General features: G+C 36.2%; 1 protein-coding gene and 1 long non-coding RNA gene across 2 annotated transcripts; both read left to right on the top strand.

Annotated features, from left to right (window-relative positions):
• The first annotated feature begins 3,302 nt into the window (after positions 1 to 3,302).
• Positions 3,303 to 47,392, top strand: LOC105439012. Its single transcript, XM_030997973.1, has 5 exons — positions 3,303 to 3,466; positions 25,700 to 25,824; positions 32,361 to 32,605; positions 45,393 to 45,571; positions 47,343 to 47,392. Exons 1-5 carry the CDS (start codon positions 3,409 to 3,411, stop codon positions 47,390 to 47,392), a joined length of 657 nt encoding a protein of 218 aa, XP_030853833.1. The 5' UTR covers positions 3,303 to 3,408.
• Positions 47,393 to 48,722: 1,330 nt separating this feature from the next.
• LOC115929253 lies at positions 48,723 to 63,488 on the top strand. Its single transcript, XR_004066402.1, has 3 exons — positions 48,723 to 50,011; positions 59,005 to 59,009; positions 63,478 to 63,488. It is a non-coding gene; the product is annotated as an uncharacterized LOC115929253 (long non-coding RNA).
• The last annotated feature ends 45,932 nt before the right edge of the window (positions 63,489 to 109,420 follow it).

Genomic DNA, 109,420 nt, shown 5'->3' with positions numbered 1-109,420 from the left:
ATTGAGCATACCGTGCTACCAGGCAGGGGCGGATCCAGCCGGCGGCAGGGAAGGGGAGGGGGCCCAATTTGTGAGAAAATATTTAGTGGGGAAAATTTAAAAATCGCACCGGCCGAGAATTCGCTCAGTGGGGTGGGGGGGAGGGGATCATAGGGATATACTATATTTTTTTTTTTGGGGGGGGGGCCCTTGAAAATTTGGAAAATCGCATCCCCCCCCCCCCCTTGAACGCCAGGGAGGGGGCCCATCTCCATAAAAAGGTAAAATTAACGTGTTTTTACACATTTTTTTCCGGGGGGACCACAGGCCCACCGGCACCCCCTCCCCCTGGATCCGGCCGCCACTGCAAGCACATTTTCTTTCCCGGAAATTAAAAAATTTGGCCGACCTATATTTCGATGGCTGGGGGGGGGGGGGTAAGGTCACTTTTTGGGGTCACCCTTTTGCACACAAAAAAAGGGTTTTTTCTTCTTTTTTTTAAATTAAAAATCACACACATCAAAAATGTTAGTGGGGGTTCGACCCCCAATCCCCCACCCCCTGCGTACACGCCTGTACCTATCTATAGTACTCAAGTTATTTTGACCCCCTTAAAAAAAAATTAGGAGTCCAAAGACAGAGAGAGAAAAAAAAACTCCCTCTTTTAGAGTTTAGAGTTTAAAAAATTAAAAAAAATGATAATTCCAAGAGTTAACTATACTACTATAGTATACCCTTTGACTGAATTAATATGACTTTATGCTGGTGCAACATTGAGATATGATTAAGAATAGGCCTACAATAAACATGACACATTTAAATAATATCCAACTAAATGTTCTGTGATTTTTACAACGTAAAAGTTTTAACTTGTGTCAGTGGCGGATCTAGGGGGCACAGGGGGCACGTGCCCCCCACCCCCCCCCCAAAAAAAATAGTGCTCATTACCACCCCCCCCCCCACCCCACCCCCACCCCCACCTCAGAAATCCTGAATCAGCGACTGTGTGTATTCAGTTCTGATGCTGCAGTTTGAAAGCACCCCTTTATCTTCGTTGTGTAAAGTCAGTGCGGGCCGGATTTGTATGTATTACGGGCCGGACTTTGTTGCGTGAAAAGTAACCCTTTATCGTAAATTTTGGGAACACAAAATCGGTCCCTCCGACCCCGGAGTGGGAGTGAGGTAGGGGGGGGGGGTATCTTCTTTCTTTCTTTTTTCTCTCTCTCTCTCTCTTCTTTCTTTTCTCTTCTCTTTTCTTTTCTCTTCTCCTTTCTTTTCTCTTCTCCTTTTTTTCTTCTCTTCTCTTTTCTTTTTTTTCCTCTTTTTTTTTTTGCGCCACCAATAGAGGGGGGCCGCGGCCGTTTCGGCCCCCCTGGATCCGCCACTGTGTTGTGTGTTATTTTTCTTGGCTTGCACCCAGCAGATAAAACATGCGCAAGCTCGATCTTGTTACTGAACAAAATATACCCCCCAAAATCGGAGAAAATCTGAACACCAGCTGGGTTTTTTTTTACTGTCCGAATGAAAACTATTCTTTCCCAAAATACTGTCATTTTCATCGGCCTGAAATTTGGAATACCTGCTTAATGATAAAATTATAAATGCACCAAACCTCCTTCCTTTAAATCAAAACTCAAACGGTTCCTAACTTCCTACTATATAGGCATAATTTAGATCTTTATACTCATGAAATATACCACAGCTGAAATTAATTCTTATACTTACATCAACAAGTAATCATATGAACCATACCAGTGGACCATGGGACTATCAGGCTATAGCGGAAATAAAAGATGGGTAATACATCCCTACTCACCACTGGACACCCCCCCCCCCCCCCGCCGAAAGAATATCCTTAATATCCTAGAATATTTTATTTTTTATTTTAATTTTTAATTTTACAAACCCCATTTCATGTATTGAATTGATTATCAAATGTTGATATTGATACATGTATTATTTTCTCTGTCTCTAAAGAACGGATATCACAAAAAAAGTTCTCCTAACTGAGCCTGTCGGGTGTGAGGGTGACCCCCCCCCCCCGGCCCTCCCATCAGGATTAAAGGTATGAGAGAGTGACTCGGCACAACAACGGGGTCGTGTAGAAGAAGGAGTAGCCTACACTGCGGATGTATATGAGAATTTACATTCTACATTTTTGAATTAACAGGGATCTGTAAAATGTTACAGGTCCCTATATACAAAATATCAAACTAAATGCAAATTAAATTTGCAATTATCAGAACTATCATTGAAGGGCAATTCAGCTCCTGTAATAATTAAGCTCATTTGTATAAAAATATGATAAACATAATAATAGCGTTGTTTGAAATAAATCGGACTAATATCATAAGACAGTTATGAATGTGTGAAATACTTATGAGATCACTAAGTCTATGCGAATATCAAAATGGCAGTTTGGTCAGTGGATTGTGACGTAGACGTGGATACCCCTACATTATAATTACATTATCAGGCCATATTTCAATTCATGTTTCTCTTCATATATGAGACAGTGCTTAGGCATCATACTTTGCAGTTGGGGTTTGAATTTATTTGAATATTCATTTGCGAGCGAGCGAGGAAATTTTTAAGATTTGTGAGGTCGCAGTGCGAAAAATTACATCTTATTGAAGAGGGGAAGAAAAAAAACTTGATGGGGTTATAAGCACATTCTCATAACGAAAGACTGAAAAGACTATTGATGAGTAACATAATTATGTTATCTATGAAATAAAATGCGATTAAGTGCAGCGAGTAAGCTTTGAAATATCTCTAATTCGCTTTAAATTAGGGGCACATTTAATGATGTGAGGAAAAGGGGACACCTATCGAAATGGATAGGACACCGCACGTGTCTTGCCCCTCCCCCTCCCCGCTGGATCTGCCACTGGGTTATGTCGTTGCTTTCAATTATAAATGGGGGGGGGGGGGGACCTCGGGTTTCAGTTTTTATGGTTTCGGACTATAGAGGCTCAAAACGCCCCATTGGTCAAAAGTTTTGTTTTGTATACATCTCTTTCTATCTCAGAAGGAAGAAAAATCAATGCTTTAACATTAGGCCCAAACTATCTCACCAGTTTCGGACTAGGTTGTCCTTTCTCGGTATTAACAAGTCGCACTACTTTGTCATCGTTAATCCCCAGGAATAGTATACCGACATGTCAAAGAAAGAGTCAGTTGGAAGTTTATACCACAATATTAGGTAACAAAGGGTGCGAAGTAGGCTTCCGATAATTGGCGGACAAGTCAAACAAGATTGAGTGAATATTTAGCTTCCAACAGGCCAACAGCGCACACCGCTGTTCCGAACGGCTTGTCATCAAAATCACTGTGTCCGATCCGGGCACTGGATGCCCATCAAAACTCAAAGGACCTTTGACAACGCACTTTTGAAGGATTTTTACTTCTTTACTGGATTTTATAAACATGTCTTCGTCGTCTAGCCCGCCACCAGCTCGTGTGGAAGGATGGCTAGAAGTATTTGGTGAGTTTTAACGACTTTTCTTCACTTCCAAAGTTTTGTTTTTGAACTCGTTATTTATTATGACTTGGCGGACAGGTGGTAGCGGGCTAGTGATACCTTGTTTCGCCTGAACTCTGGGGACTCGCTACTGCGTGCGCGCTCTGACTGTGAACAGAGACAGGGTGCATTCATTATTTCATCTCTTTCTACATCGAGCTATTCTAATTTCTAGCTCACTGAGCTTTGCGATCGAGAACTTTTACTTCATTAAAAAAAAATAGAAGACAGTATTTTTTTTATAGTTCATAGATTTTGCAAGAAGAAGATGATCAAATGTTACCTCATCTCAGGCCTTGAAGATGTATGTTTTGAAAAGGAATTTAATATAATGCACGCCTGCATACATTTTTTGATAGGTTATTTTCCATCGTCTGCTTTTCCTAGTTTACTTTGAATTGTATTTGTAGCTTTCTTCTTAGATTTTTTCTTTCCTTACCAACTCTAGGCATTGTTAGCATTACTTCTACATGTGATAGTGCTTTATTTTCTGGAAGAGGGCTCCACCCCCCCCCCCCCCCATCGTAATTTGTATGAGTACAGTACCTAGGACTTCAGGGGTTCTCTTTTTAAAACCCTCTATGACTGAAAAGTGAAAAAGAACCATAGGCCCACATGAAAAGAATGTTTAACAAAATACTTGAGAGTTTGTTTGTATTGAGTAGGAGGCCTATTGTATACATTGTCAACAGTGTTTGCAAAAGGAAAATAAGGGCCTTTTTAGAACATTTTAAAACTTTATTTTGTCAGCCTAAACTGAATTCTCAGACTCTCAATTCAATTAGAGAATGACTTTACTCATTGCCTTCAAGTTTTTCATTTGATGGTGTTAAAGCAAAGCAAAGCAAAGCATGTACCGTAAAGCATGTTGCTCTGACGTCTATCATGAGCTCTCTTTAGAGCACTTCTATGAATGAAAAAGACCCAAACAGTAATTGTCTGCCTTCAAATAGATTGACCTTCTTTCATTTTCTACAAGTCTTGTATAATGTGGATGGCTGTTTACAAAGGCCATTGTTTGGCAAACTGTTATGATGAGGAGGAGAGCTATTCTAACTTCTCTTTCCACCTTTCCTTTTCTTTGTCATTTTGCCATTGTGCAATTGCTTGTCTGACCCTGAAGGTATAGCCTACAGTAAGAGGGTTAATGACTTTATTCATTCTGTGATTTTGGCAGAGTTGTCCTTTTACTTTAATAAATTAAGGAACCTTAGTTATGACAGATTTAACAAAAGCATGGCAGAATCTCTCATACTCTTGATAGTCTTATTCATGTATCTTGTGCACCACTAGTGCTACTACTAAACGAGCAAACAAACTTATATTTCATTGGGCTTTTATAGTTGAAGTAGTCTAGGCCCTAATGGATTAACTTTTATCATCAAATAATGGATCAACTCCTACATGTCATTCGTCTTCACGTACTGCTCTGGATACAAAAACATTCTACTTGTACTTTTTACATAGAGAGACTCTTGTAGTAGTTTATCTTTGTAAAGTGGATCAGCTTTCAAAATATACTAAGAAAAGTTCAAGGGGAACACTATACTATTCATATGGTATGATGAAAAAAGAGAGATAAGGCCCAATTACACAACCCCCAAAACCATTTGAAAAAATTGGTTTCTTTTACTGCCATAAAAAATTTACATAGCTGGAAAAACCCATAAGAAGCTGGAAAAACCCATAAGAAACTGTTGGTGTTTGATAATTCTTTCATTTTGATGAGTTATGAGCATGCCCCACTTGTTGCTGCCCTGCACAGAAGCAAGGAGATAGTCACATGACCAAAAACCATAATGATTCATCTTTGTTTTGAGAGCAAGCATTTACGGTGCAAAAACCGGTGAAGTTTCTGCAGGTGTTTCAAAAAACCAAATACCAGACTTAACTCTGCAGAGATTGGTTTTTTATTTGGATTTTTGTCTTTTTTTTTTTATGGGTATTTGCTTTGCAACTTCTGACAAAACACTGGAATGTGAGAAAAACCAATGATTTTTGCTTGCGGCAATTTTGACAGATATACTGAGGGGGATCTTTGGAATTTCTTCTGATAATTGGATAAATCATAAACTCTCAGTAATATACATGTACTAAGGATTGACAACAACAGCGATGCCTCGGTCGCACCAGCAAACTGACTCCAAATGGACCACTTTTGGCCCGTGGGGGTAATGCAATTCGTCGCTGTTTTCATGAAGTGACGGTAGTGAAAAAAATTGCATTCACTTTGCGTTACGATTTTCCTCACTACCGTCACTTCGTGAAAACAAGGACGAATTGTTTGTTAGGTCTGTTGTTAGTCTGGTGTAGGTCTCATCAATGTGACTGAGGTCTACATGTATAATATGAACCCCCTGTGAGCTACGAAAAAGTGTATTGATAGCAGTGTGTATTAATGCTACGTTTTAAAGCAAAATTTTTTGACAGTTTAAAAATCTGGCCCGGTATCCACGTTTGCCCATTCCGTCCAACCGCGTTGTCTCACTTCCATCCCGTTTTGTCCACGGTGGTCTGAAACGTGATTGCCATGGCTGCCAGGAACATAGTGTAAACGTAGCATAACATGTAGAAAGGATTAAAAGAATTAAAAGGAAGGAATATTTTTTCAACTGAGTGCATGATTGATTCTTTGATTGTATTGCTAAAGACCCTAGTCAAAATAGCTGCTTTCTTTCTGTTTAGAGTGTTTTCCCTATCAATGAATGGAGGTTATTAACTCCCTTTCAGACTGTCTTTGGGGTGGGGGTGTTTCTACAATAATCTTAATCTATTCCTAAGCTTCTTGAGCTAAGTATATTGCATCAGATTGTTAAGGACAGTTATATGGGTGTAGTACAGTATGTGGAGGATACTCTTTGCAAAGGGTCACAGATGTACAGATTTGTCTACATGTGGATTACTTTCAAGGCTTTCATTTTATGCATGTAATGATTGATTTTACTAATGGAATTGAAAGTTGAGTGAATTAAATAAATTGATTTAAATTGATTTCCTTGTAGAATTCATATATCTTTACTTGCTAGGAGCAGAAACTTTTGCATATTATATACAGTATGTTAAATGATGTAAGATATTGGTTAGAGATCTATCCTTTATGCCAAATATCTACCCAATGAATGCTGTAGTTATGGTAGACACTTCTCTGAAGCATACACTATCTTCTGAAAGTTTACTTGAAATATTTCTCCTAATAAACTGATAGTACATCAGTATATACAGTATATACCAAAATACTGAAAAAATGAAATAGTTTTGTTTTCCTGCATGCACTCAAGTAGCAGTTGCTTTTTTCTCAGCTATTTTTGTATTCTCTACTTTCACACCTCTTCATTTGTATTGTGCCAAATCATGGCAATTCTAAGCTGAGAGTCTGTAGATGTGGCTATTTATGTTCATTAAATGTAAAATATATTATATTATGCCACTATCCACCCTGGTGTTAAATGGGTACCCGGTAGGATGCGAAAGTGAATGTGGTTGTATGAGCAAGTGGCGCTTGTAAAATGGCGACTGGCCGGAATGCTCCCCAGGAAATGGAGAATGTAAACATTGTGTGCGGTTAAGCCTGAATCTAATGACCAGGATAATAACATGTACTGGGCCTAGAAACAAAGTATTACAGTAGGTGCATTATAAATGTGAGCTATTACTATTATTATTTAATTTATGTGAATAATATTTAACTCGGGCCACTACTTTTTTGTAAAAATTATGAGTTCCAAAAAAGTGGAACAAAAATTTCATTCACGCTGTCACAAAACTAAATTCAGTAAGTGTTGATATATACAAAAAGATATTTCAAGTTTTCAGCCTTCAAATTCTAGCACTATGTATGAATTTTGGGCTTTTATCCATCTTGTTCGAATGCAGACTACTCAAAAACGCACCGCATTGTCCTTCTAAATTTTAGCCATCACCTTCCAACAAAGAAAAACACAACTTTGTTTGCATCAGGAATTTTGCCTGGATCAATTTCTATAACCAAGTATTTTCAATAACAATTGCATATCACAGGTTGAGGCAGGTCTCGGTTAACAATACAAACTTGGCTATGAACTTGATCTCACACTTGCTGCTTGTATTCTTTGGTAGGAACTGTATTACCCCTTCTACCCCAGCTCCAAGGCAAATAAGTTTGAACACTGTAGCATAAAACTGTCCTTTGTTAAGCAGAAGGGTATTAACTTTGTGTATAATGATATGAGTTAAGGCCTTTCTGGCTCCAGAATTCATGTAATATGATGGACTGTTTCATAAACTAAAATTTTTCTCTTTTCATTGGTTTTGCTTTACCAAAAACTGGTTAATATCAAGATGGATCAGATATTTTGAGGCTAAACCCTCTCCTGGATAATATCCAACTATATGTTCAAGGAGAATCTAGCAATGCAGGATTTAGGGAAGAGCACTTATTTGTTTTACTCAATTTGTATTGTTTGTTTTGTGTGTGTTTTGTTGTTGTTGTTGTTGTTGTTGTTGTTGTTGTTGTTGTTTTTTTTTTGTTTTTTTGGGGGGGGGGTTGTGTTTCCTACTAAAGGTTTTTAAAAAAGTGGGGGGGGGGGGGGGGGACTGCGGTCATGTTGAAGAATTAGATGAATAAAATCAGCTTCTTTTTACTTTTATAAATTTTCATTTTAGTATATTATGTCGATTCTCAGTCTCAATTCTCAGTCTTGCATCAGTTTCATTCTGTATTTGTAACTGATGTGAGTTTATGGATATAGACTGTTACCACCCTCGCCCCTTCATCCTTCAACATTTGTACACTAGCTCATATTTATGCAAGCAGATGCAAGCAAGTTCCATGTTGACATTACATGTGGGATATCTGATTCTATGTTTTTTTAAGCACAAGATCAAACTTCAGTGGGCTAGCCATGAATGATGAATAGCATAACAACATTGGTGAACTGAAAGAAACTTAACATCCTTGACTTTGTTTGCTTTCGAAACAGAGAATGTGTGAGAAAACTTTAGCTGAACACTTTACAGAATCTTTTCCTACATGGAAAATGTAAACCATGCTTAGTATTTTATCACCATGTATATCTACACAAAAGCAATATTTTTTTCCAGTCAGTCAATAGAATAACTTTTTGTAAAAACCCTGCCATGAAAAGCAGCGTCACATTTTTGTCTCATTCATTTTGTCCAACCAGCTAAAAAGAAAAAAAGGGAATTAGTGGAGGGAGACATGCTATTAATTTCTGTAGCTTTGGGGAGTGGTTGACAAAAAATGTGTTGGCCGTTAAACTGCCCATTAGGATATCATGATAAGAGTAACCAATACCAACACAAAAGTTATAATGCTTTGCAAGCACAAACCTCCAGGTTAGTACATGTAGATATTGTTTTGATGCTACATGAAAAATTATTTGACAGTAATAAGGCCTATGAATATATCACGGCACTGTGCATGTGCAAAGGGTCTCGGTGAATTGTAGAATGTAGACCTTCATTTTTGTATCCGTCCTAATTCTACAGTGGTTTATTGCCATTTGGTCTAAAACTACATGTAGTTCGTCTACTACCCAATTGGTCTATTCCCATAAGGTATACACACATTCCGTCTTCTATCCACATGGTCTAATGATAGTTTTGTTCACTTATCATTTGGTCTAATGACTATTTAGGCTAATATTCATTTGGTTTAGTGCCCATTACGTATGTCTACTATCCATATGGTCTCATATTATCATTTAATCATAGATAATAATAATCATCAAATGGTTATCAGACCGTAAGGATAGCAGACAAAATGGGCTTTAGACAAACAGGGAATTAGACTAAATGAACAATAGACCAAATGGGTAGTAGACACATTGGAGATTAGACCATATGGAAATTACACCAAATGACTATACACAGTGTAAATCTAAATAGTCATTAGATTAGACCAAATGATAAGTAGAAGAAATGATTATTAGACCAAGTGGATAGTAGACTAGCTTGGTGTAGACCATATGGGAATAGACTAATTGGGTATTAGACTAATTACTATGTACACTGTAGGTAGTAAAAGAAGTCACAAACAGATTGTAGACCAAACAGCAATCCACCTCTGCAGTTATAGTTTGGAAGTGGTGAAAAATTCAGACCATTTATTTTACTTAATCCAATTGTGTATTATACATCTGCAGGTACATCTACGTGTACTTGACCATTACCAAAAAAAAATATCCACCTTCATCCTCTCCATTTGATGAAATAGAAGCTTTCCTTTTTTCTAGAATGAAAAAAGGAATTTCACCCATGACCCTGAAACAGCAGGACTTTCAGTGACCAAAAACTTTCACTCCCAGAGTTTTTTTATCGAAATGAGGAAACGGGAAACCTTATTAAAATGTTAGCGTGGGATGACAATTTGTGTGTTTAGTCTCACTTTCGGGCAATGGCCTGAGGAGTGCCAGAGAGTGACTTGGTAAAAGTTCTAAACCTTTACCTCTATCATTGTGATATAATGTATATATTGACGAATGAAAGGAATTAAAAAGTAAATGGTAAGAATAAATCTTTACTCCCATGATGTATATTGTACATACCGGAAAGTGAACTGCAGTACTCAGGGACATACAGTTAAAGATAAACTCCAGTACTGGTAAAAAAAAAAAAAAAATTCTCACAGAATCAAATGAAACTTACACTGAATGTTCAAGATTACAAATAAATGACATGTGCCAAACAATTTTGGAAGAAAATGTATACTGGCTGAGTAATGAGCATAGAAAGACAAGGAAATCAAGGTAGTACCAGCCCCGACATCATGTGTGTTGTCCCATATATAGCTTTCTATGTGAGTGCTTGTTACTTTACCAAGACTCGGTCAAATTTATTATGATTTTGATGACTCCAGAACCTTGCAGTGCACACCAATACTTACATGCTACATGATCAACTGTTTCTGATCCTTTCCACACCTTTTCTTTCACAACGCAATCGCATTACCAGTACTAAAGTTTATCTTTAACAGCTAAATTGTTCATAACCTTACTAAATTTTGTAATTTTTTAGTATGTAAACAAATTAATTGAGAATGTGACATATGCTTACATCTAAAAGTATTTAACAACTGCCCTAATTTAACCAGTCCACCTATCATTCTTGAGTTAAGAAAAACACAAAAACATCAAATTTACAAGGGGTATGAACATTTCAGTTGTAATCTACAATACAGTGAGTGTATAGACCCCAAACAGTTCAACATGATTTCTATTGGACATATGGACATAGGGAATTGAAATTGCCCTTGAGTTGATTTTTCGAAAATAGTTGCAATCATGTTTTATCTTCTTTGCGGCTATGGCTCAGTGGTAGAGAGCAGCAGTCTCGTAACCAGGAGGTCCTGGGTTCAAGACCAAGTTGAAGCGCTAGTGCCCTCTAGTAAGGCATGAATCCACATCTGTTTAAAGCCCTCGATCTCCTGTTTGCTTACTTACAAGTGTACACATGCTTTCTTAGCAGTCGGGTAAAACAAACAAACTCACACACACAATATTTATGGTTGACTAGGTTTGTAAATAATCACGAGTATACAGCACTTGACAATAGTAATTAGACTCATTGGAATGCACCTGAATGCAAGTTCAAAAGGAGGCTTTGCTTTGTTTCCATGATTGTCTAATAACTAATTGACTTAATTGACATGTGCTCATTCGTTGTGTTGCTCCATGCTTGTTTGAATCTTATTCAATTTACTTTTACTTTTTAGACTTCATGTATGCCTGCTGTGTGGCTACAGCTACTATTTAAATCCCTGTCTCAAGAACTTTCTTGTTTCAAATTTAGAACATGTGGTGTACACATGAGCAGTAATGAGCACTTAATGACTTTATTATGGGGAAAGTTAGATTTTTTAAGGCTGATGTTTGATTGACAAGAGGGGTCCCGGTGGATTTATTCTCTACCCATTTCCATGCTGCAAAGTATTATCATCTTTTTGGAGCAAACAGTGACAGAAATTACCAATTTGTTGTTGATTTTGTTGTTCTAATTCAAAATGTAATGGTCTTGTACATCAGTGTTCTTGATTTTGCTCTAGGTCTAATATAAATGACCTGGTATTCAGTATAAATTGGAAGAATTAGGAGCATCTGCCTATCTTACCAAAGATCATGGGTTCATATCCAACAGAGGCGGATGACTGAAGCCTGCATTGTGTGTTAATGTGCCCCTCCCTTGTTTCACAGACGCAGGATATGTTACATTTGAAAGCACTCTGTCCCTCAGATAGGAAGTTAAATGGAGACTCTGTTTGAAAAGAATCACCCCCTTTGCATGTTAAGACCCCACTGCACTATTTGTATTAGAGTAGCGGGAAACCCTGGTGTAGTAGTCCACCTGCACACCCCCAATCAGTTAAAATACCGGAAGGAGAGACCTGAGGATTACAGTGATTCTGTTCATTTTTTGCCTCCCAGGCACAGGTGACGGCAAATACATAACAATTAATTATTAACTCAGATGTTTATTCTGTTAGTTTTTCTATTATTGTGGATGATTTCTCCCCCCCCCCCCCCCACCCTTGGCCTTACAGATACATGTAGGATGAAGGAGGAAGGATGGAGAGGAGGAGGAGAAGGGAGGGATTTTTTTGAGGGAAGGATAAATGAGAGGGTACATGTAGGTGGAGCTTAGAGGGAGGGGAAGCGAAGATCTTTGTAAGATGAAGGTTACGCTTCATGTTAAATTGGTTTCCATGAATCATGAGTATTATCTAACAATCTTACATCATACTAGAAACTAATCCCATTATGTCCGTATGAATTACTCTGATAGTTGATTTCCCCACTTAATATAAAACTCAATATCCAAATCATATCCCTTCATGCTTTCACAAACAAATATGCCCTACATGTTTAGCAAAGTTATTTCAATGTACACCAAAATATACTTTCCCATAAATCTGGAGTTCTTTGCTTAAAGCATTTTCTCTGATCTCTTTAGAGGTCACATGACAGTTGTTATGACATGACCTTGCACTCTCGGCAAGCCTCTCACCACCTCATTACAGCTCACCCTGATCTGGTCAAATGTCATATCCTACAGGGGCATTTCCAGAAAAAAGCATTTGCAATTGGGGGGGGGGGGGGCAGGGGGGATTGAAGTTTCAAACTTTGAAACTAGTGTTTAAAAATGTGCCCAATCTTTTCAATTTGGATGATAATTGGTAGATCATTGGCAAATATTAATTACAGGAGAATGAACTGGTCTCTGAATTTTTTCCTAACGACTCATAGCCAGAAGAACGTTTTCAAGAAGAAGCGGGAGGTCAAACCCATTTTTAACTGACAAAATTAGTAATAAGTAACTTAAGTAATAGCAAGGATTGATTTGATATCAGTGATCTGGGCCATGTCTAAACATGTTGTGATTGATTTAGGTTGATTGCAAGTCCTCCTACCAGTATATATTTCTGGTACATAGCTGCAGATGATATCAAGTTACAATCAATTTTAATTAATCGCAACCTGGGGGCCAGAGGAGGGGGGGGGGGGAATTACATAAAATAGTCAAACAATAACCCCAAAGGTGCCCATTGCATGATGTGACTTTGGTGAAAAATTGGTAGATTAGGTGCTAACACTCCAACACCCCCTTGGGCAACAGCCCTGTCAGCCCAGCCCAGCCCAGTCAGGCCCAAAATGGAAGGTTTTCAAGCAATTTGGTTAAACCACATTGTTAGCCCTGATTTGGTATGTTAATAATCTCCGGTGCAACTTGAGAGGTGTGTATATTACATTACATGAGACTGACATGCCAGATTTCAAAGTTAACTAATAGGTCGCAGGATGGAAATATCTTCACTAGGATTTTTAGTTGCCCATTTATTACTCATTTTTCAATTAGATGGTAATTTACAGTCTTTTCAGATAAGTATCAGCGATACTTGATTTCTTTTGATCAAGATGTGAATATATTGAGCATCATTGATAAATGCCCCTTCAAAAGTCATTTACATTTGATTCCATTTCTACATTTCCATCCTTCAGACATTTCAATGTAGTGAAGTTTCCCTATAAGCTCAAATAACCGGTCAAGTAATTGGTGTAAACTTCCAGCAAATCTTTTAGGAGATTAATTCCCAAGCTTGAGATTATCCCTGGTAATAAGGTTGAAATGTGAGACAGGTGAGTTTACACAAACCCCAAAACTAAAAAAATACATCAAGTATGGTAATTAGGTATTCATCTTTATGAGTTACCATCTTGAGAAGGGCTGATTAGTCTAATCTCTTACTGTTTTCACACTGGCAATATTTTGCTTAACCCAGTACTACAGGTGGGGTTAAGGTAGTCTGCAGGCACAGACCCTAATTTGACACTTAATCAAAAAATCACTGTGCCTTGAGAGAAGTCTAGCCCAGCTACCTACTGGCTGTGTCAGGAGCAGCTACAGTACATGGCCTATGGTAGTCTTATAGTGCAGACTCACTTTTATGACTGACCAGGGTTTGTGCTTGCAGACTAGGGTTAAGGGGGGGGGGGGGGGTCTTAGCCCCACCTATAGTACGGGGTTAAGCCTATTCCACTTTCTGTTCAGACTGGTTTTTACCAAAGTGGGCTAAAGTTGGCTAACCCCACCTATAGTACGGGGTTAACTAACCCTGCAAACTAGCAGGGCTAACTCCGCAATTGTGGTGCTAACTCCTGCTAACCCCGCAATTGCAGTGCTAAGCAAATGAATGAGAACAGAAACGAAAAATAGTCCGGTACTACGCAATGGAGCGTATCGCAGCTGGCCAGATGCGAAGTATGTCCAATCATAACATACACGATATCCGGGGTTAACGAAATGCAGTGAGAAAAGCGGGAATTTTCTTATTCCGGAATAGGCGCTAGTACGGGACTAAAAACAGCGAGTGTGAAAAGCCAAAAAAATAGTCCGGGGTAAAGGATAGTACGGAGCTAAGCAAAGAATGGGGTTAAGCAAAACCAGTGTGAAAAGAGTATTAGCCCCACCTATAGTACGGGGTTAAGCCTATTCCACTTTCTGTTCAGACTGGTTTTTACCAAAGAGGGCTAAAGTTGGCTAACCCCACCTATAGTACGGGGTTAACTAACCCTGCAAAATAGCAGGGCTAACTCTGCAATTGTGGTGCTAACTCCTGCTAACCCCGCAATTGCGGTGCTAAGCAAATAAATGAGAACAGAAACGACAAATAGTCCGGTACTACGCAATGGAGCGTATCGCAGCTGGCCAGATGCGAAGTATGTCCAATCATAACATACACGATATCTGGGGTTAACGAAATGCAGTGAGAACAGCGGGAGTTTTCTTATTTCGGAATAGGCGCTAGTACGGGACTAAAAACAGCGTGTGTGAAAAGCCAAAAAAATAGTCCGGGGTTAAGGATAGTACGGGGCTAAGCAAAGTACGGGGTAAAGCAAAACCAGTGTGAAAAGAGTGTGAAAAGAGTATCTTAGTGTAAACTCAAGCTTTTGCAGGCTAGAGAAAACTCACAACTACTATTGAAAAGTCACCCTGCGCCACACATATCTCATCTTACAAGATTATGGCTGGTTCAAGTACATGTAAAGTATTGCTAGAAATATAGGTCACATAGTTTAAAGTGTAACCAAGTATGAAAATATCATGTTACTGCGATAACTTGAAAAGCATTAAAGGGATTCAAACCAAATTTAGATGAATCATAATACAGCATGCAAGGATGAACTTATTAGATTTTGGGTGTACATGTACAAGGTCAAAGGTGAAAGATTACAGGATTATCTATGTGTTGAAAATATCTTATTACTGTGATAATTTGTAGAAAATAATTTCAATTGAGCCAATGTTGGCCAAACTGGGCTCAAGTCTACAAGCACTGACTATTTGCCACTTGACACTTGACCACAGTTCCTATATCCTTGAGCAGAGCCTAGATCTGTCAGTTTCTGTCAATTCCTGGCTGTTTCAAAGCTGCTAAAGTACAGAGCCTATATTGTAGTCTCATTGCAGGCACTGATACGCACACTTAATGACTAATGGGTGCTGTGCCAGCAAACTTGGCTCAAGTATGTATGAGCATTACAAAGATTAAAATGAGAAGAGTTTAAATTTGTGAGGTCAGATGCTTATGGTCACGGATTTATTGATCAATTAAAGGTAATGCAAAGTTTTGGGAAATTTTGAAAATTGGATTGATAGTAATTCTTTAAAATTTTGATATATTTGGATGCCCCTGTGGAAAATTTAACCCCTAAAATACTTCTGCTTTCAAGAAATTGAATAGTCAAAAATTTACCAAATAGCGCCTATAAGGCCATTCCATGGTAGCTGCGATCATGAAAATATCAGAATATGCAGTTTTGATATATAATTTCCAAACAGGAATAGCTAATCGGTCGATTGTAGTCAAGAAACCTTGTTTTAGAGCTAAAGTAATATCAGTCTTGAGAGGGCGCTATACAACATAAAGAGTTTATTATTTACAATTTCATTACTTTAGACTCGGTTTTACCGCAATGTAATGATCATTGAATATTGTTACATCGCATATAGGCTTTCAGTATGTTAATTTGAACCAAATTCATGACCCCTTACCCAAACTCTGGATACCTTTATGTCAGGTACATACACATGTATATATGAGAGGCAATAGAGACACTGTCACATTCATTTTGTTTTTGATAAAAATTGCACATGCATTTCTTGTTAAAAACATGTAGATCTGAAACATTTCTTGTCAATATCTTGTGAACTTATACCAAATACATGGACATCCTATTTGTTGTCTGTCATCACTACTCTCTTTGGCATGACTGTTATTTGTCTGCCTGACATGTGACTCAAGTCAACCATTTGACCTTTGACCATGAGCCTTTATTCTCCTAGCTGCTGCCGACAGTCACTTCTCCACCTGGCAAAGCTGATGTCTGTGATATCAAGTTTTGGAATGGTTCAGCTTCATTTGAAACCAAATTACTAAAATTACACCAGTGGTGAAAGGTCATGCCAAAGCCAGGGGCATTTCCAGAACATTTTTTTATAGGGAATGTCTGAAAGCAAGTTTGCCACACCCCCCAAAAAAATTAATGAAAAATTGAAATACTGAAAAATGAAAAATAGAAAAATAATATATGCGATATTATACGCTTGCCACAAAGTCCATCCCCTCCCCCCCCCCCCCCCAAAAAAAAAAAATGTTAAAAAAACTGAAAATCCAAAATAATTGTGGGGGAGAGTTTGTAAAGAGAGTTTGTAAAGAGCTGTTTTTAAGTTTGCCACAAACAAAGATATAACAAATTTGAAGTTAAAACTAAACCAATAAAATAGTATTTAGCTTTCTAATTTTAGTTGACAGTACTAGATTAAGTTCCAAAAAGTATGAAAAAAGACTTTAAAAAATATAGAAAATCAAATTCACTGACGAGGAGAAAGGTCCTCTGCTTTATTGTTTTACTTTTTTTGGTTTTATAATTCATCAGCATTACTATGAACAAACAAATCTGTCATATATATATTGCTGTATGAATTAGTCGGTTCAAAATAACGCTGACTAATTATTATAGAAGATGACAGAAAATTGTTTCAAGGTGGTATCACATCCTCCTTCCCATCCCACCCCTAATGTTCAATCTGTTTATCTTAACATCCTCAACATGGTCAGAATGTGCTAATCATTTTAAATCAATTCATTTCAAAATCATATGGAGAGTAAAATAAGTCCCTGCATCATTGATTACTTTTGATTCTCTATTATTGAGTAGGAAACACTTTCATGGTTGACCATTGTCACTTGTTTATTTATTTAATTTCTTTACAAAGCATTTAGAAAAGTGCCCAACTGGAATCATAATCTAGAGAAAATGTTGGCATTATTTTATTTATTTGTAGATTTTATGTATTTGTAGATTTTATGTATATTTTATTAACCTGAAAAATTAATTGTGCATAAAACCACACATTAAATGATGTCTGACCAAGAGTACATTGTAAATGAGTACATTGTAAATGCTGGCATGCAATTAAAAGGACTTAATGTTCATCCTACCGCAGAAGCATCTATAAATTACAGCAATTAGGGATACATTTAATTGATTTTATTGTGCCTGAGAGGCAAAGTGTTGCAAAATGCTCTGATGAGTGGCCTCTATTATGAGAAAATGAGTAGTATGGTGAAGCTGTTTTATTGTTTGTTGAACTAACAGTATAAAGAGAGCTAATTGGTCAACAATTCAACAGGGTTAGGCTTATCATGTAAATTGTGCTTAAAGGGGATGTCCACTCAGATATTAAGTTGGGTTTAATAAAAGCAGAGAAATGAGAGGAACACTCAGTGAAAGTTTGAGCAAATTCCAATTAAAAATAAGAAATGTATGAATTTTTGAAGTTGCAATCAATCAACCACAAATTTGGTATGATATATTTGGATGCCCCTGTGGATGTATTATAAGCACTAGAAAACTTAGCCCCTTAAACACTTCTGCTTTTAAGCAAATTTTAAGCAAATTGAATAATCAAAATTTACCGGTGCTCCCGGAAAATTTCAAATATTTCAAATAGCGCCTTGAGGACCTTGCAAGGTCGGTACGTGCGCTATATAAGAATCCAATATTATTATTATTCTTATTCCGTGGTAGTTGCGACCCTGAAAACCTCAGAATTTGCAGTTCTGATATATTATTTCCAAACGGGAATAGCAAATCGGTCGATTGTAGTCAAGAAACATTGTTTTGAAGCTAAAGTAATATAAGCCTTGAGAGGGAGCAATACAATTTAAAGAGTTTATTATTTACAATTTCATCACTTTAGACTCCATTTCAACCACGCCAGCGATCATTGAATATTGTAAAATCGCAAATGCTTCCAATATGTTCATTTGAACCAAATTCATGACCCCATACCAAAACTTTGTATTATTTAAGGAAAACTTCTGGAAGTCTGTTAGCAATACGTGTAGCAGACTAGCAGTATGTGTTATGATCAACATAGGAGTGAAATCGTTACACTAGGCTAGTACTTGTACAAGTTGTAGTTGTGTAGCAGCCTTTTCACACACAGCTAAAATTCATCGTATCTAGAGATGATTAGAATCACTCAACAGTTTTAAACATGTTTATAGACAAAATTTCCCAGTGTGAACATCGTTTATACGATGTTGGGATAGATACGAAGTCGCGATCCATACGTCCCTAAAAGCAGGCTGCAGATACGAAGTTCGTATCTAGAGAGCTTGACATTTTGTGTGTGAAAGGAAATTCGTGTTTAAACGTGTTTAAACTGGATGGAGCGTGCGCTTAATTGATTGATATGACATGACCTTCAATGCGCAATGGCACTACTGCGCATTTTACGAGCAGTAGTTAATCACGAAACTATTAACGATCGCACCGAAATTTCTGTGTGTGAAAGGCTCGTGATTAGTTTAAACACGTTCGAAACACGTTTATACTAGTCATGTTTATAGAATTTTAGCTGTGTGTGAAAAGGCTGTAGGTGTCATGGTAAAGTACTTCATTCACCTTACTCTCAATCCAAGGGGTTGGGTGTTCAAATCCCAGCCTGACACTAACGTCATTTGGCAAGACATTAATCCATATTTGCCATTCTCCACCCAGGTGTATGGGTACCTTGCAGTTACTGGGGTAATAATAATAGCTGCAAGGCAAGCAGGAAGAGCAGTGTGAAATACTGATGTAAGACCTAATTATAATTTTTGTATTGTATTCATCAACACTATCATTATGGCCATTATTCTATATATTCCTCTTTAATCTTTGTATATTATGGTTAATAGAAAAGGCTCTGAAAGAAATGTGGAAATTTGCATTATCAATAAAAACAAAATCCCTTTATAGGAATATGCTTTGGAATTTAGTTCACATGAACAATAATAATAATAATAGTGAACATTTATAATGCACCATGTCTGTCAAAAATGACACTCCTGGCGCAGTTGTGTGGAAATTCATTAGAAACAAATAATTTTATAGGAATACATTGTTTGAACACTTAATGAAAATAAATGCAGAGACTTGTCCCTTTACTGTACAACTCGCTAATCCTTTGAAAAATCGGAATTCAGCTGTACAATAAATATTGACAGAGAACACTGGATTGTTTGATTCCAGATAAATCACATCAAGTGTTTGATTACTGCATTTCTATAAGTAAACATTCACATCCTGCCTCTAGCTTGCTAGCTGCCCTGAGGACAAGGTGCTCAACACCTGATTGACAGACAGGCAAAGGAATCAGAAGCAGATTGAACAATTTCCTTCAAAATGTGATTTTTAGAAGTTATGTAAGGTATTTAAAAATAATCATAAGTGGAATTACTAAATAAACTAAATATATTTATTTTAATGAAACCCACTGCATATTGTCTAATGTGAGCTAGATGGGCATTGCTTATAAATGTATTGTAGTTATACATAAAGTATAGAGCCCTCTTTAACTCATAACAGACAATTTGAACTCAAATTATGTTCCTTGAAACCATTTTCGTCTTTAAATAATTTTCATGAAGATTGTACATTTAAAGGTACTATGTCCCTTTTGCAGCCAACCTCAAATGCTGTAGAACTTTGCAGGAATTATGAATATGTCATGTATGTCCTATCTGTGAAATTTAAACATTAGCAGTGTCCTCATATTCAAATTATGCAAGGAAAACCGTTTACTTGCTAGACTTCACTGTCAGACACTATTGAGTGACTGACTGGCTTTTTTTCTTCTTTGGTAATAACATACATGAAAAGAGTTGTAAAGGGTACATGAGTATTTGTCTACATCAATAACCCACTTCTTGTGATGGCCAAGATTAAACTGATTGAATCTTTGCGCAGCATAAAACGTATGACCATTCGGTACAATTGTCTGAAAATCAAGACTATTACTTTTGGGCTCTATAGCCCTAAAGTCGATTTGACAACTAATACTCGTTATTTTCCCACTTGAAGACATTTTCAAGCCCACCTTTTTTAGGGAAGTTCTATATTAGTATTATCTTTCAAATGCAGTTGGAATTTAACTTTTTCATTTTTTTGGCCTGCAAATGGGACATAGTCCCTTTAAAGAAAAGGTTGAGTTCTGGGAAGAGGTAAAAAATAATTTGTGAGCATTATCATTGTTATTATGCAAGGGTGGAAGAACATCAGATTAAACATGTTCCCTGAAAAGCATGGCTCTTCAAATGCCTTCATATTCTAAATATGACATGAAACATCGTGAAAATCTGGATACAATTTTTTCGCCATGTGTTTGTGTAGTCCCATATACATCATTCTGTGTACAGTGCTTGTAACTTTGCCAAGATTTGGCCAAATTTCTTATCATTTTGATGATTCCAGAACCTTGCAATACACACGAATACTTATATACTAGATGATCAACCTTTTCTGATAGATTCCACACCCATTTCTTTCACAATGCAACCACATGACCAGAACTCAACTTTATCTTTAATGAGGATAAGTCGAACTTGATTTCATTGACAGGCAGGTATAGGCTCAGCACCATGACAATAACAATCTTGCACGATGGGAGTAGTCAAAATGTCATTTATCATAGTCCAGTGATTGACAGATACATGTAGCATGAAGATAAAAATAAAAGTGATTTTAATTATCTCAATTTGATTACTGCTAAAATAGTTGCAGTGCGCTTCTCAAATTTGTCAACAGTTATCATCTTCTGTTGAGCGCCAGAAGGGCTACAACTACAGGAGTTAACACCCTTTATGGCTCTCAACAGACATCATCATAAACTTTTACAAAATAAATATCCCAACCGTATGAATCAGTTTACAAAGTAAATGACAGATTGCCATGGAGCTGAGTCTATAAACTGTCAATTAATCAGGTTTGACTTGTCTACGTAACATCTATGTGAATTACATTGACCCAGCCCTTCCTTTACCATGCAATATATGTGCTTTTTCATTTAAAAAAAGCTTCAAAATTTGGAGAAGCGGTTGTGTTCTGCCTCTGCATAGTTGTATGGTGGAATCCTACAGGTTCTGACTGCAGCCTCGCTCCCACGCAGATTCAGTTCTCCAAATATGGAGTAGTGTGAAAATAAACATGAACAGCACGACCAGTGTAAATACAAGTTGAATGTTTTCAGACATGTGTTCTCATTTGGCCTATTCTTCAGGAAGTATTTAGTCCTAAAAATTCAACACAGTCTTAAAATGTTATAAACAGGCTATGTCTCTGTTCGATTTAGTTTTATTTATGATGTTTGATATTTATAGGCAATTTTTAACCTACATCAGAGAGACATTAAGAGGAGATACATGCAAGTACAAATGCAACATATATATGTGAATTTATTTGATTTTTGCCTACTATCTTTTTACATACATGATGTAGATTTGTCTCAGAAAGATAAATTTACAGAACCCAACATTTTATGGAAGCATCGTTCATATAGAGAAAAAATACTAAAAGAAGCCCTGGAGAATAGACCTACATTACTTTAAATTTGGGCTTCATAATTTCAGGGTATTTAGAATGAGAAACTCTCCTATGCTTAGGCATGAGATCAGTGTTTTTTGTTTAAAAAACAACATTTTCACTCATATTCAAGGTACCTATGCAAAGTTTCAGGAAATTTTGAAAATTGGATTGATAGTAATTCTTTAAAATGTTGATATATTTTGATGCCCCTGTGGATGTATTATAAGTACTAGGAAATTTGGCCCCTAAAACACTTCTGCTTTAGAGAAATTGAATAATCAAAAATTTACTGGTTCTCCCGGTAAGCTGCGACCATGAAAATCTCAGAATATGCAGTTGTGATATATAATTTCCAAACAGGAATAGCAAGTTGGTCAAGAAATATTGTTCTAGAGCTAAAGTGATGTCAGTCATGAGAGGGCGCTATACAACGTAAAGAGTTTATTATTGACAATTTATACCTTTAAACTCAATTTCAACTGCGATAATGGTCAATTGGTCATTGAATATTGTGAAATCGCATAGGCTTCTAATATATTTATTTGAACCAAGTTCATGAACCCTTACCAAAACTTTGTAATACCTTTAAGAAAACATAAGTGTACATCTTTGCTCTCAAATGATCATGTAATCACATAATTATTGTTCATACAAATAAAGTAAAAAAGTTATGTGCATTGCCACGTCAGACTTTGCTCAAGAATGTGCAAAATAATTGATTCTTTGCATTCATGAAATAAACATATTCACACACATTTTCTGCATTAAAAATTCACAGAAGTGCTGTCGTTAATGAATTTATTGGCAAACAAGTTTGAAGACGCTTGGAAGTAATGTGAATCAGTGCTTACATAGTGGGATCTAAATCCACAGCCTATCCATGCTTCAACCTTTTCCCCTGGTTTTGTCACGTTTCCAGGATCATAATATCATAGATCTGTCGTGACTCAGACAAAAGTCACAATACATGTCATGTATTGTATATTCTTTAGAGGAACCGAAGGAAGGACCACCTGATCTGTGGGATGACATGTTTGCTTATAACACTGTATGTCAAAGAGACACATAATATTTTCATTCAATTTGATATTTGATCTCAAAATTGATATTAGTGTGATATGTGAACTGAAGTGTATTCAGCGTTTGAGAATGAAGAGATGCAGACTAACCATCCGATGATACATGTACAAACTATGTCCAAACTAATTTCATCTGGGATTGAATTCTGATAACTCTTTTTAACCTAAAGATAATAACATAGAAGTTAATTTAGAAATTAACATTGGTCTTGGGGTCTTACAAGTATTATCAATTGGTTTATTTATATGTGAAATGCAGTAGATGTTTTTTTCTATTGTGTTTTTCATATTTGGTTTCTGTAAAAATATGATTCTGCAAATCTAAACATTTTGAGTATATTTGTAAAGCGCTTAGAGACATTTGTATTAAGCGCTATATAAAAATTAAATATTATTATTATTATAATTATTATTGAATGTAAAACATAGGTACGAAACATCAAACAAAAGGAATATAGAACCTTTTCACGAGCACCTTTGCAACAAAGGTAGTACATGTACATACCTGCCAACCACCCCGATTTAGGCGGAGTTTCTCCGCATTTTTCATACCAACTCCGAATTCCGAATGCATGCCTCAAAACTCCGATTTTTTTTTAATTTAATTTTTTTTTTTTTTTTTTTTTTTTTCTTTTTTTTTAGAGTGTAATGCACTTGGAGAGTATATAACTATTATGTTTGTATTTCGAAATGTAAAGCGCCTTGAGCATGTTCATGTAAAGGCGCTCAATAAATACCAATATGTATGTATGTATGTATATGTATAAGACTAAAGCATAACACAGCACTGAGTGATAACCAGATCACGCCGACATCCGCGCTCGCGCACATAGAAGATATACACAGCACAGCCCGAACGTGATCGTTAGTTCCCCCCCCCCCCCAATCTACGGGCTACTACCTCAATCCTTCGGTGGTTCGCGACCTCGTAGTCCATCCAGAAAAATTTACTCCTAATTTCTCTTGTCTCAGGATGGCAGGTATGCATGTATGTATGAACTGATGATACTCTATAGTTCATATACATTGTAGCTGTAGGCATGATCAAACGTGAAATGTGATTGGCTAAGAGTACTTTTTAAAAGTGATTCTCATTCGAGATTTGATGAGAAATAAGCATGTCAGGAGCATATTATTATTAACCTAAAAAAAGATAACATACCCTTAACTTAATAGATTTCAGAATACAGATTGAGAGGTGCAGTATGTTAAGGGCATGTATACATGTTAACTCTGCATGGGACTTAGTTGTTAGAATACTGATTTAGAGGTTTGTTAAATACATGTATATGTTTACATGTAGCTGTGGGACTTAAAATGAACAAAGTTAACATAATACCAGTAGTGGCATACTGCACCTGATTGATGGCATGCAGTTCTAAATTAAGGCTTTGGTATAGATTAGCAGAAAGTTAATCCAAATGATCATATTAGAAAGCGAATGTTACTCCATACAGTGTACACTTATTGGTTATTGATATATTTTTTCAGTATTCATGAAAGCATTAGTAATACATATTTATTCAGGCAAACACAATCATAAGGTAAAGATGAATGGATTATTTAACTCCCCTGAAACTACAATCTCCACCTCATTTTTGGGGTGTAAATATCAGTGCCACCACATTCAACAATTTCAGAAAGAGTTCCAAAAGTTCCTTGTTTCAATATTTTTGATATAATATGGGATGAATATACATGGACTCTTTGCCTTTCAGTTCACAAATGGGATTTTTGCACTGAATTGAAAACTTGAGTGATGAAGCATTTGACTTGAATAAATTCTTGATAAAGCTTTATGACCTGAGATCAAACACTCAATGGTGAAAAGTACATGTACATGTAGTTGAGAAATTCCTTATTTGTTATTTAGGTAGGAGTTCAGAAGTGAGTCATAGACATTGTTGAGAGAGAGAGAGAGAGAGAGAGAGAGAGAGAGAGAGAGGGGGGGGGGGAGGGGAGAGAGGATATATACATATGTTTATATATATTTAAATATATACAGAGAGAAAGAGAGAGAGATATTGGGGGGGGGGGGAGAGAGAGGGGAGAGAGGATATATACATATGTTTATATATATTTAAATATATGCAGAGAGAGAGAGAGAGAGGGAGATGGAGACACTGAAACTAATTTCAGGTACAATTCAACTTTGGTAAGTGAACAATGAAAGTTTCTGAAATTTTGCTTACAAGTGCAGATACATTCAATAGTTCAGAGCAATATTGATATATTAATATTCTCATATTATATATTTTGGTAAAGTCATTGTACATTTGCAGGTCCCTGGTTAGGCTGCAGTTGTATATTTAATGTATTACTAATGTCAATCAAATGTTTCACTTATCCTGTATTCATAAAGACATATAATCATATATTTGTTCACTTGAGGACATGTAAGATCTTGTTTCCAAAGACATACATGTACATACATGTACATCAGAAAAATCAATCCATTCCAACCTACAAATTGAGATTTAAAAAATAAAATCTGATCAGTTTGTATCTTAATTTTCTTTTTGGTTCCACACTCAGATTAACTGTTCTATGAAGGGTCGATTCCTCTTGTACATCCATAACAAAATTAAAAAAACAAATGAATGAATGAATGAATAAATAAATAAATAAATGATTAAATAAATAAATAAATAGATAAAATCAATAATGTACTAAAATACTATATTTTCTTTCTATTTTTGTTGTCATTACAGAGGAGCATGGATTGGAGTTTACCAAGCCAGGTTGTTTTGATGCTATACATCTTATTAGGTGGAATATACAGTATATTGTCTTACAATACAAACAGAAGAAGCTTTATCATTGTGAGAATAAACAGGTTTGTAATCTCAACTATTTTTAGAATTCATTTACATTCAATTCAATTCAAAGTTTATTCAACACTCTTCATAAAAAATTGTTCCACACCAAACTTCTTCTATAAATTGTTCGTAAAAATATTATCAATTAAAGTACAAGACCTGTCAGTTATTCGGGTTGGACAATGAATCATGGGATATAAAAAATGAGTCATCAATAATTCTAAAAAATCATTAACAAATTGGCAAGAGTTAACATCAAATAAATTAATATTAAAATCGCCCATAAGATATATGTCTTTTTTTCCTTATGAACAACATTTAAAGTATTTTCTAAAATATCTAAAAACGATTGCACTGGTTGATGTGGAGGCCGGTAAATAACACCAATTAAAACATTTTTCTTTACCTTTTCAATTTCTATAAACATTGACTCAAAACATTCATTATTTACATCTAAATCCTTACGTTGTTTATATTTCAATTTCTCATTTAATAAAAGTCCTACACCTCCTCCTTTCTTACCTTGTCTTACATTCAATAAAAAAAATATAATTATTAAAATCATAGAATGGGTCAGCCTCTTTAATCCAAATTTCAGTAAAACCAATTGCAGAAAATTGCACATCAATAGCATCTAAAAGCGAACATATTGCACTATAATTCTTATTTAAACTACAACAATTTATATGAAGGTAACTTGATGTAAAATATACTTTAGAATGAGAATTAAAAGTGTTTAAACATGAATTAATTCCTCGGACGTATAACAAGAACTATTTGGTCCATATTCTTCATCCTCCTCTGTAGTTGGACTCAATAACTGATGTATATCTTGGGGTTTTATAGGCATCTATATTTCACATTTATTCCGATCATTTTCACTGGCATTTTGACATAAAAAATAAAGAGAAAATAGAAAAACGTGTACATGACACAGATAATATAAACAAACACACAAAACTAAGGTTACGAAACATTTATGAAACTGGTAGAAAAAAAGGTACTTCCTTTGTTAAAATGAAACAAGAGTTAAGAGATCTATGAATAACTCCATCCCACAATGTATAATTACATATATGATTGCATAGAGTATGGTTTACAATTTTCCCCAATTTCACTTTCTGTCCTTACATGTATATACATTCTGCTCTTTTGACCCATTTTTTGTCTAACACTACTTTTGTTCATCCCCTTTCTTTCTCAATTTTTTTTCCCATTGAAAACACTCGGTATATTTGTGTATAAAACAGAGCCTGTGAATATATGTCACTCTTATAACTATATCAAAATTATTGTGAATTTGTGAGTGATATATTACTTCTTGCTCCCCTTCCCTTCTATATCTTCCACACTTCTCAAAAAGTACTCTCTCTTATACCTAGAAAAAATTCTAATTCAGTTACTCAGTCTGATAAAGTCATGAAAAGCCAGAGATAGACAGTCCCAGGAATGATATTTAATCCTAACGAACATGCACGCTTCGTGTTGACTCCAAATCTCAGTGATGAATGCTGCCATCGAATGTTCGTGTTCAGTTACATTCCACTATGAAACGAGGCGGAAATTGATGTATTGTGACCGTCCCAGATTTCATGAAAGTGGAACCCCTCAATCCTTCTTAATTCACCCAGTTTAAAGGGGTTGTTCTGAAGAAGGATTGAGCATTAACAAAAAAGTGGTGTTCCAACATTTGTTCTGGCAACAGTTACTCCAGGGGGGTGTTTCACAAAGATCCTAAGTAGAACTTAACACTAAGTTGGACTTAAAAATTATGGACAGCCATTGGAGCCTTAAAATGAAATATATTCAAAAGCAGAAATTCAAGTATTTTAGACTTTTTATAAATTCCACAACAAGAACATGAAATCTCCTTGATGATAGAAAATATGAATGATTTGAATCAACATTTTATGCCTTTCAAAATAACTTTTACAAAATATTTTCAAAGATGCTAATGGCTTTCCATAATTTTTAAGTCCAACTTAGAGTTAAGGTCGACTTGGGATCTTTGTGAAACACCCCCCAGGCATTATTTTGTCAAAGACGCAGGGCCATTTAGGCTCATTCAGATGTGACAGAGCTAAACTTTATCTTTTTAATGAAGACGATAAGTGCAACATACTTCACATTTCTTAATCTTTAAAGGGATAGTTGAGTTCTGTTGCTGAGGGCGCTACACAAAATAATTTTTTGTGAGATAATGAAAAACTGCGTGTCAAATTTGAAAGAACATAATATTTAACTGACAAAATCATCTTTGTTTGATCAAAATCGGTTAAGAGACGGCTGAAATAACGATTTCTAATACTTTCGTACCACCACAAATATTAGATATTTTGAAAAATTTGAAAAAACCGTTGAAAAAAACAAAATAACGCCTTTTACGTCGCATTTCAGCCAATGCCGATGTTGTTTTTTGTTGGCATTTTCGTGTTGCTTATATTACCCACAACTAGCCGGCTCATGTATTGTTATTTTTAATTAAATAATTAATTAACGGTCACCATGTTTTTTTTAAAGGTGAAATTCAAAGAAAATCACAAATATGTCAACTAATGTATCACTAGAAACTGGTAAGCTAACAGATGGCCATCGTACAAGTTTGAGGTCAGCTACATATCGGGTGATTTATAAAAATAAAAATACAACCACCTCCATAGCAGCTGGGATATACGAGAGATTCGCCAGAAAAATAACGATGTTTTAATGACGTCACAACAGGGACCAATACTGCCCAAGCAGACGACATCCCATAAAGAATGAACATAATTGCAAAGCTATTATTTGTCAAATTATAATGAGTTTGGTGTATATAAATGTACTGGCACGTCAAACCGATCAAAAGGGGACATGACCCGATTCTGATAACTAAAATCTTTTGCTTGTAAATACACAGGATAGGGGTTAATTAACAATCAAAGAAACCAGCCTTTCAAATTGAAAAGCCCCCGGATTGATATTAAGGACGGCATTTGTTCCCTCTTGAAACGCCGATCATACCGCGGTGTGTGCAGCTGAATATACAATGGCGTCTTATTTTGTTTACAAGCGACAGATTCCTTTATTTTTGTATCGTTGCATTTGTCATCAAAATAAAACCATGCGCGGGGTTTAGAGTGAGGCAATAGATTATACATTTAGCCTGGCGGTAGTGAAGTAAGAGAAAGAACTCAAGAGAAGATGAAAATACAGGCACTGAAAATGTGTGAGATGTCATGGTACATCGTCTGCTTGTGCAAATCATGTCCCTGCTGTGATCTCACACATCTCAGCAGTGTTCGGAGAGCTATTCAGGTGCTATGTCGGGGCTGTATCTAAACGTTTTGTAATTCATAATAATCATTACTTCGAATGTTTCCAAGCATTGAATTTTGATAACCTTGTCGAATCAAAGTTTCAACTTTGCAATAATGAAAATAAAGCTAGATTTAAAATCATTGAATATCTACTTTAAAGTGGAGCTGAATTGGTATGATCATATTGGCTAAATTTCACACATTTTGGGGTCTAAAATTACCTTCTTGGCAATTTTAGGTTCTAAAAAGGCACTACAAATGTCATAGATAAGAATAAGAGCAATAACTATGCACTATGAAGGCATTTGCGGTCTGAAAACAGAACTCAAGTATCCCTTTAACACAGAGCTCAGTAAATACATGTAAGTCCTTTAATTTTGTTAATGAGAATGATGATGGTAACCTTTTTTTTTTAATGTGCTAACAAGTCCTCTCTGTATTACAAGTGATATGTGCAGGCCTTTCATCCCATTTTCATAGACTTCCTATTTTCAAATACTTATGTATATTATCCAAAAGACGTATTGTTGATTTTCTATGGAACTAAATGCATATAAGACTTTGAGACCTGAATATTATATCTGACATAGAAACTGTTGAAAGATTGACAGGGTTGGGTCATTCACATTTCTTTTGATGGTTGTTAAAGGTAATACAAAGTTTTGGTATGGGGTCATGAATTTGGTTCAAATTAACATTTTGGAAGCATGTGCGTTCCTACAATATTCATTGATCATTGTCGCGGTTGAAATCGAGTCTAAATTTATGAAATTATAAATAATAAACTCTTTATGTTGTATAGCTCCCTCTCAAGGTCAAGATATTAATTTAGCTATAAAACAATGTTTCTTGATTAAAATCGACCGATTAGCTATTCCCGTTTGGAAATTATATATCACAACTACATATTCTGAGATTTTCATGGTCGCACCTACCATTGTACTGCCATAGGCGCTATTTGAAATTTATCAAAATTTACCGGGAGTACCGGTAAATTTTTATATTCAATTTTTCTCGAAAACAGAAGTGTTTTAGAGGCTAATTTTTTTAGTGCTCATAATACATCCACAGGGGCATCCAAATATATCAAAATTGTAAAGATTCACTATCCACCCAATTTTCGAAATTTTCCAAAACTTTGTATTACCTTTAAAGCATCACAATATTTAACAAAGGAGATGAGAATGATAAATATGAGGAACAATAGAAAGATAGTGAAATGACATCATGACAAATGTTATCAGGGGGTAAATAGTATCTCTTATTTCAAATATGATCCTTGAATGTTGGACATATTACATATTCCAAATGGGAAACCCATTCACAATGCAAAATCTAAAGAACTATGAGAATTGCCATTGCGTACAGGTAGTAAAAAAATGTAATACAAATATTGCTAAGTATATGAACATTGTTTATTTTTTCTTCATAATAAGTTTCAATTTAATTCAATTACGTTATTTAATAACTTCCGGAGCCTATGACCTACAAGCATCGCTTTCTCTTTAGGCTCCATCACATTTCTTCCTTTATTTAACTTAGTCTTATGTATTGTTCTTTTTGTTTGTATAAATGCATCCAAAAATGATTACAAAAATGTAACATGCCAAATGTACAATGTAATGATGTATTATACAACATGTGAAATATGAAAATAAACTGAAACTGGAACTGAAATATTCATTCTCCAGTGACACACTATAAGGTCTATTGGAAAGTGGAAAAATAGCAGTGAGCTTTTTGATAGAAAATGGGAAAAGGAGATAACAATTTAGAGGAGATGAAAGTATGAATGTTTTATTATAACTAGATCAGACCAAGAGGTTAGTAACTTCTTGATCAGACCTCCCCTTCAGACTACCAAGATTCATTGTATAACTATACAAAAGGATTTACTGTTTAGCTTTATGATATACGATAGTTAATTAACTTTTTTCCAGTCTGAACATCGTACAATGAAACGTGTATGAAACATTGCATAGCGAATTAATCATTTGAGCATCATTTCAAACAAAAACTTGATATAGAATTAGGTTCCATTTCTAATGTGTACATCAGATCATATGAAATTCATAAAACTGGTCAGGGCTTGTTGTAAGTGTCCACTAATGATTGACCAGCTGTCATGTCCACTGTCCCCTTCAAAACTAGCTTCTTTTTAAGCAACGGTTCTTTACACAAAGTCTGCATGACTTTCCTGTAGGCTGCATGAACAGGCTAGTAGCAAGGAACTCTCCCTTTCTTGTAAACGGCTGATAATTGAAGATTAGCGGTATTTTGGGCAATGCTGTGGTCAGAGTTCACAATGAAGGTAGAATTTTATTGTGATTGTTGGCATCTGAAGCGTGAAAAGAAGGTGGGTTGACATAGTAGATTCAAGAATCTGTGGTACTGGTCTCTAACTACATGTATATACCCAAATTAAAGAATTGAGGTTTCGAGAAAAAATGGTCTAGTCTTCCACTGTTCTGTAAAAGTACTCTCTCTTATACCTAGAAAAAAATTATAATTCAGTGGCTCATTCTGCTAAAGTCATGATAAGCTTGTTTGCCACACATGGGCAATTCCACGGTAACGGAAGGACACTCAGACAAGATTTTTGAACTTCAGGTTCATACTAAAAGAAATGTTTTATTAGTATGTATTAAACTATGGGGAACAAAATGTGTTTCAGTCAAGTGGAAAGCTTCATCAACTTCACAAAGTTTGGATAAACACTAATTAACTGGAAAAACCATGTCCATTTTTATGTCCTTCCGTTACCGAGATAATTAATATGCACATTCTTAAACTACTTAACTATAATGACAATTTTTTGGGGGAGAATTAAAGGCACTTATATAGGTATTATATCTGTACTGTTTCACATCTTATACTAATAAAACAGTTCTTTTAGTATGAACCTGAAGTTCAAAAATCTTGTCTGAGTGTCCTTCCGTTACCGTGGAATTGCCCACATGCAGTTTTGCACAAAACAATAGACACCACTAAAAAATAAATGTTATGTATTATTATTATTATTATTAAAAGAAGATTGCTTTGTGCAATATACAATGGCTTTGCAAAATCACCCATTTCTGCTATTGATTAGCTCCATTACAACATTTTCATCACTGGTATATCTTGCATGGGAAACAGTTCAAAATTTTTGAAGCCTTTGGTAAATCACCAATGTGATGAATACTACGACAGGGAGATTTTTTTGGTGGCTTATAAAGAGTTAAACATTCTTTTGTTTGTGTCATTGTTACTTACAGTCTGCTATAGAGATCCAACACCGAGCTCCTGGTCCTACAGTAAGACTGGATAAGGAGCAATGGAATCTCTATCAACCCTGGAGCGGGAGCTACAGTCTACCTTCATCAGCCTCACCCAAGGTCAGAAGGAGCCCCTCCCTCCTACGCAAGGCTCAAAAAGGTACGTCAAGTGGTGCATGGTTTCTATGGTGGTCTCACATAATATCTATGAATGGAGTGCATACACTCATACTCTTTTCACACTGGTTTTGCTTAACCCCGTACTTTGCTTAGCCCCGTACTATCCTTAACCCCGGACTATTTTTTTGGCTTTTCACACTCGCTGTTTTTAGTCCCGTACTACCGCCTATTCCGGAATAAGAAAATTCCCGCTGTTCTCACTGCATTTCGTTAACCCCGGATATCGTGTATGTTATGATAGGACATACTTCGCATCTGGCCAGCTGCGATACGCTCCATTGCGTAGTACCGGACTATTTTTCGTTTCTGTTCTCATTCGTTTGCTTAGCACCGCAATTGCGGGGTTAGCAGGAGTTAGCACCACAATTGCGGAGTTAGCCCTGCTATTTTGCAGGGTTAGTTAACCCCGTACTATAGGTGGGGTTAGCCAACTTTAGCCCACTTTGGTAAAAGCCAGTGTGAACAGAAAGTGGAATAGGCTTAACCCCGTACTATAGGTGGGGTTAAGACCCCCTTAACCCCACCTATAGTACGGGGTTAAGGAAAATATTGCCAGTGTGAAAAGCATATCAGAATATCTAAGATGGCCAAGTATTCAAGTAGCGTCTATACTAATTGAGGCAGAGGCGTATCAGAGATGCAGTTGCATTTGTCTTGTTTAGAGAATACTTTTTTTCTTCCAGTTTTTGAAGTGTACGCTCTAAAAAACTGAAATGTTAAATCACCATTTAAAAGGGCCGAGGAGTGACCACTCTTTCGAAATGGTAGATTAACCCTTTGAACATGATGGATCCAACACTATAAAGGTTGAATCTAGCAGGTTAAAAGAAACAATCTGACATTTTGAAAGAGTGGTCACTCCTCGGCCCTTTTAAATTGACATTTAACATTTCAGTTTTTAGAGTGTAGCAGTTTAACAAGCCTGGGTTATTATCTAAGGACTCCTCATAAGAATAGACGTGGATCACGGAGATAGGGGGGGGGGGGGAAGAGTGAGTGAGAGAGAGAGAAAGAGACATTCAGAGATAGAGAGAGAGAGAGAGAGAGAGACAGACAGACAGACATACAGACAGGCAGAGAGAGAGAGCAGGCTTGATAAAAACCCGATTTAAATCGGTTTCCCGATTTTTTGGATTTTTCCCGATTTTTTCCCGAATTTTTTCTTTCTTTCCGATTTAAAAAAAAAAAAAAAAATCCAGATTTTTTTTTTTTTTTTTTTTTTTATCATTTTTTTTTCTTCCCTATTTTATCCTGATTTTCCCGATTTCCCTCTTATTTTCTCTATTCTTCCATGTTTTGCCCTATTTTTTCCAATTTTCTTACTCGAAAGGGGGGAATGTTGTTAGATGCCATTTTTTCCCCCGCGAATCCTCTTCTTTTTTTTTACTCAAGGGGGGCGTAGTTGCTGGGAAAACAAAAAACCTATTTTTTTTTAGTGCTGACTATCACCCCTGGAGAGAGAGAGAAAGAGAAAGAGACAGACAGAGATAGAGAGAGAGACACAGAGAGAGAGAGAGTGAAGGGGCAATTTGAAGAGGGGGCAAGTGAAAAATGAGTGAAAAGATGGAAAAGATATTGAAAACAGTGAAAATAGATTTATATAGACTGAGAGAATTTATGCAGTATTAACACTTTTGATCATTGAAAACATAATGAATGGAGAATTGGAGGTATTGAACTTTTGATGGCTATTGTAGTAGCATATATCCAAGTTGTATAGTATCAGTGTATATATCACAGCTTCCTCAGGTCAAGCAAATCTGCCAGCTAATCAACATACCGGTACACACATTGTAATTTATATCACTCAAACATGATAACGACCAATATCAAAACGCCCATGGATGGTGGTTACCGGCAGTAAGATCTAGAAAATCTAACAGGATTAATAACTTGATGACTTTATCATGGGCCTGTTATATGTTAGGTATGCATATGTATATCTGTAATTTTCTTTAAAGGCCAAGTCCACTCCAAAAATACTTTTTCAAAAATTCATAACTTTCTTATTAGTTACCCGATTTTGCTCAAACTTGTTTTGATTGGTTTGTCTGATTTTTCTGTTTCTATTGAAAGTAAGTTATTTTTGGAGTGGACTCGCCCTTTAAGTATTTGACCTCTCCATATCTATGCTATCATCAACTACATGGACATGTACTTGTGCATCATTGGTCAATGGACATGTACTTGTGCATCATTGGTCAATGGACATGTACTTGTGCATCATTGGTCAATGGACATGTACTTGTGCATCATTGGTCAATGGTCAAGTACTTGTGCATCATTGGTCAATGTGACACTGAATATTGATGTCTGTGGAGGATATAATTAATGTAGCCTTATGCTATTAATCATTGTAATGACACAATGAGAATTCTCCATCTTCCTCTTCCTCTTTACTCTTCCTCCTTTTTGGGACCTACATACAGCTTTATGTCTTATCAGAGGGACTTGGCAACCAGTTGATCAATATTTCTCTTTAAAGGTAAAGGCCAGTTTTGGAAACGCCCCCCTCTCAAAAAATGAAATGGAAGCTTTTATTACCAATCATGTGAAAGAATATGTTTTGACTAATACATGATGATAACAATTTTGCCGGGAAACCGCCTACTAATTGATATATTTGGTAAATTAGTTTATCTATATTAAGGACCAAATAGATACTATGCACGTGTCATGCACGTATGCGTATACTCCCATATACATCTTTCTGGGTAAAGTGCTTGTAACTTTACGAAGACTGGGCCAAATTTCTTATCTTTTTGATGATTCCAGAACCTTGCAGTACACACCAATACTTATATGCTAGATGATCAACCTTTTCTGATCGATTCCACAACGTTTCTTTTACAATGCAATTGCATGACCAAAACTGGTCTTTATCTTTAATACATGTACCACCATCTAGACTTGTTTCTAAACTAATGTTTCTACCTCTACATGTATCTTTATCGGTCATAGACTCATAGCAATGATACATTCAGATCTATCCTCTTCCTCTTCTTACCCACCTTATCATTCAACAGGTCATAGTAGTTTATCTCAAATACATGGCCATTGTGAAAACGTGAAGTTCTTTTTGACCTTACATTTAATGACAAATCATGTCTGTACTCTGATGATATCCCTGTCATAGGATATAGTTACATTGTAAATAGTACATCATAGGTAATAGTTACTGTGAGTAGTACTTGGGAAATAGTTCTAAAACTAATTTTCACAGCATAGGGATATTTTTCATGAATAGCTGATCAAATCAAAGTGTATGTACCTATCACTGCACAAGTATTAGCAATATTTCTTCAATAGTTTGATCCCACAGAGATGACTGATGCAGAAATTTTGTTCCTAACACTTCTTTAACATGTCCTGCTTAATTAACCATTCAATATTCAAGTACAATATTAGTGAGGTTCACACAGTAGTCTATTACGACAGTCCTGTGTAAACATAGCTATTGGTTTATTGGCTGTAACTTGATATCGAGATATAGTCACACCTGTCTTAGTGGCCAAGTATTTTTTCTCCCTTGAGAAATAAATATGTGTTGTAGAACCCGTCTAAAAAGATGACCTGTCTACAGTGGCCACTTTTTCTATTTCACTTGAGTGGCCTTTATAGACAGTTTGTGATTTTGCTTATCATCTAGGGAAGTTCAAAATGATGATTGCCAGATTGTCTTTGTATATCTGTCTACTCATCTGTCTAATAATATTTGTTATAGTATGAAAGCACATTTCACTCTACACACAATGTTTGTGTACCTGCATGGCAACTGTTATTCAATAATTGTGCCTTTCTTGTCTGCATTGCTGCCCTCTCATGGCAGTGAACTTACAGGTTTTCTTTCTATTTCCATGGGCAGAAGTTATTCATCTGTTTAAAAAAAATGCACTTTAACTTCTGCATATTTATTTGAAATAACAAAACAAAAAAAGATTTACAGTACTATGGTAGATAAAAAGGAAACTTTTCTTGTATTCCATTAATGTACATGCTTTTTTCTTATTCATTTGTTTTCATTGCTTTGAAACAATTTAAAACAAAATAAGAAATCCCAAAAAATTGAATGGATTCTATGCCCAGTTCTTATATTTGCCATCAATTTATGTGTCCATATTGTATCTCAGACGCTTATATTGTGGAAGAGACCCCCTTCCTCCCCCCCCCCCAACCCAAACATGTAATTTGCACTTGAATGCATGCTTTACATGTACCTCAAGCACGCTTTTATCGTGAGAAACAAAACTTGCATGATTCATGAAAAATGTTGATTTCTTTTTTCTTCATCCAGGCATATTAGAGGCAGGAAATGAATTATAAATGTGATAATTCGGATTCCACTTATCTCTCTGTTACACCCTCCCCAGACTACAAAAACTAGAAAATTGTGTTCTTTCTTTTTCATGGGTTTTTATTGTAAGATGAATTATGAAAGCAAGTGTCTACTTTGGAAACAATTAATATTAAAAAATAATGATTAACCCATCTTCTTCCAGCATACCCAATCCTAAAGGAATTTCATGTGAGGGGTGTCTAACCAAATGCGATGAGGATTTAATTGGCATTATCTTACAAAGTGATCAATCCTCCCTAGAATTTTGTCGGTATGGTAGTCATACTATCATCTAAACCATGTGTGTGAATTTCCCAAGGATTTACGCTAGATCTAATAAGTTATAACTGATTTTGTAAAATGTATCGTTTTTCAAAAATTACAAAGAGAGCTAGTTGAATAGCTTCAGTGCACAATAATCACAGCTGACACATTTCTAGATTTAATTTTCATTTGTAAAATGTCATGAAGAAATCTTTAAAATATCTTTTACTAACAAGAAGCAAAATAACATATTTTAAGAAGTATCTGATGAATTTTTTAGTTATGTTTTATCATATTTAAATCGTTATGACCTAAGCAATGTACAGGAAGAAACACCCAAGCATTATTTTAAAAGAAATTAATTGTATTGCTCATTCTACTCTTCAAATATTCATTTCAAGTTAGGCAACAAACACAAAACAATAATTTTATGATATCCATTTTCAGACGATCTATGAACATTGCTTTATATCATATATCCTTCATTTGATATGTCCACTATGCTTCTACAAAAAGGCACTATTAAGTGTTTTTGTAAATGGCATGAATCTGAATTATTGACACCTTGTTTGTTGCAAAAAATTGAAGTCATTCTGAGAGCTTGCCATGAAATGTTGAGGAGCCAAGCATTCCCTTATTGTGCATTAATTGATGCTGTTCAACACACTCTCTTTGTAACATTCGATAACAGCCACTTCTTAAAAGAATGATTGTAACTTCGCAGTCTTTGCTCAGATCCTTATGAGATTCACAAGAAAATGAGAAGCTAATAGCCTTTACATACTACAATATCATTTATGAAATTTCAATGAGGATGGCTTCTTTTTGTTAAAGATATTGCCAATCGAAATCTTGTTGTATTTTTAGATACCCTGTATAGTGCCTTTTCATGGCAGTTTTCATAGCACTGTTCTTAATGCCTCACATATGTGGCCTAATATACAAAATAATATTGCTTCAAAAAATGATCTACATATTTAATACCTTAATGCCACCATTATGGATATTACACTGACGCTCGTAGGGTAATTGAGGAGGGGTTAATTGGTCATAATATAACCAGGAAAGTGAGAGGAATCTGCTTCCAATTATATCTGATTTCCTCCTGCCCTGGGACCTGGTACTAGGGACAAACAGATATAGCCCTCGTTTAATTGAATTAGAGCTTTGCTACTAACCACACCCTATATTCATGAGCATAGGGTCGGCATCACGATGAATACAAGGTTTTGAAGATCATTTGGTAATGATATGGTGTTCTTCTTTAGTGTACATCACATTATGATATGCATGTGAATTTTCTACATGTATGTGATTTGAAAATACTTTGGGTATTATAACCCTGGCTTTGGCTCTGGCAACCATATACAGTGCATCCCAGAAAAAACGAAACCTAGAATTATCAATGTTTTATCATTCGTTTTCACTGGTCGCCTGCCGTAGCAACAAACAGAATTAACAAAAGACTTAACTCTGTTTCGTTGACAATCATCCGTAGATGAAAGACTTCATGCATGGCTGATTGTTAAAGAAACGGAGTTAAGTCTTTTGTCAATTCTGCTTGTTGTTACGGCAGGCAGCCAGTGAAAACGAATTTGTTTGATAAAATTATGGAAATACAAGCACTACTTTAAACAAACATAACTTTGTTATTCCTACCTCATTTTTCCTGATTGAGGTGTGATATGAAAGAGTAGAAACTCAACTTTCTAGAAATGTGATTTTCTCTTTAAAATTCAGATACCGTCCGCCAAATGACTTTTTGGTTTCCTCTCTTCAAATTGATTTTAATCGCTCATGCGTGAAATATGCATTATATGAGTTGCATCACCTGAAAGAAGACGATCTAAGCTTTCCAAATATGTGTCATTTATTAATCATAAATTTTACTAAGTTATGATAAATTATTGATAATTCTCGGTTTCGTTTTTTCTGGGACGCACTGTATAGCGCTCAGTGCCTTCAGGAACTAAATCCTGCCAGGTACCCACTTACTACACCTGAGTCAAGTGTGGCAAATGTAGACTAATGTCATATACTTGGAGCCAGAAGGGAATCAACCTGTATGCTGTAACACAGAGTTAACGCCCTTCTGTGACTGAACAGACAGCATCTTGATAAAGGCCGTTAATGTTGCAGCAGCCCATTTGGGTATTGTTAGCAGTAAAGAATTGCTTCTTTTTTGTTTGCTGTGAGATTTCCTCACACCCAAGGGGGTTATATTTTCTCTTAGTGCTGCTCTCTTTGGGTCCAAAAATGTTATATTAAACACCCTACCAGTCAATATTAGACTTAATTACACTTTGTTATATAAACTTAAAGGTAATTGTGATCTATTAATGCCTTTATTTTGTTGTCAAGTTGCCCAGCCTTCCGTGTCAAATGCCTGCTGTTAAAAGACAATGCAACTTGCAAGTAATGGGAACACACTAGTGCATGCTGGGTCGCTTGGATATGGTAGGCAAAAATGTACTCATTTAAAGGTAAAGACCAGTATTGGAAATGCCCCAATTTCAAAAAATGAAATGGAAGCTCTCATTACCAATCATGTGAAAGAATATGTTTTGACTAATACATGATGATACAAAATTTGCCGGGAAACCACCTACTAATTCATATATTTGGTAAATTTGTTTCTCTCATGGTCTGTGAGAGATATAGGGTAGTCCCATATACATCTTTCTGTGTATAGTGCTTGTAACTTTACAAAGAATGGGCCAAATTTCTTTTCATTATGATGATTCCAGAACCTTGCAGATGCTAGATGCTAGATGATCAACCTTTTCTGATCGATTCCACAACGTTTCTTTCACAGTGCAATCGCATGACCATAACTGGTCTTTACCTTTAAACAGGTAGTATAACATCGAAAAATGACCAGGAATGAAATATGCTAATAACTATCCTGTGACAAGCTGTGGACCAATCACAACTGTTATCACTTACAGCTATATAGTTTTATCTTATAAAAAAGGGTATTGTTTATTATCTACATATTATTGTTTGGGCATTTTGTTTTCCATTCTTGAAATTTCACTCTCAGTTTTACCTCTTTAATTTCTCCTATTTTCAGTGGCCTATCACGATGTTCCATAGAAAAGGTGGATGGTATTGAAAAGGTCATGAACAATAAAAAGTTAACCAGACCATCCTCTTTAATTCATTACAATTTGTTTTCTTTTTTGCAAGACACATGTGATGATATTTGGTTGGTTGTGGAGGTCGAAAATATCTAAAAAAATGTCTTTAAAAGTGAATAATAATAATAATAATAATAATAATATTCTGCTTTTATATAGCGCTTAATACATTGTCTCTAAGCGCTTTACAGATATACTATTACCCCGGTCATTGGATTCTGTGCTTGCCCGCACACAATGTGTGCACAATCTCCTCTCCCTGGGGAGCATTCCAGCCAGGCGTACTTGACGCTCAAAAACTGTTTGACCAACAATGACGGTCGCATCCTACCGGGTACCCATTTAATAACTGGGTGGAGAGTAGCAAGTGCAGGTTAATATCTTGCCAAATGATATTAGCACCTTCGCATCTCCAGTTAAGTGCCTTAAACCACTCTGCCACAACAGTCCCATAAGTAAAGTAAAATTTGATTAGATTTCTTTAGATTAATAGTACTTAGCAATCATTCAATCTATTGACTTCGCTTTCATAGGTCGATAGCAAATAAACCAATATTTGAGATCCCATCATGACTTTAAATTTGGAGTTGTCTCTGAATTGCTCTCTAAACTGGGAAGAAATCAGTTTTAATGCCTTTCAACCTGGGTAAGAGCCGTAGAGGAAGTTCAAATCCAGAAGTTATGTATTCAGATAAAAAGGGAAGGTAGAGGAAATGTCAATTATTCATTTCTTGAAGCATTTCATTTGGAATGTAGGCATCACATATAAATCAGTTGTATTCATGTGAGTAGAAGTCTAGGTAAAGGTAATGTGAAAGCGTTAAAATGAAATCAACTATAAATTATTTTTTTTTAAATCTCCTTTGAAGATTTGATTTTGACTTCTTGTCTTATAAAGACTTAATATTTTGTTTTAAATGAGACACAAAAGCAGAATGAATAGAAATGCATGTCCATACTGAGTGTGCTGAGAATTCATTGTGCAATTGCTTTGGATGATTGCAATGTGTAGGTATAAGATGCAATATATAATTAATGATAATTAAAAAAAACAAAAAATGTTTAATTCAACTCAAACCGCTTATATATCATTTACTTCTTTCCATATTTTAACCAAAATTTACAGATTTTATACCTTATTATATATACAACCAGCTTGTTGTTTTAAGCTTAGTTGGACTGCATTTTGTTTTATTAATTCAATAAAGTTTATCTCAAAACCCAGAAGTATTAATGATAAAGTGTAATTGTCTTATCACAGCTAGGCTATGGAAGGTATAGGAAGAAGTAATCAATATTTTCCTGTGTGAGTAAGCAAGCATTTTGTGTTTATGAAAGGTCATGGCGATTAAATGTATTTCCAACTTCTTAAAAAAAGGAAATGGCAAATCTTTTCACAAAGATTTTTTACATCGCTGTCCAATCATGTTGGTAGATCATGATTTTTTTTTTGCCGATTATATGGTAGACAGGCAACTTGAGACTCATGAAGTTTCATCCAGTTTTCTGTTACTAATCTTTGCAGTGGGTTGTCATCAAATATTTTTTCCTGAGTGTCGCCTTTATAGTTTCGATCTGCATCAAGTGGGATCATTTCTAACTTTGAGCACGGCCATGTAAGGAAAGGAAACAGCATATGTGAAGGGACCCGATCTCTTCAGAGAGAATTTACAAGAGCAGAAGCAAAGCAAGGATTATCTCATTATGGAGATTGGAGTAGGGGTTAACCACAAACTTCCATTTTTCGTAACATTCATCATTGCGTGTGGATGCAGAGTCGTAGAACTCTAACGGTATATTTGGTCACTGCTCATCGCATCAAAAGAGCCATGTCATTCCAAATTCAATGTTTCTGCTAAAGACTGCAATCCCATACAATGTACACAAGGTGTGAATTAAACAAGTTATGAAGTTCAATCTCGGTCAAGTTGCAAACAGGAATGTGAGTTGGTGATGATAAAGATTGATATTTTCATGAGCATCATTATCATCACTTTTACAGTGAAAGAGATGCAATAAAGCAATTAGCATTTTCAAAATAGAAAATTAAAAGTGTGCAGGGCAAAATAATTAAGGTTTTGAGAGCAACTTGTAGCCAAAGTAGAGCTGTCGATCTTATACAGTGACAACCCATTGATAGAAACAGTTTTAACAACACACTCTTTTCGTCCACAAGGGCCCGTTATTATACATATATTTTTGTTATTCTGGGGGGGGGGGGGTGCCCAACTGCCCTTAGCCTCTGTCTATTTTATTCATAGTGACAAATTTAAAGAAATGGTGACCTTTTTTGTAATTAGTGTAATTGTAGTTATGTTTATTACACTTCTTACATATTTCATTCACATACTTCAAGCCTCTGGAATGTTTGTTATGCCTAATTTGCCTGATTACCTCATTGTGTAAGAGGTCGAGGAGCGAATGGGGATGCGCTAGATTATTCTCTCTCCTCCCTGGAATCTATCTGAGCCAGATATTAATAGACAAGCTCTGTAATTTACACTAGATGTTAATCCCTCGTAAGACCCTGCATAATTCACCATTTCTTGTTTGGCTCTGTTTTAGTGAAATCTGCAAATCATTGTTGAGAGTTGAATAGTTTCATATTTGGAGCAAGCAAAAATTGGGGTTTGTTTGGCTTATTTGGCAGTGAAAAGTACAAAATAAAAATATTTGTTGTCTCTTATTTTCTTTATTTATAAATATTTCAATGAAAATTGTCCAATCATTAAAAAGGAGTTTAGCACGTTTTTATGCTCATTGTCATTAGTATTAATAGCATCATTATTATATGTTTACCCCAATATCCATAATATTTAATCATTGACTTTAAAAGGAATCTAGTCTAACAGACTTTTGTGATCTTCATATTGATATTACTTTTTTTTTATATTTCTACCTGTGATTGATTTTACAGATAATTTTGAAAGATAGAATCTTAGTACAGTCTCATTTGAAGTTGATCACTCTAAAGCTGTTAAATATTGATGTCTGTCTGAAAAGTATGTTTTTGTTAGTATCTCTGTCCCAAAAATATTATAGCTTTGGACAGTTACTGTAGAGCCGAAGGTATTACCGGTATCTCAAATTGGGTAATTGCATTGTATTTAACAAGTAACAGTCAACTACTTATCTAGTACACAATACAGGATGTCGTTCAATTTGAGAGCGAAACCCAAACCAGACGTTCATTTGCAGTCTGAATTCCTTTACGCCACGGGTCTCTCTAGCTGTTCACAGCAGCTCCTACTATAGAGAGGGGAAAGACGAATCACATCTGCATGTAGGCCATCTTTGTTCACCTGAATGGGACCAATTTGCCACCACTAAAATTGTTCTTCAATTTTAAAAAACAATTTGATTTGCTTTGCAATTTATACATTACGGAAGACCTGCCAACCCATGCCAGCAGAGTTCGTAGCCCCTTAGTGACACGATATGTACTCATTCGTCTCCTCTCATAAATGCGAGAACTGATAAGTATCTGATCGCTTCTATATGGATTTCACGTCATAACTCGGAATACTCATAACCAGGAAATGAGTTGTATAGACACTTGACTTTATATCGTTACATTTGTTGAGGTAGCGCGAGTCCCGGTGTGCTAAAAATAATTATTTAAGCGGTGGATGTTTTGGATGAAAATTACGGACCTGTTGAGAGGGAGATTTGCAGGGTTCACACGCTTGACTCTCTGAGGAACAGCGGGAAATATCAGCTCGAAAGTTTCTGAACGTGATATTTGTAGTGAAACATCCAGACCAGTGCTTCATTCAGATATTTTATTATACAGATATGTCTTCTGTTTCTCTATCTGTAAACCAGTTCAGCAAACTTTTGAAGGCCATCAATTTGTTGAAGAACATGGATTGTTGTGTGCTGTATTGGTCTTGGTTGTACCCGTCTTCTTGAAGCAGGATATACTGATCCAGGAGTTCCACTATGTGTGTCACTCTTGTTTCTTATATATGTAGCCTTCATTGCCAAGGACAGGAAGCTTGCAGACCAATTATATCAGCTCAAAAGTGTTTCTTGTAAAAGTTCAGTCAATGTAAACTTTAATAGTTTGAAGTTTCTAGCTTGTGATGAATAACACCGATCTGAGCAGGCCTGGTTGGCAGTAACCATGAAAGGCTGGCTATAAATAGGTTCCACTTGGATGACGTTTGATGACTTTTTCTTTGCACAGTTTGGAAAGTGTGCAAACCCTCTCAGATTTGGAAACTGAGTTTAGAAACTTGACATGGATTATGAAGGAGGCGTGATTGGAAACCACAACCAACGTCAGAGCCCATTTTTCCCTGGGAGTCCTCATTATATCAATTATCATCTAATGTGCGATGATTGAGTAATTTGCGGATGTGGGATATTTGTCTAATCCCAACAAAATGTCAAAAGGTGATTCCTCAAATTCGTTCTTGCACAGATTTTAAAAGAAGGTTCCTTTCTTTTTTAATGGAATTATCTCATTAGAACTGGATCACTAAACATCAAGATCTTCTCCGACAAGAAATGACATTTGACCTCTACTATCATGGATTACAGAAGTTCATAAGTTATGTATATATTCAGTGTCTTCTGCTGGAAAACTTATTGTGCTCTTCTGAAATGCCAGTTTAAAACTAAATATCTGATTGGAAATTGATCATATCTAGAGCAAGCACTTGATAGGGATTAGGATATCTCTATTTAGAGTTTGGTCATCATCACGGCGGATCTGTGTGTAGCAGATTACCTTTTGAAGAGAAATTGAATCATATGCTATAAAAGTAGATTCTGAGTTTTAATTATGAATGCACTCTTATTCAAAAGAAATGCCAGCTTGAAACTGACTATCAAGTATCCTGTTGTACCATTGATACAAAAATTGGATACTAATTGAACCAGTCAGTTTAGGATTAGTTACATCTTTGTTGCCACCATGGATCGAGGAAGGACGTGATATATGTCTTGGATCATCTTTTTAAGAATAATTGAATCCATACTGCAAAATATATTACAGAAGAAATGTCTTAAAACTGATAAGATATTCAGTCAAACAACTATACCAAACTTGATTTGACCAGTCTGTTGAGGATTAATTTGACTTAGTATGATGGATTTCTCTCGGAGGGAGGTGATGTATATCTCAGATCGGTATAGCCCAGCCAGCTATCCGAAGGCTGCCCTCACCACAATGGACATGAAACTAATGAGATGGTACATCTCACTCATCAGAAAGGACTTTGAATCTCAACGAAGATTCACAGATATTCTACCCAAAACTCTCAAATACTTGGAATATCTCAATGGTAAGTCACCATTTTACTTCTAAGAATGTAGGTCTATGCTTTTCCACACTATTACTTCTATATGTAAAGTCTATAACGATGCATCTTACTGAAGAAAGTGCAAGAAAACATTGTACATTATTAACCATACAAGGCATTTTAGCTGCTAAATAAAAAGTCGTATTTTGCACGCTGCCCCGAATATGAAACCAGAGCAGGCAATATTTGCCATATTGCCCTCTTCCGGGTTATATTCCCCGTATACCACTGTACTAAATCAGAGGGCAATATCCTGCCATATTCCACTCCTTTTTGACAGTGCGCTTTTATCAAAGTGCATACGCGCAGTATTGAGTAGGCGTTAAAGTGTACGCGCGGTAACAATCATTGTTACATCACAATTACATAGCTATCTGAATAATCTGAAATCAGATGACTGGCAAACAGACGTGAATAAAAATCATGCTTGATACCAAAGTTGTATTTCATTTGTTAACAAAATGCCTTGTATAGATAATAATAATTATATTGACATGGCTTCTTTTGGGGTATATTATAAATATTTACCGCGCTAAGACCATATTACCTATATTTACGATATACCCCTCAAGCCCAGTCAGTATAATATAAATATCCATGTAACACTAGTCTACCATTTGGAGCCCTCTTTTTTTTAGTCAAGACCCTTTTAATCCCAGATTTTATACAATGCTAATAATCGTATGTGATACATATTTTCATCATTCTGATATCAGTGAGAACATACTTCAGGCCCCTGTCATGGTAACTTAGCATACATCTTGTTCATTCAATATGGGATATTCAAAAATGAGAATGCTGCCCTCTACAGGTTGTATGTGTACACCCCGCAGTGCTTCCCTCCTGCGAGTAATAGCTGTTGGTAATAAAAATCTAACAAACTGCATTCCATGATTTCATTTGAACTTGGGATTTCCTATCAATCAATGGCAGATTCATGAAGCATTTTGCTTGAATGGGTTGATGGAGAGGAAGCATTAAAACTGTAGTGTGCGTGATATTGGACTCCTTGCAGGGGAAATCTAATATACATTTGTAGAGGTGTTGTGGTCTGATAAATAAGTCATGTGACTGTAGATCCCAAGGTGCACAGGGGGGGGGGGGTAATCCCGACCTGCCTCTAACGTCTTTTGGCAAGACGTTAATCTACATTTGACGCTCTCCATCCAGGTGTTAGATGGGTACCCGGTAGGATTCAAATTTTAATGTAATTAGGCAGTACAGTTACGTAACAAAATGCGTTGACCGATCTCGCCACACACAGCGCCTTATGCACAACAAGTAAAACAATACAAGTTTAAGAAATACCACCATTTTCGTTCTGAACATCGTACATCCCTGATTTTTGGATATGTTTTCTAATGATATCTCTTTGTACTAGCTTGTAAATGACAGCTTCTAAAACCGCCCGGTTTTGTTGAAAATGTGAAAAATTCAGCACTCCGCAAAAGTCCAACTGATCAACTTTGCTTCCCACACACACTGACACAGACCATAACATTTGTTCAAAAACTTTGGGATTGTGATTTCTAAATTGCGATTTTTATACTTAATTTTCGTAATATTCAGCCAAGATTAAAATGTATTCTTTTTCAATATTTAATTATAATATACCGAAAGAATCAGCTCTGTAGATTATCCCGTTTTTACGTTAGAGCAATAGTTTGAACCTCCATCATTTACATTTATGTGACAGTCAGCCATTTCGAAAAATGCGGCACGGTAAAGTGTTCAATTATTCTGGGAATCCCAGATTCGGATTTGGGTTACGGGGTGTTTAGGAAAGGATGCGGAGGCTCCTGATTGGTCAAATATATATCCAAGCTCATTTACATAAAATATAGATCTTCGGAAAACTTCGGAGTTTGTTGCATCAAAATCCATCAATGGGTTTAGATTCTGGAGCCATGTGAAGTTTTTACCGCCAATTTTTCACCTGAAGATTTCGTCCGATTAAAATGCAACATCGTATATAGGTCAGTTATTTCATCATTTATAACAATCAAAAGTAAAATCCCGAAATATATTTATAACAACGCCCGAATTTTAATAATAGTTTTGGGTGTCTGGATTGCCATTTTGCCCCAGCAAGACTCGTAATTTGTATTCGTGCGTATAAGCGAAAGTCCGCCTGAAACGGTCACATGTTCGTCTCCTGCTCGTCTCATGCGCATGCGCACAAGACGATGCACAGACGATGCACAAGTGCTCGCTGCTTCGTACTGCAATGATATGAAAAATATGTCCGTAAAATCGATAATATGACATTATGCGGTCGTGTCGATAAAATATGAAGCCTATTTCGAACGTTCCACATATGATTCTACGGATTATATAATGTTTTACGCAACTTTCTTCTTTTTTTATTCTTTAAAGCCGATATTTCTCCGTGATACCCACGTCCCGATGTGTAACAAAAGTCAGTCCCATACGTAGCATTTGATGCTGCAATTGACTGCAGATATGCCGAATTTATTGCGGTATAGTCTTTTGCCAAGTTTCGGTACAGTTTAAATTATAGTTACGTAGGAATATTTATAGGAATATCTATTCAATGTTTCGGTTATTTTTAGTTTTTGATATCCATATATAAATGTTAAAGATAAAATGTATAAAGGGTGTAAAAAATAGTTGTTGGATGTTAGGTAGAATATGAAACGCGACGTATGCGTATATCTCAATGACTTGTTCAAAGACTAGACTAGTTCAAACTTAGTTTGGGTGATGGTATCGGATTTAAAAAAAGTTACTTATTAATTATCTTTACTTTTCCATAATCCATGACTAGGTAGGTCAGGGGAAATCAAGATCATACCCATCTTTTGGTCAGGGTGTGTGTGTGTTGCAAAGGGGTGGGGGGGGGGGGGGTTATAATTAATCTAGAACATTTTTTTCGGGGAAAGTAATTTTTTAACAATAACAATATATTTTCTCCAAAAAAAATGTTCTATTAAATTATTTAAATGAACATTTATGTTTGATTTCTTTTTCGGTTCCTAATCCTATACCTTGCAGTAAATTATACACAAGGGTGCTGAGAGCTTATGGGGCTTCCCCCCTAGGCCTAGATCTACCCCTTTTTTTTTTTTTTGAATCTCAGAGGAAAAGTGTTAACCTTTTTTTTGGGGTGGTGTTGTTTTCAGTACTTATTATTTCTTTTACACTTGCCTGTAGGTTGTGTTTAATTACTAATTATTTTATTTTTTAATTGTGTACATTACTTACAATTGGATATATTTTTCTACTGAATTATAGTTTTGAAAAAGCAAATTGCCTGATTTGTAATTAACGGCTGGCTGTTTTTTTAAATATCATTTATAAAGCAACTAATTGATTTCATTTCTTTATTAATTATGCTAATAAGGCATAATTAAGTATCATTCTTTTTAGAGATTGTTCTTAACCTTATTGAAATACATTACATACTAGCTCAATAATAATGTGTGTGCTAAATTTCAGGTTAATTGGATGCAGCTTTTTGCTTCATTGTCATTGTTTTTCTTGGTATTAAAATGGCCTCTTTGTTAATTAAAATATGTTAATTAAAAAAAAACTATATTATATACATTTATTTAAGTATCATGAAATTGCCACATCTTGAATGTGTTTATGCTCAGTTATATTTTTCAGGTGAATTGGTTGTAACAGCCAACTTATAATCATATGCTTAGAAAAGGCAATTTTCTTGTTAATATGTAAATTAATATGCTAATTAGGCACAAGGTAATTATCTGAGATATATAAAATTGTTATGGTTAAAATGCTTGTGTGCTTATAAGTAGGTGTGCTAAATTTCAGGTGAATCAGTTGGAGCATTCTAACTTAAATGATGTTTATATATTCTAAAAAGCATTCTAATTTTAATGTTATAATTAATATGCTAATTACGCGACGGATTAATATACAAGAATCGTTAAACCGTTATAGCTTAACTAGTTGTGTGCTAATTAGTTTATGTTGTAAATTTGAAGTCTATCGGACGAGGCATTAAGATTCTAAAGCCATTAATGTCACTAAAGATATCACAATCTTGTTAAAATTTAATCAATTATGCTAATTAGGTAAAAAGTAAACATCAGAGATTATTTTTTTTAATGATTTTTAAAAGCCCATGTGACATTTATTTCAAATTCCAAGTTTCATGTTAATAGCTTAAATGGTTTTGCTCTTATGACACATTATGTATATATTTGACCTAAAACAATGGTGCCATAATTAAAACAAAGGATATAATAAGAAATACACTTAGTATGCGTCTACAAATGGTGTCATTTGCGTGTTTTTAAATGGGCATATCTCGAGAATGAATTGACAGATTTTCAAAATTCAAACAGTTTTTTAATGCTGGTCCCTAGTTCTTTCAAACTACCATGAAAAGAACACACTTAGCTTAACTCTATTTTTTCACCTGAACTGCCTAATGTAATTTGCTCAGCATTGTGAGCATCTGTAAAATAGGGCCTGAATAGAATGCTCCTCAGAGCATCTGATTCAAGCAAGCCTGAATCAGATGACTGTGGTAATGATATATCTGTAAAGGGCTTAGAGACATTGTCAATGTATTAATCGCTCTATAAATGCAGTTATGTTGCATTTGTTTTGCTACTTGAAACTGTAGCAAATCCAGACCACTTGCAATATGCAAAGAAGTTCAATTGACATGAAGGATGCTAGTTTTATGGTATTCTAGATTTATTTACAAATTACATATTTACAAATATTCCATTTCATACCAGACATAACAGGCAGGAAGTCAACAGCCTGTAATATTCAGTAGGGGTGAATTTGTAAGAATTAGGAGCAATAATTTGAGAACATTTTGGCTTCTTGGTGTACTGCCAATCATCTAATCCTGAGAGGATTAGTTAAACAAAATCACAATGCCATTTTATAACATCTTGTTTATTGGTCCCCAACCATAACCCAACCCTGAGGACCTTGCTAAACATGTAGCCTTTTTCATATTCAGACATTAATGCTGTAAGCTCATAGAAGGAGCTAAGATTAATAATGGGGCCCAGCCATGCAAAATCTGTCATTTCTAGAATTTATCTATTCTTTTTGTTTGATATGATAGGAATAGGTCTACCTAGTCTACAAGTCTCTATCCCTAACCAAGCCGATTGCTGAGGAGTACCAAATGCTAATAATAGAACTTGAATAGACATCATGAGATTTTGGGGGGTTTTGCTAGGCCGATATTCATTTAGATATCCCAGACAAGAAACAAAGTTAAATTTAAGTGCTAAGAAGTAGAGTCCTTTGAAAAGATTTATTTGACCTAGCTAGTCTCACCATAGATGTATTTCATTTCATTTTTATTTATATTTAAATTGAATATATATGGATAAAATTATTTTGCACTTTGCTTGTACAACAATTCAGTGTTGCGCAAGATGTATTTCTTTCTATTCCAACAGCTTTACTCTCTATACATTCACCTGAGATGAACTTTAGTTTTGTATTGTTTTAATTATACCATTAGTATACCGGTACACAATGCATTAAATGGGTAATTGAAAGTAGCTTTCACATTGCACCATGCAATTATGATAAGCACCTGCCTATCACTCTGTCTGCTTAGAGCCGGATACGTGCTAACTCATTTTAGTATTGTTAACGGCCAGCCGTCTAGCTCTTAAAGGATAATGTGAACAGGTCAATGAAATCAGCAATCCAGTAGCCATGTTCACACTGGGCTGTTGTAATTTTAAACTTAAAGTTTGTGAAAACCTCAAAGTTATAACCAATGATCGACTAATCATGACAGGATTTCACACGGAACAGAAACAAAGAGTATTCAAAGTTTACTACAAGCCTGGCAAGCAGTCATTTTAAATATAAGCTAGCGTAACTACAAAGTTAATTGCATCCACACGACACATAACTTTGAGTGAGGACCTCCCGCTGCTCATAGTTATCGTGCAAACCTTAAAATCACCTGTGGTTTATACATGTAACTTCAACCAGGGAGATGTCAGTTAAACTCGCATCTCCCTGCTTCAAATAAACATAAAGTTTTGTAACCATGAGTGCTCGTCAGCATGGTCCCTAACTGCCAGATAAGTTCAACGTTTCAACCACGACCTAAACTTTAAGTTAAGCGACTATCATGTGAACCTAGCTCTCTAAGATGTATAGCCCATCAATCAAATTGGCTTTTGAAGGCACCCAAGAGATAGTTAGCCATATCTCTCACAATATGATTTAATGGAGTTTCCATCACAAATAAAAATGTATTTGGTGATTTATCTCACAATTGTATAGCATTGCTTTGGCAAATAAAATGTGTATGTAGGAGTTTAATGTTTATCTCACAATTTTATAGCATTTCCATGGCAACTGAAATGTATATGTGGGAGTTTTCAAGGAATTCATGTATAAGATAAAGGTAACTTGAGATGAGGAACACATTATTAAATGCAAGATGCAAAAGCTAGTTGAAGGAGAACAAGGCATTTTTGGTGAATTAGATAAGTATGTTAGCTAATCAAATAATATGCATTTTACTTGATGAAAAATTTTTGGATTATAATTTTATCAATATGTACATGTATATTGTACAAAATATGTTCATGGTACCTACCATAGGTAATAGCACAATCAACTTACATTATCAAATATACTATATGGTTTTCTGACAGCCAGAAGGGCTTAAACTCTTCATTAAAGGTATATAAATTGAAAATTATATTCTGGCTCCAAATGATATAATATATTAGAAGAAACAAAGATACTTGGTGAGAGTGAGAAACTTTCGGAGGTATATTTTAACCTGTTGACAATAGAATTCTTATATTCCTATAGTCCTCATTCGGGACTATCCATGTCCTGTACGCAATGGGTTAAAGAATATGATATAAAGAACTCTTCTATACTTCTGTCTTTTTTTCCCTCCTTTATAATATGTGTACAATCAATGCTGCATGGTGCGGGTGAAAGAACATCACATCACAAATAGTTTTGTACAACTTCGGTGACAATCATTCCGTCATTTTTCGTGATCCCAATATCTTTTCCATTCATCATATTTAAAAGTTCATCATCAAAAAGACAGGATTTCATTGTCAAAGTTACACAGATCAGTGGTTTCAGTACTAGCTGGCAGTCATAAATCTTCCAGGGGGATTTAATAAAAGGTCTCCCAAATGGAATTAAAGAGGACCTGTAACTTACATTGTGAATTTCGTTAGTGATTCAGATTCACAATAAAATTTTGTCCAGGAAATTGCCATCATTTTCAATTCCTGAAAGTTTTGTGTTGTGAAGGTTTCAGATTATATTAAAACTGTCAGAAACAAAGCTTTTGTATAAATGGGATCTTACCATGTTGAAAACACTCTAAAAAAAGATAGCCATGATTAGTGTAATACCTACATGTACTTCTGTTTGTGCCTTGATATGAAAAATTATATGGTCCTGTAATACTCTTTGATTTTCAATCATTTTAAAGTGTGTTTTTGCTCTGGGGGTAATTGTGTTTCTTTAATACACAACTATATTTTTGCCAATTGATGCCCTTTAGTAGAGAATAAAGTGCAGGCAAACACAGTTCAATTTCATGACCCGCTCTATAGATGACACGATATCCCGCTTCCATTCATCCCAAAGTGGCAATATCAAACATGGCTAAAGAAAACAGAACACAATACAGCTTCAAGAAGATAATAGGTCTGTGAAAATACATGACGTCATCTAGTATGAATGGTACTAAGGTCCAGTCTCGATGTATGTTTCAGTTTTCTATAGTCACTTTATTGGTGGAATTTTTTCATTAGATGTTGCTATTATGGAAGCATATAGAGTCACATGTTCATCTTGGTGCAGTTTTGAGTCATAATAAGCAAAATTGGATTTTGGTCTGAGGGATTATCAAAATGATGAGACATATCAGCTATCGGCGTCTAGGTAAGCTTGCTAAAGACTTTTCTTTTGCCCTCATTTTTTAATGAGATGCATTTTCATAGCTTCCATGTGCAGGCCTACATTGATGATTAAATTATTTCATTTTAACTTTTGAATATCCAAGTAATAATATTCACATTTGTATAGTGCTTAATACTGCATTTCTAGGCAGTTTACATTGTAATTGTTATTAACCCTCTCATTGAATTCACTTGCTAATCGGCCCATGATAGTGCGCATGCTTTGGTCCATGGGGAGTATTCCAGATCTAAATAATTCCTTCAGAAAACGATGTGTAGCATCTCTTTTGTTTGGTATAAGATGTAAACTTATCAAATCCCATTATAGTTTTTTGCCACCAGGATTATTGTATTCCACATGTAGGGCTTGTTCAGATTTGACCTGCAGTATTTTACATGTAAAGGGATGGCAACTGCGTGCAACAAAGGGCCTGTACATATTCTACAATCTCTGTGTTATGAGATAGAGAAATGTAACACATATTAGACTTTACGCTATCATAGAAAGCGCTGTGATTTTTGTTATTTCTGAACAAGCCTTTACAGTGCTCACTGTTGAATCACCGGGGAACCATTTATCAGCCTTTTCACACACAGCTAAAATTCATCGTATCTAGAGATGATTAGAATCACTCAACAGTTTTAAACATGTTTATAGACAAAATTTCCCAGTGTGAACATCGTTTATACGATGTTGGGATAGATACGAAGTCGCGATCCATACGCCCCAAAAAGCAGGCTGCAGATACGAAGTTCGTATCTAGAGAGCTTGACATTTTGTGTGTGAAAGGAAATTTGTGTTTAAACGTGTTTAAACTGGATGGAGCGTGCGCTTTGATTGATATGACATGACCTTCAATGCGCAATGGCACTACTGCGCATTTTACGAGCAGTAGTTAATCACGAAACTATTAACGATTGCAACGAAATTTCTGTGCGTGAAAGGCTCGTGATTAGTTTAAACACGTTCGAAACACGTTTATACTAATCATGTCTATAGAATTTTAGCTGTGTGTGAAAAGGCTGCAAGTGAGGCACTATTTTACAACCTGCCAAGTACCCAAGTATATATCTGTACCTGGGTAGAGAGAAGTGATGTAGAGTAAATGCCTTGCTTTAATTTACATATCAAACTATTGTAACACCTTTGAAGTCGATTGTGTAGATCTGAGGAGCGTAGGTTTCCCAAAACCATATACCTGCACTTTGAGTTTCACTTTGGTGATCAAAGGGCTTATGAATTTGTTGTTACCCAGGTCATTGCATTTGATTCTGCACTTAGCATTATTACTATTATGCCAGTCAGATGTGCCAATATGCTGATTGAAATTGTAGTGAAGTTCAGCTAGCGATGTTAACACCCGAGTGTAGGGAAAAAGAAAGAGAGAGAGAGAGAGAGAAGAGAGAGAGAGAGAGAGAGAGAGAGAGAGAGAGAGAGAGAGAGAGAGAGAGAGAGAGAGAAGAGAGAGAGAGAAGAGAGAGAGAGAGAGAAGAAAGAGAGAGAGAGAAAGATGATTATGTGCAGCAAAAGTGCCTTGACTTATTGAACATTAATATGTACTTCTGAGGAAGACATTTTTTTCTTTTAAAGTAATTCAGTGATTAAAGAATTTGTTATACGCCTGGGAAAGAATTTGGATAAATGTAGAGAAAATGCATTGTTTAATAAATGACATTTGTACATCTTGTTCCTTTAAAGTTAAATTTATGCTTGAGATGAGCTTGCTTCCTCAATGATTTAGAAAGGTACCTGTCACCGCAAAATGACGTTGTGATACCAATCCAACCATTTTCAGAAGACAACTGTTCAAGTCTCAGTCAGCTGCACGATCAGCTGCAAGCTTTCATAGAAACAGCTGTTCTGTTCTAGTCATTCTGTTGAGGTGAATGGTCATTTAATACCCATCCTCTACAATTCAGTGTATAGTCGATTCAGACTAGGGAGGGAGGGAGGGAGGGGGGGGGGGGGGATACACAGGTCTAAACAAAAAGTTATACCCTGTTACCCACCAAAAGCAAACGGTTGAACCACCCGGAGGGGGGGGGGGGGGGGGTGACACTGTAGCGTCATAGTGATAACATAAATAATAGTAATCATGCTCAATGTGCACCAGCTTCACTCCCTGAGGAGTATCCCTATCATATGGTTACTGTGAGGGCATATACATGTAGAAATTACTAACACCAAGGCTTTTGTCACCTTACCAGGTTCCCCGGCTTTTCTCTACTTGGTATGGAGTGGCAAATGTAGATCAATGCCTTGTCAAAGGACATTAGTGCCTTGCCAGGGATTGAAGCCACGGCTTTTGCATTTCAAGTCAAGTGCTTTAACCACTAGACACCTGTAATCTCTTAACAAGCCCTACTCACACAGGGAAAGGTAAAGTTGTATCATGTGATACATTTGCAGCTATCAGCGTGTCCACACACAAAACAATTTATCCCGAAACTCTATAACGAAACGTCGTATAAAGAATCATAGTATAAATTTCAAAGTGTCAACACACAAGAAACGTCATATAAATAATCATCGTATAAATTCAAGGATGTCCATAAACAGAAGAAAGGAATCCTAATCCAAATCCAAATTCTATGAAATTCAAATTCAAAGAACATCCCAACACTTCAAGAATTGCTGAAGAGTATGTGCATACATGGTAAACATTAATTGATATTTAATCCCAAATAAATCAAAATCAGTCTATGGTCAGTGCCTCTTACAATGACTGTCCTAGGTTTGTATAATCTAGCTGTCTGCCAATAGTTCCTGATGCCACTACAGAGACACAGCTATCCAAGAATAGAAATTCATCATTCACACAATAAAGATGACTCAGAAGGGTCATGTATAAAGGTCTAATCTTTAGAAATGTTTTCATTCAGAGAAACAATAATAGGTGTCCCTCGCATGGTTATCATTGACACAAAGTACACATATTATTTAGTAAATCTTGTGATACAGAAGAAAAAATATGGATTGATGAGATCTCCCACTTTGTTCTTCCCTCTTGCTCCCCTTCTCTCTCCCCTTCTCTCTCCCCTCTCTCTCTTTACTATCTCTCTCTCTCTCCCTCTCTCTCCCCCTGTCTATCTACGTGTCTATCTGTCTCTCTGTCCTTCTCATTTTCTTGTCATTTTCTCTCCCTCTCCCTCTCCCTCCCCCCGCCCCCCCCCCCCCCCCCCCCCCCCCATGTCTCAAGTAGTCACTGACTGTTACATATATGCAGCAGTTTATCTAGTGAGCTTTGAAAATTTTCATAATAATCTTTCTGGAATATAATATAGGCTGTATATGCTGTTTTTGTTTTGCTTGCATAGCAGAGCAAGACATGGGCATGCCCATTTCCGATATCGTTGTTGTGGTAATAGTTGTTGTCATTGTTGTTGTCGTTGTCAACACTCATGCTGCACCTGCCATAACTTTCTTTAGCTTTGAACTAGGACTACCAAATTCATACCGCATGTGCATCGCTTGAAGGCACAGGTCAAGTTTGAATGTGGGTCAAATCTGACCTAGGTCAAAGGTTAAAAGATCAATGAATTTTCTGTGGAAAGCACTGGTAGTACAACACCTTGATTTTGCAGGTCAAGATTGAAATTGGGTCAAACCTGACTAAGATCAAAGGTCGGAAGGTCAATGAACTTTCTATAGCTTTGATGATGAGGTCAAAGGTTCAAGGCCATCCTAGTTAATGATCTAGTTTCATCAAACCTCATATGTACATGTACCTTATAAGGAACGAACAAACTCAAGGATTTTGGGGTCGTCAGTCAACAGTTATGTCAGATGAGGTATTGCACTTGAGGGATGTTGTGTCAGAGGTGCATATAATTCTTCACTGTGTGCAATTGAATTTCTACTTTTTTGTTGTTGTATGTGTGTGATATTATTAGTATTTTTGTATTTTCACCAACAATGGTTTCCTCACTTAGTTACTAGTAAAATTTGAGATAGTAATAGCCGCCTTCTTAATCAGTGTTCTCTCATGTTCTCTCAGATAAAGTCTATGCAACATTGCCCTGGCAAAACCCAAATTCATATCCTGAAGTGCTGATAGCCCGAAATGGCATAATGATAGAATTTCAAATATTCGAAAGCCGGGTTTAGTTTTAGTAAGCCTTCCAAACTTTTGAGTTTTACAGGTGACATGATTAAAAAAAAGACAACCTAGAGGCAATCTCAATAGCTTTGTGTGTCCCTATTGACCTTGACAAATATCATTAAAACATAATTTCTATAGACATTACAATATATTTTTTAAAGTCTTTGTGATTGTGCTGAGCTTTGATGAATCTAATAAGCATTTATACATTGGACAAGATCAATGTTTTACCTCAGAAGCACTCTTGTATATATATAAGCTTTGGATAAGTGTCTCTATTCATATCAACAAAGTTTGAAACATAAGCATGATTTGAGTCTCTAATCAAATGAGACCCCCAAAATAGAAGAAAAGGGTAAATCAATACATGCATGTACTTTGGGGGAAAAGATTGATTGGAGTGAAAGTTCAAGGCAATTCCAATTTTGATTTTTGAGTGGAGGCTTCATAGCCATTATTGATGTGTGTTTTGGAGGGAATCAAGCAAATTATGTTTCAAATCCTGTCCATTGCTAGCTAGGTCAATCAACTGTTCTTTCACACACAGAATCTTCTATAACAGATCCAGAGCAAGTCAACACAATCAATATCCATTTGTTAACGCTCCAGTTTGCCCTTTTTCTTCCTCAAATGAAATAAATAATGGGAGCTTTTAACTAGTTCCTGATTTATGAAATATAGATTTTTGTTTTCTGAAAAAAATATGATGCTGTTTACATGACCCTAGTCTGATGTCTTTTCTATAAATTTGTATAACCAATTTTAAACCTCATGCAGAATGAATTGGAGTTAAAACAATATAAAAATAAGTTTGTTTTTTGTTACATTGATCCTGAAGCTGAAAATAGGGCCATTGTTGGCTAACATGCGATGGGGGGATATTGCCCCACCCTCTCCACGTATATCTGCAATCATTGGGTTTAATATATGTGAAACCTTCAAATGTGGGAGGGGGGGGGGCAAAGCCCCAAGCACAAAAAAGGGGGAAAGGGGCATTGTTTTGTGGGGAATGGGGGAGGGGGGAATAAAGGTCTGTGCAAGGCTCCCTGTTACCCTTCCAATGCCAATGATGTACATGTACCGGGTAGGCTTATATTTGTTGTTATTGATGAGTTGAGTTATATAGACCATAACAAGCAGGATACACAACTCATTGATTTTCTGGAATGTGATGCTTGATGTACACAAACACTAATATATTAACTGTCAAAAGATGATTGGCTTACAATGAACTGTTGACCTAAACTAAAATTATCATTACTTTTGCAAAATGTTTTTCTTTTCCAAAAGCGTGATAGACAATAATTATTGCAGTATTACTTTTCATGAAAGATATTCATATCTTTGTATATTCAAAATTTCAAATCAAGTTCACCTTGACATTAAGTTGAGGTGAATAAAAGTATAAAGATAATCAGAGGATAAGGTTAGCAAAGTTTGAATGTTTGAAATTTATCTCTAATTCACTATCAATTGGCACCTCTATCTAATTCCTTTGTGAGTAACTTGCGGGAAATCACCAGAATATCCCATTCTTGAAACAAAATGAATGCATAATGACAATAAAAAGGTGCTATTGCTGTTAAAACAATGTATAAGATCCTGCAATTAGAAGATTCATCCAGTATAAGCACAGTACAAAGTGTGCGTTGTTCTTTCTTGTACCATGCAGCCAACACATGCACTGGATGGAAGTGTGTTACCCTCCTGAAAACTGCCAGTGATTATAGGCTTTAATGAGGGATCTGGGATATTGATTTATGGCCCCCATTCATTAAAACTAAAAATAGATTTTTATTAAGAGATCATACATGTTAACATATTTCTTTTTTGTCAATTAGGAGGTTGTACAACCTTTTAATTTTGCTCCCCCTTTTTCTCTCTCTCTCTCTCTCTGTCTCTCTGGCTCTCTGTCTCTCTGGTTTTCTCTCTCTCTCTCTCTTTCTCTCTCTCTCTCTCTCTCTCTCTCTCTCTCTCTCTCTCTCTCTCTATTCCACCTTGGGATTTCAATGAAGCATGGAAATTAATTTATCCAATTGTCTGGATGCCCGAGGCTAGGCTCACAATGTGAGAAAAGCGATTCTCTTTTCTCACCTTAAAAAATGAGAAAATGAATCACACGAATTCAATCTTCCCCACCTTACTGATGAATTTTCATATATCTTTAGCAACATCAGGTTAGAGTCATGATTTGGGTCTGGGCCCTGTTGTGATCGATAAATGTCACAATTCTATAATCAATTTGCCAACAACTAATAAATTCAGTTATTTCAAAAGCTTATAATAGTTATTGTAGCTTGTTAATATTTAAAACAGGTTTTGTGAAACAGTATCTGATTCATGTATTTAAACAAAAAAATGTTTGTGCAATTTTTTATTTCATCTATATAATATGATTGCAACCGCTAAAAGGGGAAGTCCACCCCAATATTGAGTTGATTTTGATAGAAGCAGGAAGATGAGAGGAACAAGTCAGTGAGTGCTTTTGAGCAAGTTCTGATTAAAAATTAAAAAGTTATGCATTTTTGAAGTTGCGGTCATTCAATCAAACACGAATTGGGTCTGAGGTTAGAGGTCATGAAATTGTATAGTTTGGCTAGACATTGATCTACATTTGCCACACTCAACCCAGGTGTTGTAAATGGGTACCTGGCAGGAATTAATTCCTTGAAATGCTAGAGCGCTGTAATGACCGCCTTGCTAAAGTCAGGGTAATAATCGGGGCAGCACTAGGAGCGTCACAATGTGACGGACATGTGCACTGTTTAAGACGCCACCATTATTATTATTATTATATATTCTAGCCTTATATCAACTTTTCAATTTAGTCAGAAGCATTTTAGAGATGTAGTCTGCATATGTGCCTGAATACATGAGGCATACATGTATACACTGTAAGGGTCTCAAGCCATTATATTTTATTCCTAATGCATCAAGTTATTAAGCCACATAAACACTGTGTAGATGTAATAAGTTCATGTTCATTTTATTCAATACTTTCATTAAAACTATACAAAGGAAAACAAACATATAAAAGTTGAAATATAATACATGTATCAATATATAACATGAGAATAACACAAGTGGAGAAGACATGAGGAACAAGGGGAAAACATTCTAAACATGTACATTAATGAAAGTATTTGGAGACTAGACAGGAAGGCCGGGCCTTATGTAAAAGTCTGTCTCCAGTAATTGTATAAAAAACTAAGTACATTATTTAAATGTTTTATTTGTTATAAAAGGAAGAAAAAAGGAAATAATTTGCATTCACACATACACTCTCTCCCATACACACCAACACACACTTTTCAGTCTGATAAACAATAAGCTAGGATGTAATCATAAGCCTGAAGATGGGGACCCTCTCTTTTTAAAAGGGCTTGGTGTTAATTATCAATCAAGAGTAGTAGAGTCATTCACACTCAGAGTTGGTGAGAATTAAAAATCAATTTTAAACCGACAGCAGACTTTGTAATTATGAATACTTGTGTCAAATTTAAATCATGATTCAAATGGCAATGATAGCATTTTTCAATATTTTTCAAATCAATATTTTTTCACTTGCCATAACTTGAGGTGAGGACCCTCCACTCTTTGTAGTTATTACGCTAACCTTAAAGATGAAGTTGAGTTCTGGTCATGCGATTGCATTGTGAAAGAAACGGTGTGGAATCGACCAGAAAAGGTTGATCATCTAGCATAAAAGAATTTGTGTGTATTGCAAGGTTCTGGAATCATCAAAATGATAAGAAATTGGCCAAGTCTTGGTAAAGTTACAAACACTGTACACAGAAAGATGTATATGGGACTACACGAACACGTGGCGTAAAAAACCTACCCCCCGAGTTTTACGATGTACATGACATATTTAGAATATGAAGGCATTTGAAGAGCCATGCTTTTCAGGGAACATGTCTTATCTGATGTTCTTCCACACTTGCATAATAAGAATGAAAACGCTCACAAATTATTTTTCACCTCTTCCCAGAACTCAACCTTCTCTTTAAGATCATTGAGATCTGCCGTAGATTGTAAATTTGAGTTAACTTCAAGATTTGTAACCATGAGTGCATCCCTATAACTTCAAAGTTTAAAACTACAAAGTTAACAGATTGTTGTGTGAGCCAGTGGCGGATCCAGGGGGAAGGCCCAGACCCCCTGGGAAAAAACATGTAAAAAAACATTAATTTTACCTTTTTTTGGAGATGCCCCCCCCCCCCAATTTTTTTTTTTACCCGGTAGTGCTCACTACCCCCCCCCCCCCAACTGAACGAATTATCAGCCGGCTGTTTCGCCGCTAAATATTTTCTCACGAATTGGGCCTCCGCCCCTGGTGTGAGCCTCACAGTATGATGTCCTTTGCAGGTGGGAGGATATATTTCCTATCAATTAGCAGCATTTGTAATGGGTACTTTACTAATTACTACCGTGTCTCAGTATAGCGCATGATTATGAATGCATGCTAACAAGGATGCCTTATGCAAGGGTCACTCTGTGGCCTGGACCCACCCTCCTCAGGTCATCACCTTTCTTCACCTGAGCCAATTATTTGTAACCTCAGGGTTTCACCATCACTTCATGTGCTTTACAAAAAACAAAGGCAAAGCATCACTCTTATCAGCAAATGTGTTAGTCCAGGCTTCACCCTTTGAATTATTTGCATAGGTGATGCTTCACTTTTGTCAGTTTTACATAGGTGAGGCTTCACTTGTGTCAGTTTTCCATAGGTGAGGCTTCACTTTTGTAAGTTTTCGGCCGGTCTGAAGCTTCACCACTGTTTCACCATACTTCGACTCGAGCGCACGGCACTGCTGTGGCGTAATACCTTTGTGGAATACGTCAACATTGAAATCTCGCGAAAATATAGGCTAAGTTTTATGCACAGATTTCGTTAATAATCAATCGTAAAACAGGGTCGGAGTAGTACCGTCTCAAAATGATCGGAAAACTCTGAACTTTCTATTTTTTTTCAACTCACCTCGCAAAAACTTGGGGCCAAAACTTGGCACGATCTGCGCTGCGCATGCTGGGTACAATACCGACAGCTCGTAGGCTACTAGTCTCGTTTCCAGACTTGAGGCTGGCCTTTCAGGCACGTATACTGCGAATACTCACGCAACTAGTTATGTGTAGGAGACTAGTAGACTACTCGAAAACGATCTCGTGAAATCTCGAAATCAGTTTCGCTGGAGAAAAGTTTGACGACCTCAGGACGATCACTCTGCGAGTGCGTGAGTGACCGGAATAAAAATTAAATAGTTGTTTTGAAACGCACGATTTCGACATGATTTCGACATATTTTCGACGCGACCGGTAGTGGCTTCGATGTCACATCACCTGAACAAACAAGGCGACCGATTGGATTCGATGTCACATCACCAGAAAAAACAAATTACTCGTCAAAGCTTCACACATTTCATCAATTTGTATAGTAAAGCTTCACCCAATGAAGAAAAACGAACGTTATAGGACTTCACTACAACAACAAATAGGTCAGGGTCAGGCTTAGGCGTCGAGTCGATGTCGATATTTGGCGACCTCTGAGGAGGGTGGGTCCAGGCCACAGAGTGACCCTTGCATTAATTGATAGACAAATTGAAAAGAAAGCTGCACCTCTGTGATACAGTAGAGAACAGGGAATAATAATACACTGATTCTAAAGCAAAGATACAACAAGACTTTAAAAATATTATCACCTACAAAGAGCCAGAAAGGCATTAAAGGGATCCGGTAACTTTGTCTTAGATCCTTTAGAAATAATCCTTGATTTAGCTCAAGCTGCAATGATAATTATAAACCTTTAGGTCAGTCAGGAACTACATGACTTTTACAAATTGTGAAAACCGTTCGCCAAAAGGTTTTCATAACACTACAGTCTATTGGGGATAATGAGTATGGTAAAACCGGTCACTCAAAGATTTTTACTTTTTTGAGGCACTTCTTGATCATTTTGAAGCACAATTTTTTAAGGGCTTCAATATTACACCATATCACAGACACTGGTAACATGTAGGACTGTGTATCTCAGATTTAACATTGTTAAACGATCCCTTTAAAGTGTGTATTTAAAAAAAAAAAATTACCCTGTTGACTCCTGAATTCTCTCCTTCCCATATGCTTAATACAAGGAGCACCGGTACCAGGAATCAAAGGGTTAACTGATTGAGGAGGTGTAATGGCCCAGTGGTAGAGCAGGATGTTTTTTGTATACATTATGTAGATTTCAATATGGAATAAATAATTTGTATGCATGCAGCTATATACAGTCAATATTTCCAGAGGAGACTTTTATTTTGTCTTCTGATCAAATTCTAATAAGACATTGATTTTGCTTGCTTGTCTGCATCTTGCCATTGCTTCATTGCAAGACTGTACTCTGAGAAGATTGACAATAAATGGAAATGTCACAATCGGTTTAGTTTTCACACATCTAGGGCTTTTACTATTGTTCCCCACCCATCCTATTTCACGTCTGAGGACTGAGATTTGCTAAGTTTCACAGGGAAGAGATTTATTCTTTTAGAAAAGCTATAGACGGTTATTTTTTCTACTCTAATTCAATCCCAATAATTGTTATCGTTATCATTATAGTTGAGATATATTGCTTGATGTGAAATGATTTGTTTTACTATTTTAGATCCCCAATCATGGAGGGTCTTTAAATTGTCTAGTGATATTAAGAGCATTATGGTGATTAGACATTATTTGATCTGAAATTAGTTGCTTAGTGGAAATGTATATTATTATCATGCTTGCTGCAAAATGATCATCTTCTCTTTCTTTCTTTTTTTTTTTTTTTTTTTTTTTTTTTTGGGGGGGGGGGTCATTTTCTCTGACCCTTCTTTCTTTTTCTTTTCATTTCTGTCTGTCTGTATGTCTCTCCCTTTTTCTCTTTCTCTCTCTATGTCTGTGTGTTTCTCTCTCTTTCTCTTTCTCTCTTTCTCTCCCACATTGTACCTCCTTTTTCTCTTTCGTCCCATGCACTCTCTTTCGCTCTTTGTTAATTGTATCCAACTTCTCATATCTCTTGAATTACAGTCTTTGTACATTCATATCAGTGTGTATCCTTCTCTACCCCTCTCTGTCTCTCTTTCCATCCATCTCTCTCTCTCTCCCCTTTTCTCTATCTCTCTGTTTCTTCCTCTGTTCTTCTCTCTTTCTGTCTTTCTCTCTCTGTTTTTCCCTCGCTTCCTCCTTCTCTCCCTTCCTCCTTCTCTCCCTTCCTCCTTCTCTCCTTCCTTCTCTCCCTCCCTCCTTCTCCATCTCTATTTGACATAATAAATCTCCCCCAGTATCTATGTATGATTTTCATATACACATAATGTATATTTTCTGATTACATTAATGAATGCCATGCTAGCGACATACCATCACATTCAATTGATTTATGTGGCATTGTAATGACATGTGCTGATTGCTTATTTCAGCTTTTGACATTTAGCTCTTTACATATAAATTGATTTTAGTGAGACAATCATCTGTCAGAGTCCCATGCATGAATTTTTTGATATTTGCTCATTGTTCAAGGGATTTTTTTTCAGAAAGATTGAATAATCTGCTGTTGTTCGAAATCAGTTTTCTTTTAGGACCTTTCTCTCCTCTAGTATCTCTTGCTCTCTCATTTTCTTTCCCTCTCTCTACCCCATCTTTCTCCCATGTCTTTCTCTTTCATCTCTATCTACCCCCTCTCTCCTCCCCCATTTCTTCCCCCTCCCCCCTCTTCTCTCTTCAATCTCTTTCTCTCCTCACTCTCTCTCTCTCTCTCTCTTTCTTTCTCCTTCTTGAATATCTTTTTTCTCAATCTACTGCCCCTGTTTTTCTCTGTTTCATTCAATTTGAAAAAAAAAAATCATAAATGCTTTCTTTGTATTAAATGATCCCCATGGCATTGTGAATGTGGTAGTTTTCTCCCCACATGAAAAATTATAGAAAAAAATTGTATGATATAATTGTGTTGTAAAAACCATCTGTTGTAAAAGTCAAGCTCGAGTGCACGCTTAAAAGCCTGCCCAACATTCGTTCATTCATTGATTAGAAGGTTGCACAGGCTCGACAAACATATAGCTCTCTCTCTCTCTCTGCTTTTTGCTGTTTTGGTTGTTGTCCATGCTTGAATCTAACGAACCTTTTAACCGGGGACACGACCCCTGGCTTCTCATGCTGGCGAGGCTTATTCAGCAAACAGTGACAATATTGCTCTACCAGACGTGCAGAGAAGATGTGCTAGTTTAGCCCTTGTCACTGTCGTCTTTGCTCGTCCATGGACCGGCACTAGAAGAGGGAGAGCTCCTGTGAAATTGATCTCTGTCTGTGCGGTTGTCATGAGCTCCCTAAGTGACCTAAAGTGCTTCTGCGAAAACTGTAACAGCCCCTAGATCTAGACTATTATATTGAGCGATAAACCAGATTTTTTAGTGCACTTTTAGGCTTTTTGAAAATCGTTTTCTCATCCGCCCCACCATATTTTTTGTGAGCTCATTGGACTAAAGGGGAGTTTCCTATGAAAGCAGTCTTGGCTTTGAATGAATAGTACTTTATTTGGAAGGAGATTATCAAGTTTTGTGTGCATTTATTTATAAAAGGATTAATTTGAAGACCTATTGGAATAATGTACACATACTTTAGAGGTAAGTTCATCGTAGAATAATTTGATTTCTTTATGTTCAGATTTCTTCATAGTTATAATGTAAATTATATAGATGTCCAATGCTCAAATGCTAGTTTATTTTATGAATATGTTACATTTGTGCAAGTTTTATTTATACAACAACATTTATGATTGATCAAATGTTGAATTGGACATTCACTTTTTTAAAATAAAGTTTCTTATAGGGCGCTTTACCAGTTACAGTGTAACCGATCAAAGCGCTTATACTATATTAGTACCTTGGTCACTAAGTTCTGTTAGAATCCTTCAGGCACCTCTATCATTGATGACAACATCAATGTAACAAGAACGGTGTAGCACTTGGCTCTCTATAAGTCAGTTGGCTAAATCAACCTAAATCAAACTGAGTACCGGTACACAATTGTGATTATAATTAGCCACTAGTATTAGATAATAATGGTTATGTCTGATCCACGTAAATCCATGTAAATTCTGTTATAGTGTATAGTTTATGAAAATCCCTGTAAACTAGCCATGAACGAAACCGAACGGACCTGATGCATTTCGGTATAAATATGGGAAAAATGACAATTAATATGATTAAGAGTTTAATTGTTTCATCGATGAAAACAGATTGCTATTATGCCTGTTAGATACCCTTTTCAAGTTCATAATTCATTCTCTATGTACCAGTATATTAATTTAAAATTTGAAGAAAAAGCCAGTTGAAGAGGTAATCCAACATAAGAAACAATGATATAGGGTCAGAGTTCGGTTGGGTTTAAAGGCCCACTGCACTACTGGTAGCTACTTGCGCCCTCTATATAACAAACAATGCCTAATCGGTGACCATTGGTCCCCCATGATCCTCTTTTTTTATGTTAAGTGAAAGCTGAGTTGATGAGATAACCACCTGTCCAGTGACCTTGTAGAGCGGTTTAATCCCTCCTGTAAACTACGGCAGATAAGCTTTAAGCTAAGGGTTACGATTAGTTTTATTGTCTTTAGGAAATGGAATTTAGATAGTACAATATTTACCACAGATTAATTTTCACCTTAACTTTTGTATAGATTTAATAGGGAGACACTTGGTTATGTTAAACATGGTTACATTACTGAATTGTCATCATGTAATGTACTTTTAATCCTTTATTATAGCCTGAAGATATAGGCCCGTATTCTGAAGTCTTGTCTAACTTAGCCACGACTAAAGTTAAACAACTGTTTAGTTAGACAAGACTTAAACAGGACTTAGACGCGAGGTCGTGTCTAAGTCCTGTTTAACTAAATTTCGTATTCTGAAGTCGTGTCTAAGTCTCGTCTAACTAAACAACTGTTTAAGTCCTGTCTAAGTGGTGTTTAACTAAACAACTGTTTAAGTTCTGCGCAAGTCTTGTTTAACTTTCAGTCACGACTTCTGCGCATGCCCAGTAGGCGTTAATTCCGACGATAGACCAAATGCGCATGCGTGCGCGCACCGGATAAATAAATTAACGCGCACAGCTAGCTGTGCGCGTGCCTAGCTGTGCGCGTGCTGGTACCATGGTGATGTGATCGTGACGTAATGACTAGACTGCATGCATGTATTGCACTGTGACGTGACGTACGTGTACTATACGTACACTGTACACAAACGCACTAATAATATCACTTATCAGTACCTCTGTGCTCGGAAGAACCAGCAAAGAAACTTCTCCAACAGAATGGTAAGTTTATTATAGATTATGGAATTTCCAAGATGTCACCATTAGATAAGAATAGTTAATATTATCGAGAAAAAAAATCAGGCTACACGAGAAAAAATCCTGCAAAATGTATTTGAAATTTTATAGGATGCACGTACCATCGTTCTCCCTGCAAGTTCGGGGTCAGCAAGTAGAGTGTACCGTAGACGTTGAAAAGCAGCAGAATCGCGCCCTTAAACAGGACTTAAACAACCCCTCGCAGTTGTCTAAAGTTAAACAGGACTTAGACAGGACTTCGTGTTTAACTTTATTTAAACACGACTTCAGAATACGAAAAAAGTTAGACACGACTTCGAGTCTAAAGTTAGACGGGACTTAGACAGGACTTAGACAACTGTTTAGTTAAACAGGAGTTAGACACGACTTCAGAATACGGGCCATAGTGGGTAGCAGTGAAGATAGCACGGGAGGCGTGTGCGTGGTGCTAGTCCATACAGCCACACCATTAATGTACAATCATGTCATCCCTTAGTTTTCATTATTAGTATAAATTTTGATTGATGGGTGTTCTAACAGAGAGCTTCATTTAATGAGGTCAGTGTTTCTTCAGGCTAAATACCCAATTCACATGAAATCATTAACCTGTCAGGGACTAAACCTGAGATAGATGAGGATTAAATCTACTAGAAATGCATGCAGGCCCATAAAACCTATCATTTCTGGGTATTGGAGGTTTGAGTGACCCCCCCCCCCCCCCATATACAAAGATATATAAGTTTTAATCTAGTTTTTTTTTCTCCTTTTTTGTGTGAAATGGGATACTGAAAGGACTATTTTAGTTGCTTATAATTATGGACAATTTTGGAATGGCAGAACCCCTTCCTAAAGAGCAAGTGTGGGCTCTGCATAATTTGTGGAGGGTCAAAATGTAGGGTGTGTGGAAGTACATGACTTACTTGAAACTGTTTAACCTATCGACTACTGAATCCTCCTAATTTCATAGACTTAATGCAGGAACCAAACAGTTCACTTAAAGGTAATACAAAGTTTTGGGAAATTGTGAAAATTGGCTGGATAGTGATTCTTCACTATTTTGATATAACTGGATGCCCCTGTGGATGTATAATAAGCACTAGAAAATTTAGCCCCTAAAACACTTTTGCTTTCGAGAAAAATGGAATATAAAAATTTACCGTGCTCCCGGTAAATTTTGATTAATTTCAAATGGTGCCTACGGCCATACAATGGTAGCTGCGACAATGGAATTTTAGAATGTGTAGTTGTGATACATAATTTCCGAAAGGGAATGGCCATTGGTCTATTTTAGTCAAGATACGTTGTTTTACAGCTTAATTAATATCTTGACCTTAAGAGGGAGCTATACAACATAAAGAGTTTATTATTTACAATTTCACAACTTTCGACTCGATTTCAACCGCGACAAAGATCACTGAATATTGTAGAATCGCATATGCTTCCAATATGTTAATTTAAACCAAATTCATGACCCCATACCAAAACTTTGTATTACCTTTAATCAGGCAATGAGCTAATTGATTAAAAATCAGCATATTGTGTAATAAGAGCCAAAAGGGCATTGACTATGTCTGAGTTAATGCCCTTCTGGCTCTGCTGATGTTATATGCTGAGAGCTAGGAGGCTAAGGAACTATAACCTTTTTTAGGTAATGTTTTTTTTAGACAAAAATTTGTGCCAAGTTAGGCTAAACGGGCAATGACCTATAATTAATTTTTACATAATACCCTTCTGACTCTTGGCAGGCTACACCAAGTTTTATGTTATGTAATAGTTTGTATCAAAGTCCCTGTGATTTTTAAGCAGAAGTTGCCACTTACTTCTTCTTCCTTTTCTTCTCCTTTATTTTTCTTCTTTCTTTTTCTTCTTCTTCCTTTTCCCCCTTCTATTTCTTCTTTTTCTTCTCCTTCCTTTTCCCCCTTCTATTTCTTCTTTTTCTTCTCCTCTTTCTTCTTTTTCTTCTCCTCTTTCTTCTTTTTCTTCCTTTTCTTCTTCTTTTTTTTTCCTTTTCTTCTTCTTTCATGTCATTTTTCTCCTCTTCATTCTCTTCTTTTTTCTCTCTTATTTTTCATCTTCTGTGTTCCCCTATTCTACTTCTTCTTTGTGTTCTTCTTCTTCTAAGGTCTAAGAATATAATGCCAATATGTAAATGTTTTGAACCACTGTGTTGTGGTGTTGTTTGATTTTTCTGGTATTTTGTTGTGTAGACAAATTGGGAAGTTTACTCAACATCTAATGAAGCTAGCAGCTGCCTTGTACTGTGTGTTTAGAAGTCAATGTACTGTTTGAAGAAAACATTGATTGAGAAAGTGAACTTGAGCATAATCTTATGAGTGATTTTAATGCTGAAAATGATTTGATGAGAACAAGAAGAGCATTACATCTGTGTAAAACTATATGAGTCAGTGTACTTCAGGTTGTCAGTTGACAATATTGAAGACAAAATTGTATCTATTATCATTTGTAATCAGAAGGGAGTTTACTCATACACAGTAACACTGGATCTGAACAGACAAATATTGGTGCTCTTTAGTGCAGTAAATAGTACTTGTTAGAAAGACTTCATGACCGCAAAGATTGTATTTTCCTTTTCCTTGCACAATGCTTCACATTGAAATCTGTACTAAAACCTGTACTATGGACCACCTGTCTATAAAGATCATGTACCGGTATCTGGTCTTCTTTAAGTACCCCCTGTCCACACACAACATTTTCCGTGACTAATCATGATTAGCTATACCGTTTCGCGATAGTGATACCGTTTCGCGATAGTTTTACGACCAAAATTGTAGGTGTGGACGCTCACTAACGATACGTCGTATAACGAAACGCAGGTTTGGGCATCGTTTCGAACTGAAACTCGATAAAGAATCACGCCTAATCACGGAAAATGTTGTGTGTGGACAGGGGGAGTGTAACTAGTGTAACTCACTGGGCGGGGCTTAACGTGACCTCGAGCGAAATGAGACCAGACCTCTTATCACTATCGCGAAACTCTATAAAGAATCACGGAAAATGTTGTGTGTGGACAGGGGGCATTTTATACGATGATTCTTTAGTGACGACGTTTCCTGTGTGTGTGGACATCCTGGAATTTATACGATGATTCTTTATACGACGTATCGTTATAGAGTTTCGGGATAAATTGTTTTGTGTGTGGACACGCTGGTAGTCTTCATGCACTGGTTTGACTGTAGATGTGTAATTTTTATCAAATTTTGAAATTTGTTGAAAAAAGAGGGGGAGGAGGAAACTGCCAGAGAAAATGATTTGAAAGAGGATGGAATATGGAGAAGGGAGATGATGATGATCTTTCATAAGAGATAAACTGGAGATGGAATGGTTGACTCTGTGACAGAACTGGATCTTGAAATTGGAGAAGATAGTTAAGAAATGGATTACGAGGGTGGAATAATTATTGTAAGGGCACTGAGTAATTATTAATTTAATCTTGAGGGAATATGATGAACTAAATTACATCATAAATAATACTTTCAGGTTTCATAAACAAATATGACAATGATTTTTGCTCTCTGGAGTAATTTCTGCAGAAGAGAAGTGTGCTTTCCAGATATTTAATCTTTTATTTACCCTATACCGACCTCTTGTAAAGCTTTTTAGTGCTCTTCCATTTCAATTTGGGTATTAAAAAAAGAAAGATTCCCTATGTATATTTTCTGATGTGATGAATGTTTGGGAGCTTTAAATCAAACAGTTCATGCAGATCTATTTCCAAAACTCTTGATAACACATTGACTTATTATACTTGTATGGTTGGTTGGTTGGTAGGTTGGTTGGTTGGTTGGTTGGGTTTACGTGACTGCTGAGAAAGCATGTGTATGCTTGTAAGTAAGCAAGTCGTTGCTGGTTCCAGGGAGTTGTATAATTGGTATTCATGATTGGAGAAAGAATTGTGTTGCTCATTCCCATCAGCATGTAAATGATAGAATATACTTGTAGGTGAATCAAACCCTCCCCCCCCCCTCCCCCTCCTCCCCTTCCTCCCCTCTTCCCCTTCCTCCCTCTTCCCCTCCTCCCCCTCCTACTCCTCCCCCTCCTACTCCCTCCTTCCCCCTCCTACTCCCTCCTTCCCCCTCCTACTCCCTCCTTCCCCCTCCTACTCCTCCCTCTTGCAGATCTGGAATTATACATAACTTGTTGCATGATAACTCTATATGTGTATTAATAACTCTATATGTGTATACAAGAAGAAATTACTGTGTTCTGGTGTGATGGTCTTCTATGGAAATAGAGATTAGGGAATCACTTCATACATGAACTTGAATCAGAGCTGAATATCACTGTCTGATCGAGTCTGAACATTGCATAAATGTAGCGTGAGAATTTACACAACCACGCTCTTCATACCAAATACAACATGTCTTTGTATTGGTATGTGTACATTGCTTTTACTATGCGAACATAATACATGCACATTTGCTTTCTTCATACCCCCCCCCCCTGCTCTTGTTTGATGTATAGGGCCCTTCAATACACATCTCAATACCTCTTAGTACAGTGGAATGAATAGATGAAAAGAGGAAATATCTCTGGGGGTGCATGTATGGGGGCTTGCTAAAGTGAATTGAAATGATGTTACCATAAGGTGGTTGCTGTATGTAGCTTATGATCAGGGGGTGAATAAATTGAATGGATGTTTAATACTATTCAGAAGTTGTTGAATAGCTTATTATCAACCGTACATTTGTGAATGATGAATCACCTTGATAGTCATGCATTAAATTCAAGGACTTCATTTTGAAGCTTTAAAGGAGCAAATCAACCCCAAAATTATTTGTATATTATTAGCTAAAAGACATTAATTTGCTTCAGTGACAATATAGCTCCGCAGACAATTTCCTCCATTAACCAAATTCCTAACTTGATTCCTGGACCCAACTGCATACCAAACCCCTGGGGTTTGTGTGTTAGCATGGCAAACACCCCAAAATTGTGAAAAATAGGCCTTACTTCGAGAAATATCCCCCCAAATGACCCTTAAAAATGAGTATGGTTTTGGAGGTTTGAGTAGCACACCCCCGTCCAAACCAAATCTGAGTAATTTTATGAAATAATAAAGCGTGGAGCAGTGGTTGGCAGAGCAAATGAGGGATATCACTGTAAAGTTTGAACCTGATATTAATACCCCGGTGGGGTCACTCCCCTGCAAAGAGTGACACGTATGACCGTTACCCCCTTTTGCGGTCAATTTCAAGGACATTTTGTGAAATTTAACCCCCTTTTTTACGTCAAAACAAGGATAAAATCCTTCTTGGGAATACCCCTATTTATAAGATTGTAAGGACACTTTCGCAAATTTACCCCTATTTTACCATATTTAAAGGACAAGACCCCGGGACAAGACTCGGCTCCGAGAATTTTTCTTCCCGGTTTTCTCTTTTCCCTTCCCGGTTTTCTCTTTTCCCTTTTCCTGACCCCTATTTATCAATTTCGGGGACACCTGTGCACCCCTATTTTCTTTATTTCAAGGAATATTTTGTCCGCGGACATTGCTTGAAATTGACCCCTTTTTCCGCGATTTTGGTAACGGTCATGCGGTAAGGAAGTCACATTGAGTGACCCCACCGGGACTAATACCAGACATACAGAGCACAATTATATTTTTAGTTATAGCCTCCCTTTAATGTAATCTCTTTGGAAATACACATGTAACCTCGTTCCCATAGTCTCTATGCAGTTGGTCTTAGTAATGAATATACATACAAGTAAAGTGAATATTTTGCAAGCATTTTTTGCCATAATCATTTTGGCAATTTGATGCACAATGGGTCCCTTGGTCTTGTCAGAATCAATGGTAGGACACGTTTTAATCAGTTTAGCCTTTGAGTTTACAAAATGCAGCAGGCAGGCGACACAATGTGTGATTGTAGCTCAAGGATGTGCTGGTGTGAAAAATGATATGATATTGCCTGCTTAGAGCCCAAAGGGTGTAACTCTGTGTAAAGTAATATTAGATAATCCCCTTCTGACTCGCTGCAGACAAGGTACATGTTGTTTATGTGAACATGCTTCCATGATATCAGTTGCCATGGTTACTATTCAAATATGAACAAGCCACTGTTTTCATTGCGTTCATTGCAAATAGACTCTTCTCTAGAGCAGAGGAAGAATGAGGGGAATATGTAATGTATACATTGTACATGAGTAGCAACGGGAACGGATTCAAAACGTGACTGAACTAGGTTGGCTATTCAGTGATTCAGACATATGTTAAACACCACCCATTTGCATGTGCATATATCTCCATTAAAGGTACTATGTCCCATTTGCAGGCCAAAAAATGAAAAAGTTAAATTCAAACGGCATTTGAAAGATAATACTAATTTAGAACTTCCCTTAAAAAAGGGGGGCTTGAAAATGTCTTTAAGTTGGAAAGTAACGACTATTAGTTGTCAAATCCACTTAAGAGCTATAGAGCCATTAAGTAATAGTCTGATTTTCAGACCATTGTACCAAATGGTCGTACATTTTATGCTGCGCAAAGATTCAATCAGTTTAATTTTGGCCATTACAAGAAGTGGATTATTGATGTAGACAAATGCTCTTTTGTATTTCAGAAAAATTAGAAAATACAATGCACCACATTATTAAGGGAAGTCTGTGATAAGACCATTGTTTCATATGTCACCAGTTATCTTTAATGACATCATTATCATTATCATCCTCACCACCATCACATCACCTATATCAAGCATCATCATCATCATTATCATCCTCACCACCATCACATCACCTATATCACGCATCATCATCATCATCATTATCATCCTCACCACCATCACATCACCTATATCAAGCATCATCATCATCATTATCATCCTCACCACCATCACATCACCTATATCAAGCATCTTCATCATCATTATGTCCTTGGTTTAGGCAACAAAAAAACTTCCAACAGAATTTGAGGCCACAATCCCCAAAATCAAACTACAATTGCAATTTCATCAATAAACTTGATTTCATATCATCGTCATGACAACAGTACACTTCTGAACGTCATCATTGTTGATTTCCATCTATCTATTTTGCACAATTACTTTCTGCTGAACTTCTGCACTGCATGTGCATGAGCTCAGTACTGAACAGTGCATTCCTCTACTGTCTGTCTTTAATCAGTTTGTTGAACTCTAAAGTACACCACGTTTTTAATTCATAAATATTGATTTGCATACCAACTTTTCTGGCCTGCCACGATGGTACTTAAAAAACACTCCACCCATTAGCGGTGTATTTTAAAGGGAAGATGGATCAATGCCTCTTTTATTGGAGACTATTCATGATAATCAGTATGAAATCGATCAGTGAGGTGTGGAAAATTGCTGTATGAAAAACAGTTATTAAAGCAGTTTTGTTGATATTGTAATGTTGTGTGATCTTGTGTCGTTTGATTAATTCATGAAGTATTGCATTGTAAACCTTGTTAACTACCAGTGCCAGAGGCAACACAATTACTTATGGACAAGCATATATCTCTGCACAGTGAAAATTACTGTCAGACAATTAATATGTATTTTTCATTGCCCAGTCTAGCCATTTCAAATTCATTTTGTAGAGCAGACCATATTTATAAAGCATTACAATTACATGTATTACATTACCGGTATATACTACTTTAATGGGATGCATTAATTGTTTTAATTGTCTGAATATAGGTTATGTACATTAGTTTTTAGATAGGAGTAATATATATTCCTGGGTATTATATTCCAGCAAGAATCCTGCCACTCATCATTTATGTTCAATTTATCTCTCTTTTTTTTCTCTTTTTTTTTGGGGGGGGGGGGGGGGGGGGGGGGCTAGGATTAATTTCTTTTTAAAAATATATAACCTGCTAGACCCCCAGGTCCAGAGAGGGGAGAGGTATGGTTCATTGACTTTTGGTTTATTTGCAAATCACACATATTGAATTTCTATGTACAAAAAAAAATTAAATAACATGGAACCCTCTCCTCATTTTCATTTTAAAATTCTGAACATGAAACTCATGAAACTAGGAATCAATTTGACATGGTCTTGAGTATTTTCTGTTGGTTTGTAGTTTAGTATTATTATGCTCTACCAACAACACTTCAAGAAGTTAAAAAAAACACACCTGACATTTCTTAGAATATACTACAAAAGAAATTCAAATTTACATAAATTGTCGTCAAAGAGATAAGATGTAAAATCTTTGTGTACAAGCTATCACATGGTTTTGGTTGATTGTCTGGGCAGTGTATGTTAAACAAAATATTCTATGATTGCTGACATTTCTTTTTTTCCCATTTTTTTTTTATTGGGTAGTGTGCAAGATTTGGACTTTGTTCAGCATGCACTGCCCAGATAATCGACCAAAACCTATCTGATAGCTTGTTAGGACTGTAGGAAATTCAAATGAAACTTGTGTAAAGAAATATTTATAAAGAATCATCAAATAGTGAAAGAAGTGTACAGACAGGAATCAGGATCATGTTAAAGTAGATATTCGTTGATTTTAAAAACTAACTTTATTTTCATTATTGCAAAGTTGAAACTTTGACAAGGTTATCAAAATTTAATGCTTGGAAACATTCAAAGTAATGATTATTATTAATTACAAAATGCTTATAAACAGCCCGGCATAGCACCTGAAGAGCTCTCTGAACGCTGCTGAGATGTGTGAGATCACAGTATGGACATGATTTGCACAAGCAGACGATGTCCCATGACATCTCACACATTTTCAGTGCCTGTTTTTCATCTTCTCTTGAGTTCTTTCTCTTTTACTTCACTACCGTCAGGCTAAATGTATAATCTATTGCCTATAAACCCGCGCATGTATTTATTTTGATGACAAATGCAGCAATACAAAAATAAAGGAATCTGTCGCTTGTAAACAAAATAATAAGATGCCATTGTATATTCAGCTGTACACACCGCTGTATGTTCGGCGTTTCAAGAGGGAACAAATGCCGTCCTTAATATCATTCGGGGGTTTTTTCAATTTGAAAGTGTGGTTTCTTTGATTGTTAATTAACCCCTATCCTGTGTATTTACAAACAAAAAGTTTGAGTTATCAGAATCAGTTTCATATCCCCTTTTGAATGGTTTGAAATGCCATCACATTTATATACACTAAACTCATTATAATTTGAGAAATAATAGCTTTGCAATTATGTTCATTCTTAATGGGATGTCGTCTGCTTGGGCAGTATTGGTCCATATATGTGACGTTATTAAAACATCGTTATTTTTCTGGCGAATCTCTCGTATATCCCAGATGCTATGGAGGTGGTTGTATTTGTATTTGTATAAATCACCCGATATGTAGTTGACCTAAAACTTGTACGGTGGTCATCTGTTAGCTTACCAGTTTCTAGTGATACATTAGTTGACATATCTGTGATTTTCTTTGAATTTCCACTTTAAGAAACTAATTTTGAGGTCAATTAACATTCTGCAGTATACACAACCAAACGAACATCTACAGGAATATCAGATTACATATGTACTGTAACAGAAGAGTGGGTCTAAATACACTTTACATATATCTCCTATTTACTACATATTCAATGGTGTACCAACAACATAAAAACTACACATTTATTCCTTTCTTTCTGCCTACCGGTAAATGTCAAACCATGCATTGCCGGCGCACTTTTCCTATATATTTACGTGGGTGAGCTAGGGAGGGGGTGTTTTTTTTTCTTTCTTTCTGTGGTCGTGCTTCTGCAAAGGGCAGAAAACATCTCATGTTTCTGACAGTCGTGGCGACCTCTTTGCCAATGAATAAATGCATTCTGTTTTGCCCGAGGAATGGAGTAATGTAACACCCATCACGAGTGGCAGAATGGCCTTGATGAGGCGTAGGAATTAGCAGTCAAGGTCTTCTTTCACATTTAGAGAATCTTCACATTTCAATATTCCTGCAAACCTGCAAAACTGTAGCATTTTGTTATTTTGTTTCATTATCTATATAATTTGGCTGATTAGAACAATTGCATGTACATAATTCATCTGGTGGCTGCAAAAAGGCTATTATTGCCATTAACAATAGCTCTTACAGCCTTCTTTGAGTTTGACTGGGGCAGCTAGCTGACATATTACAAATCTTGTACTTCAGGAATGTATTCATATTACAAGTGCTGTCAAGGTGTATGTTAGAGTTACATTGGAATACATTACATAAATGAGATGGCGCCCATCTTTTTCTTCGGGGGTGGGGGGGGGGGGTCAATTTTACAGAAGCTTTTTTGAGGATACTTCAAAGCAAATTGCATTCTTAAAACATAAAAGCATATCTTCAAATTTGTTTTACACTATGTTTTCAAAAATTATACAAGAAATTTGCAAAAAGTCCCAAATCTTCATAAAAGTTCTATTTTAAAGTTACTTTAATCATAAGCTGAGACATTTCTAATCAGAAAAGCAACATTATTTTCCAAATAGGTTTGAAAAGTTATGAATAGGTCCTCGTTTTAAGTTTTATCTGGAACGTTGCATTTTCAAATTTATAATACAATAGTTCATGGAATTTCTAGTCCAGCAAGAAGCGTTTCTTGCTAAATTATGAAATACCATATTATTAAAATCGTTTTAGTTTGGATGTTTTATTTGGGAAAGTTATATTCAGGAATGTTTGTTTTAAAATTTGTCTTTCAGAAGACAATGTTCAAGTATAAACACAACTAGCCTGCTTCTATTGCAGCTGTACCATCACGTGGAATTCAGTTTCCTTTGCAACGTGACAAGAAAGCTCCAACTCCCACGTTTTAACCAAAGACTTGAAGATTGCCTGTAAGGGTTTAGGTTTCTTATTAATCAAGATGGAAGAAAGAGAGACACTTTTATTTGTTTTGTTTTTATAGTTATTTATTACAGTGCAATCATACTGGTAGGTATTCATTTATTCATATAAAAAGATGTTAAAGCCCATCATGTAATGAAACCATCTGTTCAGGCCAAAGGCTCTTACTCTTTACATTAACGTATGTAAATGAGTGCCCATCTGAATGTGGGTAGATGATACTTTATTACTTAGTAAACACCAACTCCTCCCTCCATCAATTCCCACGCATCTTTTGGGCAAAGGTTATTACAGTACATGGAGATCTTTTGAGAAGCTGGCTTCTATATGCCCGTAAATTGTCATGTATATATTTTATAAAACAGAGTCAACACTTTCGTCTTGTAGATTTTTATATTTTGGTATGCTTTCCAAGTATTAAAGGCATCGTTTAAAAATATTAAATCTGAGATGCATGGCCCTACGTGTTATCAGTGTCTGTGATATGGTGTAATATTGAAGCCCTAAAAAAAAATTGAACTTCAAAATGATCATGAAGTACCTCAAACAATTAAAAAAATCTAGAGTGACTGGTTTTACCATACTCTTTTCCCCCAATAGACTGTAGTGTTATTAAAACTGTTAGGAAAAAAAAAGGTATTTTGATTTCCAATCATAAATATCTTGATAATCAGACAGGCGATCGGCTTGTAAAAGTCATGGGGATCCTGACTGACCTAAAGGTTTATAATTATCATTGCAGCATGAGCTAAATCCAGGATTTTGTTTCAGAATCTGAGACAAAGTTACCCAATTCCTTTAAGAGTAAATATCATCTAAATGGAAATGATGAATACATTTCAAGATTAGCAGTGATTACTGTTTGAGGAATAGGCAGTTTTTATAGTATCTCAGTCCTCCAAAACCTGTCTGAGAAAAGTAAATCTGAATAAAAAAAAGATATATAGTTTCAAGCTAGAATTTGTAGACTTACATGTAAATCTTGTTAATATGACTGTCATTGAGTCAGTTACCTCTCTGAAGCAGGTAACAGTTTTGTCTTTATAAAATAATTCTTCTTTCCTTGCATATGTATATCTGTGTGGCTGAGGGCAAGGACTGGTAGGACTGTAGTGAGTTTGTAAATGATTGAAAACATAGTAATAATAAGTATAATAATACTCAGTTCTTTTATAGCGCATAACACATTACAGGATAGCATGTCCTGCATAGTACGCTAATGTATTCTGGGACATTAACTCTGTACTCCCATGGATAAACTCACTCTACTTTGTAAATCCAATAAAGAGCTCTTTAACTCTGTTAGTAATATCCAGGGATTGTATGTATATCAGAGTGGCTTAAAGGAGAAGAGTCCTCTCAGATTCACAGAGTATCTTAAATATACCTTTCAATATCAATAATCTCAATATTTCTAATTATTTGTTGCTTTTAATTGCATAAGATTCATCATGATATAACAGCGATATTGGTTATGCCCTTTATAGTGTTGAAAGTATGGAAAGAAGACCTGTGCTTCTCTAATGTATAATGTTGCGTACATTTGTAAACCATGAATAATGAAAATATTTCATCAGAAACAATGTAATATTAATTATTAGTAGTTTTGTACATATCATTCATTTAAGATTTTTAAGTGGTTTAATGATGACTTGCTAGAGATTGTGAGATCTATAAAATGTATTTGATTTTTTTTCTTCAAATAAGGCTCTACAAAAACGGAATAATGAAACGGTCATTTACAAATTGTACATCCATCCAAATTTCTTTGAACGGAAATCCATATAATAAATACCATGCAATCTAAAGATAATTTCCTCTGTATTCATCAATATCATTGATGGAAAAAAAGCTTGTAGTATAGTTGTGAAAAAATGCAGTATGCAAATGTTTTATTTTCTGTAAATCCTAATGAAGCAACAATAGATAGTACCCAACCAGTACTCAATAGCAGTATATTGGAAACTCACCTAAGGAACACCCCACCATCCAATTCCATCTTTCTCAGTATTTTTAATCAAAGTCTGAATATATCATTGCCTGTCTGCTCTCAGCAAATTTGATTCAGAAATGGATCTGCCAATTCCACAGCTCGCCGGAATCCATCATGAAATGGACCAGATTAAATTGAGTTTTTACTTTTCTTTTGTACCATCATGACAAATGCAATAAGATTTCTATTATTGCGTTCCCACACATGGTAGATAAATTGCTCAAGGAGAGGAGTTATGAAGTCAGAGTGAACGGGAGATGAACAGAGGGAAGAATTAGAAGAAAAGAAGAAAGAAGATGATGAAGAGAAATAGGGAATAGAAGAAATTAATCAAGGATAATGACAATGATGATGAAAATCTCGCATTTGATACAAATACTTGAAACACTTTATAGAAGAAGTCAAATGAGGGAAATAGGATAAAGGGAAAAGGGAGAGAGAGAGAACTATATTGAGAAGGAACAGTTGAAATGCAAAAAGAGAGACATGGAGATACTTTTTTTTCTTCCAGAAAACAAAAGTGGGAACAAGAAGAGAAAGAAGTGTATTATAGAGGAACAGAGTATGAAGGAAAAGTTGAAAAGGAGGAGCATAGAAGAGAATTGTAATTATTAGATAAAGAGTGATATGAATAGGAGAATGATAGAAAGAGAAGTAGGGAAGATAGTATGGGGGAGCATTAAAATAGATGAGAAAAGATGGGCGAATGGTGAAAACTGCCAGAGATGGTGAATAATTGAAAGAAAGAATAGGAATAGGAGTACGAAAGAGGGGAAGATTAATAATTTGTATTTAAAAGAGAGAATTTGAAAAGGGGATACAAATAAGAAAGAAGACGGGGGGAAAGAAGGAACATTATGCTATGGTCACATTACCCAAAAGTAGCCTGCTCTGCGGCCGAGCGGCGAGTTTTTAACCAATTCTGCCCGGCGGCTGCCCGGCCACTGAGCGGCGGCCGCCCAGGCACTGCTCGTTTTTAGGGCATCGCTCGGTCGCCGCTGAAGTTTTAGCGCGGAGTTAAAATTTGGGCGGCGCCTGCTCACTTTTCACTCGCCGCCCAAAATACGCTCGGTGCCTGGGCGGTCGCCGCCCGGGCACCGACCTAATCACTGGGCGATGCCTAATTCCAGCAGCAACCGAGCAGGCTACTGATCGGTCGGTCGCTGCTCTGATTTGTGACCATAGCTTAACATAGAAACGAGGAATGAATGAACAGTCATCTGACATAACCAGAATGATGCAGTATGTATGTGAAACCTGTATATAAAGAGCATTCAAGGGTGACAAGAAAAGTGGTCTTTCCATATAGTTGGTTGCTGAAGCAGGTTTGATGGTATTTTATCTTTTCTTAGGGTACTGGCATTTGTATTTCAGCCGAGTCATATATGTAGTTCCATTTCCTCTAACCTTTTGTCTTTGCACACCACTTTACCTTTCGCTATTCGGTCACTATAAATGTCATGAAATAAATCTGAATTATTGTCTAAAGTGTGCTCAGTTTCCCTTTTAAGGGCTTATTTGTAAGAGATGAGAAATTGCGGTTGAAGAAATGTTATATTGTCTGTTGTGAGCCAGAAGGGCATTAACATTGTGTTATAAGATATTAGGTTATACTCTAGATGATATTTCTTCACCCAAATGCCAGAAGAACTTCAAGCTAATCTCCTTTTTGCTCTCTTAGAAGATAATATAAGAAAAGAACATTCAAATACGTACCGGTATAAATGAAAAAAATACAATTAAATCTGTTGAAAGGTCTTGTTTAAGTAATCATATGTTGTATATCATAATGTTAATAGTTTTACAAGGTATTTTGACCAATTTATCAAATCAAATTCTCATGCAATATGATATTTCATTTTAACACCATGCTTGACAGCTAAAGAGAATAGTTGTTTGGTCTGTTTAGGCGATTGGTGTTTTGTACAGCCTGGTTTCTGGCATGTTTCAGTGATAAACACTGATTCAGGAAAATACAAGGTAGTTCCTAAATTAAGTTGGGCTGTATATATTTCCATATTTTATATAAAAAATATATGATTTAATTTCATCATGTAAAAATCATTGAGATAGGATTGTAGCTCCATGTATTAATTCAGAGTCTGAAACGGGCATTGGTTCATGTTTTCAGGACTCGAACACAGAGTCTGAAATAGGCATTGGTTCATGTTTTCAGGACTCGAACACAGTCTGAAACGGGCATTGGTTCATGTTTTCAGGACTCGAACACAGAGTCTGACACAGGCATTGGTTCACGAACACAGAGTCTGAAACGGACATTGGTTCATGTTTTTATAAGGCCTCGATACAGAGTCTGAAATGGGCATTGGTTCATGTTTTAAGGCCTCGATACAGAGTCTGAAACAGGCATTGGTTCATGTTTTCAGGACTCGAACATAGAGTCTGAAATGGGCATTGGTTCATGTTTTAAGGACTCGAACTCATTCCATGGATGAATCCTTACAAATATAATTATACTGTACTCCCCCATCCTCTTAGCCGTCCACCCATCCCTGGATGATACAGTTCTGACATGTCGTTGTCATGCTAGAATTCATCATGAATTGGAGAGTCACGTTCCAATTTATTCATCTCAGTTTCTACTCTCATCTTCAAGTTGGTTATAGGAACTGGAATCTCGCCTTTCATCTCTCATCTTCAATCTCCTTACAAGATGCTCCTGTACAATAAAAACTTGATGTATAGTTGACTCTTGTGGATTTGTCAAAGGATGCCAACTTGAGAAAATTGCATGCCGCAAACAGAGAATCACAATCCTAAATTTCAATTCAATTTGGAATGTTTTTTTCCTGAAATTTCAATGAGTTTTGCTGTGTAAATTCCCAATCTCAAAATTTTGGAACGATTCCTTTTTTTTTCTTTATGTGACTCTCCTCGCCTCTGTGTGATCGTATGCAGAGTAACGACACGTTGGGCATGCACACTTCTCAACCCAAAATCAGAATGATCACACATTGACGGTTTTCTATGGGTTTTTTCTAGTAGTGTAAATGACAGTCCAAAAATCAACGCTTTTTAAAACGGTGTTTAGGATGTGTAAACGGGCCTAGTGTGGAACAGTGTTTAGGATGTGTAAACGGGCCTAGTGTGGAACAGTGTTTAGGATGTGTAAACGGGCCTAGTGTGGAACAGTGTTTGGGATGTGTAAACGGGCCTAGTGTGGAACAGTGTTTGGGATGTGTAAACGGGCCTAGTGTGGAACAGTGTTTAGGATGTGTAAACGGGCCTAGTGTGGAACAGTGTTTAGGATGTGTAAACGGGCCTAGTGTGGAACAGTGTTTAGGATGTGTAAACGGGCCTAGTGTGGAACAGTGTTTGGGATGTGTAAACGGGCCTAGTGTGGAACAGTGTTTGGGATGTGTAAACGGGCCTAGTGTGGAACAGTGTTTAGGATGTGTAAACGGGCCTAGTGTGGATCAGTGTTTGGGATGTGTAAACGGGCCTAGTGTGGAACAGTGTTTGGGATGTGTAAACGGGCCTAGTGTGGAACAGTGTTTGGGATGTGTAAACGGGCCTAGTGTGGAACGGTGTTTAGGATGTGTAAACGGGCCTAGTGTGGAACGGTGTTTAGGATGTGTAAACGGGCCTAGTGTGGAACAGTGTTTGGGATGTGTAAACGGGCCTAGTGTGGAACAGTGTTTGGGATGTGTAAACGGACCTAGTGTGGAACAGTGTTTGGGATGTGTAAACGGGCCTAGTGTGGAACAGTGTTTGGGATGTGTAAACGGGCCTAGTGTGGAACAGTGTTTAGGATGTGTAAACGGGCCTAGTGTGGAGAGAGTACAAGCTTCATCCTTGATTATACCACAAATGACAATGCAATTGTCTTCTCTGATAGTGCTTGTAATCAAACTACTCTATAAAAACAACCTGTCATTTTCTCTTTATCATGCATGACTTCATAGCAAATAAAAAGAAGGTTTGGAAACAATCTTTTTGTCATCGTCTTTCCCATGCTGTCAATTGTCAATCATTACTTGAGTTTGCGCTGGCAGGCGACCGAGACAAGTGCTCAAATTTACTTTTCTTAAACCTTTTGTTGTTGTGCATGTGTAAAGTTCCTGTGTATGTGTTGTAGCCATTAAAATATTGTGAATATTTCTACACTAGAAGTGTACTCTAAAGTGGAATTAAGATACTTCCAAGGAATGATATAAAGACAGGTGCAGTGCTCATGCCATTATGGATTTGTCTTTGATACTAGCAAGATGAAGTTTCCAGCAACTCCATGCTAAGACAGTCTAATCATATATGCATATGCTGAAAGGTAATAAAAATAGTAATATTCTTTTCTTTGTACTGCATACTGAATCCATTCCTGTTTAATAGTTTTCAAAGAGCATTTAAAGTTATTTTTCTGGCTGTAACACTCATGAAACACAAAACATTTCAAGGAATAAATCCTACCAGGTACCCTGAGTAGAGATAGACAGAGGGGGAGAGATAGACAGAGGGGGAGAGATAGAGAGAGAGAGAGAGAGAGACGTATATAATATAACTTGTCTAGGAATATAGGCCCATACATGTATTTATTTTGGATACAGATTAGACTACTGAAAGTGAAGTGAATGAACTACTATCTCATGAAGTACACATTGGATTAATTATGCCTCAGTCTCCACATTTGATCGACATTGTTTCATTATAAGTATCTTAATTCACTCCCAAATTATTATTCCCTTCGTCCCCATATACATCTGTGAACATTATTCACTACCCATACATAATGTTAACCTATTGGCATTCTCTGGGAGGTATTGTTGTTGCCATGGTGATGTTATGTGATGTGGCTGCTGATTAAATCTGTCCAATTCATCAAAGGAAGGCTTGAATGTGTCATTGAGTTTTAGAATTGAATTGTATGAATAAGACTTTGTATTCTTCGTGCTATATTACAATCTGCCTTTTTTCTACAAAATGTCTTTTGTTAGTCTTCCCACTGTCAGCATTGTAAATACTATTCTGTGTAATTCTTATCATTTTCATTATGTTCTTATTACTGTAATTACATTTGCCATGCAGTGAATATGTTATTGAAATTCAACATCAGTATTGTTACCATGGCAACCTACCATCATCACTTCTATGAGCATCATCATCTATAACACCACTCTTCCCACATTCTTTCAGCACATACTTTTGTAAAATGTCATTTCATGGTCTCAAATCCTCATCAGAAGGATCAGTATGAAGAGCACCCTCTGTTGGTCAGAGGATAGACAAGCTTGTAAGGCCAGATGCGTGTGTCTTGCTGCTACTCCTGCCTAGTTTCAATGGAGTATAGAAATTGTGCTGCTGGGTACTACTCCAGGGTACAGTCTGCATGCTCTCAATTGAAATTAGGTCAGGTTATCTAACTCACTAATCAATGGTATACAGCTATAAGGAAATTGCATAGGCATATCCAGGCTTCTGTGACATGGAAGAGGCTGAATGCAAACAGCTGATACCCTTTTCAGATTTGAAATAATATATCAAAACTCTATCTAGCATCCCAAAAAAATGTTCCCAGATTTGCCATGGAGGGGGGGGGGGCACTTCATCACATGTATTTGTAACTTTAAATTCAAATTCAATTTATTGTTTCAATTTCACTCAATGTTCAGGTAACAAAGAATAACAACAATCAAAATTACAGTGTAAAAAATACAGTTAACAAAAATATCCAGGCCCCATTGCATAAAACTTACCACTGATGGTTACTTTCGCATCAACATTAAGCTACCATGGCAACATCACTAGACAGCCAATCAAAACGAGGTTTCCATAGAAGTTACTGTACCATTACTTACTTACTAAATTGTCAAAATGTTAATGAGCAGGAATGATGTGTGTGTGTGTACTTCTGTATATACCATCTATAGGTAGCCAGACTTTGGCATGAGATAGCCCCCCCCCCCCCCCTTGCACCCTGCATCCACCATCTATGTAGGTGCAGGGGAATAGTGACTAAATAGCGATTTGAACATCCCCCCCCCCCCCCTCTATCTAATCGATATTAAGCGTGTTCACATACGATTAGATGCCATTCTCATGTTCCAACCTGGAGCTATAGTTACACCATGGTTACATCATGATTGCTCCATGGTTACATGCTCCAATTCCCTCATCTTTCATGGAGAACATGATGAGAGTACAACACCACACGCTGATTAATGTAAAATTATCCCCATAATGCTGTAGGGTATAGACATTATTGGTTGGAAATCTCTCTCTCCTGCTCTTTGTGATGTCATTCAAGTTACTTGATAGTGAACTCACTAAAAAGAGAGAAAGAAAGAAACAAATCATTCCATAATTGATTATGAATAAGATATATAGAATAACAGGTGAAGATATAGTGATCTGTTTATAAAATTTGTATTTGTACAGATCGAAAATGATGTAGGTATACATGACGGTATGGGATATATTGATTGATAGATTACATTCATTGATTTTAGAGTCATATATTTATTTGATTGATTGAAACGATTGATTGATTAAATGATTTATTTATTGATTAATTGATTCATTTATACATCCATTTACCTGACTGCTACTTGGGAATCAGATGTATAGGCCTACTTGTAAAAGAGCAACCAGTGTACTTATGGCTTTACATCCTATCCCAGGGACTAGGCAATGGCAGAGGATTCATGCCTTATGAAAGGCCACTAGCATATCTTATTTAATTGTTTTTGACTCCAGGAAATCCTTTAACAACATTATTACTCTACTCTGATCTATTTCACTGCATACGCAAAGTATTTATAAACCCCATGATAAGGAAACTAATTTGCATATTCAAGAGATGTATTCCTGATTTTGTTTTATTAACAATTTTTTGATATCCTTGTATGTTGGTTTCAGGACAAGTGTGTGGTTTCCATGGATGGCCTTCAACTTGTTTTCATTTCATTGACTATGTTACTTTTGGATTTCATATTCCCATGGCTATGTCCATACAGCATACATGTATATTCACTAGTTTCATAGCAGTTGGAGCTTTCTTCCATTGTATGAACAGGAAAAGATCATCATATTATGACAATGTATTTCAATAGCTGCATCCTAACAGGGTGTCAGTCATGTTTTGTAAATTATATGCAGTTAACAACTTAATTATTCTCACTCTTACCCCCCCCCCCCCCCCTCCCCACTCTGTGTTATTTAGGGTATTATTTGGTGTGTAAAATCAATACGGGCCGATTTTTTTGTGTATTACGAGCTGGAATTTGTTGGGTGACAAGTACCCCTTTACCAGAGATTTTGGGAACATGAATGCAGTCCCTCCATTTCCTGAGTTAGGGGGGGGGGGGGCGGGACCCTCACTAGGTTTTTCGCTGACCTGAGCCAAAGGCTGAAGTGAACTATTGTGATCTCTTTTTTGTCCTCCGTCCTTCGTCCATAAACTTTTTACATTTTCAACTTCTTCTCAAAAGTACATGGCTGGATTTTAACCAAACTTGGTAGGAATCATCCTTAGGCAAGGGGGTCTGGGGGCATTTGGTGAGCAAAGTCATATATCAATCATTTTGGACCACTGCAGAAGTGTTCCGGTCGTTCTTTTTGGGTAGGTGAATTTGTCGGGTGAGTGCGCAGACGCACTCAAAGTTGAAGTATTAATATATATGTTTTTGAAGAATGAGATAAAAACTGATACTTTTTGGGTAGGTGAATTTGTCGGGTGAGTGCGCAGACGCACTCAAAGTTGAAGTATTAATATATATGTTTTTGAAGAATGAGATAAAAACTGATACTTTTTGGGTAGGTGAATTTGTCGGGTGAGTGCGCAGATGCACTCAAAGTTGAAGTATTAATATATATGTGTTTGAAGAATGAGATAAAAACTGATAGTTGACAAGAAGCTTCCTTGCTGATTGATGGATGCCTGCATGACTATATGCCTGAAGACTTCATTACTCATCCTCTCCCACGTTTCTGCCTTATTCTTCCCCCATTTCCTGCAATATGATGAAGATGTATGTCAGCGCAGCAGCCCTATCGCAGCGATGATTGGTAAAGCATGAAGTTTGTCCCGCTGTTGGGATCAAAGCCAACTTGAATAATTTGACGTAAATCAGACAGTAAAAGAATTGTGGGAGGACAAAAAAAACATCATCTGACAACCCCTCCCCCCCCCCCCAACATTTCCTTTTTTTTGGTAACAAATCTTTCTAGTTATGTATCTTTTTATCTTTCATTGTTTTTGTTTTTTCCATCTATCGTTATCAGAGTCTTTCCCAGTTACCAACCCATCTATCCATTATTTTAAGATGTTTTTTTAATTTTTTTTTTACTTGTGTTAAACATTCCTATCTTTGTTTTATTTTGTTTCCCTCTCTTCCTCCTTTCCCTCTTTATGGTATTTTTATAGCATTGTTCCCTCCCCGGTCGATCCCCTCTACCCCTTCTCTCTCTCATCATCTCATTCTTTCTCTTGCCTTCTCTCTTTCCTTCTCTCTTCCGCATACTCTTGTTCTACCTCCCCTTCTCTTTCTCTCTCTCTCTCCCTCTCTCTCTGTCTGAAATAAAACTTGATCTTTCTCAAACAAGGCCTAATAATATAGCTGCTTGATGGTCAGTATACTGTTACACACAAGTCTATTGATATAAAATGTATGCAAAATATCTCAAAATATTGCAATTTTTCGTTTTTAAGGCTCTCTTGATGAAATTTTCCAGGGGGACAATTTGCCTGAAAGTCGGTCTGCTGCAATTTCCTGTGAAACAAATTCTTTTGGTGTGATCAGACCACCATAACCAACCACTCATATAAAGCCGCAAGGTATTCTAGTGCAAAGAGGGGTCGATTTCACGCCCTCTCACAACACTATGTAATCTTATTAAGGGTGGCTTTAATTGAGAGCGGGAGATCTAGGCCGATTGACTCGATATTGAGCTTCATTTTGAAGAGGGAGACCTAGAGGGGTTCCTAACAGATCAGTCATAGATCTAGTATTGAAATGCAGTGAATAGGATGCCTAATTACAAAAGAAAAAGAAGAGGATATTTTTCTAAAAACACAGATATCCTGCTTTAGCAACCACCTGTGCAGAAAGTCCACCTATTTGTTGAGACCACATTTTCCTCCTTGTCTGGACGATTGTTTCTCATAGAAATCTGTACTTGAGTCTAAATTTACCTGTTCTTAACGATCACTTTTCTTGTTTTCCTTGAGTGATCTGTATAAACGGATTTGATTGTATTGTGATTTTAGGGTGGGACTTTTTAAAGGGTATATGAAACAGAAAATAGGATATTAAAGACATAGCAAGTTGATTTGAATGCAGTCTGATGCTTGCTGCGATACAAGCCTACAGATGGCTCTTCAAATTAATTAGAACATTCAGATATATCCCTTTAAGATTTTATAATAAGATCATGTCAATCTGTGCGTGTGCCATCCTTTTGTTTGGGATCATTGAGGCCTTGCTTATCAGATTAGGAATCTACCTTCTCCCATGCTCCCTCACAGCAAGACCCTTTCTCATTTAGAAGCCTCCTATTGCCAGACAGGAAAAAGGCCACTTAAGAATTACAACAGGATTATCAGTGACTTTCACTCTGCTATTGAAGGCTGTGCTGTTAAAGGCCGCACGGTTAAAAGCTATGTTAAAGAGAAAGTGGAGTTCTGGTTAAGATAGAAAAATGATATGGGAGTTTTCTCAAATTGGAAGAATATCCTAGGAGAAGTGTCCCCTAAAATGTTCAAATAATCATGAGAAATACTCTTTTAAAAAAATTGAGTGATCACGGTCGTCACTCCTCTGGAGAGTGAAAATGTAGTGAAAATAGAGTGAACATTCTTAGAGAGCACTCTAAAGTCAATCAATTTTTACTCCTAAACAAGTGATCACGGATGTCACTCCCAAGAAAGTGAAAATACAGTGAATATTCACTCTTTTTTTTAAAGAGAGTAGCTGAAAAGTTTGGAACAATTTTTTTGTTGTAGTTCCATGTACCCATTTTTGTGAGGAGTCACTTTTAGCAAGATGTATATTTTTAATATACATTTTTCACTATATATTGTTAAATCTCACAGTATATACCAATTTATGTGCTACAGAATCAACTACAGCTAGAAAGTTTCTGTCACTATACAATCACATGATTTCATTTTGTATAAATATTCATAATTAAGCCTCATTATCGTGAGAATGTGCAAGTTTTATGCTTGGCAACATTCATATTTAAATTATACTCCACAAATGAGACCTAGCTAGTACACACCAAAAAAAATCCTTACACTCTTGATTCAATTTCGTTTCTATAGAAAAAACAAATTTCATATAAGTTTGCATAAATTTTATGAATTAACCAAAATAGTAGCATCTATCGAATCAATTTGTTTAATATTCAGTTTATTATCTTGTATTGGGACATCACATAATTTTATATAAAAATTAAGCGAGGAAGGTGATATTGATTGTTATATGTTGCAATATGTTCCTTTTGTATATATGTACATAATTAAGCCTCATTCTCGGGGAAAACGTGCCGGTTTGGCAACAATCATCTTTGAATTCAGCACCAAAAAATTGCACTAGTGCACAAATTTTCAGGTGAGGCGAATAGGTGGACCACGAAACAGAGCCCTTTTTTCCATGTCATCACGTGGTCTATGACCAAAACTCAATTTTACCTTTAAAGATTTTGTCTAGCTGGAGGACGTCAGATCTTCCCCTACCTACGTACCTGGATGGACAGATGTAGCATCTGTCAAATCATTGTCTCTAAAGAGGGGTGCCAAGGACTTGAGGAGGATATATAGTTTAACCTCCCATCTAGCCTATGTCATACCCTATTGTTGAGGGAATGAGTCGTTTGGTAATTATGATTCTTTATACGACGGGATTCCATGGTTGTTATTTCCTGCTCCGGAGAAAGCTTGCTAAGTGATCGTGAAAGCTCTCTGTTGAGGTGTCGTGTTTATGTGACGCACTCTCGGGGAAAAGAGAACCCACTTAAGTCATTGTATTTTCATACTCGATCCAGTTAGTTCCTTGTAAGCTGTCTTGGAACGTTTAGGTGACAGTGTACTCTCTCATACAGGTTGTGATGGAACAGAGTTTCTTTTTCAGCATGTATCCAATGGAAAATTTGTTAAAATGAAGATGGTCTGGATGCAGATATGATCTGATAACATGTTCTTAAGGAATCAGTGATTATTCCTTGTGGATTGCAGGAAATTTCTTTTGTTTTTCTCTCTAAATTCTTTTAACATCATCTTTCTATGGATGAAGTAATAATGATACCATATGGATGGTGACATGTGGGTAGATGTATTTTGATACCAGCATGCTGGTGTTTGACTGACTCAACCTTCATTGTATTGCAAACTGAAATCAGAAACTGATTCTCCAACCGGACGGACGGACGGATTTCTACCGTCCGTTGACTAAAGGAAACAATTCTGAGAATTATCCGGTATTGTGCCTGTCTCTTCCTCTCTCATCTCCACTCTGCCGCTAATCAAACTCAAAGCACTGATTAATGAAAGGATGTTGTGCCATACATGGGTATACCATAGGAGGCAGATGCCACAGTCATTATAATCAGGATTATTGATTTAGCTGTGTGCAGCAGACTTGAACCTTGCTTTTAATTTGAAAGACATGTTGTTTTTTATGCAGACTTTGCTGTGACGTACTTTCAGTTATACAAGGAAACTGCAATGATATTTAAGGCTCTGATTTTGAACTAGCTCAGCAGTGGATCTATTATCTCAGCATGATCTCAGGAAACAGTACTGCATCTCTCTCATAACATATACTAGTCAATATCTTTCAAGTCACATTTTTATCAGGAAATGAGGAGAGGATTTTAAATCAGATCAAGAACAGAAGACATTGGACTTGCAGAATCTGTATGTGATTGATCATTTTCTAGGAATATAATTGGATTATATTTCATATTTTGATTTCTTTGTGCAATGATGAGATCACTAAGTACCATGATGTCTGTCCATCCTGCATTGAGAAAATATAAATCACTTGGTAAGCCTTTTTTGTTTTCTGTTTTTTCTATTTTGTTGAAAACCTAGCATGCTATTGCTCAATGATAGCTTAATGCACTTAAACAAGGCAAGTAATAATAATAATAATAATAACATTTTATTTACCCAGGGTAGCCACTTCAGTTATGAAACTGCTCTTCCAGCGGGCCCTGCATAACATAATAATGTTATTACCTCCCTTCTCCAATCTAATATGCTGAGAGCTAATTAGCTAAAAGGCAGAAGGTCCCATTGTTATAAGTCTTTGGTATGACTCGGCCGGGGATCGTACCGACGGCCTCCAGTTCATGAGGCGGCCGCTCTAACCACGGTCACTATCATATTAAATTACATTTCTTACCGAAATGTTAAAAAGTCTCATAATATGAATATCTAGCTCACTGGTGCGTTTACAATTTATGTCTTTTTTCCCTTTTTTTCCCTCGCATTCCGGTGTTTCACGAAGTTGCTAAACATCTACCCGTATTTTCAAAGAAAAACCCCTTCTCTGGAGTGGTTTTTTTAAATGCTGGCAGAAATGTCATTGATTTTTGCAGTGCAAAAGCTTGTTTTCAACACATCGCTGAATGATTCCAGTTTTTGGTCACATGAATCTCCTCACTTCTATGCAATTACACGCAGAGCAGCGACATGAATGTGTACTGCTCACCACAAAACAGAATGAGTAAACACATTCTTCTCTTCTTTTTTTTTTGGGGGGGGGGGTATTCCAAAAGTATAAATGACATTAAAATTCTTTTCTTTTTTTCAAAACAGTTCTTGGCTGTGTAAATGGGTTTTACCATTTTCTAAAAAGAATGAAAAAATATTTGCTTGTATTGGTTTGAAAAGAGTATAATGTAGGTGTTTTATGTGATAACTAAATGAGAGACAGTCGTGAGTGAAATGAAACTGAACTTTGATTCTTCATCACATCCATTCTTGTCCATGTGTATTTGCCACTATAGATGTAGAAAAAGAAAAGAAAAAGAAAAGGCAAAGTCATTGCAGGGAAATTACAACAATTGTCTTACTAGGATATAAGAGCCTTGAAGAGGCTCTTATTCTTAACCTTCATATATTCTTTTCTTAGATGTGGAAGCAAATAAATGAAAGACTGTCTCATACAATATTATTTTTAATCAAGATACTGTATAGCATTTATAATTCATCCATTATTTACCGAGACACCCAATAGAAAGCCAGAACAAAACTTTATTATTCATTGTACAGAGGATGACAATTCCCTCCCACTTCTCACCCACACACTTCTCACCCACACACTCAAAGCAGAAGCTTTATTCGCTTCACGCTTTTTGCCGTAATATAGCCACTAATGTAGATACATTTGTACCCTGAGGGGCCTTAGCTTTTAATGTGAAAGTATGAATTAAAATCCTTATGGCTCTCAGCTGATTCTTTGAAAATGAATTTGGAAAACCATTTCTTGCACTCTAGCTTTTGTGAGATTGATAGATCTTTTAACACCTGTTTCTTGAGGGCTGAATGGGAGAGTGGTTTTTCACCATTGTAATAATCGTCATGGAAATGTCAGCTGACAAGGCTGATTATCACATCAAGGGGTCTTCAATTCTCAGGAGGGTTGAGCTGTTGTAAGATGGAGCAAAGTGGCTTATTAAAAAACATCAAAATTCAAGTGTGACAGATTATAATTGGTATGGGAAAGGTGTTGTTGAAAAGGTATTGACAGGTTTTTCACCCCTTTTACTGAGAGATGCTGGATTCCAGATTTATGCCTGATGTTTAGTTCTTATTGTGAAGTCTACCCTGATGTTAAGTTGGTTTTAATAGTTTAATAGAAGCAGAATAATGAGCGAAACAAATTAGTGGCAGTTTGACAAATATGTGATTGAAAATAGGAAAGTTATGAATTTTTGAATTTGTCATCAGTGAAACACAAAATTTCATAAACTTTCATTTTCTTGGCTATTGATGATGGAATAGATTTTATTTCATACAGCGGTTGTATTAACAAAACAATTTGTCGGCAATAATTATATTTAGGATGAATGTATGATTAAAAATTTCTTAAAGCTTATCTGCCATAGTTTACAGGAGGGATTAGAGCGCCCTGCAAGGTCACTGGACAGGTGGTTATCTCATCAACTCAGCTCTCAGTTAACATAAGAAAAAGAGGATCATGGGGGACCAATGGTCACCGATTAGGCATTGTTTGTTATATAGAGGGTGCAAGTAGCTACAAGTAGTGCAGTGGGCCTTTAAGGGAAAATATAAAGTTTTGAAATGGGAGGGATGCAGTAAGTTTAGATGAGGTGTAGTTAGGGCTGTATTTCAAGTACCCGTACTTAAAACTTGTTGCTGTATAATACAAATTGATTCAGTTCTTTGGTATTTAACTGTCGTATAGCTAAGGAGGTAAATTTCCTCAATTTTCCAGCAATTTCATCTCTATATGTGTTAGTTCCTTCGCAGATGAAGATGTGATACTTTTGTCATTTCCTTTGTTTTCTTTCGGCATTTTCACAGCTGGTACAAATCTCTCTCAAATGCTTACCAAATTATGTGATGGGCTGTGTCAAGATCCCTACTATGTTCAAGTTTGATTGAAATATCTCACATTCCAACCTAGTTTTGAGTCTGCCCAGAGCAGTTTATGTTCCGTCACCCAAATCTCCCTGTATGAAACTTGACCTATGACCTACAACCCGCTACTTTCCCAGCAGTCTTCCTCTCAAACCACTGTGGAATCAACTTTTAGAAAAGTTCACCATCTGACAGAAAATAATGAATGAAAAACGTGGTTTATACACACCGTGGAGCATTGAATAACCAATTGCCTTTTTGGCATGTTTATTTTCATTGAGCCATATTCTTTCTGCTCGTTGTCGAGTTTGAAAAGAAGAATGTGCTCTGTTTGAAGTATAATACAAAGAGGACTTGTAACACCATCCTGTTGGTTTTTGGACTCTCTTTAATGCCTTGATGGTATTATTTACCTGGGAGCTAGCTGAAGTTTAGAGCTTATCAAGTCTGGATTTCGTCTTAGTGTCAGGAATGAGATGGACTATCTGGGTTGCTTTTGTTGACCCTTGTACCTCCCCTTGTATATAATGTCTTGACATTGGGCCTCCGGTATGGGCAGGACTGACTGACTACTGGTGATTTCTTGCACTGGGATTTGTGGTTGAGTTTATGTTACACCAAGGAGTTGTGACTTGGTTGCTTGAAAAGTACCAGAGAAGAAGCTTTGGACACTCTACCAACTGTGGCATATTCTTTTTCTGCATGGGTGTATAGTCACTTCAAGCTGTCTTTCCATAATGTTCCACACAAGATGTAGGATTGAGATGGAGATATTTTATCATATTCATGGAAAATTTGATGCTCCTTTTATTGTGCCTTAGACGTTCTTGCAATAGGTGGACATTTAAGCTTTTGAGGACCGAAGGAAAAAAGCAATGAACATTGTCTCAGGACTGCATGAGTGCTTCTTGTATGCTACCATCGCTGATTTCATCATCATCATCATAGTCATTGTCATTTCAGAAGTTGAGCTTTCAGGTCTCTTCTTCATGAATTGTATATGTATATGATTTTTTTCTTCATGGAAAACATGCACAGCTAGCTGCTTCGTTGTAATAACTTTTTCGCTCAGGAAGGTTTTATATTTACAATTCAGGGATTCCCTTAAACGTGCTGAAATTGATGCTGAGATTGGACATGCTACATTTAGGAATCATCTTTCAACTTTAATAATATGAGCCTAGCAGTTCATATCATGGTGTTTTTGTTGCAACGTTGCATGGACAGCTTTAGCTCAGTGAGCTAGTATTTGGAAATTGAGGGGAATTCCCAATTTTGTGCTAAAACAAAAATGAAATTGATACTGAAATTTGAGATGATATATGACAGAGTTTCTCTTAAGATTTCATCTGTCCTCTCCGGAAACAATATTAAGTGTGTGACAACCATCTAAATCAAAGCTCTGTGTATTCAGAAATGAAGGAAGAAATGCTGTAATAAATTTACTCCACCTTGGATTCAATCGCAACATGAAAATGACAGGAAAAGTACAATTTCCAGTTGCTGCAGTACTCCCATTGTGTTGCATAAACAAAATATTCATTCAAAAATGACTTGAGGAAAAGCAACGGCTTACAAATCCATTCTCAGGGCATTTCAACATATTAGTGTCAATTAGAGCTTATAATGACTGAAATAGAAGATAATAAGGGTCTTAATGCTTCTTCAAATGGCTTGTCACTTCACTCATCCTGATACAGAATCATCACGATGCATATTAATTGAAATGATAACTGATTGATTAGTGGTACTGTGAGTTCCTTCATTGAGCACGCTTCCTGTTTGTATGTGATGTACAGCATGCGATGGCTGCGTAAACGATCAGCTTCATATTGTCTCTGTGATGCTCCCAATATGACATCTTTTGGAGAGGGAATTTACAGAAAGTTGTTCTCAGGTACAATTTCAAATATTGATGTTAGCATAGCTTTGTTTAAAAAAAGTTAAGGAAATATGAATGGATTATTGAAAATATATAAGCCATCTTGTAGTTTTTGTCATCATTATCTAATTTCATTTTTCACTTCCAATGAGATTAGCATTGACAATTGAAACATATGTGCACAGAAATTAAAAAGCTATATGACCTCCCTTCTCCCAAACTTATTATACTTTTTTTTTTTGGGGGGGGGGTGGGGTATCCCCTGCCAGGCTTCCTTATTCATGCTTTCAGATTCTTCTATCCTACATTTTTAGTACTAACTAAGGCTTTGTTGCATGATGTTGGTTTTTTAATTTTTATAAATCAAGTACGATAACATTATTACAATGAAACATGTATTTACAAAATTTCATCAGATGCTCGAATTTAGATGAAATGTGAAAATGTAAGTTGAAGAAGAAAAACGTTGCTGTAGGAATTTATGGCATGTATTTCCATTATTTCCCCCCAAAATAGAATTATCAAAACATACAGATACATAGAATCATAAACATGTTTGATGCTAACTTGCATATTACAGCTTCCCAATTGAAATGTCCTTCACTTCTTCTTGCTCTATACTCCTGGCTGTCCGTCATACATGACCAACCAACGCAAGCAATTATTTCCTCCTTAATTGTGTTTTTCTTCTGCTTCGTTGATTCTAATAATATAGATGGGATGCCCAGATATGACAGGTCATATCTCTCATTTTGTCCATTTTAGAGCCAGAAGGTCATTGACTCTGTGTTCAAGTTCATGAGTTAACGCCCTCCTGACTCCAGGCGATTTGATTGATTGATTTTCCAGCTTATTGCACCAGACTGAACCGAAAATTGTTTTACTCTGATTGATTGATATTGGTCAAGGTGCTGTACACTGTAGTGTAATACTGCCCTCTCTTGGTGATGTAGTGTGCATTCTGTTCCCTCATCGAATGTGTTCTGCTATGGAGCTGAAATGAGATTACACACACAGAAAATATACAATAGTTATATCTTGTCATCTTCATTGCCTTTATTATCTTCATGATTATCATAATCATCTTCATCTTCATCACCATTTTCATCATCGTCATTATTATCATCATCTCCATCTTCATAATTTCAATCATCATTGTATCTTCCTCACAATCAATCATTTAATAAATATCACCTTCATCATCATCACCATCCTCATCTTCAACATCATTATCATCTTCATCATCATTATTAATCAATCAAGCAACCAGGACCACAATGTACTATCTCAGATTGATCAGTAATATTATAGCTTAATAAGCCATTTTCGTAATTTAATCAAATTTAATGCATAAATCTTTGTTAAGTGCCATGTTCGTAACAATTAATGTATGCATTTCGCATTCTGACTATTGAAATACAATTATTTGTATCAGGTGAATGAAATAATTTTTAACAAGGCACTTAACAAAGATTAATGCATTAAATTTAATTACATAACAAACATGGCATATCAAATCCTTTCTAAAGAAAAATATGAAAAGCTATTTTCATTTTTTTTTAAACAAGATTTTTGTGTTAATGGAAATAAGGGCTTCTTTGTGTAATGTAATAATATCATAGTAACAATTATAAGTGATATATATATATATATATATATGAAATTAAAATATAATGTTTGTTTGTATAAGGCACCACATCCACTCAAATGCTCAAGGCATCATCATATCTTTAAATAAACTAATGAAGGAACCAGCTGATTAGTCTAAGGCTAATAAAGTCTTATGATGTTCAATATCCTTGATCTTAATTGCTACCCTATCTACTTGGCCTTCACTATGAATACACACACACTAAGGTGCCCTTGGTATCACAGTGACAAGTATAATGATATTTAAAGGGATAGTTGAGATCTGTTTTCAGACTTCAAATGCCTTCAAAGTGCATGGTTATTGCTCTTATTCTTATCTATGACATTTATAGTGCCCTTTTAGAACCTAAAATTGCTATGACGGTAATTATAGACCCCAAAATGTGTGAAATTTAGCCAATACGATCATACCAATTCAGCTCCACTTTAAAAAAAAACATGGTGACCGTTAATTAATTATTTAATTAAAAATAACAATACATGAGCCAGCTAATTGTGGGTAATATAAGCAACACGAAAATGTCAACAAAATAAGCCAACATCGACATTGGCTGAAATACGACGTAAAAGGCGTTATTTCGTTGTTTTTTTCAACAGTTTTTTTCAAATTTTTCAAAATATCTAATATTTGTGGTGGTACACAAGTTTTAGAAATCGTTATATTTCAGCCGTCTCTGAACCGATTTTGATCAAACAAAGATGATTTTGTCATTTAAATATTATGTTCTTTCAAATTTTTTCATTATCTCACAAAAAAAAATAAATTATGTAGCGCCCTCTGCAACAGAACTCAACTATCCCTTTAACCATAAAAAGGCCGGCTATTTGAGGTTTTAGAAATCGTTATATTTCAGCCGTCTCTGAACCGATTTTGATCAAACAAAGATGATTTTGTCATTTAAATATTATGTTCTTTCAAATTTGACACTCAGTTTTTCATTATCTCACAAAAAAAAAAATAATTATGTAGCGCCCTCTGCAACAGAACTCAACTATCCCTTTAACCATAAAAAGGCCGGCTATTTGAGGTCTTAGTACGGCCGGGGGGGGGGGGGGGAGGGCCATTATGGCCCCCCTTAAGATCTCGGCCTATTGCCGCGAAAATTTGCACGCATGTCAGGTGAAGTGTATAGAATAATATGATAATTTCAATTTTTGAAAAATTCACTCATTTGCATATTTATGGTAATTTATGCAAATAAAGTCATAAAAATCACATTTTTACCCATAAATCATATATTATTCATATTTAAGCATTCTTTTTCACTACATATATTCATTAGACCATTCTGAATAATAATACAACAACAAAAAATAGGAAGAGCCAGTTTATTCCTTATGTTATCCCTTGTTTTGATAATTTCATTGTTTTTTTAACTTATGTATTTCATTGTTTTTGTTGTTTTATTTCATTTCTCACTACAATTCAACTATTTTGACAACCACCTAAACTTTAAACAAGACCCAATAACCCATGTTTGATCTGTTTTTAGGAAAAATGACTTTTCCATATGTTTTGTACACAAATCATGAAAATGAGCGATTTTCGGGCTGACATGCAAAGACAAAAGGTCATGTGACCTTGTAACCGTAGGTCCGATTTTCAAAAAAATTATTTTAAAAGTTGTGCAAGACTCGAAAGAAAAAAGTCAGCGAACGGCGGGGCGCCATCCATATGCGTTCCCGAGCGATCGGAAAAATCGTGGAGGGGGGGGGGGGGCATTATTAAGGTTAAAGGATAATAGTACATGATCCTGTTCATCTTTACGATAAAGACAGCTTATGGAGGGAGAGTCATTTTTCCAAAATTGCAGTCTGTTATTTTCATTTTATTTATCTCTCTTCTTTGTTGAGAGGGAAATAATATTACAGCAATTATAAATGTGAGTTTCATACTGTATTTTAATTTGTATAATCAGATTAGATTAGATGAATTAGTAGACATGATCTAAGAACAAGGCACAGTCTATGCACTTTTATGTTTTCATTTCTGTTTAAAGAAGAAAAAGGACATGAATAAGAAATGAATAGGTATTTCACAATTTAACGTATTGAATAATATTTAACAAAATACAGGAACTCTGGGAACAAAACAATAAAAGTAGTTTAAATTGACAGAGAGGAATTCTCCCTTTTTATCCTTGCAAATCCATAAATAGTCCCTATCAACACCCCCTAACAAAAAACAGAAAAGAGCATCTATTACATAAATAGCAAAGTGCATTAATTTTGTTGTATACTTTTACTTAAATCTTTTCATCACTGTTATTGCAAAGAAATAATTAGACCTAGCAGTTACAGACAGACTAAGCTAGTTGCTATGATCATTTAGGAGGTGATTGGCTGTGTTGATTTAAATGGATGTTTTACTAATTGCTCGTTTTGTGCTTCTTGCATTCTATTAAAAAGACCTTGCCCTAAGGCCTACAATTATTTCCTCATTTGTCAAGGTGTGAAGCTTGCGATCTCCAATATACAGCTCTCAAATGAATAGTAATTAGGCTTTAGTCAGTCCATGAAGCCTACTTGTTCATAATACCATAGCTGTTTTTCGATTAGAAGCCCCCTAATTGAAATGTTTGCAGTTGTCTGTATTCGTTTTTTTTGCCTCATCTGCCTATTGAAACCCCAAACATCTCAATTCAAATGAAATCTTTTTTAGTCCATGATAAAAGTATCAAGAATTTACCAGCTTTAGGAGGTAAAAACTGATCCATTTTGTTTGAGCCATTAAATAATGTTTGATAAATGATGATAATAATAACAAAAGCCGGCTAATATTCTTTTTTCAAAGAAGGAAGTATATAGGTTACGGTTAACCTGTAGACTTCTGAATTTCCTAATACAGGGACCGCTCGGTTCCTTATACAAAGGTAGTAGCTATCCAAATTGTTGTGTTTTAAAGGTAAAGACCAGTATTGGAAACGCCCCAATTTCAAAAAATGAAATGGAAGCTCTTATTACCAATCATGTGAAAGAATATGTTTTGACTAATACATGATGATAAAAAATTTGCCGGGAAACCGCCTACTAATTCATATATTTGGTAAATTTGTTTCTCTCATGGTCTGTGAGAGATATAGGGTAGTCCCATATACATCTTTCTGTGTATAGTGCTTGTAACTTTACAAAGAAAGGGCCAAATTTCTTATCATTTTGATGATTCCAGAACCTTGCAGATGCTAGATGCTAGATGATCAACCTTTTCTGATCGATTCCACAACGTTTCTTTCACAATGCAATCGCATGACCATAACTGGTCTTTACCTTTAAGATGATCACTAAAATTTAACACTGGATGACATTTCTCTGAAAAAAATGTGCAATTGTTCAAAAGGTTGGTAGCTTTGCATAATTTCCCAAAATGTGTGTACAAATCTCACAGAGGAAATATCAAATATTACATTTCCATAGAGTCGAATGCATGAGCTCTGATGTTTCTCTGATGTTTCTCTGACCGCTGTTTCACCCTCTTCAACATGTAGACCTACCTTTTTTCGCAAGTAAAATATCAAATGTAACTTTTGCTGGTATCTCACCAACAATATTATATGGATCCTATCTTGAGAGTATCTATCTGTGATACCCACACTTCTTACACTCTATTCAGACAACCAAAGTGCATCATATTTCTGCATAATGGCCTTGTTTGAACAGTCATTTTTGTCCTCCCCTTTCCCCCTCCCAAATTTGGGTAAACCAACTTGTGGAAACAACAAACTTTTGAAGTAATGATGAAAATAAATAGAGCACAAGCATCCCATAGTATATATATTACTAGGTTTTTGCTCAAACTTTTGCTGACTTGTTTCTCCAATTTTTCTGCTTCTATTAAAACCAACTTATCAGGGCAGGTTGACTTCCACTTTAAAGGGGCCCTCTGTTCTCTTGTCTTAAGACAATGAATCTTATGACATGTGTGTCATCATCAGCTGACCATATACTGCTAGTCAGGGGTGCAGGATTTTAATGAAGCTCGCTAGACGCTACAAGTCAGCAGACCAGAGATTTGCTCAGTAGATACATCCCAAGATGGATGTGGGGATAGGCCTACCAGTGACAAAAGAGATGTGTCTATCCCAAAACTTTCAAGAAGGCAACATCTTATTAGTTTGATATATCAAAGTGCTAAAACAACACCTTAGGTTATGTAATAAAGACTAGGTGTGATGCAGGGTAGTAGGTCTGCTAGTGGCAGGTGTAGATGGGGTAGCCCCCTGCCCCCCCCCCCATACCGACAACAAAAATGTAAACAAAAAAGGCCACCATCCATGGGAGTTGAAAACATCTCATGACATAACTTCTAAATAAGTAAAGAAACTTAACACATCTGACTAAGGGTCATCTGGTTAAATACATGCAATATGCATTGTGGGAGTAATAGGGCTATACTGGAACATTGTAGCTGTGATCTGCCTCCAAAAGAGCCCTATTAGACATGGGTTGTTCTAGATTAGTGAAATTAATCCATATGCTACAGGCATGAAGATGCTCTCATCCTCACGGTCTCATTTACAAGAAGCACGTCACGCTGGTCACAGGAGTATGAAATGATTGAGCTGCATGCGGTCAGCCTAGTTCACACGCAAATGCTTCATGAATCATGAGAAGGAAGTTAATGATTTGAAGAGGGATTATAAACCCAGACACACAGAGACTTTGTGTCCACAATTGTCCCCTTGTTGGATGTAATTCAGATTATTCTCTAGTCTCTATACCCTCTCATCCATGTATAAGGTTTTTTTTTAAGAGGGATAGTCAAATAAGAACAGCCCCCCTTAAAATGAGCCCCTGTCATCCCTGTGAGATTTTGTGTCCAAACTTGCGTGTCTATGTGGGTTAATTAAATCTGGGATTATTCAATACGGTCTCCACTCTCTTCGTTAAACATTGAGAAAGGGTTGTTGGAGTTGGGGGCAGTCCCTCTGACACACATGACAACATACGTGTACAAGCTGCCTTTCCCATTCCATCTTCAATCAGGCGAATATGTGAAGGGGTTGTAGGAGAAGAGGGTCAGATAAAGAAACAAAGCGCCCCTTAAAACAAGCCCATTCACCCAAGGAAGACCCTGTTTAAAAAATAAAGGCTTTTATCCCACCTCCCCCAAAAAGGGCATGCGGGTGATGGAAGGAGGGTGTGGTGTTTTGGGTCTTCTTCTTGGCCCCAAACAAGCACGTTGGCCATTGTTAAAGGGAGGGCAGTTAGGGGGTAATCCCCACCTCAAATGAGCCCCCATTTCACCTCTGGAAGACACCTCTAAAATAAATGCTCCCTTCCATTCCCCACACAAGCACTTGTACCCTGTATATCTGAAAAAAGTGAGGTAATCTCTGAATGATACAGATTTAACCAGGGTAAGAGATAAAGGGGTAGTTGTTCGACTTCTGTTTAACAGTTAAAGTGCCCACTGGCAACACATGCCAACCCCCTTTTCACCCCTTGATGACCCTCCCCCCTCCATACAAGGGATGACATGAATGGAGGGTAGTTTAGAGGGAAAGTGCCCCCAGTAGTTGGAATGGGTCCCTGTTTCACCCCTTTAGTGAGCCCCTTTAGAAAAAAACCTGCTTCTCTATAACCCATTAAAGAAATCATAGTAAAATTATATGTCATAGGCTTCAAACATGTAACTGGAATTATATTTTACAGAAATTTAGATAAATAATTGGCCTAGATTGGAATTTAATTATTTACTCCTTTTTATACTTACATGTCAGGATAATAATGAAGATGTTTTTCATATGAGTAAATAAAGTTATTGACATTATAGATGAGATGAAGACACATATCTGTAATATCTTTCTAATGTATGTACTTATGCAGGACCATTCTGTTTAGGTAACAAATTGTTTTCTTCTTTATAACAGCTTTCAGAAGAACATTATATTTTATTTTTATTTTCTTTTGGCTAATCATGTTTTTTTTTTACTTTCTTTCCCCACAATCTATTTCTATCTATTTCTTCCTTTCTTTGTCAATCTCTCCTCTTCCCCCTTCTCACTCTCTCTCTCTCTCTCTCTCTCTCTCTCTCTCTCTCTCTCTCTCTCTTCCTTTGTCTTTTCTCATGACATGACATCATCTGCCTTGTGGATCATTTCTTACCAACCAATTCATCTGAATAGGTAAGTCTCATGGAACCATCACTATACAATGCGTATCAAATAAATAGTTTACCCAACTTTGGTAGCTTACAATTACACAATTATAATCAATGTGACCTTAAAATACTTTTCATGTTGAAAAGTGCCTTGTTTTCTGTCTAATGATACACTATTCATAATTTTCTGACATAGATGACTGTGCACCAGGGTGTTTAGAAATAAATCTCCTTGTACCAAGTCTGGGCTGATGCACCAAATCTGGGTCAGGTCGTATGCATCATGTTACCATGGCAAAGATAGTATCATAAAATTTGCTTGAAAATAAGCCTTTTGTTGAGCCCGAGTAGACATGTCATCTTTTCCTTTCAAATGCCCAAATCAATGTAATTAAGTCAGCAATTATTTTTGTATAAGGGCTTTTGACCCTGATTCATTGCTTTAGCTCAAACTTGGTACAAGAGGATTATGACAGTACTTTTTTTTAAAGGCTACTGCTCAGTCATCAGTGGTAGCAGAGTTATGAATAAGATATCATTAGACATGATATTATTATCCTTTGAAATGAAATATTATTTAAGGTTGCACAGGTTATAACTTTTTAATAGGAATGTGCCAAAGTTAGGTGTACCTTTTTCTTTACTATATTTGTTTCAAATACTTTGATTTTTGTTATGCCTGAGACACTTAGTTTCAATATTTAAATCTTCTTCCATTTAGGTGCTTAACGTCCTTCTGTGGTATGCACATGACTGATTTTAAACTTGAAAATGCCTCATGAATGGTGCAAAGAGGATTAGGTAGATCAATCAATCCTATCCTTTATCCCTTTCTCACCATTATAAAGGGGTAAGCTTTGATGTGAAGCTAAAAGGATTATCTAGGATTAACAAGGATTAACATAACTGTGTATAACTGTTCACCACACAGTTACCAGATGATTATCTGCAAAAGCTTATAGTTCACTGACATTGCCCAGTTAATGTACGATGGCATAAGTGTGTCATTTATGAGATTAGTTGATCTTAGATGCTCAATGTTAATTTATGGGTGTTTGATTGCTGTGTATGATACAGAGCAACTGTTATCACTTCATACAATAAGAAGATATATAATCTTTGTGTACTGATTAGAAACAATCTTCATGAGGAGTTAGACATAGCTGAATCATTCTTTCATAAATCTCTAAGTTGATATCGCAATGAAATTTGATCTACTGATTTTAAAGTCAGGAAACTGCTCCCTTTAGATTAGATCTTGCAGGAAAGGATTATGTGACATGTCCAAGATACAGATTAAGTGGCCATTATTGTGCGATTATACAATAGGAAATCTTGATTTATATCAAATCATGAATAATACTATGTTGATCAAAATACAAATGAAGTCACAACAATAAAAAACAATTCTCTTAAATAATAAACATTTGTTTTATCCAATGTTATTGCTTACATTTCTTTTACTGAATCGATATTGAAAACTAAAACAGAAATGAAGAGGTAAAAATGTATATAAATTTCTTCTTTCCAAGCACTTATTGATATGGTCTGATTAGAGCAAAAAATGTGTTGACTATATTTGAAATCATGAGATAGCGTCGTTCCGGCTCAAACATGATGCATTTTGCATTCTTCACATTTTTGAGCACTTATTGTTTTATTTCTTTAATTTATTTCTTCACCGCTTGTGGAATGGAACACCCTGATTAGCATGAATGCCCTTTTTTTTAGGGGTAATGTTTTGCAGAGGCGTCCTTTTATGAATTTATGGACATTAAAATCCAATTAATATTTGCTTCAAATTGATTGAAAAGTTTTTTTTCTTCAATTGTTATGTGTACAGTCACAGGAAGTGACTTGTAGTTGTATGGCAAAGACAACAATGACAATGTTTGATTTTTCTTTTCCAAGCAGCCAGTAGGGAATGATGAAGTCATTTATTTTAGGGAAGGAAATCTATGTTGAATGCTGGAAGGAAGTTGTTAGGATAGGGGAAATTTTGACAAGTGTCAAATTCACTGAAATAGAATGACAATGTTGGACTATACAAAGAAAAAGCCAAAAGTGCATGAGGAAGGTTATAACATTATCGCAACTTCTTTAAAAAAATCAACCTATGGCAATTACCGTTTCGGTGAAATACGGAAACATTACAATGAGATATTACAATTACATAATCCAATCGTGATTTCTATTGAATATACAACCAAGGAGGATAATACAAACAGGGTATTGAATTGCCCTTGAGTTGATTTTGTAAAAGTAGTTGCAATCAAGATCCCTGAGCATGATTTATTCAGACTTTCAGAATGAGGTATCACTTCCACTTATCCATCCTTTGTCTTTCTTGGGACCACTTCGTCGCTCTCACCGCGAACCGTCCTCTCTAGCAAAATTTGCTATTTTTTCATTTTTCATTTTAAATTTTTTTTCTGCATGTGCTCATGGTTACCTACATCTTATAAAAATGTCAAAGCGTGAATATGCTTGGTTACGTATTACCGTAATCATCACACAGCGTCCGCTCAGCGATTGTAGGATTTGTCTGCACCACGAACCGTCCTCTGTTGCGCGCAGTACCAGAGCCTTCCATTCATTTTGTACACTGTCAGGTTGCGCGCAAGTAGTCGCGTAGCGTAATCGCATATTTTATCTTTTCCACGAACCGTCCTCTCTGTTTACAAACCAATTGTAGCAAAAATACTAAAACTCAAGAAAATCTAAACACACTGTATAAAACTGTAAGACCTAAGCTCTCAAGTAGTCCCATTGATTTGTAGTAAATCTATTCTAAAGTCTTAACAATTACCATTTCAAAAAGTCCTATCTTTTAAACGCGTTTTCTGCAAAACTGACTTTCTCTTGGAAATGCGCGGAGAGGACGGTTCGTGATGCGAGCGATGACTTGTTTGATAATAATAATAATATTCTATGTTTATATAGCGCTTAATATATCGATCGATTATGTCTCTAAGTGCTTTACAGATATATTATTACCCGGCCATCGGACTCAGGCTTTTCTGCACACAATGTATGCACATTCTCCACTCCCTGGGAAGCATTCCAGCTAGGTGCCATTTTACAGATGCTCACAATGCTGAGCAAACTACATTAACTTTTTCATTGAACGCCTGGGTGGAGAGTGGCAAACCTAAATTAATGTCTTGCCAAAGGATGTTAGTGCCAGGCTGGGATGGAGTATGTTTTTTTTAAACGCTGGCAGAAACTTCACTGGTTTGTGCAGTGTAAATGCTCTCACAGTACTGATGAATCTTACCTGTTTGTGGTCACATGACAATCCTTGCTTTTGTACTAATGCATGCAGGGCAGCAACAAGTGGCGCATGCGCACAACTCACCGAAAACAAAATACAGAAGTATCAAACACCTACGTTTTATATGTTTTTTTTGTAAATGGCACTAAAAAAAACAAAGGTTTTTTCAATATGGTTTCTTGGCTGTGTAAATCGACCTTGGGCAAAAAAAATTATGAGTAACCGTTGGCTGCCAAACCAATGTATGTGGTGGTGATGATATCCATTAATTATGTTTATTATGAGATTAACTGGGAATAAATCGGTTATTATTCCAATGATAACAGAAGGACTTAATTCAATGTTTTGTGAATGCATTTAGTAATATACTTTTTTATTTTGCTAGACAATTTGAGTATCACATTAGTGAGAAATGAGTGTATGGTGAGTCACAAATTATGAATTACTACAGTATGCAGGTATGTTACAAAAGACTATTAAAACCCATGACTCTATAACCCCTCTTATCTCAATGCATTCATTTGGTGTGGTTCTGGTAATGGCATTGCAAGCAAATTGTATTCAAATTAGCCAGTATAAATGCAAAAGTTTCATCACTTTCTTACATGTCTTGTTAAGAATATGACAAAGCTAGGCATTATTGATAAATAATTGTTTCCCTTAAATCAAACCATGACACATTCCAGCATAGCTTTGCACGTTAAGTATAGCTAAAACTGCCAAATTTGAAAATAAACACCCAGGAAATTGAACTTGGCGAATGTTTAGTACATCTGTCTGTCTGTCATAAATTTCCTTCTTTTTTTAATAGAAAATTGCCCAGGGGTGTATGATAGTGAGCTTGATGGATGAATGACAGTTGTCACTTTGAGAACAATGGTTTATGGTTAAACAGTTGGCAGTGATCTGGGCAATGTATAGCTGAGTGAGAGAGTGGCTCTTATGGCTGATATAATGTAATTTTGTGATTTGTCTTCCCGTGATTTGTTTGTGAGAAACTTCTTTTCAGAATGATTAATGTGAGCCTGCTGATGTGATGATGGTTACCAGCAGGGTTAGATCATGGATGGATATTCATGATTTACTATTTTATCAAGGGATTTCTTTTTGGATTTGCTAGACTAAAGTTCTTCTTTTTTGGGGGGGGAGGAGGGATGGGAGGGGGGTGGTTCTGAGCTTTTATAGAGCTTTCAGAGTTTAATTGCGCTTATTAATTT

This window comes from Strongylocentrotus purpuratus, unplaced genomic scaffold, assembly GCF_000002235.5.
Source record: "Strongylocentrotus purpuratus isolate Spur 01 unplaced genomic scaffold, Spur_5.0 spur5_scaffold_4, whole genome shotgun sequence".
Lineage (NCBI taxonomy): Eukaryota > Metazoa > Echinodermata > Echinoidea > Camarodonta > Strongylocentrotidae > Strongylocentrotus > Strongylocentrotus purpuratus.
This window is presented reverse-complemented; position numbering and strand designations above follow the sequence as displayed.

Excerpts from the sequence above, each read along its gene's own strand:
- LOC105439012 (XM_030997973.1), top strand. The coding sequence starts at position 3,409 with ATGTCTTCGTCGTCTAGCCCGCCACCAGCTCGTGTGGAAGGATGGCTA. Across the intron at positions 3,467-25,699 it reads AGGATGGCTAGAAGTATTTG|AGGAGCATGGATTGGAGTTT; the intron begins GTGAGTTTTAAC and ends TTGTCATTACAG. Across the intron at positions 25,825-32,360 it reads ATCATTGTGAGAATAAACAG|TCTGCTATAGAGATCCAACA; the intron begins GTTTGTAATCTC and ends TGTTACTTACAG.